Here is a 121896-nt window from a genome sequence, read left to right as displayed (position 1 = left end):
AAGGAGAAATGTGATAAGTAGGACAGTGACAAGAAAACAAATATTTATATTTCAGCCATGAACCCTGGAGTTTTTCTAAAATACTATTGGAAGGCGAATCAGAGGACTGAGTACAAGAATGAAGAAAAACGCGTAACATTAGCCGGAGAAAGGTCAAAATCCTTTCGTTTGTTTAAAGCTCGCCTAATCTTGAAAACTCAGAAGCACACAATTAAGCAAATATGTTTATTGTATACTGGTAATACATAGAATTTGAGTGGGTCTCGTACAAAATTAATGTACAGTAATTCACAACTGATGGATGTACTCACATTCCAAGCAAACATTAACCAACATGAAAGTCTTCAGTACACTGACAGCAAAACCCCAGAAATGTCATCCTTGTTACTCAGTACAACACAAATCATTATTTTTACAGTATTTTGTTCCCTTGACGCTATATCAGCTCTGTAGAGAGTCACAGTGTTAGCTTTGAAATTTATTTAATGGAATAAGTTTTCCAAATAGCAATAAATGTAGTAGAGTAGTGGCAGAAGCTTTGGATTTACAAAAAGGTTGCCACAGGCCCTACTGTTATTACCTTGCTGAGATAGCTTTTCACTGAATCCTTGGGAATACATCTGCACGAAACACAGCATGAATCAATATTGGCCAACAAACTGGGAGAACTGATGGAGTGAAAAAGGTAACATTCATGGTTGAGTTTATGGCTTCGGTAATTCAGATGCATTAGAGACAGTATTACCAGAGACAGACATCAGGTTTCCACATCAACTGAGGACTATGGTGTATAAGCAAGAACTCTTGGCAAGGAAAAAAAAAAGTATAATTTACAACCTTGTAAACAAGAATGGTCCCTGGTCTTCTCAGCATAAGAGACGCATCACATCATACTGGTCAGATCAGGAATTGTTGTAAAAATCTCAAGTCATAATGTAGATAAACTGGCACCAAGACGTGGTTATGTAACAAAGGTAACAGTGGCTTTGTGAACCATTACAGAGGTTTGTTACCCTACAGCATTATCACATGCACTATGGACTAGCAGCATTTAGAACAGGTTTGGTACATGTAAAAACACTTGTGCTTCAATCTCTTCATCAAAGAGATCCTAAGATACAGCTGTATATTCCCTACAACTGGCATCACAGTTCAACAACATTTCAATTACAGACAAGCATTTGCCACAGATTAAAATTCTTTTTACTACTAACGAGGCAAGTTAATACAATTTTCAAATAAGATTTTAAAAAGTCATCTTACTTTCTAATACAAGCTTATTGTTTAAAAATCACACACGTTTGTCAACGTTGTGCCGTTCTAGGTGCAGACAATGGGATTGACTTTACTTTTTAATGAGTTGGTTAGAATTTCAGTGGGAACCCAATCCTAACACAGCATTACAGAGACTAAAATATATTCTGGTGCACTCATAGCTCTTCCTGACAGCTGCTTGCAGTCTGATAAAATGTTTACAGATTTGAATTCATTTTAATTGTGCAGCAGAAATCAATTCTATTTGAAGCTACTGAATTTATATTTTCTTCGTCATTATCTTAACATGCTCATATGACCAAAAGGACTAAGAGAATCACTATAGTCAAGAATACACTACTTTTATATACCCAAACAAAGCATCTGCAGAGCTAGAACATTGCAAGCTCTATATAAGCAAACAAAATACAAATAAACATGCAAAATGGCACCAGAAAGTACAGGTTTAAAGGTCCACAACAGAATTGCTAATCAGGCCCTAGGGATGTCAAAACTCAAAGCCACCGGTTAAAGGTAAGCTAGAATCTGACGGGCAACTTCAGAACTTGATCAAGATTAGTTCCTTCAATTTTATCATGCATTATCAAGTAGATACATACCTGTCCCTGTCCTTCCCAGTTCTCCAAGGAAAGTATTTCTGAATGAGCAACTAGTTCCTGGGATTTTATCCTGTCAATTTACAATTGATACCAAAAAAAGGGGGTAAATCCTAAATAATCCATTCTGAGTCTTCACTTCCTAGAGAAAGGTATGCATGTTATCTGCTTCCCAGACAATTCCCTAGCCCCAATTCCTTCCTAATCCTTTCACTGACCTACCCAACAGGACAAAAAAGTTATTTGTTGTGCTTTACAGCTTAAAAGCCATAGAATAAATTACATATAAGAAATGTAGTCTATGGCTTGGCTCTGCTGCCTAGGTTAGCATGGCTCCAGTGAATTACTAAAAGCCTGAAGAAACTTGCAATATGAGCACCAACAACCTTTAACTGAAGCAAGCTGCCCAACTGTTTCATTGGACTTTCCAAGTGTGCTTGAGACTTTAGCGTGGCAAATACAAAACAGATTCTAAAACAGAATCTAGACATGACTCCAGATCAAACTGGATTTCTGAAACTCCCATTTTAAGGGTTGGTTTGGTTAACCTTGTAAGAACGTAACACAGGAAAAGACCCACTTAGACCAAATAGCCACTTCAAGCACGGCTAACACAAGAGTACATCAAAATGTCCATATTAATGGCAGCCAGTTTAACAGAGCAGAAAGGTGACAGGAACTCAGCTAAAGGTTTCTCGCAGAAGCCATCTGGGAGATTTTTAGATCACTATTCAAGAGCACCAGAAATGTCAAGATACAAGGCAGGTGAAAAGTAATTTCTACCTTAAGTCTTGTAAGACTTTCGGCATCCTAGTTTCCAATATCCAGTGACAGATGAAGACCAAATAAAACCTATTAAATGTCAATGCTTCAAGTTGGCCTACCACCCTGTGACATCTGGCAATCGCAAAGACAGCAATCATTTGCTAGTGTGGTGCCCAAGAGGAAGCTGGCTTATACTGGATCAGCCAGTCCATCAAAATCAGTAGCGTTTACTCAGACTGGCAGGGTCTCTCCAGAAACACAGGCAATTGTCTTTCATATCACCTTCCACCCTTTAACTGGAGATGTCGGAAACTGAACCTGGAACCTTCTGAATGCAAAGCAGATATTCTACCATCAAGGCACAACGCCACCCTCACCCCCCAAACATGCTTGGATTGCGCAGATTTCAGTAATGTTTTTCTACAGAGGTCTTCAGATGGTCATGAACTACAGCAACTGTGAACTCTCACAGAAAAATGCATGTATCAGATGGTGTCTTCATAAAACACTAATCTAATTACTGCGTAGAATATTGTTATAAATGGATTGAAGTGCAACACCCCCCCCCCCCAGATTTTTAAACAAAGGCTAAGAAATAATTCAGAAAGGGCAAGCTTCAGAGACGCCTGCAAAAATTTAGACAGGATTCTGAAGCTGACTGAATGGTATATTAGTCAAAATCCAAAATAGCAAGAATTCTTACACAGTCCCTGATCATTCTCCCTTGGACTTTAGGCAGTTTCATTGATTTGAATCAGAGACATGTTTCAAGAGAAACATTTTCACAGGGTTAATGAATACTGAAATAATTTTTGGGCCTACCAGAATTTTAGGAACTTTCTTAATAACCTTTTGACATTGAATACAGCCATTTATTTAACATCAAAAAAACGGTTTGATCACTGCTGAGTAATCCAGCAAGACAAAATTCTACTTGGGAACATCAGTTGAATACAATGAGAACCTAGTTATAGTTTTAGGGATTATAAGGCGTTAATATTTTGTTAATTAGTCACTTTTAATGCAACAACAAAACAATATTGATGTCTGAGAAACTCTACAACCTCTGAAAATGGCTCAAGCAAGAAGGCAGCAATGTTTCCATTTGTAGGGACTTAAACCCGCCAAATACACAGTGACATCATCTACTGCTAAATCTATTTTCCTATATCAAAGCTTGCCAATAATTGGGGAAGGGGTCTGCGATGTAAGGTTCTGGTATAAGTCTACATAGCAAAAAGGTAGAGTCCAATAGCATCTTGGAGTGCAACAAGGTTTTGGGGGCATAATTGGGGTTTTTGGAGTGCAACAAGGTTTTGGGGGTTTCGAGAGTCAAAGCTCCTTTCGTCAGATTGCAAAAAGTCAACATCTACCAATATGCAAAAATGATGCACCACCTGTTAATAATTTGTTGATAAGAGCACAGTCCTCTTAAAACATGGAGTTACTGGAGGCTTAAATGAAAGGCAGTTTGCTTGAACATTCTTTGTTTTTCTAGTGTATTTGTACATACAGCAAACAGCAGAGTACACAGGAGTGCACTTCTAATCATTGAAGCTCCTTATAACTTGAGATGCCAAGCATTGAACCTGGAATATTCTGTATGCAAGGCATGTACTCTAATGGATCAAGCCATGGCCTTTCCCCCCTGGCCCCCTCTATGTTTTCTTTCTGGATTTTGTTGGCTGCAACCAATTTTACACAGAACAACATGTGACCCATTGGCACTACAGGCATAGGTCATAAAAGAAAGTCAACTGCTCCATTGATCTACCTTCAGCAATATGCACAAGATGGAAAGTGTATTCATGAGCTTAAGCTGAAGTCTGTTTTACAGTTCAACAGAATATATTATGTTCCTAAAAGGGAGACATTTGGACACAAAGGGCAGTTCATTCGATAAGGTGCTTCATATGCCCCTAGCATGAAAAAAAAAATTAAAGCAGAGATTGCCAAAATGCAATTGAAAACTAGATTAAAAGATTGGTTAATTCCCTTACAGCCAATCTCACTCCTTGGTAATAAACAATTAAACATGAGCATGAAACTCTTCCTGTGAGCCATTTTGACTGGCAGTTGCTCTACAGCGTCCCCGGCAGAGGTCTTTCACATGACCTACTACTTAATCCTTTTGACTGGAGATACCAGTGTATTGAATTTAGGAGTATCTGCATGCGCACCAGATGATCTACTGTTGAGCTACAGCCCCCACACCACCAGATAACATTTATTAGCCAATTCCTACAATGACAATTGCAGAATTACAACAACACCTGGTATGATCTGAGAAATCACATTTGTGGAGCTGATATAGTAGAGGATATCTTTTGTTATCTTGATTGTCCATAACGAGGCCAGAAATAATTTCTGCCCTCAACACTTCCATTTCATTTTAACTCATTCATCTTTTGGAGACATGACTATTTGCTACAAATAATGAAAGATTTGACACAGGAAAAAACTTCTCAGTTGCATTAGCAGTAGAGAGAAAGCAAGACAGCATTACAAGAATACTCATGGGGTAGATGATTACTTGTCTGTTATACTAAAAGCCACCACCATATCTCAGGTACGAGGGGACCACAACACCAGCGCAACACCGAAGAAAATGCTTGTGTTTTGCACTTGTTCTGTCAATCTGCATACTTGGTTTCATTATGACCTAAAGTCCAGACAATTATTTGATGAAGAGGGTACAAAACAGACATGCTAACAGAAGTCTTCTTTCCAAGATCATGCACACGTGCTATTCCAATATAACAGGGCAAAACGGAACAAGAAGGCCAGAGCCAACTGTAGATTCTTAGCATGTTCGTTAAGTGACAGCCGGAGGAATCTCCTTGTTTAAATTGAGAGCTTAAGGCAATCTTCTAAAACATCAACTGCAACAAACTGCAGATTAAGTACAGGCGTTCTGTGTTCCTAGGCAGTTTTCCCTAGGACTGATGTGGAGTTTAAAGCCTACATAGAGATTTACCAGTGATGGAGAGGGGCCTGAATTGGCACCAATATGTTACAGGGAGGCAAACAAGATTCTTCATCACAGACTTATAATCTGGTTGGTGATCATGAGGTCACAATTAGTTCAATTAATGAAACATTTGCCTCCAAATTTAACACACAAATCCCCAATATCTGAATAGTGAGATCCTTTAATAAACTTGCTATGGCCAAATGCCATCTCTGAAACACAGACCCATGCAATCCATCTGACCAACAGTATCCTTGATGATCCCACCTCAAAATGGAATGAATTCTACTCTGCACCTGGGCGGACATCTTTTATTTTGTATACATACGGTTCTCAGACTATGCTATATATATAAATATCTACAAATATACAGATTTATAGGCAGCACCCCTTCCCCCCACCCCCCACCTGGTAGATGGAGTCCGTTCTGTACATATAACCCACACCACTCCATCTGCACTGTAATTTTAAAAAGGAAACAAAAAGCCCCCGTCATATTTCAGGTACGAGGGGACCGCAAGACCAAAGCACCACAGAAGAAAATGCACCAGTGCTTGTCACCAAACCTGGCCCCATTCAAGCTACTTTGCTATCCAACTACTCTCAAGTGCCAATTGAAAGTGAAGGCATTCTCAAGCCAAGCTATGAGGATAGTAAAAGCTCTGCAAACTGTTTCCATTGCCTACATCCCCATTGCACTTTATGCCCGACCTAAGGCACCTTTTGTCATCACTTCTAAGTACTGCCTTTCCCAGCTCTGCAGTGGATCTCAATCCCCCTTGTTTCCAAACCACTGACCATTCCCTCTTATCCTGGGCAGTGGTTGAGAAAGGTTTGCATGACAGCCTGTTCAAAAATGAGAACATCCAATGGGGGAAAAGGGAACACCCAGTGGCTTAAAGAGACCACCCAATGGGGGGGGGGGGGAAACAAATGGATATAAGCGTTGTTTATGCAACCCCCCTCCAACCTCAGCTTTGTGAGGGGGGGACACACGTTTCCTGTGGATTTTTGGGAAATCCTATAATCATATTACAAAATGCACCCGCTAAGGTTAAAACAGTGCTTAAATTGTGTGCTCACTCTGTTGGTTAAACCTGAATATACTGGATAATGACCAACTGGACTCCAAGACTGACAGCAACGTATTAAATAACACAGGAGCCTCACAGCAACCCACCCAGGACCATCTGAGCAACTGCAACGTGGAATTAAGAGATCTGCACTATCAGTTGCCAGTACATCTCTGCACCTTGTTTCTCTTATCATAAAACTGTTCATATTCTAGGCCGGCAAAGCATGAACACCCTCCTCCATAGCAGTATTTTCACTGTACAAAGAGCTTGTTAACTGACAATAGACTGAAAAGAAAAACATGCATAATACAACCTTGATACCATCAAGACGGTTGTGCTTTACTGTAGCTTTTAGGACAGGCCTCCTCATCTAAAGCAACTGGTTGAATCTCAGCTCATCTTAAAGCAGGGTGCAGAGGACAACTTGAAAGCAGCACCCTTCCTCGGCATCCCTTTCCTTACTCCTTCCAAAACCACTTCCAGGCGACCTATTCTACTCCTAACATCGGGTTGATTTCCTGGCTGCCACCATTTGGCTTTTCAGCAGCTCCGGTGCCACAGCAACTGCCCTCCCTTCAATAGCTCTGAGATTCCCGTAGCCCAAAATAAGCGCTGAAAAGGTTCTACTTGTGAAGTCACCATGTGCCCCACACTCTTATCTCATCCAAACTCTTGCAGGAAGATTTCACACTTCTCACGAGGAGGGAGAACTGACTCTCTCTCATAACTGTAACAAGGATTTATTTCGAGTCACCAGAGGCCAGGCAGTGATTTTTGTTTTTTTGCCACACTACAACATGCATTTTGTGTCATTAGTCATGAAACAAGGATGAACAGTTCTCTTGGATCTAGTGGAATGCCATGAAAGATTCTCTCACAGTCAAAGTGTGGCAGTGGAAATTCAAAGCAGCTCCTTGCCAAGTGTCCTTGTGCAGGGAAAGGCTGGTATTTTCCATTCCTAGGCATGACTCTGGCCAAAGCTGGGGAATGGTACTCATTTGTGTGGCAGAGGAAGGCAGTTCTTCCTTGAGCAATTCAAAATCCAAACAGACTGATCCTAACCATCCTCCTGAGGCAGAAGGGTCTTGGCTCTGCAAGAGGCACAGAGGGTAGTCCACTAAAGAGCTGGGGGCCCATTCCTTGACGTGGTAATATGCCCTGAACCAGTTATTTCAGGCCCAGAGGGAATGTCCTGCATTCTTAACCAGCAAGTGACTTAGCTTTATTTAAGAACATGGAATTTGTGGGGAACACTACATTTTCTGGGATCACTCCAATATCCCTTCAGACGTGATGCTCCCTCTTGAGTTGATCAAGTGTATTGTCTTGAAAGACTTGTTTATTGCTATCGCTGCTTTGCACGGTGCAGTCTCACCGTTCACATTTTAAATCCAGAATCTTTGGGGACAGAAGATCATTCTCTTCTTGGAATTTTTTGCTTCCAATTTTTTTTAAAAAATCGTACAAAAATAAAGAATTTCCACACACATGGGCTAAAAGTGATAGTATTTAAATACTTAGCATAATTTGTCATGTGGTTAGCTTCAACCATTGAAATCAAAATTTAAAACCAGGGGATATCTTTAGTCTTAATTTTTTTTTAAAGAGGCAGAAGGGTTTAGTATATAAAATTGACCCCATACAGAATGGAATAGCTGTGCCAACAGCCATTTTATTTTTTTAAAAAATAATCATAAATTTAAAAATAAAAATCAAGTAAACTCCTTTTCTGGATCTTCACATTAGAAAACTGCACCATTTCAAAAACCTGCGGCTGGGAACACCCCTCTGCAGAAAGAAACCAGAACACGTTTTCATTTTAATAATCATCAAGGGTGGTTTCCAGGAACACGTTTCGAACATCCAGCATGGAAGCCAACTCCAAAATGTGTTTTTGGAGGTGTGGATTCTCCACAGTTTCGTCCCTTGGCAGTTGGGGATAGGATTCTGGATAATTTCTGGTTTCCTGCTATGGAAAGAAGTGGGGAGAACAGAAGAGAGAACGGCATTTTAATTAGCCAGTATAATCATCATGCAGAAGGGAAACATTTCACTACCATAGCTGACTTTCGCTCCACACGAGCTCTGGAACTATTCTCTACAACTCATGTGCATCTGCTGAGTTAAGAATGTGAAACCAGGAAGGAAATGGCCAGAGAATGGATTCAAGATCATACCAGGATGTGGCATCTTTGGTGATCTTGAAAACAAAAAAAATTCTGTTATGTTTTCCACACAGCGGGAAAACTGAAACAAATACACATTCATTTCAATTATAGGTATGTGTGTAAAGTGCTGCCATGTCACAGCTGACTTATGGCAACCCCAAACAGATACGTACACAAAAAACTAGCAGCATCCCTCCATCTTGCCATATTCTGAATCACTTTACAGCTGTTTGCTTAAAATGCTCAAAAGTATCCATTAACAATATTCAGTGAAATATTGCAGACACATATGGAAATCAAAGAGTCTCTTTAAGCACACCTAAGGAGCTGGAATGCTCAACAGGATTTTTAAAAAGTTTTTTTAATCACTTTGTCACCATGTCAGGTAAAAAAAGAGATAAGGGCCACACCAAGCAAAACAAAGGAAAAGCAAAACACAGTGGTGCTTGAGGGAAAGTATTTATTATCTCTACACCCCTACGTTTCACATGAGCTTCATCAGGGGGATATAATTTCAAAGACTGTACACTACTGTATTGTAGAAACAATAAATATTTTCCCTCAAGCACCACTGTGTTTTGCCTTTCCTTCAGTTTGTCCTCGTGCCATGTCGAAACCTGCTTCTGAAAAGTCTTACAATTTGAAGAGAAGTTTGCTATTGGGGGAGGGCGCATAGTGATAGTTCAAGCAGTTAAAAAACCATTGTAATATCAAAGCAAAGCTAATGCTCAAATCCTGGCTATATCTTTGCCCAGCTTTGGCAACCAGTTCCTTCAGCCTTGGACTTTGTAATTTTCTCACTATGGCTTTAAACCTCAGCAACATTCCACAACCCCATGAGATTTAAACTAGTCCTTATTCTATAGTATGTATACAAATGATCAACTGCTGTATCTGTCAATGATTTCAGTCCTTCTGTCAGAGATGTCATTGAAGTTAGATGTAGTGACTGTAGGAGTATCTGCCACCAGGAAGAAAAAAGAACACTCAAGCTAATGCTTGAGCAAACCTTTGAGCAAACTCTAGTTGCAGCTAATTAGAAGTGTCTGAGAACTGAAGCACATATGATGACATCTCCCACCACTGATGGGGAACTGAAGCTTACAGGCACAAAAGAAAGCCTTTTATCTAAAAGTGGTGCATTTCCAAATGCGCAACAGTCTGTCAGTGAGCCATGCTGAAAGAAAGGAAGACAAGAGTTCCCTGGCATACCCGGAAGATTTTGTGCATCCTCATGGTGGCTGAGCAGAAGACGAATCTTGTTAGAAGTAAGCGAAGGAATTCATCTCCAAAAAACTGTAGAAAGGCCTGATCTGCAGAGAGGAAAAAAAGATGGCACTTACAGAAAGTGTGATTCAGAAAGGCTCGCCATACATTTCTGAAAGAGAGACACTGCAGCATTTCCTGCCTCCCCAACCAGAGACGCTGCACTTAAAAACAGATGACTATTTCCTCTTGTCAAAGCATACCTATGGAACGGGAATGAGTCAGCAATTGTGCAATATCCCGATTGATTTTTCGAAGGTAATCATGACACTTGTCCCACAGTCCTCTGCGCATGCTTGATAATCCAGAGACAAATAGGAATGCCATTAATGGGTTGTTCAGAAAGAAGGTGAAGAGGCTACCTCGTTGGGATTGATCTAGAAGTCAACAGAAGAATGACAAAATGACATACTTGGCATATGAAACAAGCCCAGCAGCTCTCACTGAAATGCGGAGAGATGCCATTTAAAAATCTCCTGCTTTAAGATAAAAGTAGCCTTTCATAATTTCATTTAGTACTGAAGAATAGAGAACAAAGGCCAAACAAACCTCTCCCAAACGTGCATAAAAATCAATTTGCTTCTGTTTTGTGTGCAGCAGGCCGTACTCTCTGAGGCTGTACTCAGTGAGACACTGAAATCTGGGAATTTGCTACAGTGGGAACTTTTTCTTTCTTTAGCATTATAACTTATTTTTTCCTTAAGGCTCACTTTGGGTAAACCAATGTAAATACCCTAACAAAATGAGATTTCATCTGTTTTTCTGAAAATCCATCCACTTTCATGACCCAACACTGAACCCCTGAGTCCTCATCCATCATTATCAGGTTTGGATTTGGGCTAGTCTGTAGGGCAGGGATCTGCAACCTGGCTCTTCAGATGTTCATAGACTACAATTCCCATCAGCCCCAGCCATGGGATTTGTAGTCCATGAACATCTGGAGAGCCGCAGGTTGCAGACCCCTGCTGTAGAGGAAGGGAGCTCTGTAACTGGAAGGACAGCCACAGAAAATGTATAACACTAGCACAGTGGTTCTCAACCTTCCTAATGACGGGACCCTTTAATACAGTTCCTCATGTCGTGGTGACCCCCAACCATAAAATTATTTTAATTGCTACTTCATAACTGTAATTTGTCATATAAAATACAATAGCAACAATTTTCATATTAGTAATAATGCATTTGAGCATAAATTCTACTGAGATCCAGAGAAATTGGCCTCCACTGTACTGTAATATTACAATCATTTCCCAGGGACCAATACAAGCTTGCAGTTCAGCCTGACTCCATGCCATTCATCCAATGAACCACAGACAAAAGTCCTGTGTTGGTTTAGAAATTTTAAAATGATATACTGGCAGCCCAGGCCAGATACCCCACCTCCCGGTAAAATGAACTTGTATTCTCTCATGGCCCCATGCTTGTGTCCTAACTACAGCTGAATAGAAATATATATGCAAAGTGAATGTTTAACTTTACACAATAAAATATCATAATTTCCTTAACCACTGTTCATTTCTGCTCTTCAGACACTCCCAGACAGACACATTTTCCCAAAATAGGGTGATACTCTGCCCAGGAAATTCTGCTGCAGGTGGCTAGGAGTGGCAAGGGGTGTGGAAAATAGCAAGGGGTGGAGTGTAAGGGGAAGAGAAGTGGGAAGAAAGATGATATAAAAATCATAAGACCCCTGTTCGGGGCCAGGTGAGAAACCCAACCTCGCCGTGGGAGGGGGATGAGAACCACCCCAACTAGGAGTGGCTAGGAGGGTGGCAAGGGGTGTGGGAAATAGCAAGGGGTGGGAGGGTAGGCCTCTTGGGAGAGCCAAGAGGTGGGAGGGTGCCCAGTTGACAGGGAAAGCTCAAGAGTTCAGGAGAGGCCGGGATAGCCAGCAGAAATGGCAGTGCTACGAGCCCACCGACAGCGAGATGGGCGGAGCCAGGATGCCTTGCTGACCCCACACCTGCAGCGCAGCAGCAACACAACCCCAAGCGGGGGGCAGGGCACAGTTTAAATGTCCCGGCATTCACCCCCTGGAGCCTGAGGCTAACTGCAAAAAGGTAGGGTCAGAGGCAAGCCGTGGGGATTGGTGGGAGGGCTTGAAACAGATAGGAAAGTTTAAAAGTGGGAAGGACGGAAGGCAGGGGATGGGTTGTGTGGAAGACAAGTTTGGAGGTGGAGAAGCGGTGAGACGGATGGGGAGGCGTGGAAAAAGTGACCAGTGACTAGTCTTAGCCAGCCTGTCCTCGGAAGCCCCCTGTAAACCAAACTTCACCAAACTGGGGGGGGGGGGGGGCGACAGTCTCCTGATGATACCCTGAGATTTTGGTGTCACTAGTTTTAAAAATACTGGTTTGTGTGTTTCACTGCTCCTCCACATGAAGCCTGCTGGGATCCACCGTTGTAACAATTGTAGGCATGAAGCCTTTGTTCCCAATAGACACAATGTATAACAGACTTCTCTCTGTGATACACCTCTGAAGATGCCAGCTATGATGTGGTGGTGATTTTGGGGTGACCAAGGGAAAAATTCATTAGGATCCACAGGTGCAGGCCAAACTACAGTAGCAGGACCTACCAGACCAAGGCCACAGAGCCTAGAAAACACACACAACACTTGCAGTAGTTGGTTGCTCCTACTATTTGGTCTGCACCTGTGGCTGGCATCTCAGGAGGTGCTTGAAGGTTAGGTGACCTAAGCCGGCAACAGTAAGAGGCTTGTGTGACCAAGCAACCTACTCATAGCATTGAACCCCCTGAAGCAAAGTCCCCCAAACCTGGATGATGTCATCAAGAGACTCTCCTGAAGATACCCTGAAAGTTTTGTGACTGTGCCTTCAGAAATGTGTACTCCACAGACACCCCCAGAATTTCCCCATTGACAGCAATGCAGCAAACTCAATGCAGAACAAAGAATCTTGGGCAAATTTGGGGGTGCCTGCCAGGGTGCAAGCGTTAATCTAATGACACCAAAATCTCAGGGTATCATCGAGAGGCTGTCCTGATGATACTTCCCAAGTTTGGTGAAGTTTGGTTCAGGGGGGCCAAAGTTATGGACCCTCAAAGGGGTAGCCCCCATCTCCTTAGCTCCCATTGGAAAGAATGGGGGATAGGGGCACCCCCTTTGAGGGTCCATAACTTTGGCCCTCCTGAACAAAACTGCACCAAACTTGGGAGGTATCATCAAGACAGTCTCCTGATGATACCTGAAATTTTGGTGCCGATATGTCTAAAACTGCGCCCCTTGAAGGCCGAAATGCAAAAAACAACTAAAAATGTAAAACGCATCTGAGAAATGTATCCTAGCCTGGTGACCCCTGTGAAACGGTCATTCGACCCCCAGGTTGAGAACCACTGCACTAGCATGTTAGCGTCAAATGCTATAGGCACCATTATTCCAGCGAAGAAGGAAGCACAGTACCTTAAGGGAAACAGATCCCAACCCCACCCTCAAACACAAGAATTCTTTTCACCACCATCAACATCCCCATTATTGTCCACAATGAAAGCTGTTCCTTCAACTTCCACAAGCTCTTAGCTGCATTCAAACATCCGAGACTAAGCAGAACAAGGGAAAGGAAAGATCACTAGATACAAGGCTATGATCAGTCAGCACAAGACCCTTTCCCCTCCTGCTGGAGACGTTCACAGTTGTTGTTTTTAAAGGTAAGTTCTATTGTTTCCAGCATTCTCTGGACAACTTTAGTGATATTTTCACAGGGGGCAACACTTATTTTCAACTGAAAAGTATCTCAGCAGGTAATAGAACTTACCTCAAAAGCCAAAAGAGTGAAGGTCTCCAGCTTCTCATGCATTCACTGCTGACCACCACCTTCCTGAGTCACAAATTATGTCACCAGACTGGACTTCATGCTGGGAAAAGGGCAGCTCTCTCAGAGAGAGACACACCAGAACCATTTACAGTTATAGGGACTGGAAAAATGGGTTGGAAAGTTAATAGAAATAGAGAGCTTGAACTGAGCAAATATTTAGCTCCCTAATCATATCACTAGTCACTGCAGAGTGTCCCATTAAGTTTGGCCAGACAAGTAAACCCCTGAAGATGGCTTACCAAGCTTCCAGCAGGGGACAACTCATTATTTCTTCAGCTATCCAAACCTAAGCACATGGAAGTGCTTATCCAATTCATTTTGAGATGCATTCTTTATAGAACTCACACAATAAAGGTGCTTTTGAAGGTAGGTGCCCTGAAAGGATGGGATACACATACATTTCCTCCAAACACATCTACTACTAATTGCCTTGCACTGTGCAACTTATCTTACAGACAGTCTGTAGCTACAAATACCCCTACATAAATACTCCAGGTTTCTTCCTCTCTACCCCAATCCACTTTTCTTTTGGTTTTATCTCTCAGTAGAAATGTGCACCATGGTGGACTATTCTGTCTCCAATTACCCTGATTTTTCTGAAAAGCTTTTAATGTAGTCCAAATTGACCACTTAAGCCAGAAGTCAAATTACAGATATTAACTGGACAGCAAGCAAATCTGATTGGCTACCACCCAGTAGTGGAGCTGTGGGGCTTTCAACCCCAGCCTTTTTGTTGTATTCCTAGTAATTTCAGAGAGTGAAAATGGCAGTGCAGCCTTCGAATAGTCTACCAGAACTAGTCTGCTGCAGCCAGAATGACTAGGAATCCATTAATAACTCAAGAAATAGAAATTCAATGACGCACAAGCTTTTGAGAGCCAGAGCTCTGTTCATCAGATGCACAAATTTCTGCAATTATATTGCCGGAGCAGAGCTTGATGATAACTCAATGACAGTTTTCTCAAACTTGAGCAATGCTCTCCCCCACCCCACCAGTGGAAGGGGTTTGTACCACAGTAGCTTCACCAAGTGTTCAGGACACACATTTCCTATTGGGTGGTAAACTTCAGCATATTAATGAGCAGTTTACTGCAAACTGCCAGAAGACACAGGGTACTCTACACACCGCTGCTTAGAGAGTCAAGCAAAAAGGTGCTGCCACGTGATTTTATCTGCAAAGCTAACGCCTTCGTTAATTTGCATTGTTAAAAACAGGATTTCAGGAAATGACTGAAATCCTGCCATGGAGAACGAACACCTTCCCTACCTTGCAACGCTTTTGGATATGTTGTTGGCGAAAGTAGGCACACCAATGGTTGTCCAAATAAGTTTGTGAAATTCTGGAAAAGAACAGATTAAAGACAAACATAGATTTCAGCCCTCATAGCGTAATGATGAAGATAAGGAAGCAGGGACCTGATCAGTAGCTAGAAGACTGGCTCTGAGAGCCCTGTGTAAGCAGGTTGTAAGTATAACGGAGCAGCACTCCAAGTTCCAGACCACTCGCTTTCTGCTAAGTGACTGTAATCCATCGATCACCTTGGCAGTGGCTAAATTCTTGGAAAGCATTTTAAACACCCGTATTTAAATGTTTTAAAAGTTTTCTCTTTTAAATGGAAATATGCTAATAATTTATATGCCATTAAAGGTTAAAATGAATTAAGTATAACTGAGCTTCTATTAAAAATATGTCTGTGCTACTTATTTAGAAGACACATGTCAGCACACTTCTCAAATGGCAAGTGCATGTGTAGCCAGTGCTGGATCCTATCTCGGATTAAAGATCTCCAGACAGTTTTATCACTAACGAGGCGCTAGATATCAGGAATGTCTCTCCACATACTATCCCTCTCAAGCCTCTTGAAAAAGCAGACTAAAGAGCATATTCATAAGTAAAGAGATGCATAGGACATGAAGGTCAAAGAAAACAAGGTGACGCTATGCAGTGATGCAAGCATACCCTTATTATGGAAAGTCCTACAAGTTAAAAAAACTTTTATATCAGCGCAATATATTGTCGAAGGCTTTCAAGGCCGGATTCAATTGGTTGGGGTGGGTTTCCTGGGCTGTGTATTAAACAAAATTGAACATATTTGTAGTCCATGAACATTGTTTTTGTGAGGATAAAGTGGAGAAGGAAGAACAATGTTTTGGATCCCAGTTAAGGAGAAAAGTTGGATATAAAAAACAACAACAACAAAAAAAGCAAAGCCTCATGCCCTGTGACAATCCAGGCAGATTTAGGAGTTGGATGTCTGGGCTCAGGTGAAAAATAGATTGTACAGAAACAGTCTGTTCGAATGATGGCAAAAGCCAGTGCTGGGTTAATCCATGGGTTAGCATAGCACTGCATTGTGCATCTCAGGAGAATCAGCATTATGAATTGGGAAGTTCAGAATAAGGCTTAACTAAAAATGTGGAAGCAGGTACAAAAGTCCAAGTGAACTGTAGTTCCAACTCTTTAAAAATAAGTGCCTGGCTTTTTCACTTGAGAAAAATCAGAGCCATGCTAGACTATTCCTCCACCTAATAATGCAAGGACAATAGAATATAGCAAATGAAGCACTAGAATGCTGCAAATATGAAAATATTTGAATTCCAAGATTTTAGACTCATTTCTTTTGTATGCCCCGAGGTTCTCTAGAAGCACCTTATATATAGTGACTTGCAGAGGCCTTACCTTGTAGGCAACGCTGTTAGATGAGTCCACTATGATAAACATGGGCTTCCTGGTGAAGGGATAAAGATCTCCTGGATGAAGGCTAGAACAGAGAACAAGAAACATTCAGAGGTGCCCTGGGAAGCTGGAAAGGGACGCTCTTCTTTCCCTTAGTTATGCACTAAAATCTCCCCAAAGGCAGGAAAAAAGCAACGAAGTAGTTTGTTATGCAAGATTTCTTTTCCTGGTAGACAAACAACTCATCTATTCTCCTATACAATGGATTAACATTCTGTCCCTGGAATTAAGGTTCATAATTGGCCAGAAATATGGTGCCTGGACTTGATGCTTTTAACTACAATCACCTTGGAAAGAATACCAGAGCTATTGTATGTTCCACAGAAACTAAACAGCTTAGTCAGATGCACGCTTACCTAGTCTTGCTGCCTAAAAAACTCGGTTTTTCATAACATTCTCCTGGGAACTCTCCCCCCGCTGCCCCCAATTCCACTTATTCATAAAGGTACTTGAAGTATAGACATGAATACATGCAGACCCCTGCTCATAGGTTTGCAATTTAAATGTGCATGGCTGTGGATTTGGACAGTCTTTCTAAGCACACAGTTCCTGCGAAATCCTGTCAGAATTTGACATACATTTGTTTGAATACTTGATACAGAACCTCATCTCAAACAGGGAAGTACAAAGGGCAGGCAGAACATAGATGAAACACAAATGGTTCAAGGCAGATAACAGGAATAGCCCCACACAGAAGCTCTTTTAAAAAGTGCGTTTATCATGTGGGAGAACATTTTATTCCAAGTAGAGGAGGCAGCCTGAAACCTCCTTTCCCAGGAGCAAGCTACTCACCAGTGCATTTCTTTGTATGACTGGTTCCGCTTGTGGATGGCATCCCCATTTATAACATCCCGATTACTATTTGTCAGGACACCCCCAAAATCATAGGGACCTACAGGTAACGACACAGGAGCCAGGATAAGAATCAGCAATACAAAGACGTTGGCAATGAAACAAACACGGCATATGAGAAACAGTGCCAACTGGGAGAAAAGCAGAATTTTATGAGAGCTGGCCAATTGTAGTGAGACAACTAGCTTGTGCACTTAAGCTAAAACAACTTGGGCATTTCAACTTGGCAATGCAACGCATCCCCTCTGGTTTGCATTGTTAAATTTTGGAGACCATAAAACAAGGGTAAGGTTACTACGTCCCTTTATAATCTATCAAAACCTTGACTGAGATTAAGCAGAGTCACCCAAGATAAGATAACACTGTCAAGTTGGGGCTGCTGACCATCCTGCTTTAGATGACATAGCACCTCAGCTATTCAAGGCTGCTTTCGTGAGAGCCGTGTTTATTTCATATAAAACCACCACCGTCAGTATATTCAAGTCAATATATTTGTGAGCTAGAATTCATCCTTCTAACACAACAACAAGAACCTTTCCAGAGTTAGCAGTATCAGCCACCACCACGGGAAAAGCAATACAGAGCTGCTGGGGGGGTGTGTGCACTTTGGAAAGCTCCTAAATGAAGAACTGCAGCTAGATCCACTCTTGGTAACAGCCACGTATTCAGTTTCACAACAGCCTAGCGGGACTTGTTTTCCAAAACAAGTCAATGCAATTTTCATAGTGACTTTGTATTTAACCACCTGCTCCCAGTGGAGATTCATGAATATCACTGTTTGTTTGCTAGGTAGCTACTTAGCAGGTTTCACTGCCCAATTACAAAGAAGTAATCCCACTGAGTTTCATAGGACTTGCTCCCAAATATCTGTCTATTGGATTGCACATTAAGGGTTAATCCTCCCAATTAGCTACTGATGGTTATTTTTTGAACATACCTGTATAAATAGTTAATTTGCTAGCTATTTCAAACCACAAAGTTAAAACATGTTAATCCCAGTCTTAGAAATCAGGCCTACCAACAGAGTCAGGGAGTCAAGTCCACACAAAAGGCACCTCATTTCCTCAGCGGGACCTCACTAGTGAATAATCAAAAGGCAAACTTATCTGCGAAGACTGATTAAGTGAAAGCCAACAAGAGCAGTCACATGTTCGCATCAAGAGCCGTTTATAATTGCATCTCAATTCATTAAAACTTATAAACAGGCCCAAGGTTGATAATGAAAATGATCCAGAAGTCATGCAAATGCAGCACAAAGATGGGCCAGAGGTGCAGTCAGGCCAAGCTTCAAGATGAACTTCTTGAACCCAAAGCTTGGCATCACATCTCAATCTCCATTTTAAAAATGATGCTTCCAGAGTTTTGATTTCAAAACTCAGCTGTTGTGCTGTCCCATGATCTTTGCCCCTCCTGCTGAAATTTCCCTCCAACATTTTAAGAAACGTTTGTGTGGGTCAAACAAGAAGAGAATTAGACTGGGTATGATAAAAGTAGCTGATTCACCCGTCTTCTGCGTTTGCAAGAAGTCATCAAAACTCCAGCCCACAGTATTGGGTTGGACCAAGATTTCTGCTCCTGAAATCATTTTTTCCACATTACTGCTGTTTCTAAGATTCAGACTGTCAAAGAATTACAGATCCAGGGGACTGGAAGGATAGAAGGGTATGATGCATGGGAATCATGATAGTGGGACCAGAGAGTTTATAACTGATGGGAAACAAGCAAGAAACTGTAATTGGAGACCCACTCTAATCACTCAAAGCTCTACACAATTCCCCTGCTGACTCCTGAAACATCCCAGACAGGGAATGCTTTTAAAAACACTCTCGCTGAGATTTTCAGTATAATCAGATCATGCACAGAAATCCAGCAGGTTAACTCATGACTTCACTTTTTTTTTTTTTTTAAAGGAAGTTGAAGCACATGAAACTCCCATCAATATGCCCTTTGTTACAAACTGGAAATACTTTATCATTTGTCAGTCTTGGTTCAAGGAAGATTTGTGAAATCATCATTTAAGACTCCTAGGTTAAAAGGGCAAGTGCAATCAGCCATTCTGTTCCGCTTTTACAGATGAAATACTGCACTGAATGGATTGTTGTCATTATCTCCAAGTAATTCTTATGATCAGCCATATAGCCCAAAAGAATAGCAACGTGTTACCCTCTATCTTCATCCTCCTGGTTGGGAGGTCAGGAAGCATTCTAAGGAAAGAAGTTCCTCTTTCCCATTAGATCACTACCACCAAATGCAGCACAGAAGGTCAGCTAAATGAACTGCTGTACCTGAACTGGTCCCATACTGGGTCCCATTAGCTTTATGGTTTGCAGGGATCAGCAAGGGCTGAAGCACATCTGCCACATGTAATGGGGGCAAACTGGGACTGCTGAAGCTGTGAACCTCATCCCCAAAACTATTGCCTAGAGGGGCTTCAAAGGCACACAGACATCATCTGGAACCAAGAGAGGCATAGGAAATCTAGGAGGCTCAAATGGAACATTTGTTCAGCAGCACAGTGAGAAGGAAAAATAGTCATGCAGGAAAACTGGACAAAAACATAGGCCAACAGGAGGGCAACAGATCTGCGTCCCAAGCACACAGAGATGTCCAACACTGATCAACTAATTAAAAAACCTGTAACAAAAAGTTTACAGGTTTCTTTTGGTGCAAGTATCTGGAAAGGTTTATGACTCATGCAAGGAAAATGGCACAAGCATGCATTGTATAAAGGAATGCAAGTCTTAAGTGAATGGAGTGACTCTAATCTGACTTTTGTTTGGGAGGATTTCTTCATTTAATGCAAACATGATACCTCGGAAACCAAATCATTTCAGTTTGTTTGATCTGGACAGTCAGTTTATTTGTAATGGCTTTTAGTTTATTTTTTTAAAGATGGCAGCTGCATCCCAGTATTTGGCCAAGCTGGATAGGTGGGGAGGAAAGTTGGGTGGAGGGAAGTAACCAAAGTCATGACAAGGGCTTGAATTGTCATGGTAACAAGCAGATAAGAAATAACATCTACCTTTTTAATGCCCTTTTCAAGCACAGCCACCCTCTGGCCATGCCTGGATGTTACTAACATTGATCAACTGTTTTGTACTCAAAACTGTACTCTGAAAAGGCTGAGCCCCAGAAGAATTTAACATTTCTGACACTTCAGCACAGTACAGACACTTACCAGGGTGGTCATCCTTTTCACATGGTGGCAGAGCTAGTTTGTGCCAACTCAGCCCTTTAATGTAATAGATCATGGAGATCTGTAACACAATTCTAGTTTGCTAAAACATCCCCTTTGCTGTTTTAGAGGAAAGGAGGAAGAACACAAACTTGGACCATGTGCTTTAAAGTGCAGTGTACACAAATGAGTGAGTGAGCAAGAGTGTAGGATGGACACACTACACCGGTGCTCTTATGCTGTGCAAAAAGGACTGCCAGAATAGTAAGTGCCTGAAATGGATTTGACACTTTGGAAGTCTGAAAAATCTGATATGGGACCTGAAAGTAGATTAAGAAGCAAGCCCCCAGAACACACAGCATTAATGTTGCTATGTCAACGAAGGAAAGCTGGACCAGTCCAGGAGAGGAGTTTTTCTTTTGGGGAGAGGAGGTTGGAGACCTTCTTTTGGGTTGTGGGTCATAAAGAGAATTCAAGCCCTGCTCATGACAGGGAGCATTCCTTTATTTGTACCTTCACTATCCGAACGACCTGAAGGGAACACGCCAGTGGCTGACAGGTAGATCAGCAAGACGCTATTTGCAGGAAGTTCCTGAAATGTTGATGGAAAAAAGAGGTGGTGTTTATTTTGAATGCACAACAGAAGTACATCATAGACATCATTCCGGGCTATCTTTCAGGGAATATTGGGTTCCATAAGCGTAGCCAGTGGAAGGGGGGGAACACTTAAGATTTTATACTGCTTTTCATCAGCCTCCAAAACAAATAACAAAGTCAAAGCGCTAACACAGTAACACTCAACAGAAACTGACAGGGAATGAGGAGCTCAGTGGCACAGCTGCACTTTAATTCAGCAAAGTTTTATATTAGTAGATTCTTCTGGTGAAGACAGGCACCTCCTTTTTTCCACAAACCTTAAATGATGCAGCTAGGAAGGTATACAACTGACTGAAAGTTGGCTTGTATAGCAAGTATTTGTGGGGATTCTCCCTCCTTGCTGGCTTTTCAGATGTCTCCTGTTCAAAAGAAACACATGTTCTTAAATCAGCCTTTGTATTTTACTTTTTTTTTAAGGAGATTGACTATTTATCTCAGCATGTACAGCTCTGTTTTTAATTAGTCCATATGGAATTTTCTAGTGCAGAGAACAAGTGCAGCCCCCACCCCAAAATTAAACCATTTTCAGTTGCTGGCCTGCTGAGTGAGGGGGAGGGATACAAATATAAATGAGACTTGCCTGCAATCCAGGCTTATTCATTTGTGATGCTAAATTCATTGGCTCCCTCTCCAGAGCTTGCAGCATCCGGAACATGTCGATTGTCAACTCACTGAATTTCACCTGTAAAAGAACTGCTTGTAACTTTGCCTTTTATAATATACTGAGGGCCTTTAGGGTCATTTATTGTACGGCGGGGGGGGGGGGGGGGAGTATTAAAACTATTTCTTAAAAACAGAATGCTAATTTCCAACAAAGACTAAAAATCCCAGTATTTGAGTTGGAAAAACAAGTTATTTAAAAACTAAATCATGTGGAACCCCAGCCATAAAAACAGAAAGAACATTTTACCCCCACCCTAGAAACAGCAGAAGCATAGCACAACAAAAATCTCTTGGTTTGATGCCTAAAATCACACAGCAACACAGTCCGTTGTACTTCCAGAGGGAGAAAATTCTACTGCTTCATCATTGCCACTACCAAGGCAGCTGGCTGAGCCTGGCCATTTGCCAGCTGGATTTCCCCCTACCAAGGTACCCACAAGGCCTTCTGAAGCTATCTTAGCAGTTGAGACATTATTAATTTGCCACTTCCTAGCCATGTATCCACAGAAGGTCGTTGTGAGTAAATTGCCATACTGCATCTGATGTCCCCAGCATGCCTCAGAATGTTACTCCACCCTCTAAAAGTTTCAATAACTAGGGGGTTTTTTTTGCATCACTGTCATAATTTTTTTAAAAAATATATGTTTCTGAGGAAATTATGCAGAGTCTTGGCTGGCAAGTCTGAGAGAAGTGAATGTATTCATTCTCCAGGAAATTTAGACATGCAAGTTACTTGGGTAAGCCAGGGTATAATTAATGACCCTTTGATGTGAAAGATTCTTCTACCTGCCAACAGAAGCTATGGCGAGTGGCTGTCAGATGACCCTCTTCAGACTGGAAGTTCCAGAGAGTAGGATTCACCATCAAGAGATCACTGCTCTGGACCTTTACAGTCTTCCCTCTTCTAAAGATACGATTGTTTCTCGAATGTTCCGATTCTGTCTACTGAACTCATGTCCTTTTTGTGACATTTTTAATGTTCTCACACAGGATCCCACCTGATTGTTGCAATTCCCGATAATAAGTGCATCTGCCAGAGTCAACTGCCCCACGATCATCCCCTGCTCCAGCAGAGGGGCTCCTGTTTCAGAGAGACGGTTGGAGAGGATCACAAGAGTGTTATCGTCATTCAGGACCATCACCGGGTCTGCCTAGATTAACAAAAAGAAGAAGAAGAGTTGGATTTATATCCCTCCTTTCTCTCCTATAGGAGACTCAAAGGGGCTTACAAACTCCTTTCCCTTCACCCCTCACAACAAACACCCTATGAGGTAGGTGGGGCTGAGAAAGTTCAGAAGAACTGTGACTAGCCCAAGGTCACCCAGCTGGCCTGTGTTGGAGTGCACAGGCTAATCTGAATTTCCCAGATAAGCCTCTATAGCTCAGGCGGCAGAACAGGGAATCAAACCCGGTTCCTCCAGATTAGAGTACAAGAAAGCAAGGACAGTCAGGCCTACGCCTTACAAGGAAGGATCAGCAAAGTTGCCAGTGAAACAGTTTTAGAAATTATGCCCAATATGAAGCCAGGAATCAATATTGTACTGTGCTTGGGGTGTGCACACTTTTCATGTCCTCTTATTACAAACAGAACTAAACTAAGCTGGATAAAGGTCAATGGAGCAGATTAACACTAAGAGCACAATCAATGCAACTGTCACCCTTACTCAGTGTTCTGTTTCCCAGTTAATCTACATGCAGCCTGTTCGTTTTGCAAACATTTCCAGATCATGGGCAGCAAGAGGACTGTTGAAAGTGAATTTTTCATCTGGTTGTTGTGGGTTTTCCGGGCTATGTGGCCGTGGTCTGGTAGATCTTGTTCCTAACATTTCGCCTGCATCTGTGGCTGGCATCTTCAGAGGTGTATCACAGAGGGAAGTCTGTTACACACTGTGTCACACCTCTGAAGATGCCAGCCACAGATGCAGGCGAAACATTAGGAACAAGATCCACCAGACCACGGCCACACAGCCCAGAAAACCCACAACAACCAGTTGAATCCGGCTGTGAAAGCCTTCGACAATACATTGAATTTTTCATGTTTCACCAGCAGTCCCTGAAGTTCCAACAGCTGTAACAGTAGATGTGATCCAAAGAATTCTCCACCTACATATTCTTTTATTGCATCCCAGTTTGCATTGCGTGGAAACCCACCACCAAGAGAAATAAAATCACACATGCCAAACCAGATTTTTAAACACAGATCTTTGAATTGTCCAATTAAATTTTTGTCCTTGTTTATGAGACTGATAGTTCTAGTCTTTGGATAACTGGAACAAAATAATATCGAAGAAGGAACAGGCAAACAAGGTGTGACAGAGGAAAAGTCACTTGCCAATTCCCTGATGCTTTCTGAACACTCCAAAGACAGTGACAGCTAGATACTTGGACATGTTTTTAATTTGAAAGCATAGTTTCTCAGCCACAAGAATGAACAACAGTGCTAGTCACTAGCTCAGATGATTAATGAAGATCCGAAGGCGGGAAAACTCACAGCCTTGCCCCTTCTTCTCCACACTCTCCCCACAGACCACAGACGGAACAGGGGTGGAGGGGAAGGCTGGGGGGGGGGGCAAGGTAGAAGCACAAAGGTAAAAAATGAACACACAAATACACACAAATCGTTTGTTCTTTGAAGAGCCTACAAAGAAGCTGCACTCCCTGATCAAGGCAGGAAGATACTGGGGCTTGACGACGTCAGCAAGGCAAGTGGGAGTGGTCAACAGAAATTGTTCCTGCCTCCTTGTGAGAAGGTGATGAAAACCCAAGCAAGACGGTCTCCCAGCATCTAGTAGAACAGTAATTCACTGTTAAAGGCAGAGTATTTTTTGACTACCAGTTAGTGGGGACATATCAACACAGGACCACACTTTTATTCCATCATGCCATGTTTCAGAGCTTCTTGGGGAATCCGGTTGCCTACAGCTGGTGACAGAGCACTGGCCAAAACTAACTTTGGGTAAACCAGACCAGACTGCAGACTCCATGCCAGAGCTGGAAAAAAATCATGCAGTCACCAGGCTTGACATCCCAGCCTTAACAAAGGATTACCCAAATTGTTTTTACGACAACTAACCCATGTAAACCCATGTAGCAGAAAACACTGAATTCAAACCACAAGAGGAATTTTCTGTAAATTGTCTGCAGCATACTAGAGAACAGTGGTTGCCATTCTGACTACGTAGAGCAGGGGGTCATTCATTTGTTACGAGGGTCGGTTATGACATAAATGTGACTTGGTTGGGCAGGGCCCGTGGAATGGGGGTGGGGGGGCTGCCTAGGCTGCCCCGTAAACGGCACATGGGGGGTGCCTGGACTGGGGAGCCTGCAGCAGGGTGGGGCGGCTACTGCATGTTTAACACTCCTGGCATACAGGGCGAAGGTGAATGGCCTTGAACAATTCCAAAAAAAGAGCAGAAGGATTGCTCCAAGCCGTACCTCAATGAAAGCTGCCACCTCCTGGAGAACCAAGTTCCACTCCACCTGATCCTCTGTATTGAAGCGGTGAGTATAGTCTTCAATCTCATCTGACAATTCCTGGAAAAGGAGACACAGTAAGTGTCTTCAATGGGCGTGTAGTATTTTCATCTATTTTTAATTAAGTTGTGCGTGCATGTGTGTGTTTAAGCATGAAAGGACAGCAGCCCAGACACGTGGAAGGGAAAGCTCTTTCTGCATGCCCATGACCTCCCAAAAGATTTGTGCTTATTCTCATATTTATGCTTGCTCTTCATCAGCTGTATGTCCCACGCTTATCCATATATAAAGCTACCTCCTACAACAGACGCTGGCCCAGCATTTTCCATTCTGGCAGGCAGCAATTCTCCAAGGTTTCAAAGACAGATCTTTCCCGATGCTTGATGCCTTTGAACCACAGCCCATCCAATGCTGAGATGCCATCTCTTCCCCCAATAAATTAAAATTGGAGCACTGCTCTTACAGCTGAAAATTCATGCAAAGCAAATGAAGACACTCTTCCTTGAATGTGGCCAAGGGGTCAAATCCTAGCTCATATATAAAGTTCACTGGAAGGCCTTGGGCTAAACACTATCAGTGCGGCATGGCTAGTTTTTACCTTTACAAGATCCTTCACAACATCCATTTTGTTGAGTAAAAGGCAAACGACGATGAACCGTGCATAATAACGCAGTTTCTTAACCACCAGTTCAGGCCTGGAAAAGACAAAGAAAGTAAAGAAGAATATTCAGCAGGTGGAAGAAAAAGGAAAAGCTCTGTGGAAAGGCAGTGAATCCTGTACCTCACAGTGTCTCTTGCATTTCTTCAGTGATTTACACAACATCAGATATTTTCCATCACTGAGCAAATTATGATTGGGACAGAGATAAATTAGGGGCTTGTTTACTTACCTGTGGTCCATTTACTGAGCATGACAGAGAACTGGATAGATCTGCCTCATAGCCCACCAAATACTAAATATATAAGCATTAAAACTTCCCAGCCCCTGACCATTGTTCAACTTTCTGTACAGCCAATGTTAAGAGGTGGTCTTGCTTTTGCTACAGCTCTTATTAAAGATACAGGAACCTGCAAACCCCACCCCCAGCCCCATGCTGTCTGCACTTTGTTCCTCATTGGTTCCAACTTCTTCCTCACTCCCCTCCCCTTCTTTCCACTGGTTTCCCTAGTTGCCACTCCTCCCTCTCTTGCTGCCCCCTTTTCCTTCACTCTGCTACCTTTGGTTTCATTCTATTATCTCCAGCTGACATTCCCCCTTCCTATCTCTCCTCTTTACAGCAGAGGCGGAGCAAGGGGAACTCCGCCCGGGGCATACGCTGCGGCCCTGCACCACCTGCCCCCTCTACGACACCTCCACAGCCTGACCATGCCTCCACTGTGGCTCCGCCCGTGGCGTCAAGCCTCACCCCACCCTGTTGGCACTATGCCTCTACTTTACAGCTCAATGTCCTCCCTCATTCTGTTCCCAGGGCATCTCCAAAAAGCATTATATAAACCACAAATAATTTAATTGCAGAGAAAGTTCTAGGCAACCCCAAATGGTGGTCAGGATGATTTTAAAACAGTTCTGTTTTATTTTGTTTATGCCCCACTTTTAGTATTTTTTTTTTCTGCAAACCTGGGGTTTTCAGAAGTATCTACCCTAGCTATGTATATTTCCTCCTTCTCCTGTAGGGTTTTTTTTTAATCCATGTGGTCCCACTACCTGTAACTATTACATATGTAATATTTATTATTTTTGCACTTTAAAGCGTTCAAATTCTTTACACAGACTATCGTGTAATCATCACTGCCTCAGAATGCAGGATAGCACGGGCCTGGGCTTGGGAATCTAGGAGGGAAAGTGTATTAGCTGCTTAGCTGGCAACTGCCTAAGATGCCAGAAAACCAGGGCTGACTGCTCCTGCCATGCAAATCACTTGGGAGAAAGAAAAGACAGAACTGCATGCATTTTAGAAGGAGCCCACGGGGCACCTTAGTAGCTCATTTTCTGGGTGATCTCTCCTGCATTCTGGAGGACAGGCTGGCAGCCAGTAATCTGAACCATACATGCAGTTGTAAAGCAATGGAAGCAAATGAGCAATGAACACTGCAAAGTGACAGAAAGAAATACAAGAGAAATATCCTCATTTTGATAATAAAATGTACCACTACACAGCACTCACTGGCTGGGGGCGGGGAGTAAAATTCCAAGTTTGCTTCAGGCAGCAAAAACAAAACCAAGAAACTTTTAATAGGTTTACTTGGATACTTGCTGATAACCATGCTGTACCCTGCCCTTAACAAGAGCCTTGTTCCTCATTACAGATTCTCAGCCCACTGACAAACAGAGGAAGAGCCATAGTGGTAGTCTGCAGCAACAGTGGGATCCCAAATCCTCCAGTTATTTATTTTTTATTCTGTTATTTGATTTATATTCCACCCTCCCCCTTAGGGCTCAGGGTGGCAGTTAGTTTTGTTTAGCAACACAAAACTATTCCAGAAGCCCAATGAAATCTGAAATGTCTTTCAAAAAAAGGTTTTATTTCATACTTCATGATAAAACCACTTTGGCAGCTCTAGTGAGTTTCAAAACAACTTGTGATATAGCGTATATGGCTGGAGGGCGAGGTTTGTCTTTTCGAAGTCAAAAGTCCCATTGGGCACTTCCAAGTTCTCAGCCATGCCTAATGCAGTTTTTTGGGCCTCAGCCACTAAACTCCACAGGACAAGATTCACAAAATCATAGATACTTTATTCAGAACAGCAACCCAACCAACAACCCCGTGGTTCTCGCTTTTCAGTTGCAAAACTCACAAGACTGAGGCATGGCCTGACCTGTCTTCTTTGTTGACTTGGGAGTAATAAGACCTCTGCCGGATAGCAGAGTAGAAGGAGAAAGCTTCATTCAGGTAGCTGGTTTCAGATGTGCGAAGGCTGCAGAAGAAGAAGAAAAGAGACTCAGTATCCACTGCCCTGCAGGGATGCACATCAAATCCTCCCACCAGTTACTGGTCATGTGAAAAGTGAACCAGTTTTCAATGAGGCCCTTACTGGCACTTCCACTAATTTCAATGAGCTGTGTGTCACTCTGACATTCAGTGCCAGGCATGCAGCCTTTTTTCTAGCGATGAAGGGACAAAGCAAGCTGAACTCCCATCTCATATACATAGTTCTGCAAGCAACAACAGCTTTCAATTTCAGGTGGGTGGCCATGGTGGACTTTAGAAGGAGAGCTAAAGCAATACCTTAAAGACCAGTAATACCTTAAAGGCCAACAAGATTTGACAGGATGTAAGCATTCAAGAGTCAAAGCTCCTTTTGTTTGATGAAGTCTCAGCTTTGACTCTCAAAAGTTAAACCTTGGTCTCTAAGGTGCAACAGGTCTCAAATCTAGCTTCCAGCTTAGCATTACAGACCTAAAGCATACAATAGGTTAATTTCCCTCCCTATTGTGTTCCCAGCAATCTGAAGAATAGATTTTCCTCCATCCCAATGCACAGCGTAGACGCTAATATTCACTAATGTAACCAATGGCCTTAGGAAAGAATCCAGAACAGATGGTCCATTTTACAAAGGGATACTAAGGGTTTTGTATACATTCTGAACATACGCATATCCTCCCTTCTAGGTCGACATCAAATGAACGCAGACTTCATGACAAGACTTATTGTAATGCAAAGGATTTGTTGTAATGAAAAGGAAAGTGGTTCAGATCTGAAAATTTTGCATAGTTCCTCCATAGTTCCTCCATAGTTCCTCCCTAACGACAAGATGTAACGCAAAGCAATGACACTCCATTCAGCAACTGCTGCAAGTCTTCTTCAGTACCTCTCTGGTTTTCCCAGTCCCACTACTCCTCACAGCTGAAGCTTATCTTTATTGCTACAAACTCTGCTCAGTTCTTCTATTTAATGCAACAGCGCTGTTTCTGCTCCCCCAGAAACTGTGTTATTAAATGGGCCTCAAAGGCTTGCCGGTTACTTACTAGTAGTGGTAGTAAAGCTGCCCAATCTTTGAAGCAATCTCGCCAATTTGCCAGCGCTTCAAGCCATACCGATTGTCCAGAACTTGCCTTGGGGGTGAGGAGTTAAGAGAGAAATGATGATGTGTCATGTTCTATATGTTCCACACAGAATGCCATTCCTTTTGCTTACAATATCCAGGACAGTGATCCCACATTCACTGGGATCAAGTGGGCTAGAATCAGCTGGCGTTAAGTGCGAGGCCAAGCCTTGACTCTCAGCAAGGAGAGTAGTATGTTCAAATTACCTCGAATATCCAAAGGACCGCATTATAAAAATTATACCAGGTTAACTCTCATGGCTTCCCCTAAAGACTTCTGGGAACTGCACTTTGTCAACAAGGCAAAACTATTCTTAGTAACTTCTGTGGCATCATCATTCCACTGTCTTTTCTTGTTTGTTCAACTGTTTTGGGAAAGTGCTATGGAAATGTTATAAGTAAACAAAGCAAACAGCATTTCCCTGAGGTGAGGGAATAGATGGTAAACAGTTTATCATTGTAATGTAGTTGTGCCTCCCATCATAGGATAGAACAGTGCACCTATGCCTTCTATCTCCACTGGTCACAGTGATGAATAATTTCAACATATTTGATTGCTGCTCAAGAGCCTCTTCCCCTGTCAAGGTGCACTGACTGGGATTCCAGGTACCCTCATGTGCTACTTTGGTTCACATTATGAGAAGTGGAATGCTGCAGGCTCAATGCAGAGCTGGGTCTTTGGGTTCCTCTTACCGGTGCTGCTGCTGGAACTTCCAGAGTTTGGTGTAAACATCAAAGGTGCGCCCAAAATAAGATTGCCACTGCTTCTGCCCATACTGAGGCAAGTCTCTGCAAGAGAACAAAAGAGAGAGGTGTCCAAATAATCAGGCCTGGAGCAAGAAAGATGACATCCAAGATAGGAGAGGACAAGTTCAGAAAAATAACCTGAACAATCCAAAAACCTGGCATCAGTTTGCACCTTGTAATCCTGGTACTAGACTTTATGCATTTCCCACAAACACATCTCGCAACTGTGGTGGAGGGGGCTGTTATTCCAGTCTTAAAAATACCAAAACACTGTTTTAAGTAGTAAAACAGGTATGTACAATCTACGGGGGCTGTGACACTTTTATTATATTATGCTTTTGTTTGGTTTTACATAATGGGAGCCTTTTTAACAGATAGGTGCATGCATGGACTTCCACATATCACTGTCCTTATACACAAACAGGGTTAGTTTGCTTGCTGTACATATGGAGGGTACCAGATTCAGTTAATGGAATGTATAGTTAAAATATCTCAGGAAGCAGGCAGTAGGAAACATTCTTTGCCTGAGATCCTGGAAACCACTGCCAGATTGCCCATACTGGCCTGGAAAAACCCATGGTCTTAATAGGAATATGGCAACTTCTTGCAATTTCATGTACATTCAGTAATGGGTTGTGTACGCAAGTCATAACTTTCCTCAAAAAATAAGTCACTAGAAAATGTTAGGGAAGGCTAAAGAGGGACAAGCAGTGATAGACCATGTGAACAAAAACAGATGGCACCAGCTTCTTTCTCTTTTCAATGAAATTATACATTCAAGTGATGTAGGAGGAAAGATACCCCAAGATTTACACCAGAGAATAAGTCTATACAGATCTGGGTCAATTGCAATGTTTTCCACTCTAGCTTCATTTGTTGGAAGATGATGCTGGAATTTTACCCATTTACCCCTCTACATGCTATTATTTAGCAACTGAGATTGCTTGAACGGTCCATCTCCAATAGAGCTGCTGCAAGCATGAAATTTGTTCAAGAGCTAAGGCTGTAACATCTACTGATACACTGGCAAGCTCCTATCCCCCTGCATCCTTAAATGCTGTATTTGGCAGTGGGTTCAGGAGCAAGAAAGAAAAAGGTGGCAGGTAGAACTCTCAGTATTCAAAAGAGGAAGAGGGAGCTGTTGCCAACACATAGCCATAGGTTTGGCTCACTGCCACTCAAATGCCCAGAAGGGATCGGAAGAAATTACCCCCCCCCCCACACACACACACGCACAGCAGCGAAGGCTGTAGTTCTCCTCCTCCACACAATTAAAGATCCAAACCCACATGTACCCTAACACTACAAAGAAAAATGGGGTTTGGCCCCGAGGACCAGGAGAGCACAGAAACACACCAGGGAAATTTTTGCTCTGCATCTGCAAATATGTCAAAACAGATGCTCTAGAGAATGCTGCAGTGGACCACTGAAGGAGTTACCTCCCCCCACTCTCCATTTCCTTCCCACACAGTTGACTTTATATCTCAAACACCTTGGGGCGGTGACTTGTCTTTTTGCTTGTTATTCTCTGAAGTACCACAAACTTTGATGGTACAGTCTCAACACTGCTATTATGAAAAGAAACAGACTGAGGAGCTCCAAGATTAATTTACAGTAGACATGCCATATTTATATTGGTATTACAGACCTTGATTTCTTTGAGAAGAACTGGACCTCATTCAGTGAGGGAAAAATCAGGGAAGAGCAGATAAGAATACTGTTCCTTACAGTGTTCCCTTAGAGGCAGTTAGTGGGTGCTGACGAGCATTGTTGGCTGTCAAAGGGGTTAGCATTTAGTAGCTGTTGTTCCTTGTGGAATTAGATTACTTTGGCCCCTTGCTGGAATGAACTGAACACACACTGCGAGAGGGGGAGTTTTTCTTAAGGAAAGGATATTGCAGGGGAAGCCTGCTGAAAGTCAGTCATTTCCTTTTCTTTTCTGGTAGGCTGCACTTATGACTAATTAGAGTAAGTTTATTTGTCAAATAAAAGAGGGCTAATTGCTAATGGCCAAGCCACATGAACTTGAGTGCACTTTGTGTGGTTTCTCTAAGTTCTGCCCCATCTTGTCTTTTGCTGTGCTTTGGCAATTGTTTTTATTACACTCTCTTTGTTGTGGAATACTTTGCACGGCTCAGACAGCCAGGTAGAGGTTAATGGACACGGGCGAGCAAAGGGGAAGCATGTGGTTACATACACAGAGAGATGGAAGAATAGTGAAGTCTGCCGGAAAAAGAAGACATGGCTCTCTTGTGAACCCTCTGCGCCCTCACTGAGCCTCTAGTTTCCCCCGGTTAATGCCACTTCAGTTCAAAACAAGACAATGGTTGCTAAGATCAAGAAAGAAGGACTCTGAATTCATCATAATAGAGATCCATCTAGATGAAGCAGAAGGCCCTGTTTCAGCCCAGGCTGCTGACAGCTGGATTACTTGTATAGAAGCAATATATGATTGGAGGAAAGAGGAGGCAGCTGCAGTTAGTAAGAACCCTCCACTCTGTCTCGGGACCCAGCACAAGACACTGTCCGTCTGAGAATGTCCACACATTGTTGGGTGACCAACATAGTACAGGGACTGTTTTGGGGTTCCAATTACCCCAATGCCTGACAGCCCCTCATGCTGCACTGTCAGATGTCTCAAAGGTCAGTCTGAGGACCTTCAGGGCTTATTATTCCACAAGACAATGCAGAGGCCCACTTAATAGGTTCAGCCCAGGATTTTACATTAGACTTGTTTGGGGACAACACTGTGACACAAGCAAAGTGTTAGAAGGGAATGCGATGTCATGTCTATTTAACTGCTATGTAGCTTCTCCTAAAGGTGACATTTCAAAATACACCGGGAATAACTGATTGTGCCACAGTTCAATCAACCTGATGTTGCCTCTAACATTTTTCTTACCATCCTAGAAAAAAAAAATCAGGCCAGAACTGTAGGAATTTCAATACTTTTTAACCATCTGTGAAGAAAGCTGAATTTATGAGTGGTATACTTTATGCACAGGCTTGTTTTACAACATTTATTCCAGATTTGCTCATTGAAGCAAGCTCTGCCTGTTCGCACACTATAAATCATCTTCAGTCACCTCTTCTCTTTCTTTCTTTTCAGCAATCACCAGTGCCCACATACCTTCAAGCAATTCTGTAAAATACAGCACCAGAAACCTTATTAAAAAAAATAAAAGTCCAAAGTTTTCAGAAAATTGAATTTTGAAAGGATTTTTCTTTTGTGCTCCAAAATATACTCATAGCCCCTGCCCCCTTTAGCTGCCTGTTGCTGATGCCCAGGAACAACAGTTCCCAGCCCTTCCACATCCTACCTAAAATTCACTGGATGACCACAGATACTGCCATAGGATCTGACCGGCATTCATGGCACAAAATTGTACAATTGTTAGGTCTTGGAACCTTAAGCTAATAAATGGACTCTGAAGTATTGATCAGTAGCGTTTATCGAATAGGCATTGAAGCACCACACTTGGCAAAGCCAGTTCTGACAAAGCCGGCATTCACAGTCCCCTTTATCCCCCATAGAGACGCCCCCCTCCCATTTTCCCAAGAGTTTGTGAAAAACAGTCTTTGGAGCTAAGGCGCCCCAATGTTGGCGGCAGATAGAAAGAGAAAGCCACCTGGCCTCCACAGATGTAACACAGTTTCCATGGGACAGGACTAGCAGGGGCCTAGGTGTCTACAAGCGTGTGAAGCCATAAAGTAAAGATCAAGGAAAGAATACACAGATAGCAGTGGATACATATAGCAGACTGGTTACATATATCTTTCTAGCAGCAGCAATTTGTTATTTTAAACAGTTGCACGATTCCGGGAATGTATCTTAATCACCTAGATAGCATCCCACTTACAACAATCTAGCTGGTGATGGGGGCTCTGTTTCTCAGCATGCCAATTTTCACACACACAATTTCCATTCTTCAAGGTTTATAATAGGAAGACACTATTAAGCCGGCATGCAGCTGCAACAAAAGGCCTTTGCAAAATGAAGGCAATTATTGGACCAGAATCCGCAGTGCGACTCAGGCTCTTGGCTTTGTTATACTACAGCCAGAGCAATCTGTGTGTCCAAGCAGGCCCTGCAGGGAACTAGACCAGTGCAAATTATGGCATCGCCCAGAACTCTCACTCTCTTTGCAAGGCCTTATTGAAAGCTATTGTGCTCTGCCACAGAGCCTCAAGTCAGCTTTTATTGAAGAGTTGAGGTCCTGGAAATTCTACAGGTCCTGTAATTCTACAAATCACAACAGTCCTGCAAGCGTTAAGGCAGATGTAACCTCAAAACAGCAGTGCAGCTGGTTTGAAAGAACCATCACCATTCTACTCTAAGCTCTTTAAACCCATTGTTGGAGGTTTCCAGTATGACTCAGACTGAACTAAGGAAAACAGGATGCAGAGGGGTCTATTGGTTGATGTCTGAACAATTACCATATACTCCCCCCCCCCATTCAATATTTAGAGCAATTAACAACTCCACAAAATTTGAGATTTTAAAAGTGGAAGCAAGTTCAAGCACGGATGTGTAAGTGTATAAATGTACCTGTACTATGGCAAGGCAAAATGGCCACCTGAGACATGAAGAAAAGGGCAATATCAATGGCTAACTGCTTCCAATTAGAAGGAACATGAATCAGCAAGCTACAAAGTGAGGCACACAGTGCAGGGGAACAGCCTACTGTGATTGCTCTTCAAATCTTATATATATTTTACCTCTACAGAAAATCCATGAATTAAAATCTTAGAATGTCAATCTTTACACTCAGTCACCAAATGATATTTATGTTTACACACGTTTGATTATCCTGAGATTCAACAGTTTTCTCAGCAAATAACTTCTAGCAAATACATTTTAAAACTCAACAATACAAGGATAAGAGCCACACCCTACTTTCTCCTTTAGAAATAAGGAGGAGATGTACAATTAGGGTCAAACTAAACCACAGGTGTCAAACTTGCGGCCCTCCAGATGTTATGGACTACAGTTCCCACCAGCATGATGCTGGCAGGGGATGATGGGAACTCTAGTTCATAACATCTGGAGGGCTGTGAGTTTGACACCTATGAACTAAGGCTGCTATGCGGATGTGGTGCTATTTTAGAGTTTCGCTTCTGAGAATACTAAAAGGGCCTAATCCTGCTGGGGACTGTGGCATGGGTGGGGGAGATGAGAGACTTTGCCCCATCCCCAGTGTTGTTTTCAAGAGCCAGTAGCAGCATTTCAGTTCATGAAAATAGGGAAGGGGGAGCCCCTGATTCCTTCCACGCCAAGGTCCGCAGCAGGAGCAGGCCAGGCCTCTGCTGAATTTTGAAAAGCTGAACAAAAAATTAAATGGTGGTGCAGACTTGGTGACATATAAACTTGGTCCAGTTTAGCCCTCACAAAAGGCATCCAGAGAAGATTCTAAACTCAAGGAAATAGTTGGAGAAAGCTGTCCTCCAGTCCTCAGAAGGGGAGAAGCTTGCTCCTGATCTCACACTGGTCTCCAGAGGGAAACCAAGTCAAAACAGCCTTGGGAGTAACCACAAATTTTGGCTAGCTGCTACAATCATGGAAAAGTGTTGCAATCCACTTCTGGTCTGCACTTGATTTCTCAGAGGTTAAGAACATCAGTGTTTTAGAACTCGGGCCAGTCTGACAAATGTAGGTGGCACACCAGCATTATTTCCATTTATTTATTTACCGGTATGTAACTTATGGTCCACCCTTCCCCATAAAGGCTCGAGGCTGCTTACAACAATCTGTTAGATCAGGGGTCTGCAACCTACGGCTCTCCAGATGTTCACGGACTACAATTCCCATCAGCCCCTGCCAGAGTGGCCAATTGGCCATGCTGGCAGGGGCTGATGGGAATTGTAGTCTGTGAACATCTGGAGAGCCGCAGGTTGCAGACCCCTGTGTTAGATGAAACCATAAAAACAGTCAAACAAAACAGATAAATAGTCAGATTCATATTTCTGTGCCGTGAAATATCCATCAACAGGGAATAACACTATCAAAATATAACCATAATCCCCCCTTAGCTCAAACATTCATATAGCCACTGAAAAAAGGTAGGAAGGGAAAGGGAGGCCAGCAATACCCTTTTCAACAAAAAGAATTAAGTTGAATGTAACTTCATCTACCAAGTTTAGAACGCTTCGCTCGGGTCCTGGTTCCTTGGAGAGAACTGTGAGTGCTAATGGATTCCTGGGCTGCCCTGAAGAGGGAGGATTTCTGGTAGAGGTTGGCAAACTATTTCTAGTGGCTGTGGAGGGTCCCTGTTCTGGGCGCTGATGATAAGCCTCCATTTGTTCCCTCACTGCCGTCTTGAGAAGCTTAGAAAACTGGGTGGCAGACATGCTTTGGCGATTAAACAACTGTTCCCCCGCATCTTCCCTTAACTCCACTTCAGTTCCACTCCACCCTTCGCCAGCAATCTCTTGCCTGCAAGCGTCTTCGGACTCGTCCGGTTCAGAGAAGGTTCGCGGGGATGGAGGTGAACCAGCCAAAGCCTCACTCTGGGAGCATTGCAGCTCGTGAGGGGCCGGCAGATCCTGCTGCTCGATGCGGCGCTTCTTAGCTGCCGCAGCTGAAACGGGCGCAGCATTAGATGCGGCATCTGTAGCAGCAACTGTATGCTTCTTTCGTATTCCTCCAGCTTTGCCACCCGTTAGGTTTAGCGGTCTTGCAGTGGAGGATCTGGTGGCCTCAGCGGCAGATTTAGCAAACTGCGGCCTGGGAGGCGAGAAGGAGCTGTCCACCATTTTCAAGATAGTTTTGGCAGGAATAGTCTGTGAGGGGGGGAACTAGCAGGTTGCTGGTGAGTCAACAAACTCCTACCTTCACCTATAACTGTCCCAGTATTAGTAAGGGAAGCTGATACTTGCAGTAAGAGAGAAAATAAGGAAAGAAAACAGATAAGATAGTAAAAAGTGAAGAGAAATAGTGGAGCCAAACGCTATAGCTGCGCTCCCTACTGAGGCAGGAAAGTAACTGGTTCTAATCTGGAGGAGGAGGGACAGGAAGTTGAAAATTTAGACCTGCCTCTCTAACTGAAGGTTGAGAAATACCCATCTAAGATGGACTCCGCCCCCAGGAGAACTAAATGGGCACTAGGACCCAAGCGCAGCATTCAAGACAGTCCAGCACATGGTGGATGAAGTTACAATTCTACTTAGTTCTTGTTGTTGAAAAAGGTATAGTTGGATCTCAACCTGTACTTCTGTCTCAACTGAATTTTTTTAGGAATGAACTATACCACTAAACCAGTTCAGTCTGCTGGGGTGGGGGAATATTTTTAATCCCTCCTCCATGCAAGAAAACTAGAACAATAGAAAAAGAGTTTTCCCTTCCCTTGCTCCTAATGTTTAATTTTTTAAATCTACAGCAAAGGTGGTGGTGGTTGTTTTGAAACACACAGGAGGGTCATCTCTCCCCTGCAGCTTGACATGGTAGCATCTATTCAGGACTCTACCATATCATTCTATTGCAGATGCAAGCCAAGTTGTGTGAAATGGGATGGCAAAGCTTGTGGGCTGTACCACTCCAGACTGAATTGTGGGGAAGTGGATGGGAACTGCATATGAAAGTGCCAACAGAAAGCTCACAGGCTACCTCTTTTGCTAGTGACTAGGATGGTGATCATGAAACGCTATGTGGACACAAGCCATATGGGGCAGTAGCTCCAATGAGGGACAGAACTGAGAGAAATCAAGTGGAGAAGCTAATAGGATCAGCCTGTTAAAGAGAAAGGGTTCAGTCTATCCTTGATTTTAAATATTTGTATCTAAACTGCACCATCTACTTCTCAAGGAGGGCTTACAACAATAAAAGTAAAAAAAAACCCAAAAAGGAACAGTGGGGGAAGTCTGTTATTAAGTGCTTAGGCATGCAAAAGCTTTAATGTGGTGCTCGAAAGATATCAGTGTTGGTGCCACACCTGTGCGTCTACTTACTACCTGAGAGGATTTACCTTTATGCACACTCTCATGTAGTTCACATCCATTTCAGTAGGGTTTGCTCAGGAGAGCTTCACCATAAATATCACAATATCCAGAAGAGAACATTTCAGTCTCTTTGGCAACATTTTCAGACCTGCAAGTCAACAAATGAACTTCATACAGAAATTCCAGCATGAAGTTGCTGAATCTGGATTTGTTAAAAGCTTTTATACTACCCTACCTCACCTGAAAACTTTGGATTTCTTAACTATTATGAGTTTTAAGTATTTTAGCAAAATGTGGGAACTGCATTAATTATAGGTGTTAACTAGCTAAGCAAAGGTTGGGAATGGTCTCTTTCTTGATTGGATTTTAATTTTACATTATTCCATTTCAACCTGCATTATTACATTCTACATCCTGCATTTCATAGCCCCTTGGCTCTGCTTTTTTTTTTGGGGGGGGGGGCAATGCCTCTATATAAAGTAAGCAAGGATCCATGCATTTACACCTGAGGTAGTCAGCTCTCGCCCAGAAAATCTTATGCTGAAAAAAGTTGTTAGTCTTTTAACATGCCGCCAGCTTTCTTGCTTATTGTCCCTCCAACTTGTCTTCTTTTGCGGGTTTCTTTTAAGAAGTACTAGTTTGGGGGAAGCAAAAGATGGCAAAGACCGTTATTGGGAGAACAAGAATTCTGCTTAAAAACTTTCTAATAAGGAGGAAAATGAAGTTTCAATTTATGCCACAGACTGCAACTAAAAGCTGGCAGAGCAAGAATAATATGGGAGGGGAGGGGGGATTGCAGGAATTCCTTCTCCCACAGATCAACTATGTTTGTTTGCTGTCCATAACAGTGTCCAAATTCAGCTATCCAAGATGGTTGCTTCACCCGGGCTTATGAAGGGCATAAAGGAAGGAATTCGTATTTGGGGCACAAGAAAAATTTAAGCTTCACTAGAGTCACCTGGAAAAAAGCAGCGAAGGAACAGAGCCCAGATTTGGTATTATAAGCAGTTTGGGGCGGCGGGGAGAAGATGTCTTCAGTGCACACCTCCTAACTCCTGTCGACACAGCAGCAACAGGGCTGATCAGTATCTTGCTTTTCATTAATTCAGTTCCAGCTTTCCAGTGCAGCTATAGCAACAGCAAGTGGGTAGGCAGTATCTCTCCCCTCACCCACACAGCACTTTCTGAATGTTATCTTATCTATTACCCAGAAGCTTTCATTTTTCTTTCTTTTTTAATGCTGAAACAAGAACTGGCCCAAGGTTGCAAAAGAAGCCTATGGGAAAGGAGTTTTGGATCTGAGTTCTCTGAGATCACTTTAATGTGGCACTCCTGGAATAGTTGGTCCTTTTTAAAAAAAAATCACACTTGCTAAATCATGAATTAAAATTGGCCAATGGTTAGGGACAATCAATCTCAATGTTTCTTCCCCTTTCTTTTGCTATTCCTTTGACACGCTGAACAGAAAGAGAGAAATATTTAGGCAGAGGCAATATAAAAGGAACTTCTCGGCTGCTCAGGTAGTTGGGGAAACTGGTAAGGTCAATACTTCATTATAACTGAGCCATTTTGGCCCGCTACCAACAGGAGGGGTCCAACCAGTGGTAGGATTCAAATAATTTAACAACGGGCTGTTTACAAGCACCATTTTAACAACCGGTTCTGCCGAAGTGGTGCGAACCTGCTGAATCCCACCACTGGCCACGCCCATTTGGGGAATCCCTCAGGACATTGCCCAGTGGTCTTACTGGCCAATCTGCCTCTGTTAAAGTCCATCCAAATGGCAATGCAGAATTCACTGCTGGATGTTCAGAGATGCATGTCACGTCATTCTAGTCTTATCTTAGATGTGAATGTCAGGCAGCCAAAGCCTAGAACAGGCCATCTTTTCATTGGCCAGACAAGTTGATATTCCTCATGCAAAAATCATTCTGCATGAAGGACTCCCAGCTTGATTCACTAGGAACAATCATTAGTCACAACCCTGAGCAGAGGTTTGGGAAATGGAAGAGCAGAAGTCAGGGCCTGCTCTGTATACTTCTTCCAATCCTTCCATTGCTTTTCCATTGCACAAGAGAATTAGAAGGTAAGGGAACACTGTGGGGAAAATAAGTCCAGTATATTGTAAAATAGCTCCTTACCTAAACAGGCAAACAGCACAAGCTCATAAATCTGAACAGTCATAATCCAATCACAGATAGGGGTTATATCTTGAACAGAGGCGGAGCTTCAATGGGGCAGAGTGGGGACAAACACCCCGGGCAGGCTACTGTTGGATCATGTGGGGGGGAGCGGAAAATCCTCCCCTCCTCTGTCCCTCCTGGGGCCACCCCGCCAGGCCCAGCCCGGCTGCTGCTGGCACCGCCATCACCAAAGCCCCTCCAGCCCCCAGCAGCTGGCTGTGCACCTTGGTCATCGGCCCCACTCCTCCAGCCACAACCCTGAGGCGACCTGCTGCGGTCAAAGGCCTGGCAACCCTTTCCATGATGTCAGGCAGGTGGACTCCAGGATGCCCTGCCCCTCCCTCTTGGGCTTCCCTTCTACGTGGCGCATTTGGGCTGCCGCCGCCTGCAGCCCAATGCCTTCCCGGCCAACTGGAGAGAAGCCCAAGCCTGGACAGAGCCGGCTTGCAAAGAGGCTGCCACTGCAGATGCAGTCAGGGCAAGGAGGCTTCAAGTACGGCACCTGGGTGAGAGCAGGGCAGGCAGGCTGGGCTGGGAGCCTGGGAGTCACCTCGAGGGCAGCAAGGGGATGGAGCAGCATCTCTCGCAGGCCTTCTGGGGGTGGCCAAAGCCCTGGAGGGTAGGGTGCACATCTTGAGCAGGGGAGGAAACGAGGGGGGGGGGACTCTGCAGGGGTCAAGGGAGGCCTAACATGTTGCCCTCCAGAGAAGGAATCTCTGTGCTCGGGAGTTCAGCAGAAGCTCCCAGGGAGCTCCAGGCCCCACCAGGAGGCTGGCAACACACGCTTGGCATCCGCCTGGGGCCCTGGGGGGCAGGAAGCCCGGAGTCTGCCCCAGGCTCCATTTTCCCTAGCTACGCCACTGATCTTGAAGGACCAGTAGAATTCTAGAGCTTATAACAAAAACCTTCTAACTAAAGTAAGACTTCAAATAAACAAGCGGCTCCTATGAATTCTTTAAACATCCCGTTCTTCTGAGGCACAATCTGTTTATACAAGCACCAACTTCACTTTACAGCCCCTTGTCCTTTAACATGAGGTACTTGTTACAACTCCTTCCTCTTCTGTCCCCACAAGTCATCCCGGCAGTTATTACAGCAAGAGGTACACTGTCCTCAGAAGAAGAAAAATTTAAATTCCACATCTATGGAAGCTAAGTTGTTTGAGCTGCACACAGGATAGGAATCAAGGACGTTTGCATAATCTGTTCTGCCCTGACACCCACAAAGAGATGCTTGAAAACACATTTTAAAAAACTTGCAGAAATCCAAGAAGCCAAAAAGGTGGATTAAAATGACTTCTGGAGTTTGGGGAAACAGGATTTCAGTGACACCTCTGAAGCTCTTTGCCCACCTCTGCCTAACTGACCTAATTAATTTTGCTAAACACTGCCGCATCTTGTAAAATGTGTATATTTGCATAATTCATACACATCCCCAAATTTGGAGCGCCCAGGCAGAGGCTTCTTTAAGGTACATTCCTGAAGCCCACTGACCTTAAGCCGTTGAAAAGCTGTTTGGATTTATCCAGCAGGTAACAGAAGTCTGTGACAGTTTTCCTCTCTCCCTGAGGGATGTCATCCTCCACCCCGCCTGTCGACATGGTTTCTTTCAGGGCAAACTCAGTCCTAGGAAAGAAAAAAAGGACAAAAGTCTACATTAGCCATGGATGGCAGGAGGCTCAGAACAAATGCTGCAGCTGGGGCTCTGGCACGCACAGTGTCACAAGGATGAAGGGAGAGAAAAACCACACACAGTTTCTCTCTCCCACCCAAAACCTCCAAAAATCCACACGAGGAAAGAGCGGTTCAGAGTGTACACACAAACACATTTGATTTCCTTTCCCTCCATTCATTCCTGAACTGCATGAATAAAACAGCTAAGACAGCTCAGAATCTTCTTTTTCTTTTAAATCACATATGTGTACAAACTCAAGATTCTCGCTATGTCAGAGCAGTTCATCTGTTGATTATTGATACCACAGGTTTATCCAACAGCAGGGCTACACGGGAAAAGTGGGGGAGAGAAAAATCAGACCTTCTTGCCACAGCAGTCAATACCACATGCCATGCTGAAAACAGCCAAACCACACATTTTCGTCTTAATTAAAATTGGAAGCAAATTCCACAAGATGGCCAAGATTTCAGGATGCAGGCAAGACACTGATGCACCCCCTTTGCCCAGCAAGGAGCAGAGCTGGTGGCGCACACAAGCTGAGTGTGCATCCAAAAACATTCTGCCAAATGACTCATGTAAACAAGCCAAGCCACGTGCTAGTTTTCTTTATTGAAAATATCACCAGTGGGGTAATGGAAGAACAATTTCACCATTCCTCACAGTAGAGCTGCTATTCAGTTGCACAATGATAGTTCAGATTATGGCGAAAAATGGAGTGGTAATAAGACAGCACAGTCCCAAGGTAGCAGCATCCTAAACATTTTTAACATAAATAGTGCCTATGGCTGAAGTCTTTCCCTCAGCTCTCCCATCCTCAGCAGACCCATGGTCAGCCTCAGGAATATTTTGGGCTGCCCCCACAGTCACATCCATGCACTACAACATGTGCTAATGGTCAGAACAATGAATCATCAGTTGGTACCTGGGAACTTCACATTCAAGGGTAAATATGCTGCCACAGGATGCCACAGGATGTGAGCTCCCAAAGGCACCTGGTGGGCCACTGCGAGTAGCAGAGAGCTGGACTAGATGGACTTTGGTCTGATCCAGCTGGCTTGTTCTTATGTTCTTAAATGGTAAAGGAGTTAAAATTCTAAGGGGAATGATGAAACCAAACGGGGGCTAAAAAATTGGGTAAGAAATTATGTTGCCAGCCATTTCACTGGTCATTGTTTCTGTTTAATTACACCCAATCATTGCTCAAAATTATGGTGATGATGACAAATTGAGAAGCACCAATTGTGGGAGGGGAGTGACTGTAGCATTATTGACAATTTTATTTCAACTACTGTGATGAACACAGATTCCTTTCCTGACCAGCAGTACTAAGATTAGAAGGCTTGATTTGTTCATTTTAAGAAGTTTCTCTTCTTCCAACCCAGTTCCTACCTTTCTACCCCCCTTCCAAAACATTCCTTTACTTGCACAAGTTATACACAGATGAAGACAATGGTCCAGAGTTCCTGAACACACTTGTTTACATGCCAACGTGTCCCAAATCAGCCTCGCCTACAAAACTGTATCTTGTCACTCTGAATAGATTCTAATGCACTATGATGGATTCCTTCAGGCCACACAGTCTTGCTGGCTGCACAGCTTTCCTCAAGCCCACATTTTTGATGGAAACTTACTCCCCATTTCCAGAAAAAAATAAAGGCTGACAGTATTGTCGGAAGGTCTGGCAAGAGCCAGTAGATATACTGCCATGCCTATGGGCATCATTCATTTTGAATTATTGGGGAAGGGGGAATTAAGAAGGAATGTAGGAATGACCTACAAAAGCTGCACAGAAACCTTTAGCCTGCAAGAGTGGGAAATGGTAACCAGGGACAGTTTTTAGAAGAAAGCAGTCAAGTCTTTTTCTAGAGCCTGATAAAAGGAGAGGATGCCTTGAATTTATGCATTGCATTTACTGGGTTACAATATTTGTATCCCAGCTTCTAATCGGACCATTCAGAAGACTGTAATGCAAAAATCCTTAAATATACGAACATAAGATTAATAAGTAGTTTTATATTTTCACAAAACAATACAAGAGAAAAAGATTTAGAAAAAGAAAAAAGAAAAATGACATGGATCTACAATTATCAATATACTGAAGAAAAACTTTCACTTAGACAAATTCATATAAACTTGAACATAAACTATAGCACCCTGATCTCAACACATATGCTTAAATAAAATTTTACAATGTATAGTACCTCAAATAAGGCTTCCATTTTTCTTTAAATTCATGCTCTGATTTTCTATTAACAAGGTTGGTCAGTTTAGCCATAATAAAGTACTCTCTCATCTTATCTTCCCAATTTTTTTGGACAGGATAGCCTTCTATTTTCCAGCTAGATACAACGGTACCTCTTGCTGCAGTTAATAAATACAGAAATAATTCTTGTTGTTGTTTTGGTAGGTTTTCTGGGAAATTTAAGTTTTAGTATTTTTGCATTCTCAATGCTCACAGGCTTGGCAGAACAAATAAGTGGCCTTCGAAGAGACACTAAGGAAACACCAGTAGGAGATGGGTGGGGGATCAAACTCCATAACTCTGAGGCCACTAAACATAAGACACTGGTCCTGGTAAAGGACTAGACCAACTCCCTAGAGCATAGGTGTCAAACTCGCGGCCCTCCAGATGTTATGGACTACAGTTTCCAGCATCCCCTGCCAGCATCATGCTGGCAGGGGATGATGGCAACTGTAGTCCATAACATCTGGAGGGCCGTGAGTTTGACACCTGTGCCCTAGAGAATGGAATCCCACTGACTTAAAATTGTGGGGATTATATAGGAGAGGAAGCTCTCCAAAAAACACTCTGGAACAGCAGTGGCGTAGTGGTTAAAAGCAGGTACATTCTAATCTGGAGAACCGAGTCTGATTCCCCGCTCCGCCACGTGTACTGTGGAGGCTTATCTGGGGACTAAATTAGCATGTGCACTCCAACACATGCCAGTTGGGTGACCTTGGGCTAGTCACAGGTCTACCGAGCTCCCTCAGCCCCACCCACCTCACAGGGTGTTTGTTGGGGGGAGGGAGGGAAAGGAGACTGTAAGCCCCTTTGAGTCTCCTTACAGGAGAGAAAGGGGGGTATAAATCCAAACTCTTCTTCTTCTTCTGGTCCAAACCACATAGAGCTTTAAAAGGTCACAGACATCACCTTGTCCTGTGCTCAAAAAGAACTGGTAACCATTATAAGTATTACATTTGTTGTGAAATATGTCCTCACCAAACCCACTCAAGCTATCAGAATGTGATGGATGGCATTCTGTGTCAGCTGCATTTTCCAAACTATCTTGCAGTCTCATGTTCCTATGCCTTCCTCTCCACAGTTCAGATGCATTTTAAGACTTTAACGGGTGATATTTTTCTAGATAGGAAGGAGGCAGAGGTCCCCCACATGCTACATAAGTGCATACTCCCATAGGTATCCAGTCCCCACACTCAAGAGTCATCTACCAGTCATAATCTTGCCAGAAGGCAGGAACCCCAGAACAGAATATAAATACCATTTTCTCTACCTGTAGCTCAGCAGCCAGACTCTTTAGAATGGTAATGCACAATGAACTATAAAAAGGTTCACACATTCCCATCTACCCTCACACACGCTCTTCCAGCTGAGAGACAAAAATATAATTCTCCATGGGCGGTGGAGAATTAAGCACCTTCCCTTAAACCATCTCCAGTGAAGTCTCTAATCAGTTAACCTATCAAACACCAAGGAAACGCATTGCTCTGGGTACAGAACCTTTATCTCTGTATTACAAAGGGGGAGAGGGAAATTGAAAAAAAGAATAAAGATCAAGATTGACTGTGCTTAAATAATCAGGTAAACAAGGTGGCACAAACAAGCCACTGGAAGAAGAAACAGATGGAGGGATGGCAAAGCAGACAAAACAGTGAGAGTGGGGAGGCAGAGAAAATGAGCAAACTGAGAAAATGCCAGTTTCCTTGCCTCACACAGAAAAGCAAAACCTAAACACACACACACAAAGCAGGCTAAAAATATCCAGACGCAAGAGAGAAAATGGGGCACCCAGGAAGAGAAAGCGGAAGAGAATACAACCCAAAAGGGATGGTGGCAGTATTTTTCAAGGAGAGAACTTCAAAACTAAAAACACACCCAGGACTGAATAGATGGCCCCGGCACTTAGAAATATACCCAGGTTTTTGTGCAGAGAGAAGCTGGATTCTATAACGCAAATCAAGCTCATTTACACGCGCTTCCAAAATCCTTATATTTCTGCTAGTTATGGGGGAATATAAACAAGAAATAGGACTGTCATCATTATTAAAACCACACCAGACTTCCTCAACAACTTTATTGTAGGAATCAGCAACTGGAGCCCAGATGTTCGTGGACTACAATTCCCATCAACCCCTGCCAGCATGGCCATTGGTCGTGGTTTGATGGCTGTTTCACACAAATCAGAATTCACAGAATCAATGCATGGCCTTATACAAGCCACATTCCACAAGAAAGAGACAAACCTATAACTTCTTCTTAGATCTACTGTTCTCTGCAGTGTGAAATGGTTCAGTTGAGACAACTGATCTGTAACTGGCAATCACTGAGGGAAAATACCAAGGATACACCTGCTGTTCTTCCCCTTCCAGATTCCTGACTGTTCCCTTGCCCTAATAACTCCAATTTCCTCCATCTTCTTGCTGGCAGATGCCATACACCTCTCCTTCTCCATCCCCACCTCTCCAAAACAGCACGTGGGTAGATAGATATAGAAATCACTACCTGCTCATGGCTCACTGGCAAAAAAAACCCTGCACACTCTTGGAGAAGTAGTCATGGGTCAGTAATAATATATGCTTTGCATGTCCAAGGTTCCAAGTTCAACTCCATTAATCAGACCTCTACTTGAGATCTTGGAAACTACTCCTGCTGATAGTACTGAGTCTGAGACCACTATGGATGGATCAGAAATCTGACTCCATCGTAATCGGATCTTGTTGCCTGCATCTTCTACAAAAACCATGGGCTTAGGATCAGCTTATCCATTCAACAGAACCAAGATTGTCCTCAACGGGCTCAGTTCTGTGTGCAAAACAAAGGAATAGCACAGCAGAATGCTCCACAGTAACAACATGCTGTTTGCACAATAGAACGAGAACATGTCGGGAAAAAGGTAAGGCTCATCTTTTCTCCACATCTCTTTTGTTTTAATAAAATGCAGGGATTTTAAGATATGAACAAATCCAGAGAAGGAAAAACAGCTAAACAGCTCTCAAAGAGGAAAGTCTATTCTTACAAATTGGTGTATCCCTTGCAAAACATCCCTGAATAATCCTTCAACATAAAACCTGTTCCCAAGACAATAAACTGAAAGCAACCAGACAAGCGTACTCAACAACAACTGAAAGTCTTCTGTCATCAGACTGCACTCCAAGGATCCCAGGGGTTCGGTGGGGAGCTCAAATGGTAGAACAAGGAAGTAATAAAGAGAAAAACAACCCCAAAACACAATAACAAGCAGGAGCACTGGGCATTTCATAGGCTGAAGGGAAGGTATCTTTTTGAAAAGCACCATATGATTATACCAAGACAGATCCACTCTCACCCCACAGACTCCACACACCCCTACCCACACCTGAAACCTGTCCCTCATGAGGATCAGTTTACTTAGACTGGCAGCTGTCTTCCTTGCTACCTGGCTGCATAATCCCTACTAATAAGCCCTTTTGCTCCACATTTCCATTGTTCACAGATGCCCATTCTTTACCCAAGAGGTAATTTAGGCATAAAATGCAGTCAACATTTCAAACAGCAGCCTGGATAATTTAACAATTAGGTCAAAAATCCAGCTGCCTCATAGGAACCCTGACATTTGGTTTTCCACCTTTCCATCTTCATCTGTTAACCATCTCTTTGTTTTATTGTTAGTGCTCTAAAAATTCTATCAATTTCCTCCTTTTGACTCATCATTTAAACCCTCTCAACACCACACTGCCCTCTTCTATCACCTCCTTCCTTGTGGGAGGTCTGCATTCCACAGCCTTAGGGCCAATACTGAAAAGGCCCTTGCAGGGGATGACTTCACTTCCTGCAGAAAGGCCAGCACTGAAGAGTGATTCTCTCAAAACCCTCAGTGATTGTCTCAAAAACCCAAAGGGATTAATATAGTCTTTGGTCAAGAACTAATTTTTAAAGAGAGGCCCTATTGTCAACTGAGCAAGGTGACAAACAGTTAGCAGAACTTAGCACTTATCAGCACACTGATCACTCATGAGCACAGACTAAGACAAAAAAACAACAACTTTAATTTCTTCTCTCAAGTCTGAAGACCAACAGAGATTTTTGGCAGAACTCCTCCTTCTAGAGATGCAGCAGCCCAGATCTGGAATAAGGGAAGGGCACTGCAAGGCCTCCCTTGCTGTTGGTATTGAAGAAGTCGTTAGCAAAAGAGCCCCTTGCCTGGAACTAGGAGAAAGTGGCTGTGGTGAGCAAGTAGGGAGGCTGGTATTTGGAATCAGGGCCTATGCTGTGAGCCAGGCTCCCCCCTCCCCCTATTTAATTTTATACAATTCTTCTTAATCAATTTCTTGAAGCAGTTCACCAAAAAAATTTGCATAATATAGAAAACGGCTTTTATCAAATTAAAACTAACACAAGCCATCAATAATACTGCAGTAAAAAAAGCAGCAGTTGTTTGTAGATTAATACACTAAAAGCAGTAGTTACAAACACCAAATTTAAAAAAAAATCAAGAAAACATTCACTCTGGCCCCCAAGATGTTCATGGATGTTCTGCCAAATGTCTGGGACACTAAAAATGCCCTTTTTCTCACAAAAATAGAAGTCTTTACAGATTTTCTGTCTGGTTTGCTGGTCAAAGTTAAAAGAACTGAACTCACCCCCCTTACTCTTTGTATTATCAGAATTAAAAGGCGATAATCATTTTGTAATAGATAAATCCTGGAGAACTCTGCTGCTAAACTGTTTGAATTATAGTCAGATACTATAATTGCATGCAGAAGTGGAATATCTCCTTACATGTCCTGGAAAACTGCTGTAGGCAAGTACATTGAGAAGCAAGGCTGCACCACAGAAAGTGGACGCATCTGTTGAGGCTCCCCTTTCCAGAAAATGGGAGCACGTGGAAGCGGCCCTCTGAAGCACTTTAATATGCAAGAAAGTTCATACAGGAGAAAGTGGTCCTTAAGGTACTCTAGTCTCAGGCAGGTTTTGTCAAGCCCCAGATCAGGACCAATACAGGACTCAGTGATTACAATCAAAAGTCTTTTATTGTCAGAGAGCGGTGTAGCCCTCCTAGAAGGAGCCAATTCTAAATATCGGCTCTTCTAGCATCCTTTTTAATGCCCTAAAGGTTTCCCCAGGTCTCCCCCCCTTCTTTCCATCCCCAGAAACATCAAAGCAAAACAGCGCAAAACAACAAGGTGACAACCGGTTGGTCGTTCTCAAGCCGGCAGGAGGGGCCTCAGCCCAACTGGCACTTGGGCACAATTTACATACTAGAGGTCACAAAGTACAAATGCGGCCATAAGCCACGTTTCAAGGAAGCACATTAACATAGCAGAACCTGTGCTTGTCAGGTTTAGGGTAAAAATCAACGGTCTGAATGGTTCATAGAAGCAAACTAGCAGCCCATGAGGTTAAGACTGGCATACCTTCCCTTGTTGATGTGAGCTGAATTTTGCAGCTATTGCTGAACAGTCTTCAGAAGCAGCTCCTCATAAAGAGCACAGTGGTAATCTAATCTGAATGTGATCGTAACAAGCGTACCTGTGGACAGATGTCGCTTTTCCTAGAAAGGACACAACTGGTGAACCAAATATCATTGGTTAAAGGTACAACCCACTATTGCAGATCCCTTCAGAAGGACATTTGGGTACGAATGTTATAGTATCCACAAGAAATGAACCTGTTCCTTTAGGGCAGGGGTGTACAACTCTGGTGCCCAAATGTTCATGGACTAAAATTCCCATCATCCCCTGCTGGGAACTGAAGTCCATGAACATCTGGGGGCCCAGGGTTGGATACCTCTGCTTTAGCGGAACGGCAACCTCATCTAAAACACACCAATTCCTCATCACCTGCATATTAATAAGGAAAAAATTGAGGGAAGGGATGCACGCATCAACTTTTTACATAGGATAGAAAGAACGTGCACCAATATGGGCATTTCATTATCCTTCTCAATTAGGTTGTAAAGAATAAAGGCAGCCATGTGAATCTGTTAATCATGTTCAGTCCACCAGACGGCATGAAGGGTTTGGCAGGCATGCTCTCTCAGAGTTGGTGTCATACGTGATAAGGGCCTCATCTGACTTCACGAAGGGCCGGAAATCTATTGCTGGATGCTTAAAAATAGAATGCAATATCAAAAGAAAGCCCTGCTGACTAGGAAAAGAAAATGCTATCTTTCCCTTCCTGCGCACCTACATCCTCCTTAGCCAGAAATGTGTTTGGAGTGCCATTTTTTTTTTTTAAAGAAGCACAACTGACGGCAAGGGGAAAGCTTCCATTCACAGACCCACCAGGCATCTCAAGTAGCACTGGGAACATCCAAGTATTGATACAAGGTTTAGTCATCTGCAACAAGCTTCTGACAAAGAACTCCTTGCTGACGGCTACCATTTAAATGTACAAGGTGAGAAGTAGGGGCACCAGAAAGAAGGGAAAGTGTCTAAATACATCACACTTTAAAAACCAATGCGACTGAAAAAAATACTGTAACCTGTATGGTTATGAAGGCTGAACAGGTGATGTGAACGAGAACACGACAGAGCTCCACTGTGGCTCTCCAGCTTGAAATTTCCCTCCAAGTGTTCATAAGCTTGGAGTGCACACACAAAGGCAGATAAAATCAAAGATCCAGTTTTGCTTCTTCCTTTCCAGTTTGCTCCAGAAGAATCAAGTAGAGATGGGTCGAACTCCTATATAAGGTAAGGACTCTTCAAGCTGGGCCTTTCCCTGGAGAAGTGATGGAATATGATCTTTTGTAGGCTCAACGAGATATAGCACTTCTTCCTCCAGGTTGTTTTCTCCCAAAGATCACAGCAGGTTGGAGAGGAGATCTTGATTTGCCTATCACATTCACTTCTTGGAACCACAGGATCTGCCATGCCCATTCTTGTCCCCACTAAAGTTTCTCCTTACTCCCACCTAATCTGAACAACATGTCAACAAACAAAAAATGACATATTTGAGGCACATTTCACCCTTCACCTCTTCAAGACATAAACACTGCAAGTCCAGATGGAGCAGGTGGCACAGAGCTAGGATTTTAATTTCTTGAGCTGCTTTGTTTTTAAGTAGGTCCCAGAATGCCCCAGAGCTAAACCCAAAAAGTGGGATGGGGGAAGGAAACTGGTCTAGAGACTTATCCAGCAAAACAAAACACCCTCAGAATTGCCTTGCAGGTTCTAGCCGAGGACCATCTTCATGAGCACTGCTGGTCGAAGCAGCAAGCTCAATGCTACTGACAACAACCTTCCACTCTGACCCCAGCATCTGGTAGTGAGAGAATGCTGCACTGCTATAAGTGGAGGTTCCATTAGCCATCATAAAACATACCCTCCAGGTATCTGTATCACCCTGTGCCTTTTTAAAGGCCAAGTAAGGGCTACACTACGCAGAATAATGCAAGATTCAGTGATGAATTTCCAGTTGTTTTTCTCCTTTTGAAACAGCAGCCATGGGAGGTCCTAATTCAGGTGGCAATATCCACATGAGGGAGGGAGAAACATTAAGCTTTTCCTCCCAAACCATGTTCCCAACTACAAACTCTCCCACCCAGCAGGTTTTTGCTCTGCTGGAGAAACCAGACAGGCAAGCTATAGGTAGCAGCTGGGGGAGGGGATTAGAGGCTGGAAAAACAAAGTAGAGGAAAGAAGAAATCCTCCCTCCCCCATAATGTCTTCCACATCCGAACTGAGGCTGCCCACAGCTGCTTTGACAGTGAGGAAACATGGTGAACATGTGAGCATGGATCTTCTTGTAATTTGGTTTAAAGCCTCAACTAGTGGCCATTATTGCATTTGATGCAAGTGAATTCTATGCACTCCTTTTGTGTTTTATGAAATAGCTTTTTCCTCTCTAATCAGTTCTGAATCTGTAGCCAATTCAGGTTCAATTGGGTGATTGGGTGGGGGAGAATTCTCATCCCTGCACCATTCATAAAGAACTCAACTTCCCGTATGAATAGTTGCCATCTTTTTTTCTAGTAAAAATCCCTTTACCGTTTTGGAAGCCCCTTTTCTACACAATGAGGCTACAAACAGCTGAGGGGAAAGCCAGAGAATACAAGCCACTCCTAGAGAGAGATGCCTGCAGCCCGCCAAGTTTGGTGCTGCTTCCTTTTGGCCTCTGGTTGGGTTTTTTATTTTTTAAACAAACCACTTGTCTTGGCGAAGGTGGCATTCAGTACGCTATTCACTGAACTCGGCACTTTTAGAATGCCAGTTTAACTAGATGCCAAATTATTTCCCTGAGTATCAGCCAAGCCCTGGACAGCAATAAACTTCTCATGACCCAGGGAACTGATCATTGTGACCCAGTGAAGCTTCTTTGGCTAAAATTAGAAGATGAAGGGGGAAAAAATCTTATTCTCTTTCAGGCTCCAGTAGTTTCAATTACTTTGCTTCAGGCACTGTCCCTTAATTACCTGCCAGCAACCTTCCAGGACAGAACATCAGCCACAAAGTTTCTGAAGACTGGTGATCAGGAGAGATATGGAGAAAAATGCTTATGAATGAGACAGACCGGATATAAGTAAGGCAATAGGGAGGGCCCACAGCAATGTCTAGATATGATTTACGTGCATAAAATTACCTGCATCTCAGGACCAGACTAAATGACGACTTAATCCAGCATTCCCTACAATGGCCAGGCAGATATCCTCAGAGAACCAACATGCAAGGCATAAAGGAAATAGCTTTCCCCTACTGCTCCCCCCACCCACAACTTTATACCCTCAACACAGCGGCTTCATTCAGTAGGTAGTCTTCAAAAAGCCTGTCCTCCAGGAAGGGGCTGATGGGAATTGTAGTCCATAACATCTGGAGCGCCAAAGGTTCGCCACCACTGGTCTATCATACATCACCTTAACAATCTATAATCTAACCTAAGAAGCCCAAACACCTCAGGGTTTCCATAGTGAGAATATGTAACCCCTGGATCATTTTTCTTGGTCTTTTCCTTTGGGTCGCAAACCTCCAGGCGAGGCCTGGAGATTTTTAGTTAGTACAAAATGGCTGCTTTGGAGGATGGACTCTATGACGCTGTACCCTGATGAGGTCTCACCCCTCACCAAACCCTGCCCTCCCCAGACACCACTTCCAAATTCTCTAGGTATTTCTCAATTCAGAGCTGGCAACCCTACTTTTTCTGCATGAGTTCCAGTCCTGTATGATACTTTTTGAGATCACCAGAACTGTACACAGGAATCAAATGAAGGCATGCTACAGAGGAAGTGAAGGAACAGAGCTGCCAACCCCATTCCTTCAAGGATTTTGGAGGATCATTCCAATTCTTCAGTTGGCAATGCCACTTGTTTCTTATAATCCAGGGAAAGGGATCCCAAACCAACATGGTTGGCCACTCATCTTGGTCTTACTATGTCTTGGGTGTAACATTCCAGCAATGTGTGAGATGGTAAAGCACTGTCTTACTTTGTTGGAGCTATTAGCATATGCAAGCACTAAAGAATTCCGTGACTGGACCTTGATCCCCTGGCCCATTCCCTTCTGCTAGCTACAAGTTGGTAGTTGGGTTCCAACACCGTAGTCCCACCAGTTAAAATACTGGAGTGAATTCTAGGGTAGAGGGCATTTTAGTGGAAAGAACATTACAATACTCACTGTTTTATTTTCAGTTCCTTTCATAATTATCCTCGCATGCTGCACATACTGACATTTTTATACATTCAAGAGACCTAATCTAGTCAGTCATTGTCAGTTCACATAGAGAGGAGGGAGGGAAAGAGACAGAATAAAGTACTATCAAGTCACAGTTGGGCAGCCCTGTTTTCAAGGCTATTGCCTTCCTTTGCACAATGACCCTGGAATTCCTTGGTAGTTGCCCACTCAGGAGCTGATCAGTGCTGACCCTGCTTAGCTTCTGAGATTTGACCACATTGGTCTAGTCTGGGCCATTAAGATCTGGGCCTCATCAGTGTAAATATGTGGTCTACTCTAGAATGCTTGTTTCTCTCCAGTGCGCACCACTGTACCTCATTTGCCATGTTGATTAGGTTCAAGAGACCATCTTCACAATCCCCTTTGGTCTTCAGTTAAAAGGATGTCAGGAAGCAGGACATCCACTTGAGAAGACAGAAAGCCATTGGCTGGAGTACAGGCTGGAGCACAGAACACTGGGCTAGAGAACACGTGGTCTGACCCTGCAGGGAATGCCTGCCCCCCACCCCTGCTGATCCTAGGCACTTGGCTTTTCTGCAAGATCTGTGCTTCAAGTGCCTTGCCCTTCAGAGGCTGAGTGCCACAAGGAATAAGGCTTTCTTTGCACCCTTTCCTTGCACTGCTTTTACAGAAGCCTCACTTGGCCTGTTGATTTTTGGAAAGGCTGAAGACATTTTTTTCAGCAGACCTTTGTCTGAACAAGGGTTACTAGACATGTCTGTACCATTGGCTGTGCTTCTATGGCCAGTTTATGAGCAGCGTTTGAGCATTTTAATAACTTTTAAATTTTAATTATTCTTTAATTTCTTGATTAACCTCTCTTCAACGATCAGATTTTACAGCTGAAAAACAGTTTAAAAAGCAAAAAATAAGTTGTGTAGTGTATTCAGCAAAGGGCTTATCGTAGGAATTCTCGCAGCAACCTTGAAACATAGGTCAGAACCCCAACAATGGCAAATAGATGGGCAACTAAGGTTGAGAAAACAGCCATACCAATCTCTCAGCAAATTTGCAATGTTTGATTATTCTGTTAGCTTACTGTTGTAAGCCGCCCTGAACCCAACCTTGCCAAGAAAATAGAGTATAAATAAAATAAACAGAGATGGATTTGCTTTAGTTTATCTTCTTAGCTGCTGTGCTACACCAGCTCTCTATTAATTAAGGAAACCAAAGCTTTTAACCTTAAGATGCAAGTGCTCACTTGATTGACGTACCAAGCTCAGCAATGTTCTTTCCACAGCGAGTGCAGTCTCCCAGGTGATGTTCATTCGTTTTCAAAAAAAAAATCAGACTGCTTTGCACTGAAGATTATTTGGGTACTTCTAATCTGCTTTTCTACACTTACTCAAAGCAGCTTAGAATGTCAGAACACAGAACCTTCAAATACCACAAATACTGAAACCCAGGTTACTTAACAATAGATGTACTTGCCAACAACAGACTTGCCCACAAGTCAAAAGAGGTGAGCTTTGGTGACAACAGGCCATCTCTAGGCACTTCCTTCCAGGAGGCAACTTTGTGGGGTGGGGGGGAGACAAAGGTGGAAACAGTCTCTGCTCAGATATTTCCACATGTACAAGTGCACTGGATATGTAAGCTAGGGAGAGGTCCCGAAGGAGATATGCCCCCAGTATATTGGTAGTCCAATCAGCAGCATTTGTGGGGCTCGGTGTTATAGCTGTAGGGTTACAAGAAGCCCCGCAGCCCTGGAGATGTCCTTTGGGTCTGAGGCTGCATAGGGAAGGAGCAGCTCATTGAGTACCTCTTCTAAGGTACCATATTTCTTCTGTCAGTATTCATCTTCATTAACATAGCTTTGCAAAAAGGCATTCAACTAATTCTCCTGCAGAGAGTCATCTCCAAGCAAACAAAGTAGCTGAGCATTTGTAAGCTGGAAGATGTTTAGTTTGTTTGCCTTGCTTTCAGGCCATATGTATGCCCTAACTGTCAATATGGGGCCCAGGGGCCAGATCTGGCTCTTTGAGAGGGTTTATCAGGTCTGCAAGCCAGCTGAAGCAACCTCTCCCCCCACTACTCCCTGGGCCAATCTGAGCTGAGGGAGCCACCTCCCTCCTAGTGCTGACCACTTCCCCCAGTGCCATTCTGGGCTGATGAGCCTGTTGTGGGCTTGCTAGCTGAGGCAGACCCCTTCCCCTAATCTGCTGATCATCTCCCCCAGTGATGTTCTGCCTTATACAACTGGTCCTTCTCACTCAACACTGTCAACAATTAATAGTTATGGATCTGCATGGTCTCAGAGCTAAAGTTATTTCTTAAATCAGCAATGTGGTCCTTTTAACTGGAGATTCCAGGGACTGAATGCAAAGCATGTGTTCTTCTATCTAGTTGTGACCCCTTTTCAAATGCATGTATTTATCCTGACAACCATTCTGGGAGAATGGTCAGCATTTAATTCTACAGCGCAGTGTAGCAGTTAAGAGCAGCAGACTCTAATCTGGAGAATCAGGTTTGATTCCTCACTCCACATGAAGCCTGCTGGGTGACCCTGGGCCAGTCAGTTCTCTCAGAACTCTCAGCCCATGTAGAAGCAGGTAATGGCAAACCACCTCTGAACTTCTCTTTTGCTTTGAAAACCCTTCAGGGGAGTCATAGGTGAGCTATGACTTGACACTGATCATGCACAGGCAGCAGACCAAATCTTGTCTTGCAACCCAAGCTCAGGGTTTGTCGCTGTAGGATTCCTCAAGGTATTTGCCAGCAGACACAGCATGCCAACTTTTCTGACTCTCTGGCAGGAAAGGCCTTCTTCCCCTGCTGCACATTCTCCTGACCATCAAGGATCACCGATCATAAGCTAGAGGCTTTGGTGTCCATCACACTATTATTAAAATTTGCATGCTGCCTTTCAGTCACTAATTATGTTGTGAATTGCTTCAAAAATATAACTTAAATTAACTTATAAGCAGGTAAAGTCGAAGGCAACAAAACAAGGCAAGCAAAAGGATTCCTCTCCCATAAGTACTGGAAGAGCAATTAATATGCAAAGGCCTCCTTTTTAAAAGCCTGGTTTCCATCAAAAGGCAAGCAATTAAGCCAAATGTAGCAACAGTACTGAAAAAACTTCTAAAAAGGTTCTGCACCCCGGAAGAGTTCAATTTTGCAACCACAAAAGATGGCAGCTGGAGCAGGGCCCTGCAGGCAAATGATAAAGAATGGATGGATAGGTTTCTAGTGTAGGAGAAAATACTCCCTGGGATCCTCCTGACTCTGCCCTTTCAGGTCTTCACAGATCAAAACCAGCATTCAGAGTGGGCCTGGAAACATACTGGTGGCCAATACCATTTGCACATGCATATCAATTAAACTACAAGCCACACTGCACCACACGTTAAGGAGCTACATCAAAGTTTTCTTCCATGAAAATCTGGGAGATCTATACAGTCATACTAACTGGGGTCATTGCCATACAGCACCTTCTGCTCCTTCAACTTCCTTCTACTGCAGACATTTAGAGCAGGCTGGGGGCGGGAGGGGGGGAGGGAGCTCTGGCTTGCCACTTCCATCATATAGAGGTGTGGGCAAGAAGCCACAGCTTCTCAGCACAAGTCTCGAGTACTGGATCCATGCCATTCAGCAACATTTGCTGCTACTGCTGCTCTTCACAGCCAGGCTTTCTGCACTTTAAAGAAGAGGTGCAAAGCATGGGCAGGGGCACAATCCCTCTGTTGCTGTCTTTTAAGCTGCTGACATTTCCACCCCTCTATTCTCCCAAAGCACCATCTAAAAGCTCTATCATCACTGGAGGAGGAGTAAAAGGAAGCTGACAGATCGAAAAGGCTCAACTGTGCAGCAGTGTCAGCAATGCAGGAAGAACAGAGATCCGGACTACGCACCAGCCAAGACCCAGAAGAATCCTCTAAAGCACAAAGGGGTTTCATGGAAAATGTGCAGTGGTTCCCCAGCTGTCAAACAAAAGTGGAAAGAGTTCTCCAGATGAAGGAAGCTTGAAAGCCACATGAGCCAATTAAGAAAAATCACAAAGCTTTAAACAAGTGAGGCTGCTGAGCCGGAGGCCAGGGGGGAGGGGGGTACAAAATTCTGAGAGTCTGGATCACCACCCGGAACAGGGAACCAAACTGGGGGGCAGGAGCAACATAACTATTCTAAATCAAGCACCTCATTCTTCTGAGGGGAAGCCCAAATATCAGGAATCTTTGTCCGATGGCTATCAGCAATCCTGAGAACAAGAACTGTGTTGTATTGGATATCAAGGAGGTGTATGCAAGGAATCAAAACAAGAGAGCTACAAAAAGACTCCTTTTGTTATTTTTAGCATTTAATAGCAGCCAGTGATTGGTGGTACAATGTAAACAGAAAGCCTAATTAAGATGGCAAGAATAAGTCCCAGCCTAGCCTCAGCCCAGATTTTCCTTTATATGCATGTAAGTAATAAGAATTAAGTAGTGATTAATTCTATTCAGCTTAGAATGCTGTTCCTTCTGCCTGTCATTCACTTTGACACACTCTGTAGCTTCTGAGAAGGCATTATAAAAGGTTTGAGGAAGGGAGACAAGAGACAGGATTATAGTTGTACCCAAACTAGTTATGATCACGTTGCTATTTGACTTGCAAAATGCCAGAACAGCCAGTTCTCTGAAGAAGCTATTCCTTTTTCATGGCTCCTGTATTTAAAAGCAAAGACAAAAGACAGAGGAACACATTCAAGGATGCAGCAAAATATAAAGGCTGTATTTTCTATGCGGATACCCCAATTTATTATTATTATTCCACAAATATCCATATCTAGCAGATTGCCATGAGGCAAGCTATGTGCAGCATCCAACAGCATGTAAGGAAGCTTCATAGCCTCTTAAACAATGAAACTGTCTCAAGAAGGCGCAGTTCTGAGCCAAGGAAGGCATGCCAGCTCCTTCTTTGGTAACCATTTCTCTAGTGACTAGTGACATGGTCTGCAACCTGCAGTTCTCCAGATGTTCATGGACTACAAATCCCATCAGCCAATTGGCCATGCTGTCAAAGGCTAATGGGAATTGTAGTCCATGAATATCTGGAGAGCCGCAGGTTGCAGATCCCATAAGCTAAATTCACTTCCTAACCTACTCAGGGTTCCAAGCACTTATTTTTCCTGTAGCACCTTAAAAGATTATTTTTTGTCTATTTCAGCAAAAGGTTCTGTGAGCTATAACACATTCCATCAAATATCTGTGACAAAAATCATACCACGAAACCTTCCTGTCCTCAAGATGGTGATGGTGCAAAGTGCAATCACATCACAGCCAACTTATGGAAACCTTGTAGAATTTGCAAGGCAAGAAACATTAGTGGTGATTTGCCAGTGCCTATCTGCATAGTAACATTGGACTTTTTTGGTGGTTTCTCCTATCCAAATACTAACCAGTGTCAGCCCTGTGTGGCTCCCAGTATTGGGTTACCCTGAGTCATGGCACCAAGATACAGATCTTAAAAAACAGGCTATGCAGACATGTTCAACCTGGATTTGTAATATGATGTCATTATGGCAGCAGGACAGTTCAGTCATTAGTCTAATGGTCCCTGAGTCCACCCATTGTCTTTCTCTCATGCAAATGAATGGCCAGCCAGTTCAGGGGAGGGGGAGTAAACTTGCCCAGTACCAACATTTGGTAGTATAGCTTCTAGTGACTAGGACACCACAGCAGGTCACACCTTCTAGTGACCCTTGCTACACAGAAATGTTGCTCAGCAGATAACACCACCAGTCCAAATGAAGGGTGTTTTGCAAGTAGTCGACGCCTTTCTTGACTTTTTTCCAGAGAGACAACTCAAATCCCTTACACAACAGCTCCTAATGTTCCAGGGGGGAAACTGAATGGCTCCAGTAGCAAAAGCACACAAAATTAACAAGCTCATCTGAAGTACTGTTTATTTAAATCACAGAGGGCATGTTCACAGGGCAAGTGTGGTACAGGGTACATGAGGCCTTTAGAATGTTCAACAAGGATTTCTTACCACCCTCATATGAAACTACTTCAAATTGAGAAAGACTATTGGTTAAGTAGATCAATACTGGCTATGCTTGACAAGCTACAACTCTCCAGACATTCAGGCAGAGGGGTCTTCCCCAATACCTGCACCCCAAGATGCTTTTAATTAGAGATGCCAGGGACTGAATGTGAGATATGCTGCATGCAAAACAGGTTTCTACCACTGAGTCATGACCCTTTCATGCAACAAACTACAATTCCCAAGGAGGGGGAGACAGTGCCTGGTATAAAGCTGATATAAGTTTAATGTAGGTGTGCCCCAGTACCTTTTAAACAGAAAATTATCAGCAGGTAGTCTAATAAACACATTTGTAGTGCTGTAGATGTTGCCTTTTTCACAGAGTACATCTTTCTAGATTTCACAGATAGAAATGCCAGCTTTAAAAAGGTAGTATCTAAAAGACTGAAATAAGCAAGTATCTGAAAAGGTCTTACAGCAGCAAGTATTTCAGAACTTAACCTTGTGAATGCCTTCACAGACATCCATACCAACTTAGCTACTCTTCCCACTGCCTGCCAATACCCAGTGTTTCCTTAATTTCCTCCACAACTGCAGGCTTTGCAGTTAACAAAGAGGCGGTGCTGCAAAAACTGGAGGCCCAGGAAGGAGCAAGTGAGCAAATACAAACATACTCTTGAGTCTAAGAATGAAAACCGACACCGTGCCAACCAGAATTAACCTGCAGCAAAGACATGGACTAAACTATCTCTTAACCCTTGTCAGTTTCATTTGGAAAGATGTTGCTTTTTCAGGGGAGATGTATGAACCTCAATGCACACATCAGTTACAAAGTGACCAACGGAAAGGTGCCTGCATTTACTGCAGTTGCCAGATTTTCACTCCTGACATGTCTGAGAGAGTCAGTTGGCCAGGAAGATACAGTTACAGACTCCATTCCTTCTGTTCCTTGTGTGTCTCACGCAATCTGCTTTTAAATAATTTTTAAAGTTATGAACCACTCCAGCTTTTAGCAAGAGGATTTGGTTCTGAACATACATCACTAAAGAACAAAACAGTTGTGGTTAATTGGTTCAAGAGTTCCTGACAGAGTTCTCAAGACCACAGAGTTTAGACAACTGAGAAGAAACCATGCCAAGACCAAACTGACCTCTTACTTCCTGGTGGAAGACTGGTTTGGGGAAGAGAACATGATTCTTTGATGCCCTGTCTAAGCAAGAAAGGTTTTCTGTTTCTGTGCTTTTTATTTTCTCAGCACCAGCAACATCTCTCAGGACATTTCAAGATGAAGACACAAGAAAGGCCACTGACATCTTAAAGCCAGACAAAGGACATGTGGACAGGGGCCAAATGCACCCCCACGTGACCCAAGCAAGTGGCAGCAATACTAGCCCCAGGGACTTAATTACTAATAATAAATCAATCAGAGGGGGAATAAATTAACTATGAAATAAACAGGACCAATAAACTAAACACAAAGGAAAAGAAACAACAAAAGGGAAGGGGGGAGGGGAGAGACCAGCCAGTTGGATACCTCTGCAACCATCAACCCTGGGCCTGCCAGCCTATGACCAAGTTGTCAAGCTTGGGATGTGGAAGAAATTTAAATGGCCAGTGATCCTGGAGATTTATTGTACTCTTTTCAACTTAATTTGGCTTGCTCACTTGAGCCATCTGGACACTCTCCTATGGCATAGTGGTAAAGAATGGCTGAATAGTTTCTGAAAGACCCAGCTTCAAATCCTCACTTGTGCCACAGAAGCTCACTGAGTGACTTTGGGCCAGTCACAAATACTCAGCTGAAGCTACCTCACAGGATTGTTATGAGGATAAAACAGAGAGCAGAATGATGCTAGCAGTTTTGGGTCCCCATTGGGGAGAAAGATGGTATATAAATGAAATAAATAATAGCCTTCAAGAAAGAAGATTTTTGCAATGCATGTGCTCTACATTTGCAGTATGCCAAGATCCAGGTTGCAAATGTCAATATGACTGGATATGAGGGCCACACTCAATGACCTTCCTATCCCTTCCAGTGAAATTGTTGCTCTGTGCAAAAGAAAGGATACACAAGCAAGCACAGCATGTTATCTTTTCACTACAAGATCTTGTGGCAAACTTGTGTCACCAGCAGACAGCACTAACCAGCCTCTGCTAGCATCAGCACAGCATGGCTCTTCCCTACTTAATGTCTTCTTTTTCTCCAAGAGTTACTGCCACCATGACATTCTCAGGGAGACTGTTGTTATAATTACTGCGATCCAACATCCTAATAATTATTTTGCTCCAGTCACCCACGTGGAAAATTGTATGTGTACAGGAGGATATATTTTAAAATTAACTTCTCTCTCACAACACAGCTAAAGTGGGGGGAACTAGCGCAGAGGAGGAAGATCTGTGCCTCAAGATCCACCTCCATTCATACAGGCAGCTTCCTTTAAAAGTACAATCCAACTCCTTGGAGGCCTATCTGAACATCCACAGTCAACATTCATACAATTAGTGTTAATCAGGTAATATATGGCTGCAGAGCATAAATTTCTACACCTGCAGCAGCCCTGAGAAGTGTAACTACAATAATCCCTGCTTCCAATATTTACAGGAACAACCCAATTAGCACTAACATTTTATCACCAAGTACAAGTTCACATACTGTTAAGCAGAAACTGTGGCTGTTCTGGTTTGTTCTCTCAGAACATATAAATGACAGCTCAGTTCGATTCAAGAAGGCCACCAACGTGCACACATCATTGTAGACATGCCCCACCACACTGCCACAGTTTAAAGTTGTCAGCAACTTGTGTGGCAGGCTAGCTAGGCGACTAACTAAGTCCATGTATTCTGGGCAGGCAGAAACAAGAGACTACAAACAAAATTTCCTTATCCTGCCTGCTGTGCATTCTGAGACGTCAATATAGCAACTGTACCAAGCTAAACAGAAAAAGGCATCTCCCCCCCTTCCCTATTCTTGTTCAGCCTTCTGTTGTTTTCTCTGACAATTAATCACACATTGGTCTGGGCTTTGACCCTCACAGATACCACTCACTGCAGTTCATGACCTCTTGTACAGCCCATACTCAAGGGTCAAAGGTTCCCAACAATGCTATCTGAGTCTCCACATTGATCAGCACTTTTTTCCCCATTGAAGGGCTGCACTTGATTAAATCCTAATGCTAAACTTGCGCCCCTGGAGAACCAGTGTGGTGTAGTGGTTAAGGAATTGGACCAGGACCTGGAAAACCCAGGTTCAAATCTCCACTCATACCACAGAAGCTTGCTGGGAACCCTGGACCAATCACATACTCTCTGCCCCTGAACCCTGGCTAATATTTGGATGCGCAGCCTCCAGGGAATATCAGGGTCATGATGCAGAGGCATTAAAAAATGGTATCCAGGAAGAAATGTTTAATTATCCACTCTTAAAGATGGTTACAGGTTTTCCTCCCATATCAAGAATCATCACATGCTATCAAATTTCCCTTGAAGTGGAATTCCATGGCAAGATTTAGACACTCATGTTTCCAAGACGTACACAGAGAATTTGAGGGCAGTAGAGAACTTTACTGATGCAGATGGAACTAGGAGTGGGGAGACAGCACACAATTCCACAAGAAGAGGAATTCTACAGGTCAAGCCTCTTTTGAATCATAACTCCCATCACCTATGTAAGACATAATACTGCTCATCTTACAGGTCTGTGGCTAAGAGGGCAAGGAATGAGCAGCATCTAGAGTGCTGAGCTAAGATCTGGGAGACTGAGGTCCAAATCCCCTCTGGCATGGAAGCTTGCTAGATAACCTTGAAACATACTGTTCCAAGCCTAATCAACTTCACAAAGTTTTTACGAAGGTAAAGTGCAAGGGGGTAGGATGGTGTAAACCATTTCATGTCCCCACTGGGGAGAAATGGAGAGTATAAATGAAGTAAATCAATAAATATTGCAAATGAAGCACTACACTAAGACAGATTATTTTTATTTTACCATATTTATATTCTGCTCTCAAATATTTCCTAGGCATTAAAATAACAAATTAGGCACATGGTGCTTTGAAAAACACAACAGAGGGACTGAAGAGCTACTGTTTATTATTACTACGTTTGCCAGCAACCTATCTGGAAGCAGTGAGGAGTACAGCCCAGTGACAGAACACATGCTTTGCAATGCAGGAGGACCCAGGTGCTGTCCCTGGCAACTCCCATTCAAAAGTCAGGGTTAAAAAATGACGTCTCTGTCCAAGATCTTGGACAACTTCAATAATCTAGAGCAGACAATGCTTGGCTGGATGGGCTGGAGCTGTGGCAGTTTCGTATGTCGCATCAGCTGTCATTCCAAGGACACCTGGTATTGTTATACCAGGGCTATAACAATTCAGCATCTCCCATTACATGAGATCTCTGCTCTAGAAACTAAGGCGCTCTATGCTAGCTTGTCCTCATATTACAGAGGAGAAAGGCAGCCAACTCCATTTTTTGCACACTGTGGCAAGCTGCCAGCTCAGCTAGTGGCAGAGCCAAGCCCAGCCCCGTTACCTCGAGCAGTCAGAAAATGCATGCCTAGAGCAGCAAAGTTCCTGGACAGCATCACAGAAGCAGGGAAATTTTCTCTTCTTCAGAAGGCAGTTCGCTGAAAAAAGCTTCTGGAAGGTATAGAACTAGATCCATCTCTGAATACAAACAGAATACTACCTGACCTAGTAACCATGGTTAAGAGATCAAGTAATGTTACACCTGTACAGAGCTAGCCCTCATGGCTTCAACAGGAAAGCTGCCAAAAGATAAACAATTTCATTAGCCTGAAAGGTTTGAACCAGAGATGGAACATTTGTCCTAAAAGCAGGTAATATGGTTTCTGGCAAAGAGTGTCAACCCCCAGAACCGTTGTTCTACAGTAGGGCATTGAGCCAGGGGAACCCAGGCTCAAATCCCCAGTCAACATCCATCAGCCTAGTCTTACTCACAGGGCTGTTGCAAGGATAAAATGAAAGAGTCGAAAGAAAGCATGTAGGCCCCCCAGGTTCATTGGAGGGAAGGGTGGGGTAGAAAAATCTACTAAATAAATTCTTCCCTTCCCACACATGCTGCACATAGTGCCACCTGCAATCACTCAGCATTGTGCCAACAGAGTGCTCCATTCTCCAATGAGCAGAATGCAACAAATGCTCTCCAACAGCAGCCTGGAGCAGGGCCGACTTCAGCAGAAATGCAAAACAGCCTGAACAGCAAGAAAATGCACATTACTTGGTACTAATCTGGAGGAACCGGGTTTGATTCCCCATTCTGCCGCTTGAGCTGTGGAGGCTTATCTGGGGAATTCAGATTAGCCTGCGCACTCCAACATGCGTCAGTTGGGTGACCTTGGGCTAGTCACAGTTCTTCTGAGCTCTCTCAGCCCCACCCACCTCACAGGGTGCTTGTTGTGAGGGGAGAAGGGCAAGGAGATTGTAAGCCCCTTTGAGTCTCCTACAGGAGAGAAAGGGGGGATATAAATCCAACTCTTCTTCTTCTACTTTAAAAGAAATTAATATTACTACTTACAAGCAGCCCATTTGAATGTTACATTGCTTTTCAAGACCTGTTGTGTGTGTGTGTGTGTGTATGTGTAAAGTGCTATCAAGTCACAGCCAACTTATGGCAAACCTGTAGGGTTTTCCAGCCAAGGGAATAATAGAGGTGGTTGGCCATGGCCTTCCTCTGTATAGCAACTCTGGTGTTTCTTTGTTGTCTCCCACCCAAATACCAACCAAGTTAGCCCTGCTTAAGCTTCCGAGGTCTGATGAAATCAAGCTAGCCCAGACTCACACTTCTTTCATATTTTTTTTTGCATACTAAAATGTTGACCCAATAAAATAATGTTCTAATCTATCTTTTGGCAAACGCTAAGAAATTAATGGAGGATCCCTTTGCAACCAGAGCTTCCATGTGAGCAGGATGTACAACCTGAATGCAAAGCGATAAAGACATACAACAGGGAAGGGCTATTGCTTCACACCCTGGCTGAATCCCCACCGGGAAATTCAACCTAGATCAAACCGAGTCTGAAAATAAACTGCACCTTTTCATCAAGGTTTCAACCTCCCCACTGCAGCATGTTTCCAGTGAAAACATCTAGGCCTATCTCAGATTCAAGAAATGTAACAATCCCCACTAACAAAAGATCGGCTTGGCGGGTCTCTCCTGATTGGCGTGCTGTGCTGGGGTGGGACCTTTTTTTTCTCCCGCAAAAACGTTATCACGTCATGATGTCAGCATCTCACCCCCACCCAAATTTCTGGTTCGTTATCGTTCTCACGTGCTCTCGCGAGAACAGCACCTTGCGCACTGATTGTTGGAAGCATTTGCGTCATGCTCCACAGCGGGAAATTTGAACCAAGATTAGACCCCCGATCCTCCCCTCCAAACTGGATCGAAGACGTGTTTTTTGAAATAGTAGTACCTTCAAGCAGGTTCGGCAAAGACGCGGGATAAGGGGGAGAATGAGCGCCAGAACCGGGATGAATCCTTGTTCATTGATCAGGCAGTCGGGAGTTCTTCCTGAATCCTTGATATTTCGCATGAGTATCACGCGATTAATTGACTGTGGGGAATCTGCCCCTGATGGCATTTCAGCTGATTCCTGGCCACCAGAATCTTTGGTTTGATCCAACAATGTTACTCTTATTCTCTCATGTCATGGACCTCACAGGTTTTCTAAGTTTCTACTACCACCACCACTATTCTGTCACAGGCAACAAGATTAAAACATCCAAGAACTGCCATACCACTAAGACACTGTATCTCTAGACTACTTTAATTGTCCCATTCAACATCCCCAAGAAGCCAGAATGATACATGCCATTGTCTTACCATTCAGCCAAGCTCAGCTGATCTATAAATTGCTAGGAAATGAGTTAATATACTTGACATGCTTGACCCTCTGTTTGAACAGAAGTTTGTGCTGCCAAACAGAACATGCTCAATTTTTTAAACTTCAAATTTATGCCTTGCCTTTCTCCTCAATGGGGACACAAAGTTACTCACATCACCCAGCAAGATTCCATAACAAATTTGGAATTTAAATCTGGGTCTTCCAGATCAGAGTCCAGCACTCCAATCACTCTACCACATGGGCTTTCTTAGAGAAAGGAGTGAAGAATGCTGGTTAAGAAACAGAACAGCATTTCCCAAGTTTAAAAAAATTACCCTAGGCCACATGCAACCTGTATATTTCAGGGTGAGACTGCACTGGCTCCTTCCTCCTCCCTCAGCTGCAAGTTGAGGCAGTGGTAGATGAAAAAACCTTCAAATCATACAGAGGTAAGAAGCTGCCTTGCACAGAATCAAATTATTGGTTTATCTAATATAATACTGTTTCCTTTGTCTGGCAGCAGCTCTCCAGGATCTAGGTCACTGCAATACCTTCAAAACCTGCTCCCTGAGAAACTTTAACCAAGGGTTAAAGCTGGGTTTTTCTGTGCACAAATTATGTGCCTTGCAGGAAAAAAGACTGAGTAGATGTCAATGAACTGGAAAGTCCTGAATCATTGCTGTACTCTGGTGAGAGCAAGCCTAACTGCTTTCATGCATTTGTTAGAGAAAACCTGGAAAAACAAGAAAAAAATATAAGCCCCAAGCTTTCTATTTACAAAGGTCAGAAACAACTTTCACTTGCCACATGCACCCAGTCAAGCGGATGTTTGCAAGTTTGCAGAAGATCTATTGAAGGTTCCTGTGTGTTATTTCAGTAGCATTTGAAACATGAATAAAAAGCGAGTCTCAGGGGTGACCCCTCCAGTTTCCCAAACAGATTAGCACCCTATCTCTACAGCCTTATTCACAATACATGTGTTAATACCACTCTGTGAGTACAACCCACAGAATCATTTGAAGGCATGTGAAGTGGTTCTGTTGCCAAAGTATGCATAGACTGTCCAGGAAACATAAAGAAGCCAGTTCAAACTCCTTTAAGAAAGAACACCACAAGAAGTACATTTAGTAATATAATTGCCACTACGAAGATAATGTGTGATGAAAAAGATACCACATTTATATCCTGCCTCTCTTTCAAGGATTTCAAGGTAGTGTAGTATGTTCCTCCTGCTCCCATATTTTACCCTCATAACAGCCCTTCAAGGCAAGCCGACTGGCCCGACGTCCTTCAGTGAGTTTTGTTGTTACCTGGGGATTTGGATGTAACTTCCCTGGTCTGACTCCAGGATTCTAGGCACGACACCTCACTGTCTCAGTACTGATTTTATCTTTGCTTCATTATAAGCCAAGGTCTTCCACAGCACCAACAGTTAGCTGAGGCAATTAACTTCAACTTGCAGATGTTGGGGTACTATGAAAAAGGCCGAAAAATTATTCCCTGATCCACCCTCTGCGTGGATCATCACAACAGGGCTGTGCTGCCAGAAGGTGCTAGCTAGGATGTGGCCAGATGGACCAGAGTCCAGGCAGGCAGAAAGTGAGGTGTAGTCAAGACAGGCTGCAGTTATGGCAGATAGCAGGCAAAAGCATAGTCCAAAACAGTTCAGGCAGGCAGCAGACAAAGGCAGCGTCAAGGCAGTCCAGAGTCAAGGCACAGGCAGAAGATCAGGTTTGCAGGTTAAGAGTTGGAGGTCACAGGAAGACCAGGCATGTGGAGCTTACCAGGAAGTACACTCGTTGCACCCAGGCAGGGCCAAGCTCAAGGCAGCATTTATACAGAAAGTCCTGCCTAATGAGGCTGGGATCCTGCAAGAGCTCAATCCTCCTCAGATGCTTCCATCTGGCAGAGCCTTCTGCCATACCTTGCAGCAATGTGAGCACTTCTCCTTTAACTCTGCAGCTGTACCCTTTTTCTTTGCCTCCTTTGAGCAGCTGGCTCATAACTCCACTCTTCTGAGGTTCTTGAAGGTTCTTCCAGCTACACAGCATCAAGCTCTACCTGAGCTTGCAAGAAGGGCTTAGAACTGCTGCCTGCATTTCCTCGCAAGGAGCCAGTTCTGAATGCAGTGTTGTCAGGGTCCTCAGTGCCCAGGTCAGTGCCCAGGGTCTGGATCATGACAAGGGCTTCCTTCTCCTGCCAACTGCTGCACACTCTGATCCTGCCCCTTGTGGTTCTAGTCAAGTGGCATGGAAAGGAACTGGACCCCAATGACCGAGTAACTCAATATTTCAGTTCGAATAACATTTTGTTTGAAACAATTTACTCAAGACAGCAAGAGAAAGAATTGTAGAGGGGGCGGTAATGGTAGATTAATCTCTGTTCAAAAACACAGTTTGCCTCACTAATACACAGCCCTGCAGGCAGGTGCATCACAGATTTTCAGGCATTTGTGCCACAGTAAAGGCCATGGAGAAGTTCCATGTGTTATACAATCAGGTTCACTTCAGGTCATCAAATGTCCAAGCAGCTGCAACTTTGCCTATGTTGTGGCTAAGATCTCACAGCATCTCAATCACAGTTCAGTCTATTAACATTAGCAGTAGGGCAGTAAGTCAGCGGTTGGAGGCAACAAGGCCAAAAGAAATTTTCTTCAGTCCACTAACTACCTTTCTGGCTACCGAGGCAAAATAGGAACAGAGAGGACTCGTGACTGTGGCCCTGGAATTTGCTTAACAGATACTTCTCTGCTCCCCTACACAAAAGTAGATGCAAAAGTGTCTTGGGTAGAGGCAGACTCATTAGCAGACACTTGCCTTGGGACACAGAAGTGTGATGAGGCAAGAGAGGCTGTGTTGATCCACTCTAGCAGGTTGCAGAAAATCTCACTCAAATACTAGAGTTGGGGAAAACAACTTGATGCAAACCACACCCTACTGAGACCACTTTATCCCATTTAGGATAGAAAGCATCACTGATTTAAGACAGGGCAAGAGTGTGACATCCAACAGCAAAGAATGGGAAATCCCAAGTGCCTCTTCTTCAGATTTCAGAACCCCAAAAAGATCTCATTTGCTGACTTGAGTGAATAATTCTGCTTTGCCAATACCTCCCTCAGTCCTAGAGAGAACAACGGCCATAGAAAACTAGCAGTAATGCAAGCAGTAATGCAATAAACATATCCCTTCAGCTCCCCTGGGGACAAAAAAGCAAGCTCAGACCACATATGTCACATTTTCTTTACAATAAATATTCTTACCCTTATTGCACCTAAGGCAGAGAGATGGCCAACCTCTTCATTCTTGGGAGTTAACTTTAGTCTCCAAGCCAGAAGTATGTTTGGTTGCGCGCAGCTTGACTTGCACAAGTGATTAGAGTTACAGAGCACATGTGCTCAGGCAGAGCCAGGGCATGACACACAAAACCTGGAAGGAGACGCAACATTAAAGTATGGAATCTCCCAATTTTTGCAAAACACTGTGTCTTCCTCATGAGTGAAAAATGGGGCAATATTTTACTACACCTTGATGTATGCTTTGTAAAGCTGCAATGAGCCAGACTGCTCAGCAAACCAAATCTGACATAGTCCACCAGCTAGCCATCCCTGCTATCTGGACAGAACAGATCCAGACTTGACACTGCTTGATACTAGGAAGACACTTTCAGACATATTCCACTCTCTAGCTCTAGTCATCAAGATTCTTTATTCAACAAAGTCAAGGTCCTGGGGTGGATACCAATATTTTAGAGAAACAAATATATATTCAAATTAGGTCAATGACAGCACAAAATTCTTAACCCCTCTCCAAAAGTCAATCCAAATAAAAACATGTATGTGATGCAGCAACTAAAGATGGTGGTTATGTGTGTGGGGGGTGGGGTTGGGGGGGTTGGGTGGTAATCAAGCCCTAACTGTTGTTGTTATATGTAGTGCTGTCAACTCGTTTCTGACTTAAGGTGATCCATTGAATTAAAAGCTTCTAATATCCTATTGTTAATAACCCTGTTCAGGTCTTGCAAACTGAGGGTTGTGGCTTCCTTTATAGAGCTGATTCATCTCCTGTTGGGTATCCTCTTTTCATGCTGCCATCCATTTTTTCTAGCAATACTGCCTTTTCAAGTGAGACCTGTCTTCTCGCAATCAAATTATGAGAAGTATTATAGGTTCAGTTTAGTCATGTTAGCTTCAGGCTTGATTTGATATAGAACCCACTGATTTGTCTTTTTTTGCAGTTCACAGGATCTGTAAAACTCTCCTCCCACACAACATTGCAAAGGAATTCACTTTCTTCCTGTCCAGCTTTCATACCCATGCACAGTAATGGGGAATATTATGGCACAAATTAACTTGATCTTGGTCAACAGCAACACATCCAGTGGTGGGATTTAGCAGGTTCGCACCACTTCAGCAGAATTGGTTATTAAAATGGTGCTTGTAAACAACCAGTTGTTAAATTATTTGAATTCCACCACCGGAACCGGTTGTTAAATTATCTGAATCCCACAATTGGACACATCCTTATCCTTGGCAGAATTGATAAAATAATTTTTTACAAGTATGGTAAATGTTAAGTTTCAATTACAGTATCACTGAAATAAACTGATGTAAAATAAAATCTGAATTTAATATGAGTAAATCTATACCCTTATCCTCTTACATTAAGAAAAGACCCCACTAGGGAAAACATCAATTTCTGAAATCTAGAAGCTGCACTGTGGACCTCTGATGCATGACAGGGCCTTTTCAATCATTGCACCAAAGCTATGGAATGCCTTCACGAGGAATGTTCACATGGTTCCTTTACTGTCACAGTTCAGGAACCAGAAGGACATCTTAACTGGTGGTTTGCAGGGCTAGCCTAACTGCAATAGGACTGAATTGACTGCGCTATATTGGTTTAGCTATGCAAAAAGTAGGATTTACGGGGGGGCTGGTTTGGACATTTCTTTGGACATTATAGATTTATTTATATTTTAGCACTGGAAGTGTATACAATTGTCCAGGTGCTTGGGGGAGGTGAATCAACATTTAATACATACATATACCATTAATTACACAAACATAATTAATTCTGGGCTTTTATTGGACTAGCAGGTCACAGGAGGCAGGAGATTCAATCTTTACATATGGATTATGTTGTGCTCCTATTTTATGCTCTCCCATTGCCTGGGTTCTACAATGTGTTCTCAAGTTATGAAAATCTAGTAGAATCAAACATAATCATTTACATTTTATCTCGTGGAGACAAACATTTTGCCTAGTAAATACCTGTCCTCCATTACAAGGAGTTGTAGATGTTTACTGCTGAATTCTAACCATGCTTACTTAAAAGTCTGTCTCATTGAATATACTTTCCAGTAACAGCATATAAGATTGAAGCCTTCAGTATGAGTACTTCAAGAAAGTAATCTTGTTTAGTAACCTTACATAGGTTTGTAGAAAGCAAAACAAACTCTGATCTCTTCAGCAAATAATTCTGCAGTGCAAAAGAGGCACATGGGTTGCATGACTATGAAAAGAAAAATATCTAGACTAGTGACTATCGCACCAAAATTTGCTAGCAGTCCACTGTAGATAAAACATATCTCCTTAACCTCTAAATGGCCCCTAGATACTGACTGGGGTGGGTGGGGTATGAGGCAACCCTTAGAAAGCACATCTGGCTTGACTGCCTTGGGCAAGTCAAAAGGAAGTTCTCCAGTGCAGTATGGGGTAGTCCTCTCATACATAATACATACTCAAGTCCTTAGCCTTTATAGGCAAAAACCGAAATCTCAAATTGCACCTGCAGAGCTATAAGAGGCTTAGTTCAGGCCCCAGAATACCAACACAGTGTTCTCTCTCTAACCTCCCTAATGGACAATAATCAGGATAATTTTGCCCAAAGGGAATTTTCAATCTAACATTCTGACAGTTCTGGAAATATGCCAGCAATGGTAAACAGCAAACACTTCGGAGAAAGAGTGAAGAGATGTAAAAACCTAAGCCACCTGTAGAATTGATAAAGCCACCAAGGTAAAGGTGGACAGCAGTCAGAAACTGATGTAGTGGATTTGCTTAATACTAAAAAGCCTTCAAAAGCCACTTTTCTGGATGCATCTGTAACATTTCCTATTCCCCAGCAGCTCTGGAGTATTCTCACTCCCTCCACTAAGACATCCTATCCACTGCAGGGAGGGTGGGAAAATAAGATCAGCTTCTCAGAGCTCGTGCATAGCAGAGCACTCCAAGAACACACATGAAAAACAGTGTTTCCATCGAGCAGCAGAAACTGGATGAAGAGAAAATACTTGCGCACACTGAACTCCTTCAAGCCTTTTTGCCGTGTACTTAGCCCAACAGGCTATCCCCCTTCCCCCACTCACAATGGCACAAACCGCTCCCCCCTCCATCACCACATGCAGTATTCTCAACAGCTGCCCACGGATGCCTTGCTTATTTGAGTTTCCCTTCGCAACCCAGTCCCAGTGAAAGGGCAGATCTGAGAGCATAGCCAGCTCGCCACGGCTGAGAGCGCTCACACGTAGGAAGTGTCTATTCACACGCATAAGCAGCTGATGTCATTTCAGCAACTGGGGAGGAAGATATGTCTTCTAGTGGCAGGCAACCCCCCCCCCAAAAGACAGAGCGACAGATACCCTGCAACCCACAGCCCCCGACATACCAGAGCCTGCTGATGTATACATAGAAGAGGAGGGAGAATAGTGACTTCTGCTCTGAAGCATATAAACCTGTGGAATAATCCCTCATTACATATGGGAGTGATCCTCCAGTTCAAAAATTAAACGGACTAAGGAAAGGGAAACCAACAGGAAGTGCAGCTGCAGAGCATTGGGGGGGCGGGGGTGGAATACAACTGCAGTGTGCATTTTCAAATTAGGTTCCTGTGTCTGAACAGATAGGCAGAAACACAGAAATGTGTGTATAAAGCTCTAAGAAACAGAATTTTTTTAGCTAGCATCAGGCTAAGCACATTGCTCTCCTCAGTGATTTTTTTCTGAAGAAATGGAAGGGGGAAGTCTCCATCTTTCTGTGGGCAGCATTAAGCATATCATTTCTCTGCCTGCAGCATACACTCCATTCTCCAAGTCCCTCTTACAACCAACTGCTGAGAAACCCAGTTCCTGCCTCCGATCTATCCTTGTACTCTCCAGGATAACAGCAACACAACAAAACCTGCTCCTCTACCACCTTGAGGTCCAAATGTCATTTGTTTACATAGTCCCCTTCCCCCCACCCCCAATCTTCCCAGATCTGGGAGCTCACAACACAGACATGAAGCTGCTGCAGCAACAATGGGGTGGGGGGTGAAGAGATAAAAAGAGCAAGATGAGAAGCAAAGCAAGGTGTTAGAAAACCCATTGAATTCACCTCTACTCATGGGGACAGGGAACAGAGAAAAGAGATACCCATCCTCTTACCTGCTTCTTCGTCTGCGAGGTGGCTTCTCCGCCAGGCCTGTGGTTCTGGAAAGGGGAAGGGGAAAGAGAGAAGGCAATGACATAGGGCTGCAGGGACAAGTAAGCATGACAATTCCACTCCACCCAACACAACACATCACTGGGCACCTCCACAAATTCCCTGCATTTGACTGTACGTTTGTTCCCAAAGATCTCCCAAGGAGCAGTGACCACAGCAAAGACCACCTTATTCCAGTGAAGCCAATATCGAAGCAAGAATATGCTGAATGGCTTTCACCTGCAAACACATTAACTCTACACATTATACAAATGAAGGATAAATTACATGCACCAAATGAAGGATAAATTACAGGATCAACCCTTCTTCCTTACTAGCGGCAGTCTCTCTTCTGCCTTTGGACTGTGTCCTGTTTTGACCTGTGTTATTTTACTACCCCTTCCTACAACATCTCTGTCTGCCATGACCCCTCTGAAATAAATCTTCTCCCAATGCACAATGCTGTCCTCTTCTGCAGTGACCTTCCACTGCATACTCAGAAACCTCTTCTCCCCATAAGAACACACCTAAACAAACCTAAATTCCATTGGGCAACAAACCTAAATCAGAATACCATAATGAAGGGATAGCAGCATCAGTCTGTTTCAACAACAAAAAGTCTTTTGAAACTTCAAAAGACTAACCATTTTATTCCAGCATAAGGTTTTCAAGGGCTATAGGAACCCTGCTTCAAATGGAAATCATTTTATTAATTACACACTAAGCTACTTAATACTTACAAAGGGTGAGGAATTACACATTTTGTTAAGGAAGTCACTGTTGCAGCAAGATAAAAATTCCAAGTCCCAATTCAACCCAGCAGGTAGCATCTGCTAGTGAATCCCAATTTCACATTTTCACACTGGAATCTGCCTTCGAATTTTTGCTGATAGATGGTGACTTAGGTCAAAAACCAAGTACCCCAGCAGATTACATAGCTGAACTGGGATTTATTCCTTCCTCCCTGGAAGCATTGAAGAAGGATTTAGAAGCTTTTGCATTAACAAAACATCTAACATTATGTGTATTAACTAGTTTAGCACAAATAACAGACTATTTCTCCTAACTGGGTTTGAGTTTGACATATTACACTTAATTCTGTACTTCTTGCATTTTATGACCCCTTGATGCCAACATAAAATGACTACAGAGCAAGGATCCACTCATAATTTCTGCAGTGGACTATAGTCCACAAAAACTTATGCTGAAATGAAATTTTGTTAAATATTTAAAAGATTGCTATTTGTTTTTGAAACATTCTTAACTCCGCTCCTTCAAAATGAATCAATGAACCATTTTATCTACATCTAGCACACCATAATACCTCAGCACCTTCTCCTTTAACAAATATCACCAGTTCCTTACCCAAGGATAGTCCTATTCTATAACCAATTAGCCTGACACCAGAAGTTATATCCTCCATGTGGTTGGTAGAGCTTCAACTCTCAAAGCAATCTCCAACTCCTCATAGGGACCCATCCCCCATTCTCCTCTTTCAGCACCTGTATATTCTCATATCTTATTCAAACTCACCCATTCACCAAGATACTCCCAAACCCTTTACCTATATCTTGACTTCTCAACACATCAGCAGACAATTTCGCACAGGGCAACACACAAGCAATCACGGCCTTGCTTTCCCATACCTCAAACCCTAACAAAGCCACCAGCCCCACATCCCTCCTGCTGCAAACTCTCAAAATTATCAACCCTAAAAATTCCACATATCTTATTTCCTAAATCCCTACAGTAACACATCACCCTTGAGACTGCCCCTGGCCCCCTCCTCAAACACCTCCTGTTTCTCCATCCAACTCTTTCCTACCCCAGACCACTCACAAAGTCATTACCTTTCATCCTCCACTTCCCCCAACTCCCCATATCCAAATCACTTCCATACTTAACTATACAAACTCTCTGAACAACCTCCAACCCATCCCACTGCACTTTGCCCCACACCCCTATATTTCTAATTCCCTTCCACAAAGTCCATTCACAACACCATTTGTCATCACCCTCTACTGCATAGGTGTCAAACTCGTGGCCCTCCAGATGTTATGGACTACAGTTCCCATCAGCCCCTGCTGGCAGGGGGTGATGGGAACTGTAGTCCATAACATCTGGAGGGCCGCGAGTTTGACACCTGTGCTCTACTGCCTCCTACCTCTAAAACCCACATAGTCCTCTCTCTGCTCTTACACCCAATTTCCTTCTACCCCAAAACCTTGGCCTTTCATACACTAATACTCTCAAAACCTTGGCCTTTCATACACCAATACTTCCATCCTTCAATATACAATCCAGCAAAGCACCACCACCCCAACAACCCATTCCTCCACCACAACCAAGCCATAAAACACCTTACTCCCTACACCCCTCAGACTCTCACATCCCTCTGTACAAATCTTCCAAACAACCCAAACCTATTCCCCCATAACCCTCCACGAAGAGCATCACCCAAACACCTCAACATCACATTTTAGCCTTCCAGCCCCATTCTTTTCTATCCCAAATCCCTCACATTCCATCCCCAGTTGCCCCATCCTTCCTTCCATAGCTAAGCATGCCAAGACCCCAAGACAACCCGCTCCATAACTAAATATGCCAAGACCCCAAGACAACCCCCTCCATAGCTAAGCATGTCAAGACCCCATAGCTAAGCATGCCAAGACCCCAAGACAATTCCCTCCATAGCTAAGCATGCCAAGACCCCAAGACAATCCCCTCCACAACTGAACATGCCAAGACAACTCCCCCTCCCCTCGCCTCCCACCTCCTCCATTCAAGTCTCCAAGGCACTCTCCAAGCCCCCTATCCTTCAACCCCTAGTTCACCACAGACCTCCATCCCAACCTCGCAGCCCCCCAGCACCCCCATAGAGAAGCCAAGACATTGACGCTGCCCCCTTACCTGGAGACCGGGCCAGTGCGGGGCAGGCGCTGCCGAGCAGCCCCTCTCACCATCCGCGCTCCCGAGCGAAGCCGTTCCTGAGGGAACTGCGGACGAAGCCGCTACTGCCGCTCGCTCGAGGCTGCCTATAGGGAGAGGAGAGCGACACCTCAGCCTAACCTGGGCACGGCATCAATCGGCCCACCTCCTGGGCACCACTATTGGTCTATCTCCTCTCAGAGGAAAGCAATGGTGGCTCTTGATTGGTTGGATTCCCCGTCTGTTTTTCCCTCCCTTCTCTGAATCCCAGTCAGTTTGTTTAGAGGCGGATCGGGGCAGAGCGCCACCTTCAGGGCAGAGTACGACATTGCAAGGGAGGTGCAGCCTACCTGCATCGAAACGAGGGCATATTTGCGGGGGAAGGGGGGGGGGGGTCTGTCTTCCCGGGGAGTCTTGAATTGATTGGCTGATTGATTGATTGGCTACTTGGTCCCCAAGCTGCCTTTGCGTGGCTGTAAGCCGATTTCTTGTTCATCTGTAATTATTATTATTATTGTTAAATGCAATTAAGGTATTGCTATTGTTAAATGTGTAATTAATGTTCATTCGTTCGTTCACTCAGCACATAGCCGGACTTCCACTGAACATACACAAAGACAGGCTGACAAAAATGAAAGCTGCACCAAGCAGTGCTTATGGTGGGTGCAGTAATTTACACCCAAGATTTTCAACTGCCAATTGTAAGGCAGAATGGAATTGAAACCTGGACTCACTAGCACGAGAGCTTAAACATCATGATACATCTATTTTTTCATTTCCAGCAGTACCTAAATGTCAGATGTTGGGGACAAACAGCAGGTTGCTGCAGTCTCTCTGCCCTTGCTTGTAAATTTCCCAGAGACTGGCTGACCCAGTCCTGAAAATAAGATGGTAGGCTCAGTTTAGTTTAGTTTAATCTGATCCAAGTGAGGGGGTCTTTGTATATTGCTACTACTTGTTGAGCACCTATAGAATCTAGATATGCGACTCTTAAAAAAGGTTTTGTCCCTCTCCCATGGAAAAATCTACAAGAATATTCAGTTATTCAGAACTTTTGAGGGACAGTGGGTCAGCCACACATGCCATACCTGTGCTCTCCTTACACATCTATAAATAAAAATATATCATTAAAACATGGTAAGTACCCAGTGCTCTCTTCCAAAGGGAACCAACCCAGGGAAATGAAACATCTCACTGCTCAGGGAAGTGAGGCATATATAACAACATTATTACCTCCATTGGGATATGTTTTTCTCCTTAGGGCTGCTCAGAGTCACCAAAGGCCCAAGATTCCCTCTGGGCCCCTTTCCTGCACTCCAGTACAAAATTCAGTTTCCAGCAAGATACACCTTTCTGTCTGTCAGAAAGTCTGTCATTTTTAATCCCTGCCAAAAAAACTCAGAAAGCTCTTCTTTTCCTTGTTCTGTCTTCACAATAATCCTTGCAAGGTGGTTTTGTTTGAGGCAGATTCCACATGGACCAAAAACAGCACTGTGAAAACGGTGTAAACCATTTTACACCGTTTTAAACCATTTTACACTGTTTTCACACCGCTGTTTTTGACCCATGTGGAATCGGCTTGAAAAAAATCTGCAGCCTCAAGGAACACATGGCTGTGGGTATGTTATTTGAACCCAAATCTCCTCAGGATTAGTAAAACACTGTAACCAGAACATTGGCTGCCCTGATAAGCCATTCCTCTACAGAGAATGAACTTGAGATCTTGTATCAAACAAAAGAAACATTTTTATTCACTCATAAATTTCTACCTTGTTCTCTGCATTGGACATTTTTTTACAAACTAAATGCCCCAAACTATAAGGAAACCCAGAACTATAAGGAAACCCAAAATCTTTTGTTGTACAACCTTGGAAAATCCTTTGTCATTCCACAACTGAATTACAACCATGGAAAATCTATGGTTGCCATCCATCATAATGTGGGGTTGCATGAGGCAGGGGCCTCACACCTCACTGTCAGATAGCCAACAAGACAGGCTTATGTGCAAGATGGTCGTTCAGAATCCCCCCTTCCTAAATAATCTTGTGTAATCCACAAACTTTACAAATCATAATATCATAGGGTTACCAGTTTGAGATTGGGGCATTCCTAGAGATTTAGGGGTTTGGGGAGAGGAAGGACTTCCAAGAGGTACAATGCCACATTGCCACCCTCCAAAGCAGCCATTTTCTCCAGGGGAACTGATCTCTGAGGTCTGGAGATGTTAGCTGTAATTCCGAGAGATCTCTGAGCCCCACCTGGAGAATGGTATAATCAATCACTGTTTTTATTTCTTTAATCCAAAGTATATAAGGCATGGAGTGTTGCGGGGTTTCCAGGCTGTACGGCCGTGTTCCAGAAGCATTTTTTCCTGATGTTTCGCCTGCATCTTGGCTGGCATCTTCAGAGGTGAAATGTCAGGAGAAAATGCTACTGGAACATGGCCATACAGCCTGGAAACCCCACAACACTCCAGTGATTCTGGCTGTGAAAGCCTTTGACAATACTTATACAAGGCATGGTTCATACATTAGGAAGAATGTAAGGATAGGATGGCCTGCATAATTTCTGAATGCAGATGGTGGGATCCCATTCAGCATCCTCCCCTACATTTAAATTTTGTTCCAAATAGAGAAACCAGCACAGCGGATATAGATGGGCACAGGGAGGCAGAATATTTCTGCTGCTGTGCCAGTTTTATATTTACAATAATATACATATAGACACTAAGAAAAATTCCCAACTAGAACCCACCATTTGACCACTTCAGGATTCTACCAAATAATTTTTCTAGGAGGAAAGCCACACTGAATAATGTGATTTTTATTTCCGACCTGACCTGCTTAGGATTCTTCCTCCACTCTGTTGCAAGTATGAACTAAACTTCACGGGCCGTACACTGATCCTGGAATAAGTACCAGTCCAGCATGCAATTAATTTGTATTTCGTTCATTTAATCATGCTACTTTATTACTCGATAATTCAGCTATTTGTTTTGATCAGCATGCGAACTCCCAATGAACGTCTCCCTCCTGAGCTTTAGGCACCGCCCGTTACATGGGCTAAACCATTACGCCACTGGGGGAGGACGAAGGAGTCTCGACGTCGGGTTCCTCGTTTCCCCCGCCCTGCGCTGTCCTTGGTTGCTCCCGCCCTCTAGTTTCCTGTTCCTTCCCGGCTTCCGTCCTTTCCTTTTGCTCAGCGGCAGCAAGTCTTCGGTGCCATTATGGTGAGTGTGAGGCCCGGGGGAGAGGGGTAATCCGGTTCCATCGGGCGAGGGAAAGGGCTTTTGTGTTATGAGTGGGGCTGGGTTCGAGCGAGAGAGACCCGGACAATTGAGGCCGCGCTCAATGATTTGTAGTGGCGTCATGATCGTTGAGAAGAAGGCGGCGGAGCAGAGTAGGCCGCATCGAGGAAGGTGTACGGTTTTGCCCGTGAGAGGGGTCGCTCGGGAAAGTCTCTAGGTTGCAATATTGGGTTGCTTTAGGCCTTGAATGGACTGGGCTGGAATTACTCAGGAAGGAAAACGTGCAAGAGGTGCTGTCTAAGGGTATGTTGCACGTATGTATGAAATAGCAAACTTAGAGGCTTCAAAATGGTTCAGTAACCTTCCCAAAGTATCTGGAATAGTTGCACGTATATATGAAATAGCAAACTTCTAGAGGCTCATTTAGCACAGAGACAGCAGCTTTGCTTTTGTGCCTTTGCTTTTGTGCTTATTGTGCCTATTGGATATATATAAATGGATTTTGGAGATTTACATCCCCCGATGAAACTTTCATGTCCTCTCAATTGTTCTTATACTTGCTCATCCTAGTTAGATAGGTCTGGTACTGTTTATGAGTTTTGCACTGAATTTTATAATTGTAACTCTGTTTGTACTTGTCATTATAAACTGTATTGTAATTCTATAAAATGTTTACTGCCTCGTGGGATCGAATTGGGAGTGGGGTAGGTGGCATAAAACATTGTGAATAAATTTAAAAGTTGTTTCATGCATTTGACAAACAAACTTCTGCTCTGTGTGTCATTTAGAGAAAAACCAACAATACAATCCTTTGAAGGTACATTCGTTAAATGTAAGCAAATTAAGTACCCACTTTCATTCTGTGTGGCTCTCTGAGCAATAATAAGATGGTTGGCCCCTGCCCCAAAGAGCTTACAGTATAAAATGTGATGCAGGGGAAGGGGCAATGCAGAGAAGGTATGTGAAGGATGACAATAAAGCTTGCATTTTGTTACATAGTCTCAGAGGGTTGTTTTAAAGAGGCAATCAAATTCCATTCTAATGGTCTTATGAAGCTGCCTTCATAATTGGCCCATTAGTGTTTGTCCTCTACTCAGCCTAGGAGCAGCTCTCCATGGTCTCAGCTAGAGGTATTTCACTTCACCTTTTGCCTGATCTTTTTAACCAGAGATGCCAAGGATAGAACCCATAACTTTCTACATGCCGGGCAGATGTTCTGTCACTGAGCCACGGCCACTCTGTGCAAGGTTGTACAGTTGAGCTGTGCTCAGATGATGGGCAGTCACCTGTGAACTAGGCTTACCTGTGCACAAGATATGTTTGCCCTGACTTGTTTGTATTATAGTATAGTATTAAAGTCATTCCCTTTCTCCTTCCTTTATTTTGTCCATTTGTTCTTTTCCCTTGCACAATATGAATGGGGAGTATAAAGAAATCTGTTTTTAACTGTGTTAGGATTTTAATGCCATCTGAATAGATTGCTATAGACTGCGATAGATGGTACTGATGTATTGTTGTTGATTTCATTGCTGTTTCATGTTGGAAGCCACCCTGAGCTTGTAAGAAAAAGGGTGGCCTACAAGTAGAATTAAATAAATCAATGCATAAAATTAATGAGGGCTTTGATAAGGAGTGTGCTTGGGTTGGGGAACGGAAATGTAACAAAAAAGGAGTCCAAAGGTGTTGGCATCATCCCCAGAACAGGCTGAATGAGACCAGTCCAGGGTGGGGATGTCTGTTAACATTAATCATTAAATGGAGCATCTGTACACAGGAGTAGTACACCGGGGAGCAAAGACTGGAAAGATCATCTGCACTGATTGATTGAGTGAGTGATTGGATTTATATCCCACCCAATCCCCAAAGGGCTCTGGGCGGGTTACAACAAGCTTAGAACATTAAAGTGCCAGTGAACATCACAGGAACTGTCTGGTCACTGCTGGACTTGCCTATCTGTAGAGTCATCTGCTGTTAGTTGTTGTGAGGGAATAGCCTGAGGACAGTGTGACAATATGTAAATTTCCATGTTTTCTAAATAGAATGTGTAATTATTCTATTTTTATATTTAAGTTCTTTCCATGTGGCATTCTTCATCACCAGAGATTTTATTTCATGTGATTGAATTCTGGAAAGTATTCTCAGTAAACATGTTTCCGACTTACATCATTGCGGGTAATTTTGCTAAAAGGGAGGCTGATAGAAGTTGTGCCAGGTATAGCTAAAAGGTGTGCAGATGACACCAAGTTAAAGGAGTACAGGAAAGCTTCCCTGAGTACCTTTTCCTATTCCAGATACTTTGGGAAGGTTACTGAACCATTTTGAAGCACCATGCGGTCGGTCCTGGGTTGCTGAAATCAGTGACTCTGAATTAACTCTGTAACTTTGGAATTGCAAATATTCAGTAGTGGGTTGAAATGTATAGAAAAGCAACTGAACCTGCAGAATTGCTACCAGCTCAACAAACAAGTACATCGGTTTGGAAAGAGCCCAGGGATTGAATGCATTTCTGATACACATAGTTGCGGTCTGTGTTTGATATTTACAGAATAAACTGTAAAAAGATGGAGCGGCATTTGTACAAATTAAGTAATGTTTTCATAAGCTTTTCCCCCCAGGTCATGGAAAAGTTGGTTTAGAGATCTGGGATTCCAGAGATCTTGGCAGATATAGCTCACTTGCTTCCAAGCGATATTCACATTGGTTAGAAATTTCACTTTATTTTTACATGACTAGCTTTCGGTTAGGAAAGGAGGAGAGAGGAAGATAGTTTTTTTTTAATTATATGAAGAATAAGAGTTGGATTTATATCCCCCCTTTCTCTCCTGTAAGGAGACTCAAAGGGGCTTACAAACTCCTTTCCCTTCCCCCCCTCACAACAAACTCCCTGTGAGGTAGGTGGGGCTGAGAAAGCTCTGAAGAGCCGTGACTAGCCCAAGGTCACCCAGCTGGTGTGTGTTGGAGTGCACAGGCTAATCTGAATTCCCCAGATAAGCCTCTGTAGAGAGTGGGGAATCAAACCGGTTCTCCAGATTAGAGGACGCCTGCTCTTAACCACTACGCCACTGCTGCTCCCATAGATGGTATGATCTATTACTGTTCCTCAGCACTGCCAAGTCGCAACTGGCTCGTGGCAAGCCCATGAAGTTCCATCTCCTGGGAGTTTCAAGGCAAGGAATGAGCAGTGGTGGTTTGCCATTGCCCTCCACTGCCCCTGTCTTTCTTGATGTTTTCCCATCCAAGTGCTAACCCTGCTTAGCTTCTAAGTTCTGACAAGACTGGCCTGGGCTATTAAGACTGCTCCCTAGACTTTGGTGCTGGGCAGATAAAAAGAGGAGGAGCTAAATGGCTGTACCCGAAAAAGAGCAATGTAAACGAGAACTCGGGTTTTTTAACTTCTGTTTTGCACCCTGATTCTGTATGTCCTCTTGTCCCCAGGCGAAAATCAAGGCCCGTGATTTACGAGGGAAGAGGAAGGAAGAGTTGTTGAAGCAGCTGGACGATCTCAAAGTAGAACTGTCCCAGCTGCGTGTCGCCAAGGTGACCGGAGGAGCAGCCTCAAAACTCTCAAAGATGTGAGTCTTTTCTGTGCCTTTGCTCTTGGCATTCGAGTGTGTGGTGTTGCGAGCTGCAGTTCCTGGCCACGTTTTCCTTGTGGAGCTTTACACATGATCTTGGCTGCCCTGTTTTTGTGATACTATGTGTGTGCCCGCAGGAAGCATAAAGGGGCATGGCAACTTCCAAGGGAAGCAGGTATGGAGAATGAAATAGGAGTGCTGGTTTCTAGGCTATTAAAAAAAGATTTTAGTTGGGTTTTGTGGACAGGAGCAGACCAGTCCTGCACAGGCCTACTCTGTGGGGCTTTCTTCCAGGGGTGGTGTTAGGACAGTCCTGCAGATCTTCTAAATTTGTTCTCCAGTCCTGAAAGCCATTCCTCTCTAATTACCAGGTGCTTGAGACAAGCCGTCTTGCTCTGCTTATGAGCCTCCTGGAACATTTGATTGAACCAGCACAGGCAGTTTGTACAGTATGGTGAGAAGGTGGGATTCGCCTGCTGCACCGTGTGGTATTGCAGCACTGCTCATCCACTATGGGTGCTAAGTGACCATGTACTTCCTGGTGAGGTTGACGTTTGACAGGTCACCCTGTATTTTCTGACCTCTTGACCCTGCTTCCCCACCCAAAAATCTCCTTAAAATGAATGTACCATTAGGAAACTTTTACAGCATCTGAAGAAATAAGCCCAAAAGCTTGCACTAGAATACAATTTCTTAATCTTTAAGGTGCCACACTTAATTTTGTTGCAGCAGACTACCCCTCAGGAATGAATGTAGAACAGTAAAGATCATTAGCACAGTGTGTAACGAACCAAGTGTATCACAGTCCTTGTTAACAGTTATTTCTGCAAGAAAAGGGATGTAATTGTTCTAGCCTGTTGTAACGAAAGCCACTTATATATAAGTTCTGGCTCGCCACTCAATAATATTTTTCCCATAGCTCCACTCAATACTGATTTTCCCCAGACAATCTCACCCCTTTGGAACACAGACACAGGTGACGAAAAAAATACTAATGACTGGAAAGGTTTTAAAAGATGAACAAAACTGAAACGTTTATTTGCTGGCTTTCACAAAGAGGCTTCTCAGGTAAACTGGAGAGGTTTTACGCTTGTTGGTTTCAGAATAAGTTTGTCTTAAGATGTTACTTCAGATTCATATGCACACCGACACACGTGCGAGGTGTACCCTTACACACACAGACACACCATTCCCTCACTGCTCCACATACTCCACTGATCACACCTAAGCACACAGTCCAAGCTCCAGGAGATTCTGGGCATTAACTTGGCCTCCCTCTCTCCCACTAGTCCTAATATGGCTTCACTGCCTCTGGACTGGCTTCTCCCAGACTGGTGATTCTGGTGATACACCCAGGGGCAAGGCAGACTAGATAGGTCTGGGCAGTTTTAAAACCGCTTTAAGCCCTCCCTGAAGGGCACGTCAATCTGCACCCAGTCAGGGCCTCCTCTCTCTGTCAAGCATACACCGCTTAGACAGGGACTGGACTTCTGTCAGCCAACTCTGCTGAGACAGAATCCTTTTCTTCCAGAGCTGACAGACTCCCTTCGCCAGACTCTGCTCTGCTCTCTCTGACCGACTCCTATCAGCACTCAACTCTCCTCTCAGTGCTGTAAGCCCACTGGCTCCCCCTAGCTCTTGCCAAACGTTACTGGACCTTTTTCAGCCAATCAGGTCGGTTCTCTCCTTGTGGAGCCTTTTTTTCTTTTTCTGGCTGTTGCTAAGGCCTTCTCCCTTTGGCCTGCTGTACACCAGCCCTTCAGGGTGGGGGCAAGTTCGTTACACCTGTCTACAGGTTATTTCACAGCCTTAGCTCAATTTTTGGCTTGCCCAAAAGCAAGTGAGTTTGACAGAACTAGAATTAGAATCTGGGCCTTTCAGGTCCCAGGCCAGTGCACAATTATCCTTGGTAGTAAAATCATCCAGTGTATCAAGAGAACACCAAGCTTGTGGTCTTGCCACTGTTATTGTTCTCCTTAACCTCATCTCTCTTTGCCCTTTGCAGCCGGGTTGTGCGCAAATCCATCGCCAGAGTGCTGACAGTCATTAACCAGACCCAGAAGGAAAACCTCAGGAAGTTTTATAAAGTAAGTCTAAACTGACATTTTTGCCTCCTGCCCATCCGTTGCACTCTAAGTGAAACAAGGGCAGAGCCAGAACAGGTGGTCGGCATCCATGTAGCAGCATGTAAAGTTTTAATATTCTCAAAGCTTAAGTGAGCTCAAATCAAATAATGGCTATTTTTAAGAAGTATCTCAGAGCACCTTATATTGAGTAGGTAAGTGGCATGTATGGATAATTGCAGGAGAGCTTTAAAAAAAATCTGCAAGGCTAACACCCAACACTGCTAACAAACCCGTGGATGCAGTGTGAATCTGCACTTGCTAAAGCATTCCTAGACAGGGGCTTGCCCAAAAGCAAGTGAGTTTGACAGAACTAGAATTAGAATCTGGGCCTTTCAGGTCCCAGGCCAGTGCACAATTATCCTTGGTAGTAAAATCATCCAGTGTATCAAGAGAACACCAAGCTTGTGGTCTTGCCACTGTTATTGTTCTCCTTAACCTCATCTCTCTTTGCCCTTTGCAGCCGGGTTGTGCGCAAATCCATCGCCAGAGTGCTGACAGTCATTAACCAGACCCAGAAGGAAAACCTCAGGAAGTTTTATAAAGTAAGTCTAAACTGACATTTTTGCCTCCTGCCCATCCGTTGCACTCTAAGTGAAACAAGGGCAGAGCCAGAACAGGTGGTCGGCATCCATGTAGCAGCATGTAAAGTTTTAATATTCTCAAAGCTTAAGTGAGCTCAAATCAAATAATGGCTATTTTTAAGAAGTATCTCAGAGCACCTTATATTGAGTAGGTAAGTGGCATGTATGGATAATTGCAGGAGAGCTTTAAAAAAAATCTGCAAGGCTAACACCCAACACTGCTAACAAACCCGTGGATGCAGTGTGAATCTGCTCTTGCTAAAGCATTCCCCTGCTGGGTGGCTTTCGCTGGGCCAGCCGGTCTGAGCAGTTGTCCTGCAGGTACATAGTTCTCTTTGGGCAGTGCATGCCTTTTGTAAGGGCTGATAGTTGGCTGATAATCTGGCACAGAGTAGGAAAGAAAGCCAATATGAGGATTTTGGTAGCAGGGAAAATGTTACAAGGACTTGGGCTGTCTTCCTGCTGGGTCAAGGCACAGTTGACTTTCAAACAGTCAGTGGAGCAGTACTGGCACCATCGGGCCCAGATCACATTGCAGGATCCTTCTGTTTCATATAGTGCAAATGAGCAAGAAGTAAGTCCTTTCCCACAGTGTGTTTCAGCCTAGAGTTTGACATGAGAAGTGATGCAGGGAACGAAGGGGCAAAGAGGGATAAAGTGGCAGATGGGGAATGCCAATTACACGAAGGTGCTGCACATACTTAGAAATACTAAAACAAAAAACATATCGGTCCTTTATTAGCCTGACCTCTGTCTCTCCTGTAAATAGGGGAAAAAGTACAAGCCTCTAGACCTGCGGCCCAAGAAAACACGTGCCATGCGGCGCAGGCTGAACAAGCACGAAGAGGGTCTTAAGACCAAAAAACAACAGCGGAAAGAGCGCCTGTACCCCCCTCGGAAATATGCCGTGAAAGCATGAGCTTCTGGTGCCCGGCTGCCCGGCTGGCTTCCTTTTTCCCATTAAAGATGTTTTGTCTTTCAAAGTTGTTGGCTTTTCTTTGCTAGGACCGCCTACTTCAGTTCAGAGCGGCTCAACCTCAAGGGCTTTGAAAGGTGGAGAATGTCTGGTTTTTGTGTGGAAAATACTGCAACCTGTATCACATTTTATTGCAAGGGTATTAAAACATAGGCCTCCCAGGGTTTATTTTATTTTAAACTGTTAACTTAAACAGCTACAAGTTCCCAGTGCAGTTAAAAAGAGTTAAATTGCATAGATTAAAAAGGGAGGTAGTTGTTTCATAAATGGAGAAGGTTCTTGACTAGGAACAATATAAATATGCAAATGCAGTATTATTATTATTAGTAGTAGTAGTATTAAATTTTAAAATTAAATAAAGTTTGTTTTAGTAACTCATAGGGGCTCAATTTGGATCATTATTGTGAAGGGAATGGCGTTTAAGCCTTTTCCTACCACTTTTTAAAAATCTGAAACTGCTCTAGGGAATCACTGTTTGCCCCATGTGGAAAACTTCACCCACAGACATATTCAGTGCAGCAGTCGTAATGTGAATTGGGCATTTGCATGCCAGGCAAGATTTTGCTCAGATTTTGTACCCCCACTTCTCTCCAATGGAGAGAACATCATTTTCCCTTCATCCAGTGTATCTTCTTCACAACAACCCTTGTGAGGTTTGTTACCCTAAGAGCAAGTGTCTGGCCCTAGATCACCCAGGGAGCCTCCATGGCCCAGTGGAAATTTGAACTGGGGTTTTCCAGATCTGACATTCTGGCCACTCCACTATGTTGGCTTCAAAGTGGCTTTAAAAAATTGGCAACTCACATGAAACACTCTGATTAGATCTTTCTCTGGAAGTGTTGGGACAAGGAGCCCAACTGATTTTTCCCCCATTCTGCTGGGCGGAGATTAAAACTTGTATTTCCTATTGGCCAGCCAACTGCCAGGCCAATAATCTACTGATTAGAAAAAGTGTTTTTATTGTATGCTGAGGCATAGATTTGCATAAGTTTCCTGGCAAAAAGCCTTCTCTTCTTCTGGAGGATCTCTGCAGGCGTCACATTGGTTGATGGGAGAAGAGAATATGGAACAGTTTTATTGCTCTTCAGTGTGTTGGTTTATCTAATGCAGGGGTAGGGAACCTGCGGCTCTCCAGATGTTCAGGAACTACAATTCCCATCAGCCCCTACCAGCATGGCCAATTGGCCATGCTGACAGAGGCTGATGGGAATTGTAGTTCCTGAACATCTGGAGAGCCGCAGGTTCCCTACCCCTGATCTAATGCATTTATCTAATGCAGTATGGCATGTACTTAGGGTTACCAATTCCAGTCTGGTAAATTGCTGTAGATTTAGTCATGTCTTGGGTGTTTGGGCAGAGAACTCAACAGGTATATGATGTCACAGGATCTACCCTCCAAAGTTGCTATTTCCTCCAAGGGAACTGATTTATGTAGTCGAAACAAGTTTAATTCTGGGTGATTTCCAAGCCCCTCCTGGAGGTGGTAACTTTCTGAATGACTGGAAATAAGGCTAAAAAGCATCAGTGATTCTACCCCCATCTTCTGGAGACCCCTTACACTGAAGCTGCTAAGGACTGATCTTGGCAGTTGTTCATGCAAAGCAAGTGTGCATATTACCAATTTGTAAGCCCTCCCAGTAACAAGATTTTATTACAGATGTGTTTGGGGCATGGGTGGAAAACAATATGTATCATTTGGAAAAACCATGTATGTATATATCTCATATGGTAGGAACAGAGATTACTGTTTCTGGAAAATTTAAAGCCATGAAAAATGTAGTTTGGGAGGTGTCAAATTCTGAGGGAATTGAAATATATGCAATACTTAATCAAACATAAACTCTGCTTTAGCAACAGAATTATAATTTAGCATATAAAACTGCCATTTGGTGTACTTAACAGAATGTACAGGCAAAATATTTTAAAAACTCTACTTGATTCCCCACTCCACACGAAGCCCGCTGGGCGATCTTGGGCCAGAACTACATATGTAACAAGGTGCCTGTTGTGGGAAGAAGAAGCATGTAGGATGTCCCAGCTTCAGAGGGGGGGGGGGAATGAATCTGCTTCAGGGAGCAGCACACCACTGTGCTGGTGGATTTGCCCTTCCAGAGGCACTTACTGTCACCGTACAACAATGGGCAATGAAAACTGAAAGGAAGAAGGTGAATTCAAGACAGGTGTTCCACTGGGCCTTTGGTTGAGGCAGCTACAGTTTTTACTATCTAGTGGCCTCCCAATCTGCACCCTCTTCTCCCCACCCTCCAGCTGATTGCTTTGGGGTGGGAGAAGGAATTTTTAGGCTATTGGCGTGTGGAAATGGAACCTGAAATGAATTAACTTTTACTGCCATCCTTAGGATCTATGTTGTTTACTGACACTGTAGTTTTAATGTTTTTTGTATTTGTGTTTGTTATATTTGGTATTTGCATAAGTATGTAAGCGAGTTGCCCCAAGCTCAGCTTTGGCTAGGAAAGGATGGGAAAGCTAAGCTTAACAAAATTAAAATAAATTAGAATTGTGGCATCTGGATGAGAGTTTTATAGGTACTGTGGGCCACCAAAAAGACAAATAAATGGGTTCTAGATCAAATCAAGTGAACCCTAGAAGCCAAAATTACTAAACTATCATTCTTTTGTCACATTATGAGAAGACGAGTCACTTGAAGAGACAATAATGCTAGGAAAAGTTGAAGGCGGGAAAAGACGAAGACCCAGCATGGGATGGATTGACTCTATAAACAAAGCCACAAATCTCAATTTGCAAGACCTGAGCAAAGCTGTTAACGATTGGATGTTCTGGAAGTCATTAATTCATAGGCTCGCCTTAAGTCCGAAGTGACTTGATGGCACTTAATACACACACAGACAGTGCTATGAGTGTCGACCATCTCTTAAATGTTGGCAGTCTTAGCTACAGTTATGGCTTCTATACTCTTTTCCACTGAAAGATGACAGAATTGTATATTAATCCACCATTTCCTGGACCCTCTTTGTCTTAGAGTGCTCTGTTTGGGTCACTGGCGTAATGCCCATTGGGCAAGGTGGGCAGCTGCCCAGGGCATCACCTTGTGGGGGGCATCAAAATGCTGGTTTCGTTTTTGGGTATTTTAGTGGTTTTCCATTTTTGGCCTGCAGGGGGTGCAGTTTTTAGGCTAGTAGCTGCACCAAAATTTCAGCTTATCACCAGGAGACTGCCCTTATGCTACCCCCCCAAGTTTGGTGAGGTTTGGTTCAGGGAGTCCAAAGTTATGGACTCTCAAAGGGGGTGTCCCTATCCCCCATTGTTTCCAATGGGAGCTAATAGGAGATGGGGGCTACAGTTTTGAGGGTCCATAACTTTGGCCCCCTTGAATCAAACTGCACCAAGCCTGGCAGGTATCACTAGGGTAGTCTCCTGATGAGACCCTGAAAGTTTTGAGACTGTACCTTCAGAAATGTGCCTCCCCAGCCTGCAACCCCCATTGACAGCAATGCAGAAAACTCAATGCAGAACAAAGATTCTTGGGCAAATTTCGGGATGTTCTTGTAGGGAGGGCATTTTTGGACGTATCAGCACCAAATTTTCATGGTATCATTTGGAGACTGTCATGATGGCACCCCCCAGGTTTGGTGCAGTTTGGTTCAGGGGGTCCAAAGTTATGGACCCTCAAAGGGTAGCCCCACCTCCTTAGCAAAGAATGTGGGTGGGGGTTACACCTTTGAGGGTCCATAACTTTGGCCCCTGAACCAAACTGCACCAAACCTGGGGGGGGGGGGTCCCATTAGGACGGTTTCCAGATGATACTTGACATTTTGGTGCTGATACATCAAAAAATGCGCCCCCTGCAGGAACATCCCAGAAATTTGCCCAAGAATCTTTGTTCTGCATTGAGTTTTCTGTATTCCTGTCAATGGGGGTTGCAGGCTGGGGGGGGCACATTTCTGAAGGTACAGTCTCAAAACTTTCAGGGACTCATCAGGAGACTGCCCTGATGATACCCCCCAGGTTTGGTGCAGTTTGGTTCAGAGGGGCCAAAGTTATGGACCCTCAAAACTGTAGCCCCCATCTCTTATTAGCTCCCATTGCAAGCCTTTATTGGCATAGACAACCGTGCAACAATAATAAAAATGATTAAAAAGCATATACAATACAGGAAATAAATGTTAGGTCAAAGGAAATCTATTAGCGTTTAGTAATTTCCAAGATAAAGTCTGCCACTATCATACAGAGAGAAGAATCAGGATTGTCCAACAAGTAGTGTAATCTAATTAAAATGGGGAGATCTGGTAAATGTAAAGGAGTAAGATTCACATACTTAGATCTGATTTCCTTCAATCTGAGACATTGGTGGGCCAGAGTAATTGGTGGGCCAGAGATTCAACTGAGCCATCATTACATGGGCACAATCTTTTAGCCTTTTCTTGCTTATTAAATCTGCCATGTAACAAGGCAGAAGGCATAACATTAAACCTGGCAAGCATTATGGCTCTCCTTTGAGCAGGGTTTATTAAGCAATACAGGTAGTGTGCCAAGTGGTCCTGTTGAAATGGGCGACAAAAATACAGGGAGGAGCATGTTTTCTCGGCTGCGGTGATTAGGATAGAGAACTCTCTATCCAATAGTTGACCTTTTAATTTTCTATAAGCTTCTGAATAGGACAAAGGGCAAAGTGAATCCACTGACAGTCCAATAGAGGCCATTTTTTCTTCAATTATGGAAAACCAGGGGTTGGAATGGGTGTCAGAGAGCAGACGGTGGACCAGGGAATTACAGTCTGAGAGAAAATGAATTTGCAGCCAGAATCTAAAAGCCCTCAGCCAAGCGGCTGATTCCAAGGAGTTTTGACCTAACTCCAGACAAAGGGCTGCATAGGGCACGCAATTTGAGGATTAGCTCTCATTGGAAACAATGGGGGATGGGGCACCCCTTTTGGGAGTCCATAACTTTGGACTCCTTGAACCAAACCTCACCAAACTTGGGGGGTAGCATAAGGACAGTCTCCTGATGATATGCTGAAATTTTAGTGCTGATGTGTCTAAAAATTCATCCCCTGCACGCACCAATGTCCTGGTGCAAAAATATTTTGGTCGTGGTGAAGTGGCCGACCATGGGGGCGGGGGGGGGGGGCATCCAACTCAGGTTTTGCCCAGGGCTACAGTTTGCCTCGTTACGCCCCTGGTTTGGGTCCTACTGCCTTGGGGGTGGGGGGTGGGGGTACAAAACTAGGTAGGCACTAGGACCCAAGTGGAGCATTCTAGAACAAAAAAGGTCCAGGAAATGGATTAATATACTTTTACTGTCATCTTTTGGTGGAAAAGAGTATAGCATGTAATGCCTAGTTGCTGCTGAGTGTTTCTTCGTGCTGTAAGAATTAGAAGCTTGATCTGATTTACATGAAGGTCAGGTCATTATGCAGCTGAATTTAGTGCTTCCATGCAGTCAGAGCATTCACAGCCCTATGTATGGAAATTAATTGCCAAGTGGTCTCCCTAAGAGTTAATTCCAAAGAGGACTGTTTTCTAGAGTGGCTGTAGAAATAAGCACATGTAGGCACATGCAGGTCCTTGCATGTATACATCTCTGGTAACAGCACTCTGACTTCCTGCTCTGCTCTGAGCTAAGGCCAGTTCTACAAGTTTCTAGCTGTGTTCTTCACAGGAGCGGGCAGCTGGGTAAGTTGGCTAAAGGCATTTGGGCAATAGAGAGTGCAACAAAAAAGTACAGATCTGGGGATGAAATAAAGAGAAGGGCTTGGGCAGGGTGGGTGGATGATTAATCTGAGAGTAGGTTGATAGTAAAGGTAACGAGTCCAGGTAACAAAATACTGTCCTAAACCAGTAGCAATGCCCTCTTTTCCTTCTGCAAGAAGTGCTGGGATGTGAGCCTAGGAGAGCTATCTTCTACCTTGCAAAGCACCCCTTCTTAGAAGGGAAGAGGGCTCCTGCTGTCTATCCCTGTGGCTCATTCCGCACATGCAGAATAATGCACTTTCAAACTGCTTTCAGTGCTCTTTGAAGCTGTGCGGAATAGCAAAATCCACTTGCAAATAGTTGTGAAAGTGGTTTGAAGATGCATTATTTTGCGTGTGCATGTGTTTGAGCTGGAGCTGTGGTATTTTTGCTTTCTAATGGGTAACCCATCCTCTTCTACACTCTTTCACTCTTATTTTGCCCTCATTTCAAGGCGCTCAGGGCAGTGCATGCTGGATTGCCTTCTTTTCCCCCTGCCCCCTTGTTAATCTTTGCAGCAACCATATAAGCAAGTTAAGCTGCAAGAGAATGGCTGGCTTGAGGCCACCCTGTGAGGTTTTTGGCTGAGCAGGGAATTGAGTCCTGGTCTCCCCAGTTGAAACTCTTCATTTTAACCACTATACCCTGCTGGCTCAAAGGTACAGGTGGAATCCTGCTTTCCTTGCATGTGGCTACCCCTGACAGAGGGGACTCGTTATATTTACTTACTGGTGGAGGGATTGCACTCTGCACATGCTCCAACACACTATTTTGACACAATTGCTTCATGTGTTCTAGAACTGAGTACTGATATTTTATAACCATTTTGGGGCTGAAATCTGCACTCAGGACAACAAAAATATTCTGGGGATAAATTATGCTGAGTTTAAGTCAAAGGAAGCCCCTGGGCCTCACCCCACTATAGTGTGCTATAAGTGGCATGGGGAACAGGAACTGACATGAGAAGAAAACACTGCTCCACACAAAATGGAGTTTTCCCGGAATCTTTGGGTCTCCAGCTTGTGTGTCGAAGGATGGAAGGAAGAAGTTGGAAGCTGTAATTTTCCCATGGCCCAAGGCATGCCTGGCTGAACAATGGGACTAGTTAATCTCCACTGTCTCACCTCGCGCATACACACTCAAGTTTGTGTGGGCCCTTTTCCCTTTTATCTGCTGCTATTGATGGACCCTACCTCTACTGAGCTGATAAATAATGCTAATTTCTTAATTGCTGGTCTAAGATTGTCAATAAAGTTATTTGATTTGAACTGGTAAATATCACCCATCTCTGAAATCTATCCACTTCCTTGCCTCCTTCTAGTTAGCTCTTGTATGCAGTGAGTGTGTGGATGGATATACTGATCAGTCATAAATTGATTCTATTAATATCCTTACTATCATAACTCTTCATTGGAGAGCTTCCATTTGGATTATCCTCATAGACACAGGTTACAGATCTCCATTACCCCTACTCACTAAGCTCCAAAAGATAATTCCGCACATTAAAAGTGGAGACAGTCTGCTTTGGGCAACGCCAATAAACCTCACCTGTTGAATACAGAAGGATCCTCACACAGTTTCTTCTAACTTTTCTCCTTCCAGCAAATGAGTTTTTTTAATGCAAAAGATTCTCCCTACCCGTCTACTTTCTCTGTCTTTCACATTAAGCTGACTTGCAGAAATTTTACAAATGAAGTTTCATATAGTTCAGGGGTAGGGAACCTGCGGCTCTCCAGATGTTCAGGAACTACAATTCCCATCAGCCTCTGTCAGCATGGCCAATTGGCCATGCTGGTAGGGGCTGATGGGAATTGTAGTTCCTGAACATCTGGAGAGCCGCAGGTTCCCTACCCCTGATATAGTTGAAAGTTAGAAAGAGTAAGGCCAGCTGGCAATTCTAATTGTCTAGCATCTACAGTCCTTCGCTTTCCGTAAAAGGGAGGATTGTTTTTCTCTCTAATCTACACTGAGGTTGTTCCTTAAAGCTATGCGGAACTGGGCAGCAGTCTGAGACCAAACTAGGTTGTTAGTTCCTCCTTCCTGGTTCCCCTTGGAGATGGGTGCCTGAAACTTATACACACTGCTTCTGAAAGCACAGTTCCTTGTTCACTGAGAACTTTACTAAGCAAATGGTCTTTTTGAGAAGTGGGATAGGAATGAAACTTGAAGATCAAACAACCCACATGAACATTTCCTAAATTTCTGAGAGCTGAAACTTGCTCCTTTTCCTGAATTAAAACTAGAAGCTCAAAAAGCACAGGAGTAAAAACTGCAATCTCTAAGTTTATGCACAAGTGACTATTTTGAGCATGTTACCAGACTGGAAGGAAGTCAGCTCAGAGCTGTGATGTGCAGAGCACCCACCTCTGAAGGTAAGTCATTTTACTTTTGTTTGGCTTTGGGAACCAGTGAATTATCCAATCACACCTGATGTAGAATGAGTAATCCTTGTAGAAGGCTAACTGGCAGAAGAAAAAGGCCAGAGCAAGCCGAGCTCATTGCTTCTTGGAGACACAACAGACAGCCTTATTAGAGCAATTCTTTAATGCCACAAGATACTTTAATTGCTTTAATTTAATTGTGCGGGCCTATTTGTTTGGGCCACAAAGACCACATCAGTTCAATTTGGTCAAGGGTTAATGAGAACTGGAAGGTTCAAATCCACCAAACAGTTTTGCTTTCTGTTTTGAAAGTGCTGATACCAGCTCCAGACCTCCAGAATGGACAGCTTGTATGACTTGATGGTCCTTGTGGTCTCTTCCAACTCTATGATTCTAGTCAGTTCTGATGGAAAATAACTACACCTGATCTGAGGTGCTCTTTAATGTCTCTTCAGAGCATTAGAAATAAGTTCTGTGGATAGCCCATTACTTAGTATAAGCCCTGCAAGTAAGAGTTGCCAGGACAAATTTGCAGGGGCATCTTCCTACTTTGGGGTGGGGTGGGGGAGTGCTGGATGTTGAAGGGATTTTAATGTTTGTTAAGTTACATATAGGCAGGTTAAGAGGGAAGCAAGCAGAGGCAGGAAACAAGCCCTCTCTAGGAGCAGCAACTCAGTAAACAGCAACACCTCTAAAGCCCCAGGTTTGTTTCTCTCGGCCTCTTTAAAACACAACTGCTTTTTCTGTGGCTAGTTTGGCTAACTGAAGTATATAAAAGGAGTCCAGCTGGATCAAACCATTTTGTCCAGCATGCTGCCTCTCACCGCAACCAACCGCATGCCCTTGGCAATGACAACTAATGAATCCTCCAGTTATTGATCCTAAGCAGTATTCAGATATACACAGCCTCTGAATGTGGAGTTTCTCCTTAGCTATCCTGGTTAATAGCCATTGATTAACATTTATTTAAATACCCTCCATGAGTTTATCTCATTCCCTTTTAATGCTAGTAACCATCACTGCGTCCTGTGGTAGTGAATTCCACAAATTAATTGTGTGTCATATGAAAGACCTTTTGTTGGTGCTGAATCTATTGCCAATCTACTTCGTTGAGTGAACATGAGTTCCAGCGTCTTGGAGAGAGAGGCAAAGTTCTCTCCCTGTCTGCTTTCTCCAGACCATGCATAATTTTATAAAGCTCTATCATGGTCTCATTTAGTTTATCTTTTTACTAAGATGAGAAGTTCCACTCTATGCAAGGAAGGGGATCTAATTCTTTGATATAGTCTTGTTATGTTTTCTCCACACCTTTCCCAGAACTTGGTAAATACACATTTTATTCCCCTCACACCAAAACTCAAATTCAGATTCTGCCATGCTGCTTAAAGGTCTTTGTTGGATATTATGAGCTGCATCGATTGAAGGAAGAGCTGGAGAAATTATCTTGGAGCTCCAAGTTCAGAGAAGATTCCAGTTTAAGCTACCATCCATGACCTCATGGAAAGCAAAATGGCTGCTGAGCTGCTTGTCCAAGGTCTCAGCTTCCAAGCAAAGTTAGACCACAATGTTGAAAAAGAACAAGTTCAAGCAAGCTTCCACTGTGGAAAGGTGGAAAAGGCAGTACTCCTCGATGAACTCTTGGGGTTGAGGCTACCACAAGCTGTGAAGAAGGAACAGACTAAAAGGATAACATTTCAGAATTTGGCAGCCCAGCAGCCAAAAGAGTTACAAACCCCCATTACTCCAGCTTGGAACAACTTGCAGCCACCTCTGTTAACTCAACAGGATGATATTGAGGCTTACCTGGGCACCTTTGAGCAGGTGGCTGAAGCCTGTCACTGGCCTCAAGAAGAGTGGGTGACCCGACTCGCACCAGCCCTCAGTGGGAGCATCCGACAGATCTCCTGCGATGTAAAGGACTATGAAACACTGAAAGAGGCCATCTTGAAAACACATGGCGTTACTCCAGAGATGTGGCGTCAACGCTTTAGGCAGTTCTGCTATCCGGAAGGTAAGGATCTGTTGGAGATTTATGGTCAACTCCAGGAACTTTGCTACTGGTGGCTGAGGCCAGAGATACATACAAAAGAGGAGATCCTGGAACTTTTGATTCTGGAACAGTTTCTGGCCATCTTGCCAAATGAAACCCAGAACTGGCTCAGGAGTCAAGGGCCTGAAACTTGTATCCAAGCGGCAGTCCTGTTGGAGAGTTTCCTGCTGCATGAAAAAGCCCGAAGTTGGGAAAAACAAGTGAGTACAGGGCAGTGCCTACAGGAGGGGAGCAGATGTTTCCTTTTGTGTAGCGAGCCAGCATGGTGTAGGTTAAGAGTGGTGGACTCTGTTCTGGAGATCTGGGTTTGATTCTTGACTCCACATAAGCAGTGGACTCTTATTTGGTGCCCTGGATTTGTTTCCACAATTCTACATGTGAAGCCTGTAAGGAGACTCTAGGTTGCTTACAAACTCATTTCTCTTCCTCTCCTCACAACATGAGGGAGCTATGACATCAGCCATTGCTACCTAGTGGGAAAGAACGGCAAAGAAGCAATAGCTGCTGCTATTGCGCCTGAAGGGTGCCTGGCGTTTTACAGAGTAACATACAAGAAGCTGTGCCTTGCCCTGAGGAACATACAATCTAGGTAGGGATAGGGGGTGGGGGGAAGAATATCTGGTCCTCTCGGGCCTGACACCTTGTTTGTTTTAGGAGTTGGCCCCAAATGCATGTGAGAAAGAGCCAGGTGCCTCAGGACCCGGGCAGAACACTGCTTGCCAGGAAGGTGGAGAAGAGAGCGAGGCTGATAGCAGCTGGCAAGGTAAGGGATTGGAATTTCATTTATTGTAACTTCTCAGGAGCAACTTCAGATTAGCGGCTTCTCTCCCTAGTACTTGAAATTCGAGGAATGCCATGCTCATATCATCTGCACATCGGGTCAGAGGGAGATGTTGACCTTCAGCTTCCCTCAGGATAAAGGACTGGCAGAAACATGCTGAAGTCTAGCTAAACAAATGAGTGCTCTGGGATTCTTCATATCAGATTTTCTCCAGCTGTTCTTTGAACACTCTCCAAATAATTGACTTCAGAGCTTGGCTTCCTTGTTATCCGAGTTTGGTTTGTGATAATATTGGATAACTGATGTATATTTATATTTGGCACTTAATGTCTGACAGATGACTTGCAGAGGTATTTAGCATATATGTCAAAGCCAAACAAGCCATGTTTGATGCCCTCTAAAATCAAAACAGCCAAAAGAGCTGAAGGTTCTTCTGATGTCCTCCCATCCACTGATATAAAACAATCTTTTCTCTCTCCACTTTCTTCCTACAGATGTTGGAATGATCCCTAGAGAAAAAGGGCCGCAGTCTGCCTTGAAGGATGAGGCAGAGGAACTACAAAAGTCCTTGCCAGCAATACATGCGGGTGACTTTGTGCAGAATCATGACCAGGGGAGAGTGTGGGCTAGCCAGGTTCGAACTGCAAATGATCTCGTCGGACTTCCATCAACAATGGACATTTCTGCTCCTTATCATGATACAAGGCACCAGAAGATTCAGGGCACTGGTGTGGACACAGGAGGAAAATCAAATATAGCTAGACAGTATGGCAACAGTTTTGGCAGGCATACAGAGCTTCTTAGAGATAAGAGAATACATTTGGGAGAGAAACCATATCAGTGCCCTAAATGCAGGAGTAGATTCAGCGAAAGTACAGCCCTTCACCGGCATCTCAAAAGCCACTCTGCTGAGAAACGATACCAGTGTACTGAGTGCGAGATGCGCTTCCGGCAGAGCTCAGACCTCATCAAACATCAGAGAATCCACACAGGGGAGAAACCTTACCAGTGTCAGGAATGCGGAAAGAGGTTCAGCCTGTGCTCAGCTCTGTATAGACACTGCCGGGGACACTCTGGGGTGAAACCATTTCAGTGCAAAGAGTGTGGGAAAAGCTTCACACGGAACTCTAGTCTATCACAGCACCATCGACTTCACAAGCAGTAGACTCTAGAGTGTGGCCTGGAGCCAAAGATAAGCAGTTCAGGAATTACATGTCCTTCAAGGGTTGTGTGTATTCATAATTTCATGGTGCAGCCACCACTAAGTGCAAAGTTCAGCAATATGAGAATCAGGTTTAAATTTCAGTTTTAAAAAGTGAAGTTTCTAGCCCTGAAGTCTGTGAAATTATGTCTGAAAAGTATGCAGGCAGTGCTTAATGAAAAGGGGTCTTCCTGGCTCTTCATAATTAGTGTGAGCAGAAATTAAGCACAATTACCGTCAAATGCACAGCATTTATTTATTGATGAGGTTAATTTCCTCTTACATACAAAGTAGTTTACCAGCACATAAAAATATTGCGAAATAATTAGTAATATCAATCAAGAGCAACCATGGATTAAAACGGTTTTCAAAACACAGAGGAAGAAAAGATAGCACTATTTAAAAATAATAATTGATATTGACCACCAAGAGAAACAACATTTGGGAGCCATTTCCCCTGCCCCTGCGGGATCCTTAGAGCTACCCCCAATTGCTTTTTTAAAATCACCAATCAAACGTTATTATAACAAACTATACATCAAGTTATCTGAATCCACAGATTTCATTTTTAAAAAGGAAGTCTCTAGTCCCTTTTCTTGCAGAAAGACACATTTCCCCTTATACAGTGGTGGGATTCAAATAATTTAACAACTAATTGTTTACAAGCACCATTTTAATAACCGGTTCTGCCAAAGTGGTGCGAACCGGCTGAATCCCACCACTGTCCTTCTATCTCCACAAGCGGATAGAGACATTCATTGTTTAAATGAAAGCTGGGAATTCAGATAACCTGTTGGCACAGATTGAACAAACAAACACTGAAAGCCCCAGTGGCAGCGCATGGGACAGAAAGAATGCAGCTGGGAAACCTGCCACATAGAAGCTTGTCACTGCTATATTTTGTATTGGAGCCACAGCAGTGATGGAGAAACCACACAAGCCTGTCCCTTATCACAGTCAAGAGGCACCTTCAACCCCACCTGCATTTGATCAGCTTTTGCATTTTTTTACTGTGTTTATAGCATGCAAATCAAGCACCAAATAATTAATTGTTGATTCCTGTTCTGTAGGATCCTGAGTAAATGTTGTGTTGATGTGAGTCTTATACTTATTGATGATCTCATGATATTTGATTATTCTTACGGAATTGTTATACCCCCACAGAGGCTTTTGTTATTTCCCCATTAAGCTTTAGTTTCCCCCTAGTTAGCATGGTTTTAGTCAGTCTGAGAGAGGTGTTAAGGGTGTTGGAAACCAGAATATTTGTGACATCCATATTAATATATGGTGGTCCATAGAGTACAAATCAAGTTTAATAGCAGTTAGAACTAGAAAAAGACTGAAAGCGCTGAAAGGAAGCAAGACAGAGTGGACTTTCCTAAAGCAACTGAGAGAAGTCACAGTCTACAGCCGTGGTGGCGAACCTTTGGCACTCCATATGTTATGGACTACAATTCCCACCAGCCCCTGCCAGCATGGCCAATTGGCCATTCTGGCAGGGGCTGATAGAAATTGTAGTCCATAACATCTGGAGTGCCAAAGGTTCGCCACCACTGGTCTACAGATTCAAACCTGCTCAAGACAAGCAAGTACTCTGACTTAGATAGACCCAAGGGAGGAGTTAGGGTCTTGTTTCTCTCCAGTAATAAACCCATTGTAAGAACTGTTGAACCTGGCTTGTGTCTCCCCCATTCCTAGCCAAGTACAGGGCACCTCAAAAAGATTAACTTGGGGGGCAGAACAGGTATTAATACTATTCCAACCACTCACACATCCTTTGATCCAGAGATCTTGCTGGCACACAGGGTGATGTTGCCCACTTTACAAGTGAAGCACCCTGTACACTTCCAGGGCTAGTCTAATAGAAAGTGTGTGTTAGGCCTTTACCCCTGCAAACCCAGTAGTTCAGGACCTGAGGCTCAGGGAGTTGCCTGCTCCTGTGTTTCTATGTGAGCTGCCCTGAGCCTGGCCTTTGGCTGGGGCAAGGCAGGATGTAAGCCCTAAATAAAGGAAAGTATAAAAGTACAGCCTGATTTCTTAGACTGTTCTGCTTTCTAGAAAAACAGACTGCTGATACTTTCCACTGCTGTGCAGAAGAGGACATTGTGTTTGGAAACCTGGCATTGTGTAGTGCCTGAGAGACTCAGCTACAAATTTTGTCCCTTACGGCGTTGTTGTGAGGAAAGCAGTAAGACAATATGAAAAGCTTTGAAATCCTGAAAGTGATACACAGATGATAATTAGGATTACGAAGAGATTTGTTCTCATCCTTGCAAAGCCAGATTCCCAAATTCTTTCCTCTGCGTAAATTCATCGAGACAGCCTAACATATCTTACTCAGTGGCTGCTCTGGAGTTATTGCTCATCCCTTTCCACAGATGCCTTTGCCCAGTAGGCTGAACGAGATGAATGTGCAGAGCAGAGATTAACGGAGGACTTTTAATGCCAAGAATGTGGGCTTTGCAGGCCCCTGGCTGAAGGAGAAGGCAGAGAAGCAAACAAGACAACAGAGCATCTTGTACCTTTGAGTGGCATTGCAGACGAGAACCTGAGGTTGATACCTGGATAAATGTGGGCTTTACAGCTGTTCATGCACTGAATGTAATTTAAGAATTACTCTGTCAGTGGATTATACACACATTCACTGTAATAGAACTTGTGAACAGGGTGTATGTAGAAAGTGGTACTCACATTGAGCTAAATTCAAAGACTAGGATTTCCAACGAAGAAGAAGAAGAAGAAGAAGAAGAAGAAGAAGAAGAAGAAGAAGAAGAAGAAGAAGAAGAAGAAGAAGAAGAAGAAGAAGAAGAAGAAGAAGAAGAAGAAGAAGAAGAAGAAGAAAAAGAAGAAGAAGAAGAAGAAGAAGAAGAAGGGGAGGAGGAGGAGGAGAAGGAAAAGAAGAAGAAGAAGAAGAAGAAGAAGGGGGGGAGGGAGGGAGGGAGGGGGAGAGGATGGAGGCAGAGGAGTTTGGATTTATATCCCCCCTTTCTCTCCTGTAAGGAGACTCAAAAGGGCTTACAATCTCCTTTCCCTTCCCCCCTCACAACAAACACCCTGTGAGGTAGGTGGGACTGAGAGAGCTCAGAAGAACTGTGACTAGCTCAAGGTCACCCAGCTGGTGTGTGTGGGAGTGCACAGGCTAATCTGAATTCCCCAGATAAGCCTCCACAGCTCAAGTGGCAGAACAGGGAATCAAACTCGGTTCCTCCAGATTAGAATGCACCTGTTCTTAACCACTATGCCACTGCTGCTCCCATAGAGTTTGTTTGTGTGGATTATTTTGTTTTGTTGCTGGTAGAGCTTCTGAACCTAATATGAAGAAACTAGGTGATGCTCATACTGGTTTGGAGATGAAATGATACGAAAAGCCCTCCAGCAATATTTCTGCAGTGCCCTCAGCCATTAAAATCACAAAGTTTCTGCTAGCCGAAAGAGACCCCAGCTAGAGTCTCTGATAAAGCCAGGGAAAAGCAGGGTTTCAGAGCCCACCATGAGTCACAGTCCCGTCCTGGAAAGAACACAGTTTTCTCTCAATTCCTAGGGTAGAGCAGGGATGCTCATTCTTCTTGCAGATTGTGATCTGGCAGGCAGAAACTTTTGCTTGTTTGATTTCCACTTCCTCTTTCTGCAGAGCCTGTAATAACATGGGATTGGATTCAACCGGCTTTTCCACTTCTGAAAAAGGGAGGGGGCTCTCTTACCCAAAAAAGCTATCCTGAGGCTCCTAGGACCTGCAAAGACAAAAGCTGTGTGAAATGGGAACTGTTGTGAGGAAGGGATTCGGTGAAATTAAAACAGTTGGCTGCATCCAACTCATGCCAGTGGCAGGACTGTAGCCAGCGTGGGGCCAATGAGTACATGTTCCTGTCTGAAAGGTCAAGAATTTACCCCCCACAAAAAAGACGTCTTAGGTTGTAATCTGATAGCTTCCTCTGCCATTTCACTCCGCTGTGCCACCACAGTTCATCTGATCTGAACGTTTGACGATCCCACTCCTACAGAGAAGTAAGATCTGTTTTAGTAATTGCTCAAGCCTTTTTGGTTGTGGCCCCTGCCTGGTGAACCAAGTTACCAGAGGGAGCTAAGAAAGCCTTCCAACTCCAGTCCTTCAAGCAGGTTTTGTAAAAAATAATAATAAAAGGAAGGGAGGGAGGAAAACTTTTTAATAGGGGTGTTTTTGTAAACTAGGGCATGCATTTCCATATTGCTTTATAGACGCTTTATTGTTATTTTATTAGCTTTTAATAGATAAATTGTGAACTGAATTGAGACATTTTGAGAAAGGTGGTGGTGGTTGTCTACTTTGTGCATTAAATATTTGTCTTTTGTTTTGATCAGCTGTTTCAAAACTATGAACTTGCAGGTGTTTAAAACTTCATATATACATTTGGTAGCTGGATTCTAAGCATTTCTTTTGTCTACGGGACAATTCTTTTAATTATTCCCAGGATGAGGTCTTCCCGGGGCAGACTGGTTATTAGAATCAATTAGGAAATTGCTGGGGGGCCTACAGCTCAACTGGTTGGGGGAATAGGGTCTGGCAGACAGAGACCAGAAGCACTAGCAGAGGGAGGTGGGCAGTGTGGCCAAGGAATGTAAATTACCCCCCCCCCTTTTTGGCACTTCTATTGCTGTAGGGTGCCTGGCCATTCAGGTTACATGATCACACCAGAAAGGCAGGGTATAAATCCAAACTCTTCCTTCTTCTTTCCTTATCTCTCCAGATGCCTGTTACTGTAAATATTCATTCATTCATTCAATTTAATATACCACCCACCCCCAAAAGGCTCTGGGTGGTGTACAATATACATATTAAAAACTTCACAAATAAAACCAATAACAGCGAGCTAAAACCATACATAGAAAACAAATACCAATTTCCAAACTACTTATCAGATGGCAGAAGTGCAGTTCAAATTGCAGTCCATATCATGTTATGAGGGTGGTCTGAATATAGGATAGAATATAAATGTAAATGCAGTGCAGTGCAGTGCTCATGACTGAAGCCGTCTTTGGATGTGCTCAGGGCTCTTCAGTGGGAGATGGACTGAAAGCTAGTGTAAATAACTACAGAGTTATTTGTTTACATAGCTAATCTATAGTTTTGCATGGTCTAATCCAGTGATGGCGAACCTTTTAGAGACCGAGTGCCCAAACTGCAACCAAAAACCCACTTATTTATTGCAAAGTGCCAACATGGCAATTTAACCTGAATACTGAGGTTTTAGTTTAGAAAAAATGGTTGGCTCCAAGGTACACGTTACTTGGGAGCAAGCTTGATGGAAGTTGGTGGCTTTGCTTTGAAGCAACCGTGCAACTCCTCAAATGGGTGAATCATGACCCTAGGAGGGTTTACTCAGAAGCAAGCCCCATTGCCAGCAACTGTGCTTACTCCCAGGTAAAGGATTGCGCTTTAGTTCTTCCCATGAAAATCAGTGGAGCTTCACAGTTCTTAACAGGGTTACCTACACTGCTTCCCCAAAACTAGGTCTTAGGTTTAATGCTATTAATCTCCCTGAAATAATTACACTATTATCACACTGGGGGCCTGGTGAGAAGGGGGAGGGGTGTGGGGGGAGAGGGAAGTAAAACTTTATCTTTCTGAAACCCAATAAACCCCCACCACAAAATAGCCGAGTCTTTCCTGCTTGCTGTGGTGTGTGAATGTCGTGCCCAGCAGTTCAGGCCAGCCTAGATGTGTGGGGGGCAATTTTCTGTGCCACCCCACATGACAAACTCTCTGCGCACGTGCCCACAGAGAGGGCTCTAAGTGCCACCTCTGGAACCCATGCCATAGGTTTGCCACCACTGGTCTAATCTATTATAAGCGACTATAGTTTTGTCTTTATATACATGTATTTGAGTTTGCAACAATATATTTTTATAAACTTTATACACACACACACCCTATATATATATTTCCTGGTCTTTAGAATAGATATGCAAAGGATGAAATATGTCTGCCTTTTGTTGAACATTTCTCAGGAAATTTGCATGCCTGTAAGGAGAGTTCATTCCACTGAACGCCCAGAGGAAAACTGGTCTGGCTGTAAAAGTCAGAGAGGAAGGAAGAAAGAGGAAGCCATGGGGCTACATTCACTTGATACCGGGAACTCTTGCAACGGTGAGTCTTAGCTAACTGCACATAGTAGCTCAGGGAGGCCTAACGACAGCATTCAGTTAATTGGCAGCCTTGGCGTTTAGTCTGACTGCTTTTTCAGGAGGCAAATGTCAAACTTAGATGTTGTTCCTTTCCGAAGCTTAAGTTTTGAAGAGGAGGCAGATGGTTGTATGTTATGATCAAGGGAAGGGTATGCTAATCTCAGTTAGTGGCAATCACTGGATTCTGTTTTTTCCCCCACAAGTTTCCTCTTCTACTCTCTGGCTGCCTGGATATCATTAGTACGTTCCTTCTGCTCTTGCTGACAGAATATCTGTGTTTAACAGCAATGTAACCAATAGAATTTCATCTGATGCAGTTTTACCTGGTTATGATTCATCTGTGGAATTTCTGCCTACCACACTGTTAGATTGGGCCTTTGCTTTTTAAATGCTTGGCCTCTCTCCTCCTTAGCCTGGTCTCACCAACCTCAGCTAACTATCTTTTCTTCCCCTCCCTACCAGTCTCTGTCAGCCACGAATGCAGCTGCCTATTTCTCAGTCTCCCACTGTTTTAACAGTAGTTTGATTCACAGCTATCAGCCGGTAGCACTGATGTAAACATTACTCCTTTCTCATTCTTGCTCAACTTGCTGTGGTTAACTGGGCAGCAATAAGGGATGGCTGAAAAAGGTGGTGACGCTTTTGGCAGCCAGAGCCCTTCTCAAGTTGGCAAGAATTTGAAGACAAGACACCTGTGTGCAGTGCAGTACTCACGACTGAAGCCATCATGGATGTGCTCAGGGCTCTTCAGGAGGAGATGGACTGAAAGCTAGTGTAAACTGCTGCTTTGACTTTTGTAGTCAACCCCGCAGGGTCGTCGCTAAGGAATAGGCGAGACGCGGAGGAGGTTTCATCTGGCGGAGAGCGTCAGCAACAGGAAGCGCGGGTTTTCGTGATCCTGACAACTCTCCCTGTGCTGGTCTCTCGCACCTTTTATTAGGGTTTCATTGTGGGCGTGTAAAGGAGGTGGGTAGGGAGATGAGCGGGAGACTGGGAGACCTGGAGATCATCATGTGATGCATGATCTCACCTGGCTACGTGCGGAGAGGAGCGTAAGCGTCTGAGCCTAATCCTCACCTGGGGGCAAGACCATTGTCCCTGCGCCCGGTGACTGAGCCAGACAGTTCATGACCCGTGACTCATAGGGGGATGAGGAGTGGGGGTGCGGTGCGACCAGCAAGGCCGTAGGTCCATTGGCGTCCCAACGTTCTACCACGGTGCTGCTGGGTCAGCAGTGCATCACTACAGACTTTAGCAAAGGTTTGATACCTAGAAATTAGCAAGTTAAACTTTTTACAGCGTGGCATTCAATGCTGTCATCTCCAAATCGCTGCAGAGGAAACTACTATTAAAGGTTCAGCCACAGGAACTGTTTCAAATGTTGACAAGATGTTGTGGGTTTTCCGGGTTGTGTGACTGTGTTCTAGTAGTATTTTCTTCTGATGTCTAGCCTGCATCTGTAGCTGCCAGTGCTGATAAATTTATAATCTTGTTTTGTTGCATTTTAGGATAGGCACCTTAAGAACAACAGCAAAGTGAACCCTAAAAATCTCAGATGAACAAGTCTGAATTGGCTGCTCCCCCAATTGTACCCTAAATGTTCACAAAACCTCACAACAGAGTGTTGCACGATTAAAAGCACAGTGGCCCTGCCAATGTGGGAATGGGGGGAGATAGTTGGCAGAGGCAGCAGACCTTGATGTTTTACAGCTGGCAATTGGAACTACAGCTTGTCAGACCTTTCCAGTCCTGATCTGGGCTGAGTCTCAAAACTGGGAGGCGCAGATAGGCCGGCACTGTAGTCCTTCACCCTGCCCTCCCTTGCCTTCTCTGTGACCTAAGCCTGGGCCTCATGGGAATGGGTGGTGGTAGGGGCCTGAGTCGGCCTTGTAGCCTGAGCTGAATTTCCTTTGTGGTCTGACCACAGCCAATGGGCTCCGTGCCTAAATGTGTGTGTGTTGTGTGACCTTCTTGCAACACCGGAGGCTATGAGCCAGCCAGCAGCCAAACACAGCTGCAGAGCAAGACCGAGATAAGGCCTCGTGCGGGTGTAAGAAGGAAGCAAGCCAGTGCGGGGGCCACTCCCAGCTTTGCCATTTTCAGTCTCTCAGGCAGCTCAGAAACCCCTTTGCGCAAGAGGCTACAATAAGCAAAGGCTGAGCAGCCCCCCCTCCCATCTTACAAATGCTGCCCTTTGACCTCCAGATGGGGTTGGCCTGTTCATTTGAAGGAGGGAAGAAAATTCCCTGATGCTGAGACACCGAAGACCTGAAACTCGGTAATGGGCGCTCTCTGTCTGCAGGGTGGGGTTTATGGGTGGGACGTTCAGCCTCTTGGGGAAGGGTGCTGGTAGGGCTGCTAGTTTGTCTGCTGACCAGGGGGAAAAGGAGAAGAAAGCCTGGCTGCTGTTTCCTCCCATGCCTGTAATTTCAGCCTTCTCTGCAAAAAATCATTATGATTCAGGCTCTCACCACGTGCACTATTATCTGCTAAGTGTGGAAGTTCAACATAGGAAACTGCAGCAGGGGCTGGTAGAAAGTTATTAACTATGTAAGAGGGACTAATTTTTTAACCCCTTTCCATGATTTGGAGAGCAGCCTTTAGCTACTGTTTGACATGCAAATGTTTTGATGAACAACATTTTTTTTCCTGGTGTAAAGAATAAAAGAGGTGTTTCTGCACATGGACAAGAAAAAGGCACCAGGAATCTTTTTGGATGAACATAGGTAACCAGGGTTGGATTAGATGTCTTTTTTGTTTGAGTTGTCACTTTTTTTCTGGCAGAAAATATGGAATATGGTTGCCCCTAAACAAAAACATAACAGGGGACTTTTGTTTTGTCTTGATTGACCTGCAAAAATCAGTATGTGAGGGGGTTTGGTTGTGAAATCATTAATGTCAGCTATTAAAGGTGCAGGAGACACGGCTGCTAACAAATTGACATTCCTAGTTCAGGATATGCTTGCCATTTTTCCCTTGGTGAAAAATGTTGCTTGGGAGCATGAAAGCAACAGCGTGAACTTTTTCAGCACAAAGATGCAAAATTGAGGGATCAGGGAAGGGAGTCTTGTATGTACATACCGGAAATTGCTGTTCTATTTTACCAGACAGTTAGATCTCTCTCTATCTCTCTGGAAACGTGAGGGCTTTGCTAATTGGTTAGCCTATAAAGCATCTTATATCTCCGGAAATGCATGGCAAAATCTTCACATGTATGCCTTCTAGAAGAGAAGTACATGCTTTGATTGAATTGCATGTTAAAATTACGTCTGCCAACTTGTAAACCAGCTGGCTCTTTAATATCAAGTTGATCTGCACACAATTACTGGGTAATGTTATTTAACTTCATGTCATTAAAAACTTAAAATTTCCATTTCCACTTACTGGTATTAAACATCTATTAAAGGTTCAGTGTATTTTTCCTGACCAGTTATCAACCTTAGTTGAGCTTAATTTTTCAGAATTCTCTGCCATCACATGCAGTTAAAGCCCATAAAATTGGCATCAGTGTTCTGTTTTTGTTCGTATAAACTTGTTTTCTGCTTAGTGGGTGTTCTAAGTAAAGTTGTCTACCTTTTAAATTAGCTGTGCTCTTGTGCCTTTAGTAGGAATAAAGCACGAAGAAGCTCAGCAAGTGAAGAGTTTTGAATCCCAGGGAAAAACTTAACCTATTTAATTTCTGTTTATGATGCTGTTGTTAAAAGTATAAGAGTGGGACTAAATTTAAAAAGTATGCAACTCTACTTCTGGACAGAAACGTGTTTTTGGGCATCAGGCCAGGTGATCAGTCCACTGTGTCCACAAAGCCAAGGGGGCAGTTGATTCTTGTTGGTCCAGGTGGCGGACCATGAGTTTAGAAAACAAAATGGTGTTGAAATTATCTTGTAAGAGCATCTTTATCTGCTGTGATTGTAAAGATTAGAAGTTGTAAGTTGTAACTTTTAATGTGTGCTCCTATCACATAGAGATCCAGTAGCATTCTACAAGAGTCAGCCTTGTGTTCAGTATTGGTTGGGGGATGAAATATAGATGAGGATGTGAATGGAACATTTACTATGGTCCACTCTAGTCAGCAGTGAATAAAGAAATTATGGGGCAGGAGACTGTTACTTTCAGCTCTTAGTGGGCAAAACACTTCCATTCAGGAATGAAGTTTGACTGGTTTGTTTTGCTCCTGTCCCAGAGGAATTTAATCAGTAATAATAGCCACAACTGCTCTTGGCAGAAGCTTGACATGCTCTGCTACTTGGTGTAACACTCTAAAGCTGCTATTTTATAGGCTGCCTTTCTTTTAGACTGGAGATGTTTTACAACACATTAAAACAACGAAGTGGTATGAAATCCAGTACATCTAAAAATATCACTGCCCAATAATACACAAGCGTGCAACTCCTCTTTGCTGCTGCATTTCAGACATACATTTCAGACATTTGTTTATGTGTGTAGCATCCAACTCATGGTTTAGTTTCCTGTAAACTGAATAGATAATCCCACAGATTAGTTTGCTTCCTCAAACCAAGTGGAACAAGAAACACAATTCCAGAAGGCTCTATTGCTTCTCTGCTGTGCAGCACATAGCAGGAAGTGGGCAAGAATAAACTGGAATCCAATTTTCATAACTCTGCAAGAGGACTGTAGAGTCAGACCATGACCCACCTAGGCTACCACGTAGTTTCCAACAGTGGACAGGCAGATGGCTTCTTAAAAACAGTGTTCGAACAGCCCTCCATGCTGGTTGCCCTCAGTATCTTATATTCAGAGATTCATTTAGCTATTGATGCTCACTGCCATTGTATAGCTTTAACTATATATATATTTGTGGTGGAGTGTGGAGGGCTGGTGGAGTGTGCGGGCTAATTGTTTCTTCCTGACTAAGGGCCCTTCCGCACATGCAGAATAATGCACTTTCAATCCACTTTCACAATTATTTGCAAGTGGATTTTGCTATTTTGCACAGTGGATTGAAAATGCATTATTCTGCGTGTGCAGAAGGGGCCTAAATGATCTCTCCCTCCCTAATGCCACAGCCCTGATCTATATTCCTCTCACACATTTACAGCCACCCGAGAGTCAAGTCAAGTCATAGCCAAGCCACCCCTAAGATCTCCAGCATAATGTGTGCAGTTTGTCCTTGAATCTTACTATCTGGCTGCTACTGGCTCTGATAAATTTTGTGGTAATTTGCCTAATTGTGTATTGTATAAGGAATTAATTTCTTTTATCTTAAATGATTACCAATCAGTGTCTTTGGTTCTGTTATGAGACATGGAGAGGGGAAATGTTTCTGTGAATGCCATTCCTCTCAGTTTCTACCATCTTTCTGTTTAGTGATTTTTTTCCCCCTGTATAGAAAAGTTCCAAACTCTTTAGCATTTCATAGCTTGTCAGGCTACACTAACCATTAGGCAACACTAACATTGAGAAGGGTCTTGTAACAAAAACATGCAAAGGCTAAATAAAATGTGATTATATCATTATTGCTATTGTTATAAAGTATTCAAATACATGTTATAAAATGATTAATAAATTGGTATCAGCGAAGCAATGAATGTGGCAATAAAATTTCAAATGCCAAGCCGTGGGTGATACTTGGAAGAACAGTTAATTTGCATATGTTAACTCAAGCCCCACAGAATACAACAGATTTTCTGGCTGTACATAGGCATGCCTTAACTTTCAACATGCCTTAACTTTTACCCTATCTGCCTGCCCTATAAATTTTGTTCATTTTGTGAGATCCAGGGAAATTCTTGTTTAGAAGCATCTGTTTCCACTGTGCTAGTAAAATTACATTAAAATGAACTGGGGGTGTAAGAGAGAGAGAGAGAGAGAGAGAGAGAGAGAGAGAGAGAGAGAGAGAATTACAATTTTGCTGTTAACTCTAATGTGAAATCTGTATTCAAAGTGTGAAGACACTTGGTTGTGCCTCCAGGGGGCGCTGCTGGCAAATAAGTGGTACTGTGTATCTAAAATAATGATCTCTTTCGCACAATTAATATTCATAGTGTAGGGCCTGATTCTAATCTAAGAACTTCTATTTTGGGCATAAATAAAATGCAAGCTTTTCAAAAGGACATCATCACCCTTTAAAATATATACAAGTGTGGCAGTGATCATGGTCTGACCCTTCCTTAGTCAATTATTATGTTTTAAAAAGGGGGAGGGAAACCACAATTTACGTAGGTGGCCTTTGCATTGGGCATGATTCATGTGGCCTGTTGTTGTTAATGTCTCCAGGGACCTATTGTAAAGGAGCTTTGGACTCAGCTAGACATGATGACGTCCTTGTTTCTGCCACAGGGATGTTGCTGCCATTTTAACACTTCAATTCTGAAAAAAAAAAGCAAGAACAACAAAGTGGGGGCTAATGTTGCCAGCCTCCAAGTGGGCCGGAAGACCTCCCAGAATCACAGCTGTTCTCCAGATTACACAGATCAGCTGCCCTGGAGAAAAAAGGCATCTTTGAAAGGTGGACTGTAAGGCGGGGGGCCCAACCTATGGTGCTCCAGATGTTTATAGACTACAATTCCCAACATCCCCTGCCAGCATGGCATTGGCCATGCTGGCAAGGGATGATGGGAATTGTAGTCCATGAACATGAACTTGTAGTCCATGAACATCTGGAGCACCCTAGGTTGGCCATCCCTACTCTAAGATATTATGACCTGTTTATAACCTCTAAGGTATTATAACCTATAACCACAAAGCCAGCCCTCTTCAGGCTGCCCCCCCAAAATCTCCAGGAAATTCCCATGTCAGAGCTGGCAATCCTAGCAGGGGCCCAGTCCTGAAAGTTAACCTGATGGTGATCCAACTGGGTGGTGGCAATTCTGGGTTGGCAATTCTGGGATGGGATTTACCTGGATATTTTCAGGGTGAAGGCTGAGTAGGCAAGGTTTGGGGACCAGACGAGCTTCAATGGGGTATATAATTCTGTAGAGTCCACTTTCCAAAGTGGCCATTTTCTCCTGATGAACTGATCTGTGTTGCCTGGAGATCAGTTGTAATACTAGGAAGTTCCAAATCCAAATCCAAAACCTTTATTAGGCATAAAACCGGTGTGTGTCAAGAATTCCAGATACAATAAGAAGATCATTATTGCGCAACTTGCAGTACACAGAGTAAAAATATAGCAACAGCTTCAGAGATTTCAACATTAGAGTTATTTAGAAGCTTAGCCATTTTTATTTTATACTAGGAAGTTGGCAATTATTGTGGAGACCCAGGCATTTTACCCCAGCTGAGGACCCTGGAGGTGGTAGAGACCCAGGGCGGTATACAGTAAAACCAACAACAAATAATAATAAAACAAAATACAGCAATAGAAATCAAAAGTGCATTGAAATCCATTAAAACTTTAGGAAGGTGAGCATGTTTAATGGCAGCCCTACTTTGCACTGCCTTTCGATAATGTAATCCAGTCCTCATACTCACAGAGACTATATCACTCCTTGCAGAACTATGTGATGTGCAGTATTAAGCCACAAGCATTTCACAAGTCATTAATTAAGAGCAGTTGATGCATTTTATACCTTTGATAATTTGCAAAATACTCTACTTCTGGGTACTTTGCAGGAATCTGTTTAGCATAATAATAAATCCAGCCCTGGTGTTTAGAGGCCACACCAGTGAGGCTAAGGGAGATTAATTTAATCAAGACCACCCAGCGAGCTTCACAACTCTGCAGGTGTTTCCTGCCTCAGGTATCAGCCTCCACACCATACTGTGTTTTACACTATTTTCATACTTCTTTGGTGTTTTTCCTCCCATTCTACAGAGAAGACAGGACTGACTGGTATACAGGAGCAGGTCAAGATGGATGGCCAGAAGCCCAGCAGTGGGGCTGCTGCACAGAAATGCTCCCAGAAGATCTCTCTCCTTTCTTCCCCAATGCGAGCGATCATCCGTCTACGGAGGACAGCCCACATATTGAAAAAAGGCCGCTCGCCAACAGAAAGGAGGACTCTTCAGGGAGATCCCCAATCGAAGTTCCTCCAGCGGCAGATCTCCTTGGGTAAAGCCAAGCTGGGTAGCGCGTCTGCGTCCATTTTGAGCCAAGCGAGTTTTGAGAATGCACAATATTTTACTTTTGACACATCTGTGCAGCCACCCCTAACCAGATCCAGCAAACGGAGGAAGCGGAGTAGGAACCCCAGGGTGTTGTACCCAGGCAGTACCAGGAGGTACCTGCCAGCAGAGCAAACGAGCAAAGCCAAGCGTTGTCTCCTCTTGCTCGTTGGCATCATTTGCTTCCAAATATTGAATGCGATCGAGAACTTGGACGATAACCTCCTGAAGTACGATTTGGATGGGCTGGAGAGAACAATGCACCGGGAGGTCTTTGGGCAGCCACTGGCCATCGAGAGTATTACAGCCTTGCTGAAAGACTACCTGGCCACACACATACACAACAAGCCCTTGGTGATTTCCTTCAACGGTCCCAGTGGGGTTGGAAAGAGCCATGTTGGTTGGTTGCTGGCCAAACACTTCAGGTCAGTCGTAGGCCACAGTTTTGTCCTCCATTATTTTACGATGCATCACTGCCCAGACAACGCGTCATCTTTGGCCTGCCAGCTGGATCTGTCTGAGAAGATCAGTGACATGGTCACCCAAGCTGAAATAGAAGAGAAGATCCCCTTCTTTATTTTGGATGAGGTGGAACTCATGTCTCCAGCCCTGTTGGAGACCCTCAGCAGATTCCTCCAGACGAACCAAACTAATGAGTTTCTGAATGCTGTGTATATCCTAATAAGCAAGGTGGGGGGTAAAGAGATCACAGATTTCCTTCTGCAGAACGTTTCCAGCGATCTCCCACGGCCACAAAGCGAGGTGGAAGAGCTGATGACCTCCCTCCGTCCTGTACTCAGTAACGTCCATCCTCTTTGGGGCTTTGTGGAGATTGTTCCGTTTGTGTTGCTTGAGAAGAACCACATCCAGAGCTGCTTCTATGAGGAAATGATGAGTGAAGGCATTTACCCCGACACGAACCACATAGAGCATTTAGCCAGTCAGCTCAGCTATTATGTGGAAGGAGGGCGGCAGTATGCCATAATGGGCTGCAAACAGGTAGTGGCTACGGTCAACCTGCTATAAGTGCTGATGGAAATCCCAGGCCAGAGGGTGTCTCTGATTCTGGGAGGATGTCCTGATCATTCTGATGGTTGGGTATGTTCCCAAGCGAACAAGAGTGAGAAACTGTTCAGTAAAAAGGTCAGTAGAAACTTAATGCCGGTCAACTGCTCCTCAGAGATCCTTTGCTTCCATGGGTTTTTCCCCTGCCCATAGATAATTCCAGTCCATCTGGTCCCCCTCTGTTTCGTTGAGCTAGAACTGCAAACAGTGTCTGCCTCCTTTTGTGTTCCAACATGGCTAGCTTCTTCATTTTTACCACGTGTTTACCAAACGCCGAATCTTGTGCTAGACTCAGCATGTATTTGGACTAGTGACCTTCAAACCTCTGCACTGACGCTGAACAGTGGTGAACCACTCAAGGATGCAGAATTAAGAGGATGAAGCTGTCCCTTTAGGCCCCACTTACTGACAGATCAGCTGACTTACGGCAACCCTGCAGGTTTTCAAGGCAAGAGACTTAGAGGTGCTTTGCCATTTTCCGTGTCAATGTCATGTTCTGTATTCCTTGGAGGTCTCCCATCCAGATACTTGCCAGGGTCGAGGCTGTGTGTGTGTGTGACTGGTCCAAGGTCACCCAGGAAGGTCCCTGGCACAGTATAGATTTAAATCTGGGTTTCACCATGTTGGCTCTCTTCCCTGATGTAGCCAGGTTATAAGTGCTTCCAGGTCAGACATGTGTATTTTATTATGTTATTCTGGACTCTCAGGCTCATTCAGCATATGCAGAATAATGCACTTTCAAACTGGTTTCAGTGCTCTTTGAAGCTGTGCAGAATGGCAAAATCCACTTGCAAACAGTTGTGAAAGTGGTTTGAAAACGCATTATTTTGCCTGTGCGGAAGGGGCCATAGTGTGCAACAAGAAGCAAGCTTTTGTGCAGTTGAGTTTACGGGGTTGGATTAAAATGTAGCTTATTTCTTTAAAAGAAATCTGGGGAGGGGGTAAAATAAGATTAAAATGATTAAAAGTGAAGGTGAACACCATATTTCTTTGCAAAACATTTTTCTCTCGCATTTTTCTTCCCTTCTTTCCCTTTGTTAGAAAGGGAATAAGGGTGTTGTGCTCTTAGACTGGTGTGTGGGTGGGTTGGGTGTACACTGTGCTATCTGCTTGTCCAGTGGGGAAAACATCTGAAATAAAGCACGTTCTGGTTTTGCCTGTGTGGTTTCTTATCCCTGCTTATCTTCTGATCCTCTTTTCCTGTCTCTCTCCCTACCCCACCCTCAATCACTCTGTATATTGAGTGCATCTGAATGCTGTTTACGATTCCCTCATATGTTTCCCTAAATATGCAGAATATAGTAAATCTGGGAAAGAAAGATAGAATTGTTGTTAGGTAGACTCTGGAAGTTGCTATCCAATATCAGAAACAAAAATGTTTTGAAAAGAGTGACTCTTACAAGTGTCAGATTAACATGTAATTACCACTATGCACTCTCCACTTCTCTGAACAATGAGATATTCCAAGACAGATGCTGCAAGACTGGCAGCCTTCACTGGAGACAGCATTGGACATTTCTGGAATCTGCTGAGAGAAAGAGATCCTGCAGCTACCGATACTTTGCTTTTGGCTAATTCGCATCTTGCGAAGGCCAGACAATTCCACTTCTCTCACCAGTCCTTCATAGTTCCCACTGTTCTGAATGCTGAAAGATCCCACTGAGAGCACCACCAATTTTGTTATTTTCGGCTGAGAGAACCTTGGAGACTTATGGAGTCTTTGCAATGCTTATCGTATACAAGCATACAAGGTGGAGGGAAAGATGCACTCCTACTTGGCACTATCTATTACCCCAGATTTGTAAGACCCTCCACTCCAGTGTATTTCAATTTCAGCCAAACTGCAGGTCTTCTTTTGTTTCTCTCTTGCCCCTTCTGCACATGCAGAATAAAGCAATTTCAATTCACTTTTAATGCACTTTGCAGTTGTAAAACAGTAAAATAGAACAGTAAAATCCACTTGCAAACAATTGTGAAAGTGGATTGAAAGTGCATTATTCCCCATGTGCGGAAGGGGCCTCTGCATCTATTCCACATCTCAACTGTTACAAGGAGACATCCACAGACATTTGTCATAGGCCCAGATTCATCACTTTAAGTTGTGCTCTCAGTGACAAAGGCACAATCCACACAATTTTTTCAGGACCAGCCAAAGGCAGCAATTCCATGGCTCTTGCAATAAAGCACAATGGTTTTCAGCAAGATATATAAAGTTTCAGAGGGTGCCTGTGTTGCTCTGCAGTAGAACAGCTGGATTTGAGTCCAGTATCACCTCACAGACTGACAAGATTTTCAGGGTACAGTTTATCTATCTGACAAAGGGAACTTTGTCTCTTGAAAGGTTGTACCTTGAAAATTGTCAGTCTCTACTAAGGTGCTACTAGAGCTCAATAGTATATAAAGGATGCTCATGCAATTTCCAGTTCCAAAACATGACAGTTAAAACCTGTATTGTTATGAATATGATGTCAAACATTTTAAATTAAAAATACATGTTGAACAGAGGTCTATTGGAGCATTTTTATTTTTTAAAAATCCTGACAAATTCTGTTTGTTTTCCCCCCACCCAGGGCTGCTGCAGTTCCACAAATTCTTACCTTGAGTAGACCTCCTTGAGTGCAATGGGACTTACTTCAGAGTAAACATGAATAGACTTGCACTACAAATGACTGGCATGCATATAAACGTGGTACATACTGTTTGTTCACATTGCGTTTAGCTGACATTCATCTTTGCAGGTAGAAGATGGTGTTCCGGATATGCAGTTCTTGTAGATTGATTTCTCAAGCTTTAGGCACTTTAGCTGCCCATTAAATAGTTTTGCCTCAGGTTTGGTATAAAGCTTTCTGTTGAATAAACCTCTCCTGGCACTTTCATGCAGCTATGGCAAATTTTCTCTCCCTTTTTAACCAGTAACTTATCCAGGTTCTTGTATCCTATGTTTATCTGACCCATCTTTCAGGGAACTCAGGACAACATAGAGATCTGCCCTTGTTAATTGAGTATGTTACTATAAACATACTATTAAAATTTTTAGAGGTTAATAAAAAGCACCCAACTGAAAAACTACCCAAACCATGAGTAAATATATATTTAGTACATCTTTGCTTTGTATTACTGCTAGTTTGTTCAAACAACATTTTGAAATATATATATTGAAATGTTTTGGAATAATTTTTTTAAGTCTTTAAAAAAATTGACAATACTGTGTCAATCTTTTCCCCAAGTTGCATTGATGCTACAGAATCTTCAAATATTGCTACTTGAAAAACAGAAAGCAATTGAGCACAGGGCAGGATCTTGCGACATATGGTTGGGAGAAAATATAGTAGAGAAAGAATAAAGTAATATGGTTAATGCAATATTTAAAGAAAAATCAGGTACATTACACAGATTGGCACCTGTGTTCACTGTAACTGGGACTGCTAGTTCTGGTTTGGGATATAGCTGGAGATTTTGGGGGTGGAGCCTGAGAACAGTGGGGTTTGGAGAGGGGAGGGACTTCAGTGGGGCATAATGCCATAGAACAGGGCTGTCCAACTCAGATGTTTCAGATGTTCATGGACTACAATTCCCATCAGTCCCTGCTGGCACAGCCAATTGGCCATGCCAGCAGGGGCTGATGGGAATTGTAGTCCATGAACAGCTGATGCGCCAGAGTTGAACACCCCTGCCATAGAGCCTAGGCTCCCAATGAGCCAATTTCTGCAGGTGACCTGGTCTCTGTCACCTGGAGATCAGTTGCAACCCTAGGATATCTCCAGCTATCACTTGGAGCTTGGCAACTCAAGTAGTAACTCATGAGCAGGCCTGCCCCTTCTTTCCTGGAAATGAGAGAGCCCAGCACAACTTCTTCACACTCCTTTAAACCCCATCAATGCCAACAGAGCTAAAGGTAATTTGAAAGAGCCAGTTCCCGGCTCCTTGACTGTGTTTCCCAATGGAAATATTGTCCCCAGAAGTCACTGCACCATCTCCCAGGGATAGGGGTAGCAGTTGGTGAAGTCTGCAGCGTCCTTCAGCATAGCAGCATGTCAGGACAGGGTAATGTACCTGGGCAGCTGGCCTGCGATCCTGACCAATGACACCAGCCCTGGGGCTCTTCCCTTCAACCACTGAAAGCCCATCTCTCCGTCCATGTCTGCACCAAGGAATTTTATGGCCGCATGTTCGACTTGGCTCTTGCATCCAGGGAATGAAGGGTGCTTCTTTCATGTGAAAGCAGCCTGAAACTTTGCATGCCAGTGACAATTTAATTTTTCTAACCACCATCTTTTACATACACCCCCTTATGCAATACTTCTGAAAAATGGGGCAGGTGAGTTGGCGCAGCAGGTGTGTTGACTCATACGTTTTATTTTTGATGCTGCACGGCATCTTCAGCTGGCGGGGGTATATATTAATAATAACTTTTCTCTAAAAATAGAAAACCACAGCCAAGTGTTTTGAATAAAACCCACATGGGCCTGGCATTTGTCTGGTCCAGCACAAAAAGCATTTCCTGCAGGAGAGCATCCATCTTTTGAAATTAACTACAATCATGATCAAACATGAGTCATGAGGGGCACGAGAAGCAGAAGGAGCTGATTCACTCGTCTGTTTTGCAAAGTACTTTTGGCCAGGACATGCTTAGCAGTGAGTTTTCAGAAGAGAAGAGCAGTGGCAGGTAGAAGTGTGTCAGAGCTCTCTTGAGATCCAGCAGGGTGAATTGCCTCAGTATCAGGACTGCCAGTGAGTTACTTAGGCCGTTTCCGCACGGGCAATTAATGGCGGCCTGGAGACAGTAAAAACGCTGTCTCCAGGCCACCATTCGCGATTGTAGGGGAGCGCGAGCTGCATCACAGCCGCCGCCGCCTCGCGTGTCAGCCTCGCCAAGTCAGCGAAGCTGGCATTTCCCCAGAGCTTTGGAAGTGCTCTTTTGGGGAAACGCCACCGGCCGCCACGAGCTTAATCGGCAGCGGCTTCGCGAATGCCTCCCCAACTGCATCTTTGGTTTTGTCCTTGAAGTGCCTCCGGCGCGTCGCCGAGGCCTCGGGGACACGGCCCCGCCCTGTGCCGCTGGAGCAGGCGCTGTTAGGGCCAGGGGGGCGTGGTTCCCAGGCTCCTCGGGCGACGCCAGCCAGAGACCCGGGACATGTTGGAGTCGGGCTGGCGCCGGCGCTTCGCGCGCCAGCTGTTCGTTGTTTCAGGACCGCCCATGCTGACGGCCCCAGCCGCCGCCGGGTCAGCATTGTAACGTGCTGACTCGCCGCCTCGGGCCATTCGTATGAAAACGGCCTTAGTCTAAGATCCAGGCTAGCATGAGGACCAGGTGAAGCCTTTGGGTCATAAGAACATAAGAACATAAGAACAAGCCAGCTGGATCAGACCAGAGTCCATCTAGTCCAGCTCTCTGCTACTAGCAGTGGCCCACCAGGTCCCTTGTGTCACCTGATCTTTGCCAAGTTGGTAGTTGCATTACCGCTTTTTGGCCATCTGAAGTGATAGGGATGACTGGCAGCTCTTGATGGCAAATTTCTACAGTGCAAGCGGGTAAGTTGTCTGCCAGAGCCCCTCCTTCAAGACCCTGGCATTTCACACTGGGAATGTATTTGTGCAGCATTCACACAACTCTCTTCATTCACAAAAGCGGAGAGGGAAGAATTTCCCTAACCCTGAACTCCTTAAAGGTGGGAGAAAAAAGGTATAGACAGCATAGAAGGGTGGTAGGAAAGCCCTTGCAGTTGGCAGGCAGCAGTAAGTCTGTGTGCTGATCTGAATGGCCCTGGCTGGCTTGATCTCATCAAATCTTGGAAGCAAACCAGGATTAGCCCTGCTTAATGCTCGGACAGAAGACTACCAAGGAAGTGTAGGGCTGCTATGAGAAGGCAGGTAATGACAGACCACCTCCGAATGTCTCTTGCCTTGAAAACCCAATGGGGTCACCATAAGTCAGCTGTGACTTGGTGGCACTTTCTACCACCACTAGGAAGTATCTGGATTGGCCAGACCTGGTATGAGCTTGTCCTTCTGCGTTACTGTGGAGCAAGGCCCTCTTGCTGCTGCACTCCAGCTTTCATCCACAGTAACCAACTGCAGAAACCCTTGGATTGCAGAGCACTCCCTCCAGGTTTGGCTCCAACAAAGGAGAACTCTCCTGCTTGATGGCTGAGTTGGGTGGGTCAACATCCCTAGACTTCAGATCAGATCAGCCAGTAGATAAGTTGATTCTTGTTTGGCTGTCCCAGAACTCAAATCCTGCCCAGTACAATCATACTGTGGAGGAAATCCAGTATCAGGGGTACCACACCAGACTTCCTCCATGACATCATTCTAGTTCAGTCCTGTCTAGTTCACTGACTGTCAGCATGGTGAGAAAGCCAACGTGGAGTAGTGGTTAAAAGTGATGGACTCTTATCTGGTGAACCAGGTCTGTTTCCCCACTTCTCCACATAAAGCCTGCTGGGTGACCTTGGGATGGTCACAGTTCTCTCAGAACTCTCTCAGCCACACCTACCTCACAAGGTGGCTGTTGTGGGGAGAGGAAGGGAAGGAGTTTGTAGGCTGCTTTGAGACTCCTTACGGTTGAGAAAAGGGGGTATAAATCTAAACTCTTCTTCTTCTCTTCCTTTTAAAATATAATTTTATTGGTTTTTTACAACTAAAGCTAAAACAATTAAAACAAAGGGGAGGGGGAGTGATTCAGCCACCCTAATGTACTCACACACACAAAAAACAACAACCACAGAGGACCTACATGTACTATATGACTTCCCACCCAAATCCTGTTTTCAAACTTATCTATACCTCTTTTACATTGTTTAT

General features: G+C 43.7%; 4 protein-coding genes across 9 annotated transcripts; 3 read left to right on the top strand and 1 right to left on the bottom strand.

The window, feature by feature from the left end:
* Window positions 1–211: 211 nt before the first annotated feature.
* SCAI (suppressor of cancer cell invasion) lies at window positions 212–77271 on the bottom strand. Of its 4 annotated transcripts, XM_048512912.1 has the most exons (19): window positions 77152–77213; window positions 74205–74249; window positions 70042–70207; window positions 41911–42042; window positions 30246–30341; window positions 29476–29562; window positions 28305–28424; window positions 26107–26203; window positions 25470–25568; window positions 23033–23185; window positions 21952–22053; window positions 21629–21730; window positions 21228–21306; window positions 17480–17579; window positions 16631–16712; window positions 15218–15290; window positions 10321–10494; window positions 10064–10164; window positions 212–8652 (listed from the first exon to the last, which is right to left on the bottom strand). In XM_048512912.1, the coding sequence occupies exons 4-19, from the start codon at window positions 42015–42017 to the stop codon at window positions 8503–8505; spliced, it is 1722 nt and encodes a 573-aa protein (XP_048368869.1). In that variant the 5' UTR covers window positions 42018–42042; window positions 70042–70207; window positions 74205–74249; window positions 77152–77213; the 3' UTR covers window positions 212–8502. The 4 variants fall into 4 exon arrangements, 3 of the variants coding, with proteins under 3 accessions (XP_048368869.1, XP_048368867.1, XP_048368868.1); XM_048512910.1 differs by lacking the exon at window positions 70042–70207 and having other exon boundaries at window positions 77152–77271; XM_048512911.1 differs by lacking the exon at window positions 70042–70207 and having other exon boundaries at window positions 28326–28424; window positions 77152–77271.
* A 2986-nt stretch (window positions 77272–80257) lies between these two features.
* On the top strand, window positions 80258–87681 carry RPL35 (ribosomal protein L35). 2 transcript variants are annotated; one of them, XM_048513284.1, is made up of 4 exons: window positions 80258–80398; window positions 83852–83988; window positions 86578–86659; window positions 87468–87681. In XM_048513284.1, the coding sequence occupies exons 1-4, from the start codon at window positions 80396–80398 to the stop codon at window positions 87615–87617; spliced, it is 372 nt and encodes a 123-aa protein (XP_048369241.1). In that variant the 5' UTR covers window positions 80258–80395; the 3' UTR covers window positions 87618–87681. The 2 variants fall into 2 exon arrangements, with proteins under 2 accessions (XP_048369241.1, XP_048369240.1); XM_048513283.1 differs by lacking the exon at window positions 86578–86659 and adding an exon at window positions 85997–86078.
* A 5597-nt stretch (window positions 87682–93278) lies between these two features.
* On the top strand, window positions 93279–117592 carry TOR4A (torsin family 4 member A). 2 transcript variants are annotated; one of them, XM_048513313.1, is made up of 3 exons: window positions 93279–93328; window positions 105784–105922; window positions 113738–117592. In XM_048513313.1, exons 2-3 carry the CDS (start codon window positions 105793–105795, stop codon window positions 115051–115053), a joined length of 1446 nt encoding a protein of 481 aa, XP_048369270.1. In that variant the 5' UTR covers window positions 93279–93328; window positions 105784–105792; the 3' UTR covers window positions 115054–117592. The 2 variants fall into 2 exon arrangements, with proteins under 2 accessions (XP_048369270.1, XP_048369271.1); XM_048513314.1 differs by lacking the exons at window positions 93279–93328; window positions 105784–105922 and adding an exon at window positions 107957–108238.
* LOC125442146 (zinc finger and SCAN domain-containing protein 9-like) lies at window positions 95292–100897 on the top strand. Its single transcript, XM_048513312.1, has 4 exons — window positions 95292–95757; window positions 97134–98016; window positions 98471–98579; window positions 99092–100897. The coding sequence occupies exons 2-4, from the start codon at window positions 97264–97266 to the stop codon at window positions 99760–99762; spliced, it is 1533 nt and encodes a 510-aa protein (XP_048369269.1). The 5' UTR covers window positions 95292–95757; window positions 97134–97263; the 3' UTR covers window positions 99763–100897.
* Window positions 117593–121896: the final 4304 nt, after the last annotated feature.

Source organism: Sphaerodactylus townsendi, linkage group LG12, assembly GCF_021028975.2.
Source record: "Sphaerodactylus townsendi isolate TG3544 linkage group LG12, MPM_Stown_v2.3, whole genome shotgun sequence".
NCBI classification, from domain to species: Eukaryota; Metazoa; Chordata; class Lepidosauria; order Squamata; family Sphaerodactylidae; genus Sphaerodactylus; species Sphaerodactylus townsendi.
The sequence above is the reverse complement of the archived record's forward strand: the minus strand, read 5'-3'. Positions and strand labels throughout refer to the sequence as shown.

Excerpts from the sequence above, each read along its gene's own strand:
- TOR4A (XM_048513313.1), top strand. The coding sequence starts at position 105,793 with ATGCCTGTAAGGAGAGTTCATTCCACTGAACGCCCAGAGGAAAACTGG. Across the intron at positions 105,923-113,737 it reads TACCGGGAACTCTTGCAACG|AGAAGACAGGACTGACTGGT; the intron begins GTGAGTCTTAGC and ends CCCATTCTACAG.
- SCAI (XM_048512910.1), bottom strand. The coding sequence starts at position 77,204 with ATGGTGAGAGGGGCTGCTCGGCAGCGCCTGCCCCGCACTGGCCCGGTC. Across the intron at positions 29,563-30,245 it reads AAGTTCCAGCAGCAGCACCG|GCAAGTTCTGGACAATCGGT; the intron begins GTAAGAGGAACC and ends CTCACCCCCAAG. Across the intron at positions 22,054-23,032 it reads TCGGGAATTGCAACAATCAG|GTGAAATTCAGTGAGTTGAC; the intron begins GTGGGATCCTGT and ends GTTCTTTTACAG.
- LOC125442146 (XM_048513312.1), top strand. The coding sequence starts at position 97,264 with ATGGAAAGCAAAATGGCTGCTGAGCTGCTTGTCCAAGGTCTCAGCTTC. Across the intron at positions 98,017-98,470 it reads CCCGAAGTTGGGAAAAACAA|GAGTTGGCCCCAAATGCATG; the intron begins GTGAGTACAGGG and ends TGTTTGTTTTAG. Across the intron at positions 98,580-99,091 it reads GGCTGATAGCAGCTGGCAAG|ATGTTGGAATGATCCCTAGA; the intron begins GTAAGGGATTGG and ends TTCTTCCTACAG.
- RPL35 (XM_048513284.1), top strand. Across the intron at positions 83,989-86,577 it reads GCCTCAAAACTCTCAAAGAT|CCGGGTTGTGCGCAAATCCA; the intron begins GTGAGTCTTTTC and ends TGCCCTTTGCAG. Across the intron at positions 86,660-87,467 it reads ACCTCAGGAAGTTTTATAAA|GGGAAAAAGTACAAGCCTCT; the intron begins GTAAGTCTAAAC and ends TCCTGTAAATAG.